This window comes from Homo sapiens, chromosome 15 (assembly GCF_000001405.40).
Source record: "Homo sapiens chromosome 15, GRCh38.p14 Primary Assembly".
NCBI classification, from domain to species: Eukaryota; Metazoa; Chordata; class Mammalia; order Primates; family Hominidae; genus Homo; species Homo sapiens.
Genome location: NC_000015.10, coordinates 70,236,549 through 70,377,022, shown reverse-complemented (window position 1 = coordinate 70,377,022; position 140,474 = coordinate 70,236,549). Strand labels below are relative to the sequence as shown.

Here is a 140,474-nt window from a genome sequence, read left to right as displayed (position 1 = left end):
CCATGCCGGGCAGGAAGCTGGCCTGGCTGGCTGAGCGCGGGCGAGGCAGACTCCCCCAGGAATCGGGCGCTGACAGCTCGGCCCTTTCCTCCTGCCTTGGAACAGGCAGGCTGTCCTTGGGGAGCGTTGACAATTAGTGCCTTCTGCACAACTTTCTCGCCTCAGGGGTGGCTTTCAAAATATCTCAGCTTCTCCTGTTAAAAAACACCTCTGTCTAAGGGCTAAATAGTTATTTTCGGATCAACCATCTAGTGTTACAAAGCTCTTGTTCAGAAAGGAAAAGGATGAAGGGGGGTTTTTTTTGTTGTTTTTTTTTTTTTTTTTTTTAGAGAAAGTATATTTTGCCTTGAAGAGGGAGGGATGGAGAGGCTTGAAGAGGCTTGGAGAGCCTCCTTCCTTCCCTCCCTCTCCTCCCTTCTACCTCCCCCTCCCTCTCTTCCTTCCTCCCGCCTTCTCTCTCTTCCTCCTCCCCTCCCTCTCTTCCTTCCTCCCGCCTTCTCTCTCTTCCTCCTCCCCTCCCTCTCTGATTCTCTTCCCTCTTCCATCCCTTTCTCCCTCCTTCCTCTTCCCTCTCTTCTTCCCTCCCTTCTCCTCCCTCCCTTCCTGAAGCAGCCTGGCTTACCATTGGCCTCAGCAGGAGTCTTGAGCCCGTGCTTGGCATTTTACTCTAGACTGGCGGCACCATCCCGGAGGGGCAGGACCAGTCCTGCTATTTCTCTTTGTAATGGTTGACTCTCCAGATGTGTGCGGCGGGGGTAAGCTCCGCAGGCTAGGGGTGCCTACCAAGCTAAACCAGGTGTCTGTGCTTAAGTGCTCTCTTGAGACTCCCAGGGCAGGGAGGCTTCTATGAGCTCTGAATCCTGTTTTCAGAAAGGAGGCTGGGCTGCCCTGAGCCATCCTCAGGGATTCCCCAGTCCTGGAGCGTGCTGTGATATGAGGATGTTGGGGAGAGACTCTCTGTGCTGATCTTGGTGGAGGGAGGGTTGTTGACTGTAACTGCAGCCTGAGTCCATAGTAGTGCTTCTTCCTTTTGTTTATGACCTGCATGATCCCTAGTGATTTTTAAGTTCCAATTGGAGCAGCCAGGCTGCTGCCACTCCCTGTAGTGATCCAAGGAGGAAACCAAGATGCCATGTGGTCTCATTTTTTTCTGACAGGGAAACCGAGGTGACATAGCTAGAAAGTGGCAGTATTGGGATGAAAAACCCAGGTAGTCTGGCTGCAGGCTGGTGCTCCCAACCCAAGTGATGGCTTGCCTGTCCACAGAGGAGCAGGCATTAGGCGAGCTCATGGAGGATTAAGTTCTTGGTAAAGTGTTATAGGGGGTGGTCTCTGTGACATGTTAGATTCAGAGATTCTTACCCCATTGGGGCTTGGGACTCTGTGACGATCTGATATAAGCTGTGGAGTCTTCCCAGCTAAATGTACAGATGTGCACAGAGAAACTTTTGCTGACAATTTCAGGGGGTCCTGAAATTAAGCGGTCCATTTTTAGGTGCAGGGATGCTTGGTTAGTAAGCCTTACTTTATCCAGTGTTTTCTACAGCCTGAGTTGGAAGGGGGCAAGGTGAGAGGCAGTTTGAGCTCTATGGGTGAGGGGAAAGGACTTGGCCCATTAGGGTGTCTCAGACCTCTGGAGTGGGTGAAAGGAGGTTTTCCGTGGGAGTTGCAGCATGACTATTGCGGCTGGGCAGGCCAGAGCATGACTCAGCCTTCCTTTGGGCATTTTGGCACCGGCAGGGGTGGGTCTAGTAGGAGCCGCAGCGTGGAGATGGCAGGGGAACACAGTGCACACCAGGATGTCAGGGAGACCGGGAGGGGCGTGTGCGGGGAGGTGGAGGAGGGCACTGATTGTATCTGTGTCTGGATTTCCCCGTCCGTAATTATCCTGATAATTAATAGGTCTACAACACTGGTCTCGGAGCCAAGCTAGGTGAGCAGTGAACAAGGGAACAGAGGGTCTGATTGCTTCACTGTGGCGGGCGGATGGGGCAGCTTTATGAGACAGCAGAGGAGGCAGCCTCCTGGAGGGGGTGTTGCGGGACCTCTGGGCTGCCCCATTCCCAAATCAAAGTGATCTGCTCCACTCCCTGTCTGTTTGAAATTCTGCCATCACAGATGTATTGTCTGGGCCTAGAAGAATATAGTATAGGACACGCGAACGGCCCTGGGAAGGGCACACCTTCAGCTGTTATCAGTGACAAATTCAGTGGGTTTCATTGGACTCCACTCGAGGACAAAAGCAGTTCTCGTGTAGGGAACACTCAGTCTATTTTATAGGATAAAGTGTTGCCCAATAAAATAAAAGTTAAACAAAAATTAAATTGAAAAGCAGTTTTCATGGAGGAAAGTCTAGGGACAGAGTATGGGGGAGGCAGCAGAGACAGGGGCCAACAGCAGGCATGTCGGGGGGTCTAAGCCTGGCCTTGCCTTTCTCCTATTCTGGGACCTTGAGAAGTCCCCTCATGCTCTGTGTGCTCTCCGGGGAATTAAGTTACAATAACTGTGCCTGCTGTTGTTGGAGCATTAAAATAGGTAATGCTTCTAGGGGCTGAGCCCAGAGCCTGGCCCATAGGAAGCACTCACGAAATGGTGGCTTCTTTAATTTGGGAACCAAGAGATTTTACTGGATGTTCCTAGAGGCACAAGAAACCCACTTGGCTGACTCCATAGGTGGCCAGCCCTTGCCCCATGATGGTCATGAGGGACAGCTTGGCTAGCAGTGGGTGGAGCTCCTCCTGGCTGTCCCCAGGCAGGTGTGGGTGCCAAGGCCAGTTCAGCTCCTGCAGACCAGGGTTCCCCTGTGCTCAGCTTCCACTGCTAAGAGAGAGAAAGTTCTGGGGAGAGACCTCAAGGTGGTGGAGGGGATGGAGAGGTGGGGGGCAGATAACAGAGCAGGGAATTCGGAGAGGGAACAGAAATGTTAAAAGCAAAGAGAATCCGGGAGGAGACAGGAGAGAGGGCTGTGGTGGGAACTGCCGGCCACTGCCTTCAAGGCTCCAGAGGCTCTGCAGATGGGTTCTGAACAGAAAGAAGAGCACATAAGAAATCAGTGGTCCGTGGGACTGACTCTAATTGGTGGACAGCATATGACTAGATAGGGTCTCCTTTCTTCTTTTGCTTTTTTAAAATTATGCTTTAAGTACTAGGGTGCATGCGCACAACGTGCAGGATTGTTCCATAGGTATACATGTGCCATGTTGGTTTGCTGCACGCATCAACTTGACATTTACATTAGGTATTTCTCCTAATACTACACCTCCCCCAGCTCTCCCCACCAACCGATAGGCCCCAGTGTGTGATGTTCCCTGCCCTGTGTCCATGTGTTCTCATTGCTCAACTCCCACCTATGCGTGAGGGCATGCAGTGTTTGGTTTTCTGTCCTTGTGATAGTTTGCTGAGAATGACGGTTTCCAGCTTCATCCATGTCCCTGCAAAGGACATGAACTCATCCTTTTTTATGGCTGCATACTATTCCATGGTGTATATGTGCCACATTTTCTTAATCCAGTCTATCACTGATGGACATTTGGGTTGGTTCCAAGTTTTTGCTATTGTGAGGAGTGCCACAGTGAACATACAGGTGCATGTGTCTTTATAGTAGCGTGATTTATAATCCTTTGGGTATATACCCAGTAATGGGATCACTGAGTCAAATGGTATTTCTGGTTCTAGATCCTTGAGGAATCGCCACACTGTCTTCCACAATGGCTGAACTAATTTACACTCCCACCAACAGTGTAAAAGTGTTCCTATTTCTCCACATCCTCTCCAGAATCTGTTGTTTCCTGACTTTTTAATGATCGCCGTTCTAACTGGTGATGGTATCTCATTCTGGTTTTGATTTGCATTTCTATGATGACCAGTGATGATGAGCATTTTTTCATGTGTCTGTTGGCTGCGTAAATGTCTTATTTTGAGAACTGTCTGTTCATATCCCTTGCTCACTTTTTGATGGGGTTGTTTGTTTTTTTTCTTGTAAATTTGTTTAAGTTCTATGTAGATTCTGGATATTAGCCCTTTGTCAGATGGGTAGATTGCAAAAATTTTCTCCCATTCTGTAGGTTGCCTGTTCACTCTGATGATAGTTTCTTTTGCTGTGCAGAAGCTCTTTAGTTTAATTAGATCACATTTGTCCATTTTGGCTTTTGTTGCCATTGCTTTTTGTGTTTTAGTCATGAAGTCTTTACCCATGCGTATGGCCTGAATGGTATTGCCTGGGTTTTCTTCTAGGGTTTTTATGGTTTTAGGTCTTACATTTAAGTCTTTAATCCATCTTGAATTAATTTTTGTATAAGGTGTAAGGAAGGGATCCAGTTTCAGCTTTCTACATAGGGCTAGCCAGTTTTCCCAGCACCATTTATTAAATAGGGAATCCTTTCCCCATTGCTTGTTTTTGTCAGGTTCATCAAAGATCAGATGGTTGTAGATGTGTGGTGTTATTTCTGAGGCTATCTGTTTTGGTACCAGTAGCATGCTGTTTTGGTTACTGTAGCCTTGTAGTATAGTTTGAAGTCAGGTAACGTGATGCCTCCAGCTTTGTTCTTTTGGCTTAGGATTGTCTTGGCTATGTGGGTTCTTTTTTGGTTCCATATGAACTTTAAAGTAGTTTTTTCCAATTCTGTGAAGGAAGTCAGTGGTAGCTTGATGGGGATAGCACTGAATCTATAAATTACCTTGGGCAGTATGGCCATTTTCACAATATTGATTCTTCCTATCCATGAGCATGGAATGTTCTTCCATTTGTTTGTGTCCTCTTTTATTTCGTTGAGCAGTGGTTTGTAGTTCTCCTTGAAGAGGTCCTTCACATCCCTTGTAAGTTGGATTCCTAGGTATTTTATTCTCTTTGAAGCAATTGTGAATGGGAGTTCACTCATGATTTGGCTCTCTGTTTGTCTGTTATTGGTGTGTAGGAATGCTTATGATTTTTGCTCATTGATTTTGTATCCTGAGACTTTGCTGAAGTTAGTTATCAGCTTAAGGAGATTTTGGGCTGAGACGATGGGGTTTTCTAAATATACAGTCATGTCATCTGCAAACAGGGACAATTTGACTTCCTCTTTTTCTAATTGAATACCCTTTATTCCTTTCTCTTGCCTGATTGCCCTGGCCAGAACTTCCAACACTATGTTGAATGGGAGTGGTGAGAGAGGGCATCCTTTTCTTGTGCCAGTTTTCAAAGGGAATGCTTCCAGTTTTGCCCATTCAGTATGATATTGGCTGTAGGTTTGTCATATATAGCTCTTATTATTTTGAGATATGTTCCATCAATACCTAGTTTATTGAGAGTTTTAAGCATGAAGGGCTGTTGAATTTTGTCAAAGGCCTTTTCTGCATCTATTGAGATAATCATGTGGTTTTTGTCGTTGGTTCTGTTTATGTGATGGATTATGTTTATTGATTTGCGTATGTTAAACCAGCCTTGCATCCCAGGGATGAAGCCAACTTGATCGCAGTGGATAAGCTTTTTATGTGCTGCTGGATTCAGTTTGCCAGTATTTTATTGAGGATTTTTGCATCAATGTTCATCAGGGATATTGGTCTAAAATTCTTTTTTTTGTTGTGTCTCTGCCAGGCTTTGTTATCAGGATGATGCTGGTCTCATAAAATGAGTTAGGAGGATTCCCTCTTTTTCTATTGATTGGAATAGTTTCAAAAGGAATGGTATCAGCTCCTCTATGTACCTCTGGTAGAATTCGGCTGTGAATCCGTCTGGTCCTGGGCTTTTTTTGGTTGGTAGGCTATTAATTATTGCCTCAATTTCAGAACGTGCTATTGGTCTATTCAGAGATTCAACTTCTTCCTGGTTTAGTCTTGGGAGGGTGTATGTGTCCAGGAATTTATCCATTTCTTCTAGATTTTCTAGTTTATTTGTGTAGAGGTATTTATAGTATTCTCTGATGGTAGTTTGCATTTCTGTGATATCTCCTTTATCATTTTTTATTGTGTCTATCTGATTCTTCTCTCTTTTCTTCTTTATTAGTCTTGCTAGCAGTCTATTTTGTTGTTGATATTTTAAAAAAATCAGCTCCTGGATTCATTGATTTTTTTAAGGGTGTGTGTGTGTGTGTGTGTGTGTGTGTGTGTGTGTGTGTGTGTGTCTATCTCCTTCAGTTCTGCTCTGATCTTAGTTATTTCTTGCCTTCTGCTAGCTTTTGAATTTGTTTGCTCTTGATTCTCTAGTTCTTTTAATTGTGATGTTAGGGTGTTGATTTTAGATCTTTCCTGGTTTCTCTTGTGGGCATTTAGTGCTATAAATTTCCCTCTACACACTGCTTTAAATGTGTCCCAGAGATTCTGGTACGTTGTGTCTTTGTTCTCATTGGTTTCAAAGAACATCTTTATTTCTGTCTTCATTTCATTATTTACCCAGTAGTCATTCAGCAGCAGGTTGTTCAGTTTCCATGTAGTTGTGCGGTTTTGAGTGAGTTTCTTAATTGTGAGTTCTAATTTGATTGCACTGTGGTCTGAGAGACAGTTTGTTGTGATTTCTGTTCTTTTACATTTGCTGAGGAGTGTTTTACTTCCAATTATGTGGTCAATTTTAGAATAAGTGTGATGTGGTGCTGAGAAGAATGTATATTCTGTTGATTTGGGGTGGAGAGTTCTGTAGATGTCTGTTAGGTCCACTTGGTGCAGAGTTGAGTTCAAGTCCTGGATATCCTTGTTAACCTTTTGCCTCACTGATCTGTGTAATATTGACAGTGGGGTATTAAAGTCTCCCATTATTATTGTGTGGGAGTCCAAGTCTCTTTGTAGGTCTCTAAGGATTTGCTTTATGAATCTGCGTGCTCCTGTATTGGGTGCATATATATTTAGGACAGTTAGCACTTCTTGTTGAATTGATCCCTTTACCATTATGTAATGGCCTTCTTTGTCTCTTTTGATCTTTGTTGGTTTAAAGTCTGTTTTATCAGAGACTAGGATTGCAACCCCTGCTTTTTTTTTTTTTTTTTTTTTTTTTTTTTGGCTTCCATTTGCTTGGTAGATCTTCCTCCATCCCTTTATTTTGAGCCTATGTGTGTCTCTGCATGTGAGATGGGTCTCCTGAATACAGCACATTGATGGGTCTTGACTCTTTATCCAATTTGCCAGTCTGTGTCTTTTAATTGGGACATTTAGCCTGTTTACATTTAAGGTTAATATTGCTATGTGTGAATTTGACCCTGTCATTATGATGTTAGCTGGTTATTTTGCTCATTAATTGTTGGGGTTTCTTCATAGTATCAATGGCCTTTACAATTTGGCATGTTTTTGCAGTGGCTGGTACTGGTTGTTCCTTTCCATGTTTAGTGCTTCCTTCAGGAGCTCTTATAAGGTAGGCCTGGTGGTGACAAAATCTCTCAGCATTTTCTTGTCTGTAAAGGATTTTATTTCTCCTTCGCTTATGAAGCTTAGTTTGGCTGGATATGAAATTCTGGGCTTAAAATTCTTTTCTTTAAGAATGTTGAATATTGTCCCTCACTCTCTTCTGGCTTGTAGGGTTTCTGCTGAGAGATCTGCCGTTAGTTCTGATGGGCTTCCCTTAGTGAGTAACCCAACCTTTCTCTCTGGCTGCCCTTAACATTTTTTCCTCCATTTCAACCTTGGTGAATCTGACAATTATGTGCCTTGGGACTGCTCTTCTTGAGGAGTATCTTTGTGGTGTTCTCTGTATTTCCTGAATTTGAATGTTGGCCTGCCTTGCTAGGTTGGGGAAGTTATCCTGGATACCATCCTGAGGAGTGTTTTCTAACTTGGTTCCATTCTTCCCGTCACTTTCAGGTACACCAATCAAATGTAGATTTGGTCTCTTCTCATAGTCCCATATTTCTTGGAGGCTTTGTGTGTTTCTTTTCATGCTTTTTTCTCTAATCTTGTCTTCTCACTTTATTTCATTAATTTGATCTTCAATCACTGATATCCTTTTGTCCTTTCGTCCACTTGATCGAATCGTCTATTGAAGCTTATGTGTGCATCACGAAGTTCTCATGCTGTGGTTTTCAGCTCCATCAGGTCATTTAAGCACTTCTTGACACTGTTTATTCTAGTTAACCGTTCATTTAACCTTTTTTCAATGTTTCTAGCTTCCTTGCGATGGGTTAGAACATGCTCCTTTAGCTCAGAGTAGTTTGTTATAACCGACCTGCTGAAGCCTACTTCTGTCAACTCGTCAAATTCCTTCTCCGTACAGTTTTGATCCGTTGCTGGCAAGGAGCTGCGATCTTTTGGAGGAGAAGAGGTGCTCTGGTTTTTGGAATTTTCAGTTTTTCTGCTCTGGTTTCTCCCCATCTTTGTGGTTTTATCTATCTTTGGTCTTTGATGTTGGGGTTTTGATGTGGATTTCCTTTTTGTTGATGTTGATACTATTCCTTTCTGTTTGTTAGTTTTCCTTCTAACAGTAGGCCCCTCAGCTGCAGGTGTGTTGGAGTGTGCTGGAGGTCCACTCCAGATCCTGTTTGCCTGGGTATCAACAGTGGAGGCTGCAGAACAGCAAATATTGCAGAACAGCAAATATTGCAAAACAGTAAATATTGCTGCCTGATCCTTCCTCTGGAAGCTTCGTCCCAGAGGGGCACCCACCTGTATGAGGTGTCTGTCGGCCCCTACTGGGAGGTATCTTCCAGTCAACCTACATGGGGATCAGCGACCCACTTGAGGAGGCAGCCTGTCCGTTCTCAGAGCTTGAACACTGTGCTGGGAGAACCACTGCTCTCTTCAGAGCTGTCAGACAGGGACGTTTAAGTCTGCAGAAGTTGTCTGCTGCCTTTTGTTCAGCTATGCCCTGCCCACAGAAGTGGAGTCTAGAGAGGTGGTAGGCCTTGCTGAGCTGCGGTGGGCTCTGCCCAGTTTGAGCTTCCCTACCTACTTTGTTTACCTACTCAAGCCTCAGCATTGGCTGACACCCCTCACGCCACCAGGCTGCAGTGTCGTAGGTCGATCTCAGACTGCTGTGCTAGCAGTGAGCAAGTCTCCATAGGCGTGGGACCCCCGAGCCAGGCACGGGAGAGAATCTCCTGGTCTGCCGATTGGTAAGACCTTGGGAAAAGCACAGTATGTAGACGGGAGTGTACCATTCCTCCAGGTACAGTCTGTCATGGCTTCTCTTGGCTAGGAAAGGGAAATCCCTGACCCTTTGTGCTTCCCGGGTGAGGCAACACCCCACCCTGCTGTGGCTCGCCCTCCGTGGGCTGCAATAGGGTCTCCTTTCTAATTGGCACCCTTTTGTCAATAATGTGAGTTCTATGAGGGCAGAGATGGTTTTGTTCATTGCTGTATTCTCAAAACTTGGAAGAAGCTCTGGTGCAAAGTAAGTGCTTAATAAATATTTCTTTTATCATATTTAATTCTTATTTATAATTGACACATAATAATATGTATTTTAGGAGGACAATGTGATGTTTCAATGCATGCATACATATGAAAAAGTTGTGGTAATTATCATATCCATCAATTAAAACATTTATCTTTTTTTATGGTGATAACATTCAAAATCTTCTAGCTATCTTGAAATCTACACTACATTGTTATTTGCTGTGATCACTCTTTGGTGCAATAGAACACCAGAACTTATTCGTCCTGTCTAACTATAACTGTGAACCTGTTAACCAACCTCTCCCGGTCTCTCCACTGGGAGAAGTTTCATAGTTTTGAATCTTACATTTGAGTCTTTAATCCGTTTAGAGTTGATTTTTGTATATAGTGAGAGGCCTCTAGTTTCATTCTTCTGCTTGTGGATATTTAGTTTTCCCAGCATCATTTATTGAAGAGAACATTTATTGAAGAGACTCCCCAGCCTCTGGTGGCCACCATTCTCCTCTGTATTTCTATGAAATCAACTTCTTTGGATTCCACATATGATTGAGATCATGCAGGGTTTGTCTTTCTGTGCTTGGCTTTTTTCACTTAACATAATGTCCTCCAGGTTCATCTGTGTTGTCACAAATGATAGGATTTCATTTTGTTTTATGACTGCATAGTATTCTATTGTGTATACATACCACATTTTCTTTATCTATTTATCATTAGATGGACACTTAGGTTGATTCCATATCTTGGCTATTGTGAATAATGCCACAATAAACAAGGGAGTGCAGATATCTCTTAGACATACTGATTTTTATTTCCTTTGGATGTATACCCAGGAATGGGATTGCTGGATTATATTGTAGTTTTATTTTTAATTTTTTGAAGAGCCTCCATACTGTTTTTTTTTATAATGATTATACTAATTTACATTCCCACAAACAGAATATAAAAATTCCCTTTTCTCTGCATCCTTGCCAGCATTTGTTATTTTTTTTTGTCTTTTTGATTATAGCCATTCTAGCTGGGGTGAGGTAATATTGCACTGTGGTTTCCATTTGCATTTCTCTGATGATTAGTGATGTTGAACTTTTTTTCATATATCTGTTGGCCATTTGTATGTCTTATTTTGAGAAGGTCTTTGCCCATGTTTAATTGGATTATTTGTTTTTCTGCTATTGAGTTGTTTGAGTTATTTACATATGCTAAATATTAACCCATTGTCAGCTGCATAGTTGTCAATAATCTCTCCCATTCTGTGGATTACCTGCTCAGTTTATTGATTGTTTCCTTTGCTGTTGAAGCTTTTTAGCTTGATGTAATCTCATTTGTCTATTTTTGCTTTTATGCCTTTTAGGTCTTATTCAAAAAATCCTTGCCCAGCCCAATTTTATGAAGCATTTCTCCCATATTTCTTCTAGAATTTTCATAGTTTTGAATCTTACATTTAAGTCTTTAATCAATTTAGAATTGATTTTTGTATATGGTGAGAGATAGGGCTCTAGTTTCATTCTTCTGCCTGTGGATATCTAGTTTTCCCAGCATTATGCATTGAAGAGACCATCCTTTCCCCAACGTGTGTTCTTAGTGTCTTTGTCAAAAATCAGTTGGTTGAAAATGCAGGGATTTATTTCTGAGTTCTCTATTCTGTTCTACTGGTCTATGCGTCTGTTTTTATGCCAGTATCATGCTGTTTTGGTTACTATAGCTTTGTAGTATATTTTGAAGTTAGGTAGTGTGATGCCTCCAGTTTTATCCTTTTTGTTGAAGATTGCTTTGGCTATTTGGGGTCTTTGCCTTTCCATATGAATTTTAAGATTGTTTTTTTGGCTGGGCACGGTGGCTCACACCTGTAATCCCAGCACTTTGGGAGGCCGAGGTGGGCAGATCACGAGGTTAAGAGATCGAGACCATCCTGGCCAACATGGTGAAACTCTATCTCTACTAAAAATACAAAAATTAGCTTGGCTTGGTGGCATGCAGCTGTAGTCCCAGCTACTCAGGAGGCTGAGGGAGGAGAATTGCTTGAACCCAGGAGGCAGAGGTTGCAGTGAGCTGAGATCACGCCACTGAACTCCATCCTGGTGACAGAGTCAGACTCTGTCTTAAAAAAAAAACAACTTTGTTTTTTTCTACTTTGGTGAAGAATGTTATTGATATTTTGATAAGAATTGCATTGAATCCATTGACTAGTTTTAGTAATATAGACATTTTAACAATATTAGTTATTCTAATTCATGAATATCTTTCCATTTACTTGTCACTTCAATTTCTTTCATCAGTGTTTTAGAATTTTCATTGTAGAGATCTTTCACCTCCTTGGTCAAGTTGATTCCTAGGTATTTTTTTGTAGCTATTGTAAATGTATTTCCTTTCTTGATTTCTTTTTCAGATAGCTAGCTATTAGTGTATAGAAATACTACTGATTTTTGTATGTTGATATTTTTATCCTTAAATTTACTAAGTTACTTTATTAGTTCTAACATTTTTGTGTGTGGAATCTTTAGAGTTTTCTATATATAAAATCATGCCATCTATAAACAGGGATAATTTGACTTCCTCCTTTCCAATTTGGATGCCCTTTATTTCTTTCTCTTGTCTAATTACTCTGGCTAGAACTTCCAGTACTATGTTGAATAAAAGTGGTGAAAGTGGGCATCCCTTTTTATTCCAGACTTCAGAGGAAAAACTTTCAACTTTTCCCCATTCAGTATAATGTTAGCTGTGGATTTGCCATATATGGCCTTTATTGTGGTGAGGTATTATATATTCCTAGTTTGTTGAGAGTTTCTATCATGAAGGATTTTGAATTTTAATGAATGCTTTTTCAGCATCTATTGAAATAATTATATGGTTTTTGTCCTTGATTCTGTTAATGTGATGTATCACATTTACTGATTTGTGTATGTTGAACCATTTTTATGTCACTGGGATGAATCCTACTTGATCATGGTGACTGATCTTTTCAATGTGTTATTAAATTTGATTTGCTAGTATTTTGTTGAGGATTTTTGCATGAGTGTTCATGAGGGATATTATCCTGTAGTTTTCTTTTGTTGTTGTTATATCTTTGTGTGGTTTTGGTATCAGAGTAATGCTGGTCTTGTAGAATAAATGTGAAAGTATTCCCTCCTCTTCATTTTTTCTTTCTCTTTCTTTCTTTCTTTCTTTCTTTCTTTCTTTCTTTCTTTCTTTCTTTCTTTCTTCCTTTCTTTCTCTTTCTTTCTTTCTTTCCTTCCTTCCTTCCTTCCTTCCTTCCTTCCTTCCTTCCTTCCTTCCTTCTTTCTTTCTTTCTTTCTTTTCTTTCTTTCTTTCTTTCTTTCTTTTCTTTCTTTCTATGGTTTGGCTGTGTCCCACCGAAATCTCATCTTGAATTGTAGCTCCCATAATTCCCAGGTGTTGTGGGAGGGAGCCAGTGGGAGATACTGAGTTATGGGGGTGGTTTCCCCCTACTGCTCTTGTGATAGTGAATAAGTCTCACAAGAGCTGATGATTTTATAAGGGGTTTCCCCTTTCACTTGGCTCTCGTTCTTTCTTGCCTGCCACAGTGTAAGATACGCCTTTCTCCTTCTACCATGAGTGTGAGGCCTCCACAGCCACATGGAACTGTGAGTCCATTAAACCTCTTTTTCTTTATAAATCACCCAGTCTCGGGTATGTCTTTATTTGCAGTGTGAGAACAGACTAATACATATAGTTTGAGTAGAAAAAATGGTGTTAACTCTTCTTTATATGTTTAGTAGAATTTAGCAGTGAAGCCATCAGGCCCTTGGCTTTTCTTTGATGGGAGCTTTTTATTACTGCTTCAATCTTATTACTCATTATTTATTGGTCTGTTCAGGTTTTCTGCTTCTTCATGAATCATTCATGGTAGGTTGTATGTGTATAGGAATTTATCCATTTCCTTTAGGTTTTTCAATTTGTTGGTGCATAGTTGTTCATGGTAATCTGTTGCAACTACTGTGGTAGTCATAGTTTGTATTTCTGTGGTATTAGTTGTAATGTCTCCTTTCTCATTTCTGATTTATTTTGAGTTTTTTTTCTTAGTCTAGCTAAAGATTTGTTGTCTTTTTAAAAAATCAGCTTTTTATTTTGTTGACGTTTTGCATCATTTTCCTCATCTCTATTTTATTTATTTCTGCTCTGATCTTTATTATTTCTTTCCTTCTACTTGTTTTTGGCTTAGATTGTCTTTGTTTTTCTAGTTTTTTGAGGAATGAGGTAAGGTTGTTATTTGAGATCTTTCTACTTTTTTGATATAGGCGTTCATTGCTATAAGCTTCCATCTTAGGACTGCTTTTGCTGTCTCTCATAGGTTTTGGTAAATTGTGTTCTCATTCTCATTTGTCTCTAGAAAGCTTTTAATTGATAAATATTTCTTGAATGAATGTGTTTTTGTGAGCATGTGTGGATGCACACCCGTGTTCCTATGATGGAGTGAGCCCCACCCCAATGCAGGGGATGTCCCTAATGTGCATCCAGGCCCCAGCCACTCTGTACACAGGTGCCCTACACCGGGAAAAGGCTGGCTCCCGGCGTGGTAGGCCAGCCCCAGCGTTTGCCCAGCTGGTGGGCCAGGAGGTGCAGCAGCCCAACATGGCCACATGGTGGGGGAAGATTCCCTTCCTCTCCTCCTTCTCCAGGCTGGGAGCGCTATGCCCTGGGTCTCCCTGCTGTGTCCACCCTCTCCATCATGGGCCACCCATCTATGGTCTTTCCCTTAAAGACCATAGACCCTGCAGGTGGACCCGCCTCCTTTCCACACCTGTCTTTGAATCTGGACCTGCCTTCTGGGCCTAGTTGGGATGGAGAGGACCATCCTCAAGCAGAGGATGTCTGGGGCTCATCTTGGGCCCTTTGCCTTTCCTGGGAGGAGGAGCCCCTTACTCCCACCTCTCTCCCCAGCATGCCTTTGTGATTTGAGACATACCCTACACAGCCACACTGTACCTTCACTGCACCCTTCTAGCCAAGCCCAGAGGGTCAAAGACCTCAATCCAGGGGGGCTGCAGGGAGCCTGATGTGGTTGTTTCAGCAATGTCTGCAGCGAGGATGCTGTGTAAACAGGCATTTGTTCAATCACTGTATGGACATCCTGTTCCGGGAGGCCTCAGGATCTCCTGGCTTCAGGGAGGGCGTATTTACCTGGTGTGCCCTCTGGATGATAGATGGAGAATGCAGCTGGGGTCAGGCCCTCCTGGATCAATGTGGCTGCTCCCTGCTGTGGGCATCTCAGAAGGGCAGAGACTCTGGAACTGGAATCTGACCTGGAGCCTGGGATATCAAATCAGCTTGGGGGAAAGCTGGCCAAGTGACCTTGGTGGCCAATACTTGACCCTAAAAGAGACTGACCTGCTTGAGCCCAGTGGCATCCCCACCCTTATTCATCTGCCCAACTTTGGGACATTTATGGGGAACCCATAGGCTCCCCAGAGGCTACCTCCACCCTGCCTGGAGCCTTCTGCATCTGTCAGGCCTAAGCTTCAGATGGTTCCCCACCCACCTTCCACCACCCAAATCGAGCTGGCATTTGCGCATCTCCCAGAGGCACGAGTTAATGGTGGGAAAGTGCTCTGTAACAGCTGGGCTGGACAGGTGTGTGGAGAGTTATTACACCGCAGAGGGCCTAGCAACGAAAGCCTGTGGGGGAACTGCCCTCCCCACCCCAACCTTCCTGCTTTAATTCCAGCAGGGGCTGTCATGTCGTTATCTGTAAAAAGTTGCCTGTCGTGGAGCCAATGGGTGGGCGAGGCTGTCTTTTAGGGGCCTTGCCCAGTGATGGTAGAGGGGAACCGTCGATGGAAAGCCCAGGGACGGAGGGCCAGCCCTGGTTCATCCCCTGACCAACCACGTGGTACTGGGAAGGTCTCCTTCTCTTTCTGGCCTGTGGTTCATGGCAGTGCCTGCCACGGAAGGCTACTCATCCAGTAGATAAGAGTCACAAATGGCCAGGCGTGGTGGCTCACGCCTGTAGTCCCAGCACTTTGGGAGGCCGAGGCGGGCAGATCGTGAGGTCAGGAGATCGAGACCATCCTGGCTAACATGGTGAAACCCCGTCTCTACTAAAAATACAAAAAATTAGCCGGGCGTGGTGGTGGGCGCCTATAGTCCCAGCTACTCGGGAGGCTGAGGCAGGAGAATGGCGTGAACCTGGGAGGCAAAGCTTGCAGTGAGCCGAGATCGAGCCACTGCACTCCAGTCTGGGCGACAGAGCGAGACTCTGTCTCAAAAAAAAAAGAGTCACAAATGCCAGCCTTCTGCTGCAGAAGGCTGGGACTCTGGACAAGTCCCTAAACATGGTTTTCCTAAAAGATGGACATCCTGAGGAGTGTGGCTGCCTTTGGGGTGAGCAACAGGCCTTGAAGAAGAGAAGCTGCTGGCCCTGAATATCAGGGGGCAGAGGCTTGTGGAGAACCACCCTCCAACCCTGGTGTGGGCAGAAGCAGCGAGCCGTGCTGAGAAGGTGGGTCATTGGAGGATGGGTGCTAACTAGGCATCAGGTTTGTGGGCATGAGTGGAAGGCAGGTGGAAGGGCTGCCATCAGGAGGAGCAAGGTTTTAGAGGCCTTGGCAGCCAAGTAATGGGCATAATCTTTATTTGCTTTTAACAGAGTGAGATATAATTTACATGTCATACAATTGACCCATTTAAAGAGTACAATCTGTGTGTTCAGAAGTATGGAACCATCACCACCATCAATTTGGGGACCTTTTTATCACCCCCAAAAGAAACCCCATACCCATTAGCACTCACTCCTCATTTCCTTCTAACAATTCTTCCCTATACACCTCAACCCTAGGCAACCGTAAATCTACTTTCTATCTGTATGGCTTTGCTTATTTTGGACATTATACAGAAGTGGGATCATCCAATATGTGGTCTATTAGTGACTGGCTTCTTTCGCTTTGTTTTCGACGTTTATCCATTTTGTGCCATGAATCAACACGTCATTCTTTTTTACTGAGTGCTATTTCATTGTATGGCTATCCCACATTTTGTTTATCCACTCATTTGTTGATGGACATTTGAGTTGTTCCCACTTTTGGTTATCATGAATAATGGCGCTCTGCACATTCTTCTCCAACCCTTTGTGTGGGCCCATGTTTTCCATTCTCTTGGGTATCTATGCCCAGGGGAGGAATTGCTGCATCCTGTGGTAACTCTGTGTTTAACATCTGTGGCACGGCCAGGCTGTTTTCCAAAGGGGCCCCATCATTTTGATGAGGCTGCTGACAGTTCTCCAAACAGGAAAGATGGGTATTCAGGGCCAGGTTAAGACCTGAGTTTGTTTGTGCATGAGGCCAGGATTTTCCAAGATAAATCCTACAAGTAAAATGCCTTGCCAGGTAAGATCACAGGTAATGAAATGGGCTCTTGTTAATTAAAGGAGGCAAGAGGAGGGTCAAGTACCAGGAAGCAAGCTTTAAGAGTTTCCCTGTCCAAAGTCTTCCTATCTATGCCTCCAACACCAGAACCCCTGAACTTTGTGTGTCACTGAAGGCACAGGCTCAGGACTGGCCCTGAACAGAAGTGGGAAGACAGTGCTCTATAGGGTATGATTTTAGGGGCAACAAGGGGGAGACATCTCCAGACCTTAGAATACTTTGCCAACTCCTGAAATCCCATCTCCAGAGTCAGAGCCTTTCAAGTCATAATTAGAAATCATTTAAAATGCAGACTTCCGGGCAGAGAGAACCCATCTGCACTGGTACATGAGCACTAGGAGCTTCCTGGGGTGGGAGGTGGGGGTGGCATGGGGGTGGGAGGGAAAGCGATTAAAAATAGAGGTGGGGTGGAGAGGCAGACCAGGAAGGGACCTTTGCTGGGGTTATCCTTAAGTGGATGGGGTTTTGAAGAAAGCCCTGCAGATAAGTTAGGCCTGGCCCTGGACAGCCTGCACCCAGCCAGGCCCACACCACCTCCATGATGCAGAAGTTAGCTGTTTTCTTGATTTCTCCCGAATTCCCTTACCTTCTCACTTTCAGAAAGTAGTGCTGGTGCTTTGGCCAAGCACATTTTTTCTCCAAACACACAAGCAGACAAGAAACCTTAATAAACAAGCAATCCCCATTCTGCCCCTACTCTGAACGCCTCCAACTCCAGTCCACACCTACCAATAAATTATTGAATGAGGCCCTTCCAGAACACAACTTGGCCTCTGAGAGATTAGATGAGAAAGCCGAGCTCTGCCCTTTACAAGCTGTGCACATTTGGAGGAGTGAATTCCCCCCCTGAGCCTCAGGCCCTCGCCTCAGCAGTGGCCCATTGGAGGGATCGATGAGACGACTGGTGGCCCAGCACAGGGCCTGGTACACAACAATGCTTGGCCATTGTTCTTTTCCACTCGCTCTCACTCTACCCTGGCTCAGGTTCCACCTTCCCACCCCCAACCCCTACTGCTCTTTTCTCTCTGCAGCTGCCCCACCATCTTGGATGGTGATAATTGCTGGATAATTGGCACACAGCTCTTAACACCTGGGGAATCATGGGTTTCTCTCCTAACTCACACGTATTCATTTCTTCCTCCTTGGAAAAGCTGGTGCTCTCTGCCTGCCTGGCTTTCAGATAGGGCCAGCATCGCTCGCCTCCAGTGGGGACTGGCATCTCTTCTCTACCATCCATGATGCCCACTGGCAGGCACAGGGCTGCTCCTCCCGCTCCTGCGTGTTTCACTAATGAATAATGAAGAAGCCCTCAGACCCCGGCCCTCTCCCTCCCGGCTCCCAGCCTCTGATATATTTGATCCTAGACGGCATAATTTTTCACCTAAATGTGAATGTATTTGTGAATTTATAGAAAATAGTTCTCGGTCTGGTGATATAATATAGGGCTGCCCCATCCTGGCTGCTATTTTGATTGTGACTTAAATGGATGAGGCTATCAATAATTATTTTATTGAACAGGCACATAAAAAATGATGCTAGGCTAAAGCAATTTCCCTGACAAAGCCAGCTAATGCATTGTGGGCAGTTTACCTTTGCGGCGCTGATCTTGCTGAGAGGGGCTGTAGGGGCTGTTTCCTCATCCATTTGTCCCCTTCACGGGCTTTTCCCTCCACCGAATCCCAGGAGCCCTGGGTTGTGGAGCAGAGTGGGCAAGGGTGACCCGCAGGCAGTGGCAGGGAGTGGAGAAATCGGAACCCTTGCCATGCACCCTGGACTTCCCAAAGCATTTCATGCATCCTCTCATTCCCCACTCAGCACAAAATGGGCGATGTGATCGTGTTGGATGGAGGAGGAGAGGTGAAGGGGCTGCGTGGAGGTCTCCCAGCCACTGTCTGGACCTTCTGGCTCCTAAGGAGTGGGTTGTTCAGAGTGAGTGTGTTTCCAAAGCCTCTTTTTATTTGCAGCTCTGTTGTCTCCAGTTCTGTTTTGGGGGGAGCAAGACTGTGGTGCCTCCCTAGGAATCCAGCTTTCTTAAATGCACCCCTTGAAAGGGTGGATCGAAGGCTGCTGGAGAAAAGATGTGGACAAAAGCCACATAAACTGCTCCCCACCCCCAGCAGCTGCTCTGCCCCAGAGCAAGTTTGGGGCTTGTGGTGTCCTCTGTGTTTGTGAAAGCCAGTCTCCTTCAGTGTCTCCTGGGCTGAGCCTGTGTTAGGGACTGGGCAGGGCAGGATAAGATGGGACAAGGCACAGTGCAGTTGGGGAGCCTCACCCTTGCCTGGGACAACAAAGAGTTCACCAAACTTCAGCCTTTTGCGTTCCAACACATTTTTTAACTTTATCTGTCTACCACCTGTACTATTATTTACTTAATGTATTTCCTTAAATCAACTAACATTTAACTTAGTTCCATCCTAGGCCATAAATCCATTTAACCACTGTTTGATGTATTCATTTTATTTTTCTCATGCACACTAAAAATAAAAGTATAACTAAAATGAAAACAAATGCATCCAGGTAACAGTGAGAAGCATCTGGCAAACACTAGGAATCTTTATGCCTGGGTAAGGCTTTATGTCCCCCACCAGGCAGAGCAGGCGATCTGGGAGGGGACAAGGCATGGTATCACTGCCATCACCCATCTGCACATCAGCCTGGCCTGGATCAACAGAGCGGGGGCCCATAGAACGCCCGTCTGCCCAGTGGTGTCCGAGGGGTGGTGTGAGCACAGGTCTGGGGTGGGACAGTCTGCGTCCCCAGGGTCTGCAGGGGCCCACTCAGCCCAGGGTTGGGTGGCATGGGGACCCCCTGCACACATCCCCCAGTGCCTCCCCTCAGTCCCTGATGGCCCCCACACTGACCCCTGCTTTCTTTCTGGGGTTATAATGAGCTTTCGCGCTGAACTAAAGCCATCCCCTCCCCCACAACACAGAATACAGTCCAGATCTGGGAAGGCAAACACACAAGCCTTTGTGTTTTGAGGGCTTGGATTGCTAACATCTCCAGGGAAATGGCCAGAGGGGAACAGGGAGAACAAACTGGGGAGCAGAGTCTCCGAGGGTCAAAGATCCCAGAGATCTCAGCGTCCTGGCCTCCAGACAGCGCCATTACCTCTTGAGCCAGTCAAACCTCCCTGGCTTCTCCTGCATCCACCCCACTTTCCCACCCCCTCCTCTGTTCCCTGTAGACCCCTCCTCCCCAGAGGCCTCTTCTGAGGGAGCAGGGGGTTGCCCAGGCCAGGACCACAAAGCTGAGCTGGACATCTGCTTGTGTCCCTCATGACTTTTCCAAAGACCAGTGGGCCTATCCGAGGCCATCCGGTTGCTCTAGGAGATGAGTCAGAGGCCAGGGCCTGCAGGGATGGTGGCTGGGACAGGAGGGAGAGGAGGCGGCTGCGACCTACAAGAAGGTGCATCCCCTTCTCAAGGCACTTCAACTGAATGAAAGAAATGGAACCTGAATAGGAAAAACAAACAAACAAACAAACAAACAACAATGACAACAGAAAAAAAACAAACCACTCTGCAGGCTAGATTCACCCAGGGTGCGGACTAGAATACATAGATGTTTTGTAAAGTGCTGCGTGGTGGTGTCCAGGAGGGGCAGGCTGGGCTTTCTCCAGATTTAGCACAGCACTTATTGGAATCCAGGGTTCTGCCAAATCATCAGGCACCTTTGCACAATTAGAAAGCGGGTCCCTCTCCCGGGTGGATGCAGCCTACTCCAGGATGCCTGTTTGGTGAGCAACCCCCTGAGCCCCTTGGCAGGGGCTCTTATATGTAAACAACTGCACAGGTGTGCTCCTTGTGCCCTACTGGAGGGCGCCCCTGATTCTTGCCATGCCTGGGCATTTTCCCCATGACCTGCTGTTGTTCAAATGACACAACCTCTCACTCCACAAACTGCAGGCAAAAGCTACGGTAGAGCTGACACGTGGCAGTCTCAGGCAGGAGAGTCTCAGAGCCACTGGCAGCAATGTCAGGACCCACACAGCAGGTCCTCTAGTGAGCCCAGAGGCCTGGGCCTGAGTGCAGCAGGGCAGATGGCCAGGTAGGGCAGGGAGGGGAAACTTGGTGCCACCGGAACCTGTGGCTGATGTGGAGAGACAGCTGCCAGCTTCCTTCACCCTGCGTGAGACCTGCTCCTGGCACAGCTCCTCATAGGGGACCCCTCAGCCTCCATTTCTGGACATGTGGGCAGTGGCTGACCAGCCACACTCCAGCTCCTTGGTCAAGGTGAGGCTGGTGTGGCCACATTCAGGTTCCAAGATCAGGGTAAAGGCATTCACCTGCCTCTCTCAAAGGTCAGGTGCTCTGAGAGGCTGGTCTTCTACTCACATACACAGCCTGGCTAATTCACAGACTGCAGAGCATGGACTGGTGCAGAGGAGCAGAGCCCCGCCTTCTCGTCCCTTTCTTCTTTCTCTCTCGTCCATCTCCACATCTTCCCCATCTCTGCATGCCTTTGTTCCTCCAGTCCTCCCCTCTTTTTCTTCCCATATCCTTCTCTTTGTCTCCATGTGCTTCTCTCTCTTCCTTCTTCATATCCATTCTTACTTTTCCACTACCCCTGTTCTCTCCTCTCTTGTCTCCTCTGGGGAATTATATATGGCAGCAGGGCTACTTGTCGGGGCCACCATTGGGTGACCACAGCCACAGGACCAGCAGTGCAGGGATCTGCTATCCCCACCAGGGTGAGAGTGATGATGATGGAGCCACTGCCCCATCCTCAAGATCATGCAGTGGAGTTTCTGCCTCTCCAAGGACAGGAGCACCCCCACACTGGCCAGCAAGAACACACATCCTCACATATATCTACTGGCTGTGGACAGAGGTGTAGGCGCCTGGACCCAAGGGGAGCTGCTGGGAGCTCGAGAGCACACCTGGTGGTCCCCATGAGAGGAGCAGATGCCTGTCCCAAGAACTTTCCATTTATTCACGGACAACAGTCCTATGAGATGCATCCTATTATTGTCCCCAGTTCTCAGAAGAGGGAACTAAAAAGTACAGGGGGTGACATGACCTGCCCAAGGTCACACAGCAGGCACGGGTCTGAGTGGAGACCTGAGCCCAGGCCTTCCAGCTCCAGATACACACCCTGAACCTTTTCCACCTCTCCTGTCCCAGTACTCTGAAAAAGCAGAAAGAGCTGGGGCAGACAGTGCTCCTTCAGCCCACTCCAGCCCCCAAAAGACCCTCCTTCTCATCAGCTGCCACGCAGATCTCTAGTGTTGAGTGGAGGGTTGCTATTTCATCCTCTGTTCCAAAACTTCCAGCCTTAGTGTTATCTGGATTTGTCAAGTATTTTTTGACAGAGAGGAAACACAAGGTTTGAAAACTCAAGGTGTGTGATGAGTTGGAGTGTGGAGGAGACTTTATAGAGCAGGATTCTTGGATTGGAGCCTGCATCAGAATTCTTGGAGGGCCTGACAAGACACAGATAGCTGGGCCCCAACCGCAGAGTTCAGGCTTAGCAAGGAGTGGGGTCCAGGAATATGCATTTCTAACCTGTTCCCAGGGGCCATGCTGCTGGCGGTTCTGGGACCACACTTTGAGAACCTCTGCCTTAATAAAAGGGGAAGCTGGAATTCCAGAGGCAGACGTTTTCATCTTCACTGGGGGCTGAGAGCAGACAGGGGAAGCTGGGGTCCCTGAGGCGCTGGGCAGTGGTTACCCAACCCCTCCTCTGTATGAGGCGCTCCGGGCGTCTGTGCCCAGCCTTGATGAATAGCGCTCATTTAGGTGGTATGGGGAGTGCCTCTGCACAGACCTATCGGGTTTTTATTAACTGTTTTACTGTCGTACTTTCAAAATCAATCAAACAGTGCTGCCCTCCGGAGACACACCGGGGTTGGAGGGCTGAAGCTCCCAGTCTAAATGCAGCAGAGGCCGGGCCCAGGCCCACAGCGGGGCCGCAGGGGCAGGGGGGCCGGTGCTTCCTCCTGCCCGGTGAACGGCGGGCTTTGTCCTCTCTCTCTGAACCAAAGCCTCAGACTGGTCTGAACCGCGCACCCCAGACCAGAACTAACTGCACACATTTGTTGATCCTTGAACCGAACCCAAACCTGAATTTTTCTTGTGAACCACTTAACAAACCAATATTCAAAACAAAACAGGGAGGGGGAAAAGACCCTTGGCAGACCAGTTTGAATTGGAAGGGCATCTAAATTTCCAAGCCCATTAAACACAAACAAAGCTGGGTCATCAAAAGCCTTCAAACCTGACTTCAGTCAATATTTCGATTGGCTGGGCTCCCTGGCATGACACAGCTAAGCCCCAGGTGTGGAGAACTGGCTTTCCAAGCTCCAGGAAAAACAAGGGTCTCTGTACTGAATTAAACCATCCCAGGGAAGCCCCATCCTGCAGTTCCACCCCCACACCCTTGTGAAGGAACAAACGAAGAACGTGGGAGTCCCGTCTGCCCTGGCTTGTCCCCTGAATGTCTCCTCGACACAAAGTGCAAAGCCAAAGCTCTGGCCCACAGCTAAGTAGTGGGGGGTCCAGGCCTCTGTGATCTGGCAAAGGTGCCAGGACAGTGCAGTCGGCCCCTGCAGCTACCCTGACGCGCACCAAGGTCCCCCAGCAGTGGAAGAGAGGAAAGGCCTCTCCAAAGAGTGGGGTGTTCATTGTATTTGCAGGGTGGCAGGGGTGCCAGCCTTGCCAAAGGACCCATGTGCAAGAAGAGAAAGTTGTGAGAACGGCGAGTGGGCGAGATGCACAGGGCAGAAGCTGTAACTTCTGGGGCTTCGTGCCCAGCCCGGGGCTGCCTAGCTCAGGTGTTTACCGTTCGCTGATCTTTGAGTGTCACCAAAATGCACCCTCATGGCTTGGAAGCTGCATCCTCTTGAGCCCTGCTGCTTGCATTCATCCTTGTTATAGGGTGGCGTCCCTCCCTCTCTCTTTCCCTCCCTCCTTCCTCCGTCTTTCCTACTCCCTGTCTTCCCTCCTTACTCCTTCTTTGAATTCCTTCCACATGCCCCTGCCCAGCTCCAGGAAAAGCCCTGCCCAAATGTGGAATGGCCACTGTCTTTCTTATGAATTAAGAAGTGCTGCTGGGGAATATTATTCAGCCCTGAAAAGAAATGAAGTACTAATACCTCCTACGATGTGGATGAACCTCGAAAATATTACATGGAGTGAAAGAAGCCAGACACAAAGATCACATTGTATGACTCCATCTAAATGAGATGTCCGCAATAGGCAAATCCACAGAGACAGAAAGCAGACTAGTGGTTGCAGGGGCTCGGGGAGGGCTCGGGGTTGCAGGGGCTCAGGGGGAATGGGGAAAGACCGTGTAATGAGTATGGAGTTTCCTTTGGGTGCAATGAAAATGTTCCGGAACTAGATAGAGGTGATGGTTGCACAACCCCATGAAGGCGCTCAATGCCACTGGACTGTACACTTTAAAATGGTTGATTTTATGTCCCGTGAATTTTACTTCAAGTACAGAAACAAACACAAGGAAGTACTGTGGACTCCCTTCCTCTCCTCTTGCATGTAATCAAGGCGCCTCCAGTGCCATGTTCCAGGAGCTCTTGAGCTTAGGAGAAAGTGTGCAGGGTCTCTGGAAGACTCAATACAGTACATATAAGTTTTGGGGGAGTGTCTTCCCTGCCCTCATGGACAATGCATCAGCCTGGAAGCCTTAGCCAGCCTGACTCTGAAGGAAAGTGTGAAGGGCAAAGGTATTGGAGAGTTAGGGGAAGGAGAAAAGGGGAAAGGTGAACCAAAGAGAGGAGAAAGGTGTGTGTGACAAGCATCTCTGCCCTGCAGGCCCTGGGCTGGGCATTTCATGTCCAGCAGCTCATTCCACTGCAGCCTTGCAGATGAGGAGGCCAGCTGAGCACTGGTTGTCCAAGGTTACTGACCAGGAATAGGTGGGCTGGCTCTGGAGTCTGTGCTTTCAAGCCTTGGCTCTACATACTAGGATCCTCGTGGATGGGCCTTTGGAAATGATGCTGTCTTGGGCCTGGTTAGCCCTGTGGGGGCTGCTTCCTCCCCTGTTCCTGGCCCCTGGCTCCAGTCTGTTCCCTATGTGCCCTTTAGACCCTGATGATGAGTTCCCCGGGCTGCTCTTGCCCACTGCACCCTAGAAAGCCAGCTCTCCCCTGTCTGTTCTCCAGGATTCAACATGTGGAGGAGGAGTCCAGGGTGGGGATGTTTAAGACAGCTGCCTCCTGCCTGTGCTGATTGTGTTCATCCAGCAGGTGATCCTGGTGCCTGAGCCCTGGCCTGGATGTCAGGAGAGTGAGGCAATTGCATCTAGTCATTCTTTTAACAAAGATGGATTGGATGCCTGCAATGTGCCAGGCACTGTGCTAGGTGTTAGGGATGCAGCAGGGAGCTCACGGCCTCCCACCTTCTAGTGGGGGAGGCAAATAATGGAGGCCCAAATAGATCATGCAAACCCCTCAGGTCAGGATAAGCACTGGGAAGAGAAATAAAGCAAGGGAGGGGGAAGAGAATGACAGTCAAGGGAGGGAGAGGAGAACTTTCAATGGTTCAGGGAAAGCCTTTCTGAGGAGGTGACATTTGTGCAGAGACCTGAATTAAACCCAGGGGAAGAGTGTTCCAGGCAGAAGAAACAGTAGGTGTGTGGTCTCTGAGTAGCCAATGAACTCAGTGGGTTCAAGGAACAGCCAGGAGGCCTGTGTGGCTGGAGGGCAGTGAGCAGGAGCTCGGACAGGCCAGAGTCACGTGTGGACCGAGGAGGAAAGCGGGTGTGTGGTTTGATTCTCACCCAATGAGGGGTCCTTCAGGGGGCTGAGTGGAGGAATGGCATTGGCCAGCTAATGGTTGACGAGGACAGGAGCTGCAGCTGTGAGGAGAGTCCCTTTCAGTGGCAAGAGGAGAAGCAGGGAGGCAGTGTTCTTTCCCAGACATTGCTTTAGCCCTTTGGGTTTGCAGCCTCTGAGGCTGGCCTGCTGGAGTAGAAGCCCTGCCCTGCCACTTACTTGCTGTGTGACCTTGAGCAAATTGCTTAACCTTTCTGTGTCTCTGTTTCCCCATCTAGAAACTTGAAAAAATAATCATACCTCTCTCGTAAGGTTGTTGTGAGGATGGGGTGGGAGAACAGTGGTAGGACATAGTGAGTACTCCATGCGTGTTAGCCATTATCACTACCTTATACTATCATTAGCAACTTAACATGGTCTCCCGGTGGGAGGACGAAGAGCTAGCAAGTGGCTGCCTCTCCTTCTGCTCCTCTCTGGGCCTCAGGGTCCTTATCTGCTAAGAAAGGATTCATGGCCAGGCACAGTGGCTCAGGCCTGTAATCCTAGCACTTCGGGAGGCCGAGGCGGGCAGATCATTTGAGGTCAGGAGTTTGAGACCAGCCTGACCAACATGGTGAGACTCTGTCTCTACTAAAAATACAAAAAAAAAAAAGTAGCTGGGTGTGGTGGTCCATGTCTGTAGTCCCAGCTACTCAGGAGGCTGCGACAGGAGAATTGCTTGAACCTGGGAGGTGGAGGTTGCAGTGAGCCAAGATCATCACTACACTCCAGCCTGGGCCACAGAGTGAGACTCTGTCTGAAAAAAAAAAAAAGAGGATTCATTAGCAGATCTTTAAAGACCTCTCCAACTCTCTAACATCTGAATAATTAGAACCAATACCCCTCGTACACAAAAACAAAAGCAAAACATTAAGCACCCCCAATGTGCCAATCTGCCAGGAGAGACCACATAGAATTGCATTCAATCTTTCCAGTAACTCAATGGGAGAATCTTGTCCATTTCATAAAGACCAGTGTTTCCATCTTTCTCTTTCTTTAGTCTGTATTATTTTTTCACCTGTTAGATAATACATTGGTGGAAGAATTTCCATTTTATTTTTATTTTATAAATTTTTAAATTTAAATGTAAAATTTAATTTTCCTGGATGTGTGTTCCATGTGCCTTTGGAAGCAAAGTTTCCTGAGGTGCTCACCATAATCTTTCCAATGGGGTTAGGATTTAGAAACACAGAGAATGGAAATAAAACCTAGTTCCTACCCCAAGACTAAGGCAAAACAAGTGTAAAGTTTTCTCTCCTTGGTCCAAGATCAATGGGAATTAATATGGAGTTTTTCAGAGGTCAGTCTTCTGGGGACCTCCTGGTGACCACTCAGCCCAATTTAGTGGTCGGCTGGACAAACACGGTTGTCACAAAGCCCGTGTCCATTTCACAAAGCCATGGAGTCACATGGCAAGTTGGGTATAAAAGAAGGCAGGAGATACAGAGCAGGAACATAGTTATAGCAGAGCTGAGAAGGAAGCAAAAAGAAGTGTGCACATACCTTGCTTAGACTTCCGGCTAGACACTGTGTTAGGTGTTTTTTTTTTTTAGTTTGTTTGTTTGTTGAGACAGAGTCTCGCTTTGTTGCCCAGGCTGGAGTGCAGTGGCGCAATCTTGGCTCACTGCAACCTCTGCCTCCCGGGTTCAAGTGATTCTCCTGCCTCAGCCTCCCGAGCAGCTGGGACTACAGGCGCCCGCCACTACGCCTGGCTAATTTTTAGTAGAGACGGGGTTTCACTGTGTTAGCCAGGATGGTCTCAATTTCCTGACCTCACGATCCGCCTGCCTCGCCTCCCGAAGTGCTGGGATTACAGGTGTGAGCCACCACGCCCGGCCAGGTGTTTTCACATGTACAAGCCAATGGATGAGAAAAGGCAGGATAGTAAACAGAAGACAGACCCAAATGTAGGCTGGTCATAAATCAGCTACTGGTTTCATAGCTCATTTAACAAACCTAGCCAAAATAGGTTGATGGATGGTTCCATTTCCACCTAGAGGGGGTCACTGGTAGCCTGCCTTCAAGGTCTGTGCTTGGCCCTGAACTCATCAGCACACTTGGATCAGCAGCCTGGTAGATGCAGACACAGAGGGCAGGTTGATCACAAAGCTGGGAGAGAGAGTGATCATTCAAGTGTTTCAGAGTGTCAGGCTGGGCGAGACCTTAGAGATCACCCCTTCCCACTCTACAAAGACACAGAACTTGTTCAAAGTCACACAGTCAGTTTGTGGCAGACCAGCCTAAGGGCAAATTTCTCCACCTCCCTGTGCTGTGCTGGCCAATTTAGGATTCACATGATCCTGGCAGGCCTGGGCCGGCGGCTGATTCTAGCAGGATACAGCCTACCAGGGATGAGTGAGTGTGCGCTTTGCATTTCAGGTTCAGAAAAATCGATTGCCTAAGTACAGGATGTGGGAGGCTGGCTTGCAGCCGGTCTTGTGCAAAAGACCGGGGGGAGTCTGTTGGCCACGAGATCAATAGAAGCCAGAGTGTGATGCAGCCGCTAAACAGGGAAGTCTCTCCTCTTCCACGGACTGGGCAGAGCCAACGCGTCCAGAGCCGGAAGAGTGACAGCCTTATTTTTGTCTGTGCTCATCGGCCACTTTCCAAGATTTTTATTTATTTCTAGGTGTCATAGATTAAAAAGCACATCAAGGTTTGAAGACTGTAGAGAGGAGAACGGCTGAGCTGTCAAGGGGTCTGGGGGAGCCTGTCAGAGACCTTATTAAGGTAGCAGAAGACCCTTAACTGGAAAAGAGGAGAAGGATAATGGCCTTCAGTTTATGAGGTGGTTGTCATGGAATAAAGGCAGAGGCTCGTCTAGGGGGCCCCAGAGGACAGAACTGGGACGCAAAGCAGTGTGGGGTGGATTACCAACTGTTTCCCATGGAATGCCAAGAAGACAGCGGGTACCCAAGAAAGGGTCCACAGTCAACCAAGAGTAGGAAATGTATATATGCTATTCTCTATCCCCTCTTGCAGATTCAAGGTGCATATTAGCACATACATATATGCTAATGTGTATAATATGTATATTATATACATATGTATTAGTAGGTACATTACAAGGGATGAAATCTAAAGGTGCAAAAGAGCTTGTCTGTGCTCAAGCCCCCTAAAAAACAGAGCTTAGATGCTATGACTTGATTAGAAGTGCAGTCCTAGGGAGAGGGTTAGGGAGTGGCCACAGAGGAGGAAGAGCCGACATGAGAATTTGACACTGAGCTGGCTGCCGCTAAGTGCAACTGATTGCTGGATCCCAAGGGACTGTTCCCTGAGAAGCCATATTAAACTGTGTTTCAGGGTTGCTATAGCAAAGGACAAGTGAGAAGAAATTTCCATCAGGTCCAGTCTCCAATTGGCTGAAGATTGGCTCCATGGAAGATAATTTTCCCTTGTGTCTGAGTTGGGCAATCGTGGGCACTAGGGGTGGTCCTGAAGTGGTAAGGTCCACAGAGATGCCCTGAAGGGGAAGCAAGAGGAAGTGCAAGAGCAGGATGGCACTTCTGTGAAGTGGGCTGATGCTCACACAGTGCTGTCACTGCTTGAGGCTGGAAGAAGAGACAGGTAAGGTGGAAAGGACGGGCTAGGTCTGCTATGAGTTGTGATTTACATGCAGCAGAAAGTAAGTCTCCTTCCCTCTCCTGTCCCACCACCCAGGTCCCCGCATCAGAGGAACACATTGTTTTCTTGGGAAGCCTTCAAGAGACAGTCATGCATGGGTGAGCCTATACGCATATAAATATATGACATAGGTAATTATATATGCACATATTTTCATAGAATGGGAGCATACTATACTGCATAGCACTTTTTTACATAACAATGTATCTTGGCACTCTTTCCTTATCAGTACACATAGAGCCGTCTCATGCATTTGAATGACCATATAGCACTTCATCCAGCTGATGTACCATAATTTATTTAAATGTCCTATAATGCACATTTAGGATGCTTCTAATCTCTTGCTATTGCAATCATCATGGCGGTAAATACTCTTGTACACAAGTCATTTTGCAATCCTAGGAGGTTATCTCTAAGGCAGAAAACCTAGAAATGGAATGTTGGGTCAAAGGGAATATGCATTCTCAGTTTTGATCAATGTTGCCAAATTGCCTTCCAGGGTAGTTGTGCCAGATTCCCTCCCACCAGCAATTTAGGCGCAAGCCTGTTTCCCTCTGTCCTTACCAGCACAATGCATTATCACACTTTTGTTCTTTGCCAATGTAAAAGGTAGAAAATTATATTTCACTGTGATTTTAATTTTCATGTGTTAAGTCATAGTGAGAATGAGCCTTTTTTCTTCCAGTATTTACATTTTTTTACATTTACATATAATGCCATTTACATTTTATTTTCTGTGAACTGTCTATAACTTTTGCTCATTCTTCTTTATCTATCTTCTATCTATCTTCCTATCAAGAGATTATATATTTGCTTAAACAAAATATTATTGTATATGTTTAAGGCTTTATATAAATGGTATTGAACTATATATATAGTTCTATAACTGATATTATTTTATTCAACATTTTTCGAAGTCCTCAGCATTGTTTTTGAAATGTGTCCATGTTACAATAGCTACAGTTTGTTAATTTTCAATGCTGTAACATATTTTATTGTATGAATATGCCACAATTTACCCTTTCTCCTGTTGATGGCTTTGTGGGTCACCTTCAAATTTTTGTTATTACAATGTGGCTAGGAACATTCTAGTACATATCTCCTAGTGCACATGGGCAAAAACTTCTAAAGCAGAGTATATATAGCCAGGGCTGGAATTGCTGGGTCATAGGTTGTATGCATCTTCAGGGAACAAGATAATACACTTTTGCCCATTTAAAAAATATAGGCTGGGCACAGTGGCTCACACCTGTAATCCCAGCACTTTGGGAAGCTGAGGTGGGTGGATCACTTGAGGTCAGGAGTTCGAGACCAACCCGGCCAACATGGTGAAACCCCGTCTCTACTAAAAATATAAAAATTAGCTGGGTGTGGTGGCAGTCACCTGTAATCCCAGCTACTCAGGAGGCTAAGCACAAGAATCGCTTGAACCTGGGAGGTGGAGGGTGCAGTGAGCCAAGATCATGCCACTGCACTCCAGCCTGGGCGACAGAGCAAGACTTAGTCTCAAAAAAAAAAAAAAAAAATAGATTGCTGGTCTTGTTATTGATTGTAGGGTCTCTTCATGTATGGAAGCATTTGCACTTTGTGATATGGGCATATTAGTGTTTAGATGCTCAGAAAAGCCCTGCAGCAAAGAAATCTTTTTTTTTTTTTTTTTTTTTTGAGACAGAGTCTCACTCTGTTGCCCGGGCTGGAGTGCAATGGCGTGATCTCCGCTCGCTGCAACCTCCTCCTCCTGGTTTCAAGCAATTCCCTGCCTCAGCCTCCTGAGTAGCTGGGACTACAGGCGCCCGCCACCCTGCCCGGCTAATTTTTGTATTTTTAATAGAGATGGGGTTTCACCATGTTGGCCAGGCTGGTCTTGAACTCCTGACCCTGTGGTCCACCTGCCTCAGCCTCCCGAAGTGCTGGGATTATAGGCATGAGCCACCACGCCTGGCAAAGAAACCTTTTTAACTGGGTGTTTCCTTAACTCAACTGACCATGAACCCCTTTCCTCATTGAGTATCTGATAGGACTAACTCGGGGAATTGCTTTTGTAAGGGAACACGCATCAGGACCTGGTCAAGCAAGATGCTGGCATCTGGGCAACCATCAACAGTAGTACACAGACCCCTCTGCCCTGCTCAAAGGACCTTAAAGGTCTCAGAGGCTGACCCTGGCTGGAAGGCTTTCTGGTCTGCCCTCCATCCTACAATTTAGGGGACCCATCCTCATGGTGCATCCACCGTGTCAGGCTTTGTGCTGGATGCTTCCTGTCACTTACCTCTGCTTCCATAACCAAGTGAGAAACAAGGCTCAGAGCAGTGAGCTTCCTTAAGGGAAGACAAACCATCATCTGATCCAAAGCCATCCTCCCTCCATTACACTACAGGACTTGCTTAGAACCAAAACAGTGCCCAAGACCCAGCCCCTGAGAAAGCCAGATACTGGCTTCATCCCTTCCCCACCTTGCCACAACACCTCGGGCCCTGGTCTGTCCCTCTCCTCTGGCTCGTGGCCTGGCTGCATGGCGGGGCTGGCTATTTTGACATGCATGCCCTGGCTCTCCCATCTCATGATGGCAAGGCTGTGAGGTTCCTTGCACTTGGCACAGATCTTGGCATATGATCAATGTCTTTTGGAATGACCAGATCAGTGATGATAATGCCAGTGAGCATGTATCCGGTGCTCACCATAGGCAGGCTCTGTGCTAAGGGCTTTATGAGAATTATCCCTTATATTTGTTCACAGCGACCCTCTGCAGGTTCTGGTACCATCATCTCCATTTCACGGATGAAAAAACAGGCTGAGGGGAGTTTGGTCACTTGTCCAAGGTCACACAGACATTGAGTGGTGGAGGCAGGATTTGAACTTGAGTTACAGGGCCTCTACCTGCCTCATGCCACACACCTGACCCAGATGGGTGAGCTAGGTGGCCTCTGTCTAGCAATGCCACATGCGCAGTAGTACCCAGGAATTCCCCCATGTGACAATGACATAAACCCAGGAGTCTATTCAGCACTGCTGCGAGGCCTCAGGGAGCAGGCCGCCATGGGTGGGGAGAACCCCAGGCCTGGTCCTCTGCCCCTTCCTTGCTCCCTTCCTGCCAGCTGGGGTCACAGGTCCAGCCCAAGGCCACTTGAGGTTCAGGTGACAAAACATCCCAGTTTGCAGGAGTTGGCAGTTGCTCTGGGCAAGCTGCAAGCAAACAGCTGTGACTCCAGTCCCCAAAGCTCCCCCTCCTTACCTGTGTCAACACTTTTATTTTTAAAGTGGCAGAGCCAAGGTGGGGGCTGGGGATGGGCAATGGGGAAGGAGGGAGCCTGTCCCTTATCAGCGCTGGGGTCCTTGCATATGTAACGCTGTCATATAATTAACAGTGAAGATCATTTACATTGTCGCTTAGCTAATTTTCATAATGTTTTCTTTATTATCAGAGGAAGAAATTAACCCAAGAATTTATTTACATAGCAGCCTCAAACAGTAACAGCTTGCTAATTGCCTGTTAGGTGATTAATAAGCTTACAGCAGATGCTAATGCGTCGTGGGCTCCCCGTTTCAAAGGTGCTCTTGCCTCACGCTTGTGTTTTGGCAGCTTAATTAGTGCAATAATTATGTACTTGTTGCTCCTTCTTTCGAGCAAATACTGTCAAATGCTTAAAAGATTAAAGTGAATTATATCCTGAGAACGCACAGAGCTTGAGGATGCCCGTTCTTGCTAACTTCTCTGCTAGTTCACAAATAGAAAAGAATAAATAAGAGAAGGGTCTGCCACGACGGCGGCAGCAGAAATGAACTAGAGCTGGCTGGGGCCTAGTCCTGGAAGAGACCGCGAACACTGCCTCATTTCCCATCTATAAAAGGAGGTTCAACTGGTTGGCATGGGAAAGTGGGGAGAGGAAACTTGAGAATCAGAGAGACCTGAGTGTCAGAGCAACGAAACGCAATGGGTGGATCTAATTTGCGTCCTGATTGGATGCAATTGTAAAAAGCCATCTTGGAGATGATCAGAGAGACTTACCCCTGACATCCAGAAGTCACTGCTGATTTTGTTAGGTGTGATAACAGCATAGTCGGTATGAGAAAGAAAAATATGCTTATCTATTCCATATGCAGACTGAAGTGCTTAAGGTTGAAAGGATACGATATCTGTGATTTGCTTTAAAATACCCTAGCCCTCTCCTAAAAATAGTGAGGTCTGTGGAGAAATAAGATTGCAAAATGTGGATCGACACTGACGCTGGATGACAGATACACTGCGGGTCCATATATCTATTTTCTCTTCTTTCATGTATGTTTGAAAATGTACATAATCAAAAGGCTGGACCATAGAAAGGAGATGAGAATTCCTTCAAGACATGGGCCCTAGAATCCAGCTCCCTGTGTTTAAGTCCAGCTCTATTCCTTGCTAGCTGTGTGGTCTTGACCAAGGACCTGACCTTTCTGTGCCTCAGTTTCCTCATCTGTGATATGGAGATATACTTGTTGCTGGGATTTACCAAGACAGTGCACACAGGTTTTTAGCACAGTGCTGGTTGCATGGTAAGCCTTGTCTCATCCTTCTTGTTATTATATTGATGTTGTTATTGGCTGAGGCCCTCCAGCTCTGCAGCTGTGGGCCACCAGCAGATCTGCCACAGGTTTGCTCCATCCCAGCTCTAGTGCTGGGCCCTTTCCTAGGCTCAGCCCTGCATCAGCGGTGGCCTCTGGCAAAAGGGGCTGCAGAGGGGCTGGCTCCTCACTCTGGGACCCTGCAGGCCTGCCTTTGTCACATAGGACCAGGCACATCAGTTTCTCCGGGGCTACAACCCCAACCCCTCCAGCACTTAATCACAGTACCTGGTCTCTTTGCCCCCATCCTGCTTGGGGCCAGACTCCCAGAAACCTCTGCCCTGTGGTGGCTGTTTGTTGAACTTGCCCTGGGGCCAGTTGTCTGAATTTCGTCTGTTGCTAATTGTTCCACTCTTGGGAATCTGCGTCTGGACACTTCAACCCCTCTCAGGCCCTGAGGCTGCATCTGTGCTTACTCTCCCTCTCCTGCCAGGTGACGCTTGGGTCCATACAGGCTCCAGCCTCTTGGAGTCATTCCCTTTTTGCTGGCGGGAACATACCTGGGCCTGGCCTATCTTGGCCAGGCCACTGACCTCTTGTGTGCCTTGGGTTTGAGCCTCAGTTTTCCCATCTGTAAAATGGGGGGTTTAGACAAACTCTCCAAACGCTCAGCATTAACAGATATCCAGAACTATGGAGGCTCTGCAGTCCTAGTGCCAGAATAGGCCTTAACTCAGAGCAGACAGTCAGTGAATGTTTGGCTGTTGATTGAACAAATGAGCAAATCGATGAGAGATGCCCTCTGCTCTCTCCCTCCCTACACTGGCCTAGGACTTCTCATCTTCCACCTCCTCTCAACAGTCCAGATCCACGTTCCAAACTCCTCTTAACTCTTGTGTTATGGGGCTGCTGCCTGGATCAGAACGGTGGGGAGGCTGGTTCAGTCTTGAAGGTGAATCTAATCACAGCATCACACTCACCCCGCCTCCACCCAATCTCTGAGCCTACCTAGAAGTAATTCTGAGCACATACTCTGAAAAAACAGGTCCTCAGCTGTCTGGGGCAGAAGAGGCAAGATTTTACGAGGTGCGGGGAGGAAGACACAGCCTGTGTCATATTAAGCAAGGGAGAGCCAGGGAGTCTTGTCCCCACTTCCAAACACACGACAAAACCCCGTCTCCATGCCCTTGCTCAGCAGTTTCCCCACCTCCTTCGAGGGTGTTCCCTTTACTTTTTAATCAAACTCCCTTTTCAAGGCTCACCCTCTCCAGAAAGCCCACAGTGGTATCCTGCTGCTTATAGGGCCTCATGTGTTTGTGTCCTGCTCCTGAACCTGGAAATAGAAGCAGCTGGCTTGGTTTTTAGTCACCCGAGTGTCACTGTTCCGCATGTAACTGAACTATAAGGTCAGCGAAGGCAGGAACCACCGTTCCATCTTTCCGTGCACCCACCTCAGCCTCTTGCCCAGGGTCCAGCAGAGAGCTCCGCAGACCCAAGTGTCATACAGTGTGGATCCAGAATCCTTACTCCCGAGCCTCTCATTCGGAGATGAGGAAAGTGAGGCTCAGGAGGGTTGAATGTGTCCTGCAGGGCCCAGGCCAGGTCTGGGAGCCTTGTTCTGACCTTGCTAATCCACAGCTCTCGCTGTCACCCCATGCTGCCCTTGTGAATATCAGCTGGGCTAAGTCAGGATGGCACTGACCCCTCCATGCAGCAGGGGCATGGAGACCTGGGACATGTGGCCACCAACCTGAGGGACTCCAGGGGCTCAAGGAGAGCCAGATTGGGCCGGAAACTTCCTAACACATTCCCAGGTGATGCTGTTGCTGCCTGTTGGGAACCACTTTTTCAGAACCACAGCCCCACAGGAACTAAAAATCTACCTGAGAGACAGGATTATCACAAAGTTAACATTTAAACGCATGACAGGCAGGGTGTATTGGCTCACACCTGTAATCCCAGCACTCTGGGAGGCCGAGGTGGGTGGATCACTTGAGGTCAGGAGTTTGAGACCAGCCTGGGCAACATGGTGAAAACCCGTCTCTATTAAAAATACAAAAATTAGCTGGGCGTGGTGTGCATGTCTAATCCTAGCTACTTGGGAGGCTGAGGCAGGAGAATCACTTGAACTGGGGAGGCAGAGGTTGCAGTGAGCCGAGATTGCGCCACTGCACTCCAGCCTGGGTGACAGAGCTAGACTCTGTCTCAAGAAACAAAAAAAAAGATAAATAATAGTAACAAAAATAAATAAATAAATGCATGACAGAGGCCAGAAGTATATTAGTTAGATTTTTGGTTCTTGGCATCTCTTTCCCCTTCTTTTGAGAACAGCACTCTGATTTCCTTTTGAGGGTCTGTCCCTCCTTTATCCTCAGGCTATGCGCTCCTAATAAGCCTCCCACCTGCTGTAGAGTAGAGCATACACCTAACCAAAGAACATCCAATCAGGATGTGAAGTTTACCCAGTCACATGATTTACACTGGTCCAATCAGGTCAAATAAGATAACTTTGGCAGGAATCATCAGGAAACAAGGCTTTTTTTCCAGCTGGACCAGAACTTCTGTGGCCATCTTGCCACAGTGTGGAAAGAGCTCTGAAAATGGGGCTTATAAGGGACAAGCAGAGGAGAGGGCATTGTTTAATGCTCCTGGATCCAGCTACTCCTGAGGTCAACACCCTCTGAGCCTGTTAGTTACATCAGTAGATGAGGATATAAATCCCCCTTTCTGTACAAGTCATAGTTTGGGGTGGGATTTTCTGACACATAATAGAAAATTTCCTATCTGACACCAAGTTCTCAAGGAATATTGAGGTAATTCACCCCTTCTGCATTAGGGAAGCTTCATGGATGGTCAGAGATGTGGAAGGAGAGGGAAAGTGGAGGTATTAGCAAGGGTGGGCTGATGGAAAACAGCCGGGTACAAACAGAGGCCACAGCACAGACCAGCTTGGCTCACTCCTGGCACCCAGGAGAAGGCCTCTGGGAGAATTAAGCCCTATAGGAAGAGGGGAATCTTGCCACTCAATGGGAGAGCACTTTGCCTTTTGTGGTCTCCTTTCCCAGAAGAGGTCACCCCCGATGCCAGAGGTTCCCAGAGCCTGCTGGCCCCTTGAATCCAGACTTCCTGCCCAGACGGGCAGCTGGGATGAGGTCATGGCTGGAGAGTCTTTTATCCTCTTGCTAAGCTTCTTCTTTCAGTAGCAATTGCTGTCTTGCTTAATCTCAGAATTATCTGATTGTCATAGTCGAGTTTTCCACATTAGGCAATGAGCCAACAAGTTACTTAACCTATAATTGCCCTTTAATGAAGCCCATCTTCAAAACTGAATTGTCAAAGGAAACTTGTAAACATACAGCGAGGTCCAAGACCAAGCTGGCCCCAGACGTTGCAGCCAGGCCCTTGACTCCTCTCTGGCGTCAACCACATTTGTCTGAGTTATTGGGGCTTTATCACCAGCTGCCACCCAGAGTAGAGAGGAGGCTGGTGCTCGCAGCAGCCAGAAGCAGGTCGAGCCTTTGAAAAGCAAGCTTGCAAGTGCTCAGTTTAGGTGCACACATTCTCCCTTGCCTAGAGTCTCCCTTCTTCCCAAAGCACTGTGAAGTGTGAAAGGAATGGCCAATGTCACGACTTGAACTTTGCAAAACTTAAGCAACATCTCTCTGCAGTGAACTCACGTGACGGTGGTTCAGGCCCAGCCCAGACAGCTATTACAGTAAGACTTCTTTAATGTCAGTCTCTCTCACCTACTCTTTACACAGTGTGGACCAGTGGTCTGCTTAAAGAGTAGTCCACACTATGTAAAGAGTAGGTGAGAGAGGCTGACATTAAAGAAGTCTTACTGTAATAGCTGTCTGGGCTGGGCCTATACTGTGGTCAGGAGTCTGACCTCTGGGAATGTCCAGTCACATCTTAGCATGTCCGAAGTGAAATATCAGTCAAACATACTCAGCTGCTTCACGGTACTCTCACAGTGACCCAGGACACAGCAAGACAAGGGAGGGAATATATTTTTTTAATTAATTTATTTTTTAATTATACTTCAAGTTCTAGGGTACATGTGCACAACGTGCAGGTTTGTTACATATGTATACATGCACCATGTTGGTGTGCTGCACCCATTAACTCGTCATTTACATTAAGTGTATCTCCTAATGCTATCCCTCCCCCCTCCCCCCACCCCACAACAGGCCCCGGTGTGTGATGTAAGGGAGGGAATATTTATGGAGCACCAATTCAGGGCCAGGTGCCATGCTGGGCACTTTATATACTTTACATCATTTAATTATCAGAACAACTCTAGAAACTCAGAAATGGTATCCCTATTTTGTACATGAGGAATGCAAGGCCCAGAGTAGGTAAGTCGTTTGCACAGTCAGCAGCTTTGCAGGTGTGGGAAATAGGATTTGAACTCAGATTTGTCTGACGCCAAGGCTGGTCAGTGCTCCTTGGACACTTTGGTGGCTCCCTTATTGACATAAAGCTGGCCTAAAGCCACTGAGCAGTACAGATTAGAAGGGGTGTGGACTCATGGAGACAATAACATGATGTCTGGGATTTGCTTCAAAATAACACAAGAGTGTGGGGAGGCAGATAGGATTAGAGATAAAAGGCTGGCTGTGAGATGATCGATGATGCTAAAGCTGGGTGGTGGGCACCGAGGGGTTCGTCAAACAGTTCCAAATAAATATTTGAAATTTTTAATTACAAAAATGTTTAAAAAATATAGCACTTTCTCCAGAAGTCAGTGCCCCTTCCCAGTACCCCATAGCACTCATACATATCTGTCACTGCCCTAAATCCACTGTGCCACCTTAGAGTAAATTTTTTTTTTTTTGACGGACTCTCCCTCTGTTGTCCAGGTTGGAGTGCAGTAGTGTGATTTCGGCTCACTGCAACCTCTGCCTCCTGGGTTCAACTGATTCTCCTGCCTTAGCTTCCTGCATAGCTGAGACTGCAGACGCCCACCGCCATGCCTGGTTAATTTTTGTATTTTTAGTAGAGGCGGGTTTTCACCATGTTGGCCAGCTGGTCTTGAACTCCTGACCTCAAGTGATCTGCCTGCCTCAGCCTCCCAAAGTGCTGGGATTACAGGTGTGAGCCACCACACCCGGCCAAGAGTCATCTTTCAAAATGTGTCCCTCCAAGTCTCCGAGCTCTGTGAGGATAAAGGTGGTGTTTGTCTTGTTCATTTAATACATTTTTATAGAAATGAATAAATGACAAGAGTCTGGTGCACAGTGAACATTCAACACATGTTTACTGAATGAATAAAAAATCCAAATAACTGGGTCCTGAAGGCTGGCTGTGTTTTGACAAGCACATAGCTATAGAGAGGGCGTGCAGGGCAGGGGGACTGACTTGAGCAAAGGCACAAGCAGCAAACAGGCCAAATTTGGAGGTGAGTGTCGGGGGATGTCCAGCCACAGCCAAGACAATAGTCATCAGTGATAATGTGCTGCCCGAGCTAGCTGGAGTGGCCAGTTTTTAATAACTTATATTTCACAGACACAGCACTGACATTTTGTTTAATCGCCAAGGCAGGGTCAATCTCCTGCCGTGGCTGTGGAAAGTGAGGCTCTCAATTTCAGTCACAGCTCATTAATTGAAGAAAGTTGGCCAGTGTGCGCCTGGTGGACGGCAACTCCAAATGGATGTCGACACGTTTTTGAGGACTTGAGGGAAGCAAAAGAAATCAATTAAGGGGACAGCTTGGAGTTCCATTTGGGAATCTAAATCCGGATGCATTTCCTAATATTCCTTTGCAACAGAGAGAAAGAGAACACCTCCTTCTCCACACCACGCCAAGACCTAGTACCACATGGAAACTGGGGACTGCAAAGGCCAGAGCAGGACCCTGGGATGGTTTGGGGTCAAGTAGCCCTGGCGGGGCCGGCCTGTATCCTGAGGTTCTGCAGGCTATGTGGCGTCTGGTCTCCCGCCAGCCTTCCTGATAAAAACCATACTCCACCACTGGCTTACGTTGAGGGCCGCTGGAGGCCTGCAGGGCTTAGAATACCTTCAAAGGCCTGCCTTGCACAGATGGACTTATTCCACCAAAGCACAAGTCACGCAGATAGTGATGACAACAATGTAAATGTATGAAGCCTTTTATAGTTTGCAAAGAGCTTCCACATCCCTGATCTCCTCTTGCCCTCCCAACAACTATGGGAAAGTGGGAAGGAGGGAGGGGGGTCAGAAACTGAGGCTCAGAGCAGTGACGTGACGTGCCCAACATGGTGCAGCAGGGAGGCAGTAGAGCAGGATGCTCCCCTCTCATCTGGGTGTGTGATCCTTTCCAGGGATGCTGACCTTAAATCAGGTGAGAACACAGGTCTCCACTCTCCCAGATCTCATAGCCTGTCTTGGCATTTGTTATCAAGGACACTGAAACCAAGTAGGAGGATTTCTGTATGGTCTTCTTGTCTCCTAGAATTATTCATGGCTCCCATTGTCTCCTGGAAATATTGAAGACTTCCACCTTCCAGATCTGCCTCTCTCTGAATTGTTTAAGTTATTTTGTGTCTTTGGAATATCAATCAGTCTTGGAGGGGTGACGCAACAGATTCGGAGAAGGCAAAAGGAACATAAAGGTGTCTGGTATAATAATTCCTCTTGTCATCGCATCTTGAATTTCTCAAAGGGCCTTGGCGTTTGCTGTCTTATTTGAAATAAGCAGTAGCCTTATGAGCTGCCTGGGAAGATTATGATCACCTTCTTCCTTAAGGAGGAGGAAATGAAGGTGCTGAGCAGCTCTATGTCTTGTTCAACGTCTTGCTTCTGCCTTTTCCACTTTCTGAAGTTTTAAAAACAGGAAGTCAGTCTTACTCTCACTTTTAGAATGAGACACTTGGAGAGGATGGTCAGGAAGAATTTTTACCTTTATTTTTAGGAAACTGATTTTAGGTGCTAATTAATACAAATATTTAAATACCCGATTGCTTCTTTTGTTCTTTATTCTCTTTGTGTCTGAAATGTAAGCTTCTCTTCTCTCCCCACCCGCCTTGAAGCTAAAATGTTCAATTTTAGGCGCCCTGACTTAGCGTAGGTGGGGTGTCTGGTCAAGGTGGGGTAGAGCCCAGGAGTAATTGAGAAAACTCCTCTCCCTTTGATGTTTGCTCAGAATTCCCCTGTAGGCAGAGAGGAGGGTTCCCCATGCAGGGGATTTGATGCCGTCTAAGTTCACAGTTTCTATTAGGGCTTATCATTATGTATTATAGCCAGATGTTAATCTGCCTGTTTTCCCCAGTAGACTGTGAGAGATCAGGGAGCAACACATCTGCATCTGGCAATAGAGGAATTTTGGACAGGGGTGTGTGTAGGAGTTAACCAGACGTGGGACATATCATGATAAACCAGGGAGTAGGAAAGAAACCCTGAATAAAAGCAGGGCCCAGAGAGATGGAAAGGAAGAGATGGAGCTTTTTAGGATGTGGAATCTGTGTCAATCTCTACAACGAACCAGGGAGGAGTCAAGAACGAGCTCTCAGATTCTAGTTTGGACAACCAGGTAGATTCATGGTAAGACCTTGATCAGAGCTGGGGAGCATAGGAGAAGATGCATCATGGATGGGGAAAACCGGGATGGTTTAGTTCTGAATGGATTGAGTCTAAGGTACCTGGGGGTCTGGAGTACAGATATAAAACTGGGCAGATACCAGCCTCTTGGTGGTACTTAAAGCCATGGCACTGTGGAATTTCTGGTCCCTTTTAGTGCCCACAGGCTGAGCCTCTGTCTCTGTAACCTACTACCTGGCTCCCTGATGGCTCTGAATGATCTAAAACTACTAGACATCGAAATTTCTCATGTTCCTTTTTGACTTCCTCCACATACTTATGATAAGGATTCCTGACGCTATGTGAATCTTATTCAGTAGCCCTTTCTAAAGCATTAAAGGTCGCCTAGCAGCAAGATACAACAAGAGTAGCAAAGAAACCTGGTTTCAAGACTTGGCTCAGCTGATAACTACTATGTGATATTGGGCAGGTCACTGTTTCCCTCTGGGCATCACTTTTCCAAAACTTTGATAGTGAAGTGGCTAAGTTCCTATGCTGGTAGTGTCAGAATAGCTTCTATTAGATTATCCCATAAAAAACAGTTTTAATGCATGAAAAAAAGTATTAAAAACAAACACTCAAAAGCATTAGAGAGCTGCCAAAATGAGGCAGAAACTAGAGTGAGCTTAAGAAAATAACCTTACTGGGTGAAATTCATGTTTAATTGGCTTTTCCCCTGAGCACACAGTGCCCCTGTTTTCATGGCATGGGGTAACTAGAACTCAAGTAGAAAACTGTGGTCTTTCTGACTTTGGGTATCAGAGGTTGGAGCTCAAGGGCGCCAGAAGAACCTGGAATAAAGGGGAGACATCCTGAAAAAGAACCTCTGAGGAAGAAGCCTCAAAATCTGCATATAAATGACCCACAAATTATTGACTGACCCCTGAACTGTGCCCGCATGGGAATGACATCAAGAAGCCCAGCAGAAACATCAGCTAGAAGTCCATAAAGCTGAGCAGAGAGTTCAGCTGTGGCTCACCTGCAGCTGCAGAGATAAAATCCGCAGTTTTATTTCTACCAAGTTAGCAGAACAAAATTTATATTCCAGAACCAAGGAATTCACCCTAAAACTAAGGTAAACCAAATATTACATGCTGTATAAACAAGTGAAAAGTTAAGCCTCCATGAGTTCAAAGCAACCATCCAGCAACTTAACTGCCTTCCAGGACAAAAATTCAAAAGAAGATGGCAGAATATAAAGTCTTTACGACGTATCACCCACGATGTCCAGTATACATTTAAAAGAATTACTAGACATTACAAGAAAAAGAAAATGTGGTTTAAGACAAAGAGGAAAAACAGTCCATAGAAAAAGATACCAAGATGTCTCACATGTTGGAACTAACAGATGATAATTTTAAAGCATCTATTTTAAGTTTGTTCAAGAAAATTAAGGAAAGTATGGTCACAATGAGTGGATAGGGAATCTCAGAAGAGAAATAAAAAAATAACAAAATGAATCTATTAAAACTGAAAAGAATAATTGAAATAAAAAATTCACTGGATGGATTTAATAGCAGATTGGAAATTACGGAAGAAAGATTCAGTGACTTGATGACATATCGATAGAAATTCAATCTGAAAAACACAGGGAAAAAAGGGATAGAAAAAATTATGAAAAAATAATGGCTGAAAATCTTTCGACTTGGTGAAAAACATCAAACTACAGATGCAAGAAGGTCAGTGAATCCCAAGTAAAATAAATATGAAGAAATAACTATACCTAGGCACATCATAGTGAATCTGCTGAAAACCAAAAATCAAGAGATACATTGAAAACAGTCATAAGAAAGAAGACATATCACATACTCAGGAGAAACTATAATAGTAATGCCTTTTAAATACAACAGAATGACAATTTAAAGCACTAAAAATGAAATGGCATCTTTAAAATACTGAAAGAAAATACTGATGTACTCAGTACTCTGTATCAAGTGAAAATAGTATTCAAAAGTGAGGACAAAATAAAGGCAGTTTCAAATAAGTAAAGGCTGAGAGAATGTGTTACCAGCAGAAGTTCTTCAGGATGAAAGAAAAGAAAACTCAAATCTGCAAAAAGAAATGGAGATCATTGGAAGTGGAAAATATGTGGACAAACTCTAAATACGAAGACACAGATCAATAAAAGTAGAAGTATTAAAAAAGACACATTAGCAGAAGACAGCTTGACTGGCATTAAGACAAGAAGAATTATCATTTCACAATGATATAGGGGGTAATTCATTAGAAAGACATAGAAATTGTAATTGTAATGTGATACATATAATAATAGAGTTTAAAAATATGTGAAGAAAAACATAGAGAACTAAAGGCAGAGCTAGAAAAGTGAACAACCGTAGTTGGAGACATTAATATTCTTCTCTCATAACATGTTAAAACCACCAGCACCTCCCCACAAAAAATAATCAGTAAGCATAAAAAGATTTAAATAACAGTACCAACAGCCTTGAACTTACTGATATTTATGAATCACTATACCCCACACCTGCAGAGTACATATTCTTTTCAGGTACAAAGAAGCAATCAATAAAACAGACCAAGTGCTGGCCCAAAAGATGCATATCAATACATTTGAAAGGATTGACATCATATATAGTATGTCCTCTGACTAGAATGGAATGAAATAAGAAATCAATGGCAATAAGATATTTATATATTTAGAAAACTCCCAAATATTTGGAGATTAACAACACATTTTTGCATAAAAAAGCAATTGTAAGAAAAATTAGAAAATATTTTAAACAGAACAAAAATGAAAATGCAGCATATCAAGACTTGTGGGATATAGCTAAAGTAGTGCTTGAACTATGTATTTAAATGCTTGGCCAGGCACAGTGGCTCACACCTGTAATCCCAGCACTTTGGGAGGCTGAGGCGGGCGGATCAATGAGGTCAGGAGATCAAGACCATCCTGGCTTACATGGTGAAACCCCATCTCTACTAAAATACAAAAAATTAGCCAGGCATGGTGGCGGGTGACTGTAATCCCAGCTACTCGGGAGGCTGAGGTGGGAGAATGGCGTGAACCTGGGAGGCAGAACTTGCAGTGAACCGAGATCGCGCCACCGCACTCCAGCCTGGGCAACAGAGCTAGACTCCATCTCAAAAAAATAAATAAATAAATAAATAAATGCTTGTAATAGAAAAAAAGATCTAAACATCTACTTTAAGAAGCTACAAAAAGAAAAAAAAAACCCAGAATTAGAAAGAAATAATAAAGATTAGAGATGATAATAATGAATAGAAAATTGAAGAACAATGGATAAAACTAGCAAAGAAAATACTGGTTCTTTTAAAAGGTGAACAAAATTGATAAAGCTTTAGTAAGACTAGTTGAGAAAAAAGAAATATAAATTGCAAATATATACGTGTGTGTGTGTGTGTGTGTGTGTATGTATATATACATGTAGAGAGAGAGGGAGAAAGAGACAGAGAGAGGGAGAGAGAGAAAAGTGACATCACTACAGATCTTACAAACACTTCAAGGATAATAAGATGATGTTATGAACAGCAATACTATCAAATTTTATAACGTAGGTAGAATGGACAAATTATCTGAAAAGCACAACTCACCAAAACTGACATAAAAAGAGACAAAAAAATTGAACAGCTCTGTATCTGTTAAAAAGATGGACTTTAATGTAAAAATCTTCTAACCATGAAAACTCCAGTGTCTGATGATCTCACTCATTAATTTCATCAAATACTTTAGGAAAGAATAATATTAATCTTATTAAAGAATGCTTTTAGAAGAAAAAAAAATGAGAGAGCACTTCCCAGCTCACTTTATGAGGCCAGCATAATCCTGATACCAGAATTGACAAAGACAAAAGTACATACCAACATCTTTCATAGACACAGATATAAAATGTCTTAATAAAAAATTCACAAAGTGAATTTAGTAACACAAAAAGATAATACATCATGGCCAAGTGGGGTTTGTCCTGGGAATGTAAAGTTAATTTAACATTTGAAAAGGCAAACAATGTAATTCACAATATTGATTAAATAAAGGAAAAAAAAATGTGAAAGGAAAAAAAATATGTGATCATCTCCATAGATCCCTAAAAATAATTTGGCAAATTCAACATCCAATCCTAATAAAAATCTTATCAAACTAGGAAGAGAAGATAATTTCCTCAGTTTAATAAAGGATATGTCAAAAACTCACACTTTATATAAATATAACTTAATATAAAATATTAAATGCTTCCCCCCAAGATGGAAATAAGGCAAGAATGTCTATTCTTACCACTTTTATTCATCACTGTGCTGGAAATACTAGACAGTGCAATAGTAGAACAATAAAGAAATAAAAGGCATTAAAATTTGAACAAAAGAGGTAAAACTGTCTTTATAGACAGTATCATTTTTTATGCACAAAAGCTTAAATTTAAACCACTTACTCAACAAAGCAACTAATAACTGAATTTTTAAAGGTCACAGGATACAAGATCATACAAAAGTCTACTGTCTTTCTATATACTAGCAGCAAAAAATTGAAAAATTAAAATTTTTAAAGCCATTTTACATTAATATCTAAAAACACAAAATACTTAGGAATAAATGTAACAAAATATAAAGAATATTTGTCATAAAGTGACAAAATATTGCTAAAAGACATTTAAATAGACCTTATAAGTGAGGAGCTATTCCATATTCATAAACTGAAAACCTCAATATTGGTAAGATGTCAAGTCTTCCCAAATATATCTATGGATTAAAGCAATCCCAAAGAGAATCTCAAAATGTTTTTGTAGAAAATGACAAGAAACATGTCATTATGAATTTATATGGAAAAACAAAGCTAAAGAATTGTCAAACAATATTGAAAAAGAAAGACAAATTTATACCACCTGACTTCAGGACTTACAGTCAAGCCACATAATCAAGACAGTGTGGTATTGGTATAAGGAAAGACATGTAATGGAACAGAATAGAAAGACCAGAAATAGACCCACATATATACCATGAATGGATTTTCAATCAAAGTGCTAAACCAACTTAACAGGGCAATGAAAGTCTTTGCAACAAATATCAAACAACTGGATAAATCTATGGTAAAAATAAACTTAGGGCCCTATGTATCACCACACACAAACATTAATTCTAGACATATCATAGACCTAATGATAAGAGCTAAAACTATAAAAATTTTTGGAGAAAACCTAGGAGAATGTATTTGTGACCTAGGGGCATAAAAATAGCCAATAAACACATGAAGCAGTGTTCAACATCATTAATCATCAGGGGAATGCAAATTAAGACTACAATGAGCTACTATTACGCACACATCAGGATAAAGACTGACAACATGAAATGTTAGTGAGGATCTGGAGCAACTGGAACCCTCATCCACCGCCAGTGAGTGTAAAATAGTACAACCACTTCAATTATACATTTCTTATTAATTGAATCGTTTGCCTACTTGTGACCTAGCAATTCCATCAATAGGTATTTATCCAGGAGAAACAAAAATATGTCTACATAACTACTTGTATATGAATGATCATTATTATGGTTTAATTCACAATAGCCAAAAACTAAAAACAACCAAAATGTCCATGAACAGAGCTACTGGATAAACAATTTGTGGTATCTTCATGTACTGGAACAGTACCCAGCAGAGATTGGAATAAATCACCAATGCACAGAACAACATGAATGAATCTCACGGACATCATGAAAGCAAAGTACAGAAAAGAACAAGTATAGTTTGCTTTCCATTTATGTGAAGACCTAGGGTAGGCAAAACTCAGCCCTGGTGATAAAAATCAGAATGGTTGCCTTTGAGGTGGATATGAGTGGAAGGGACACAAAAGAACTTTCTGAGGCAATGGAAGTGTTCTATACCTTGGTTGACATGGTATACATGTTTATCCAAAGATAACGTATGTGCATTTCACTGTGTGTCAATTTTGAGCCAATTTTAAAAGGAAAAACAAAGGAAGTTAAAAAACAAAAACATAGGACTCTGATTCCAGGAGTCTTGAGTGCCCACACCTAGGGCTTAATCACAGTGGGGCTGTGGTCAGTGCTTTTCTTTCTCTGCATTAGCTGGAACTATGGAAAGAAAGGCTCAGCAGATTGGGTGCCTGGGAAGCCTGTGGGCCTGTCCTGTCCTCAGCTGCCTGAACGAGTCACTTTAACTTCAGAAGTGTCTATAAATTAATCCTGAAGTCTGTGTAAGCCCATCAGTGTTACATGCTGGTCTTCTCTGAGTCTATGTGTATTTTATTTTAAGGCTCCTCCCTCTCCTTCACTGTCATGGCCTTCAGAAAAAATAACCATTCCCTTGGAATGATGTGTGACCCCACCAATCAGAGGATAAGTTGTCTGGCCAACTTGGGCAGCCAACAGAGGAAAATTTCCTGGAGGGTTACGCCACCGGTTGGATCTAAAAGGACTAAAGCTTTCTTACAGCCCTCATGTCCAAGGGGAGGGAGGAGGGCCAGATGACCTGGAAAAGATACACAAATAGAGGTTCCGAGTTATGACACCTACACAAGTCCAGTTCAGTCCTTTCGGGAACCCCCACCTCCCTAGTGCCAGCATTGCCTTCACACCGCCTCTCTGAGCTTCCCATTGCTGGGAAACCAGATAGATGACGTGCCCACAGGACAAGGGGGGAAGGAAGAGAAGAACCAAGGAGACGGACAAGGCAGGAGAAAGGGGAAGCGATGCTTAAACAAAAAGAAAAGGATCTTCTGGAATCAGAAGGGAAAGTTTTTGTTGCTGGCCTCTCAAGGCATGGGATTGACTAGCAACAATTTCATCCTTTTGTAGAGGGTTTAGTGTTTTTCAAAATGCCCACATCTTATGCCATGAGGTGGCCTGGCCAGGTATCAGGACTCCCCACTTTTAACAGATGAGGAAACAGAGGCTAGAAAGCTCAGGCACTTGTTCAAATTGGCATAGCAAGTGAAAGCACAAAGTGGGAATCTGGCCAGATTTCCTGATGGCCACCCCTCTTCCTCGGGTGGGGGACATCCCCTGGGCACTCTTTTCCCCCTTTGCTCTCTCACCAACACTCATCAGATCAGCCGTGAGGACTGGGGAGGGAATGCTGTCTGCAGGGTAGAATCATGCGCAAGGTGAAGGAGCTCAGCTTCCAGCCCTGGGCCTTTTTAGGAAATGTAGCTCTGCATGAAACACTTGGCTTTGATGGGAAGGAAAGAAGTAGGTCTACTAATTAAATGTCATTTAGGATTTTTTTTTAGCTTTAAAAACAGAGGAGATATGTTTAATTCAGGCTCACCACCGTCATGGAGCATTTCTGTGAAGCTCAGGGCTCTCTGTGCACAGTCTCTCTGACTCCAAAAGATCATTGGATTGTCTTTTCCTCTTTCTGGTTTTGTTTTGATTTTGTTGTTATTGTTTTCATTTTAAAAATGCACACCCTCTGGAGTTGAATACTTTGACTTCTTTGATGCAAGGGAAGCCAACCATGGATTTCTAAAGTTAGACAGAAAGAAGTTGACATTGGCTGGAACTAAACCACAAGCCTCAGAAGCATCTGCACTGCTGGGCCCCGGTCCACAGCCGGTGCGGTCAGCATCATGTCATTGTGCTCTCTGGAGAAAACTAGAGACCCAGAGACCTGCCGGTTACACTGCCATTGGCTCCCTGCCCCTGGACAGGCAGGGACTAAGTGTCAACTAGGAATTGTAACCATCCCTGCCTCATGGGGGTGGTGGGGATGGTGAGGGGGTCGAGGAGAAGGAGGGGGGGGGAAGAGGACGCACTTGGTATGAAAATCCAGAGGGACTCCAGTGTGCATGTGAGTTTCCTAAAAGAGGAAATGCCTCCTCTCCAGAAACAATGATGTAAATACCTCTGTGGTTTTACTTCACTGAGCTGTGCTTACTTGTTGCCTCTTAGAGTAGAACCTTTCCTTCCTATAGAGAATTCTTTCCACCAGGATTGGATGGGGCTGATCCTGCCTGCTCCCTGGCCACATGACCCGAGGCCAGGCCAGTCAGAAGCCTTCCTTCCTTCTGCTCTGGGCTTGCTAAAGTGGCAGGGCTTCCAATACTCATCTTGCCTGTGACATGTAGAGAGCCAGTAGGAGAGATAAAGGGAGGTGGGAGAGAGAGAGATGGCCATCTTCAATGCTATCATTTGAGTTTCTGGATACAGCTATCCTGAAGGTAGGTAGATTACTTCTACAAGCGAATAGAAATAATCTCTATTCTCTTTCTTTCTTTGTTTCTTTCTTTCTTTGTTTCTTTCTTTCTCTTTTCTTTCTTTTTCTTTCTTTCTTTCTTCTTTTTCTTTCTTTCTTTCCTTCTTTCTCTCTCCCCTTCCTTCTTTCCTCCCTCCCTCCCTCCTTCTCTCTCTCTCTCTTTCTTTCTCTCTCTTTTCTTTCTTTCTCTTTCCCTCCCCACTCCCTTCCTTCCTTCCTTCATTTGTTCGTTCGTTTGTTCCTTCCTTCCTTCCTTTCTTTTCCTATAACTACTTTAGATTTTATTCCTGCCACTTGTAACTGAAAGAGAGCCAAGTAATATGTGTCTCACTCAATTTTGCATCTCTAGCACACCCAGCACACAGGAGCATGCATGTTCAATGAATGTTTGAGTGTCTTTAGAAAGAAATAAAGTTGCCAGGCACGGTGGCTCATGCCTGTAATTCCAGCACTTTGGGAGGCCAAGGCAGGTGGATCACCTGAGGTCAGGAGTTCGAGACCAGCCTGACTAACATGGAGAAACCCCGTCTCTTCTAAAAATACAAAATTAGCCAGGCATGGTGGTGCATGCCTGTAATCCTAGCTACTCAGGAGGCTGAGGCAGGAGAATCGCTTGAACCCGGGAGATGGAGGTTGCGGTGAGCCGAGATAGTGCCATTTCACTCCAGCCTGGGCAACAAGAGTGAAACTCAGTCACAAAAAAAAAAAAAAAAGAAAAAGAAAAGAAAAGAAAAAAATAAAGTTGGGGTGAATGAAGAAAGTGCGTTGTTGGGCATTTATCAGCTCTCTGTGTCGGGCACTTTATATAAATTATTTCAGTCATTATAGCACTGCAGTATTAGGACTACGATCTCCACTTGAAGTTTACATAAAATAAGGAAGAAAGAGCTCCCGGTGAAAGTCCAGACCTTCAGATGTGGGATGGAGCCTTTGAGTCAGTCTCTCTCTGACACCTCAGAAGCTGGTCCATCGGATGTCTGCTCCTCACAGTGGCCTTTGTGTGCTGGCCCCTGGCCTTCTGCGGGAGCCCAGACCAGAGTTGTGGGGCTCTCTGTACCACATCCATGCTTCCCCTTGGATGTCAGGAGGAGGTCTCTTACCAGGGGCTGAACACTGCAAACATAGAAGTGAGTTCTCAGGTCCCCGACTTCCCCTCATCCACTTCTCTCCATGATCCTGTGTCCTTTCTCATTGCTTGACCTAGTCCACACCAGCTCCACCAAATTCACATCCCAAATTTCTGTTGCTCAGTGGATCCAAGATCAGGCCAAAGTGAAATTCGTTGGGTGCAGCTGTGGGTCCCTGGAGTCCAGAAGTTTCATGGTGTGAGAGGGAGGCCACTGTTGGTAGAACAGGATGGGGGTCCTGAAGTTGTATCTGAGCTCTGTATTTGCATTTTCACCACAACTTAAATGACCTCAAATGACAGGGTAGGAAAGACCTCAAAAATCATCTAAAGAAGCACAACCTGGAGTGCTTCCTGACATTCCCTGACCCCGGCTCCCAAACTTGAGAGAGACAGTGCTGATCACTCAAAGCACTTCTTCCTGCTGAGCTCAGATACACTTTCAGATCTTTCCCACGCAGCGCTGTGGGCTGCCCCATCAGTCACTGGGAGGTGGCTCACAAAAAAAAGTACTTGTCCTCAGACCTGGTTCAAGACCCTCATTTTTTGCTATTGTGAAAATAGAGATCCAGAAGGGTGAAAGGACTTGTCCAAGGTCGTGCAGCCCAGCTGGAACTTGAAAACATACCTTTTGATTCTCTTAAGTCTACTGTTCTTTCTTCTGAATGTGCTGACTTAGTACCATTAGTATATGGTAATATGCCAACCCAATTCAAACTCTACATATGCTTCACTGGAAAATCAATCAAGCAAATTGATAGAGCTCCGTGTTGTGGAAAGAACACTGAGCTGCGATTTTATCTCTGGTCTGGCAATAAACCAGCTGTGTGACCTTGGGTCAGTCAATTCACTTCTCTGAGTCTCAGTTTCCTCATCTGTCTAATTGTGGGGGCAGGGTGATTTTTATGATCTGTAAGGTACCTTTAAATATTAATAATCTGTGATTTCATTTGCCCAGAATTATGCCAGACATTTTTCTAGCTATAAATAGACAGAAGAGAAGACACAACCATACAATACAAGAAGCAACAAAACATTAATATAATTAATATAACTTTTAATTTATATAATTAAGGGCCAGGAGGTGTGGAACTTACTGAGGCCCTCTGGGAGTTAAGAGGAGGGAGTTCTGAGTGGTAGGGAGTTGTCTTTGTGGAAAGGAGAATTCAGCCTGGCCCTAGAGGATGGGTGGTAGATAGGGGACAATGGCACTGCAGGCAACAGGAGGAAAATAAAGTGGCAGCAAGGTGAGATACGCAGTGTGTGTTTAGGAACAGAACAGCCTGACTGGAGAGGAGGTGGAGGAAGTCTTAGGAATGCTTTAGGGAGTCAGAGGTGAGCATGGAGCCCAGTGTCACATGGAATGTGGAGGAGAGGTCCTATTCTCTACAGAGACCTATAGGGGAATCTTTTGTTTTGTTGAATAAAAGGTGAAAATGATAGAGATTCAACTCAAACTGGCTTAACCAAAACAGTGGATTTGTTAACTCACACAATCAAAAACCCCAGGTTAGACTTCAGCTGTAATTGGACCCAGGGGCTCAAAAAATCTCACTGGGAATGTGCCCTTCTCCGTTTGTACTTTCTTCTGTGTTGGCCTCATTCCCAACAGCCATTTCCAACTGGTGGCAAGATGGCGCCCAGCAGCTCCCAACTTACATTTTACCACTTAAGACTGGTGGAAAGAGAGCTCCTTATTCTGCCAGTTTTGTGAAAGTCCTGGGGTGGATGCTCATTGACCCAGATGTGATCTCGTTCCCATCTCTGAACCAATCACCAAGGCCACGGGCGGGATGCAAGGCCCCGATGGACCAGGCCTGAGGCACATGCTCATCCCTGGAGCCGGAGAGTGGGATCTTCCCCAGAGGAACTGGGGAAACTGAAAATGGGATGGGATGATGATTCCTAGAGAAAAATCATAGGGCCACTATCAAAAGTAGGAGTGGAGGCATCCCGGACAGGCAAACTCAGCAGATGTCCAGCACCAAGAGTATTTCATCAGGCTTCATGTGGAAGAAACTAGGCTGTGTCTTTAAGACAGAGCCAGACTAAGCAGTAATTCTGCATAGGGGAACTCAGTTACTCAACTCTAAAACCTGCTGGGCAAGGGTTCTGAGAGGCCGCAGTGAGGTGGATGGGACGACAGCCTCGGGGCAGGTCTCATCTTTCTTACATTAATACTTCTTGGAGAGACTCAGCAGCAGGGCAGGAATTTGTTAAATTACATAAACATTATTGTGACCCGTAAAATTCAATGAATCTCGGCCTGTTTACCCTCGGCTGGCTTTAATGTTTGCACAGTGTAATTTAATGTGTCAATTTGCTCTCAAATAAAAAACATCTGGCCCTCTGACATGCCAAAGAAACCGGAGAGCTGATGTTCAAAATCAGCTAAAAGTCCCAATCAGGGATGATGTTTTGAGGAAGAAAAAAAAAGGCAAGAGGCTCAGAAAAGGAAGCCAAGAGTGTTAGGATCCATTCCTGGCGGAGTGACAACCCTCTGTTTGTGAGTCTGTAAGATCAGTAAATTTTATCCTAATTAGAATTAAGAAAAGCCGAGAAGAGCACATACCATCTTTAACTGGCACCCATTGTGCAATTAAATTTCCTGTGGCTGTCCCTGCCAATATTGACATTCATGCTATTGGATTTTTAACAATCTTATTATTTTGTAATTGAGAGGAGCAAGAAGAAAATTATGCTTTTCTGTATAGATGATCTTCCCAGCTAAAGTACCGCTTCCTACAGCAGTTGGCCTGCCTAAGCTCTTTCCCTCCCTGGGGGTTGGTGGTGTTTGGGGAAGAGAAGGGGAGGGGGGACTGGCTGAGTGTGTGGTTTTCCAGTAAGATCATCTATGCGGCCTGTCTTGCTTTGGTCTCCAGTAAATAATGGTACTGCTCACTCCTGCAGACAGAGGCAGGGCTTGGCAGGCAGGTCTGAGTTGGAGGCACTGACCTACATAGAGCAGGGGACAGGGGAAACAGGTGGGGCATTGAAGGCCTTTCAGGGACACCCCTACCTGCTGCTGGTGGCTGCTCATTGATTCTGACTGCTGGGGCCTCCCCAGGAGCTGGGCAGGCCGAGGTGGCCCGAGGGACACTTTATCCATCTCCCTCTCCGGCAGCTCTCTTTCTTAGCACCCAAGGCTGGGCCAGGCTGAAGGAACCAGGGAGGGATGGTTTCCACTCCCCAGTTTCTCACCCCAGTAAATGCTTGAGACATCCTGATGAAAAAGAGTTCGGCCTGGAGCCCGGGCAGCCACCCTGCTGGAAGGAGCGGAGCCTGCTTTCCTGGCTGTGGAATGACGGGGTCAAAGCGAGTTCAGGCTTTGCTTTAATTGAGTAGAAGATAGTTCTTCCTTAAGGGAGCCCTGAAACAGTGCTTCGGCAGAGCAGAATGACTTCCCATATTGTCAGAAGGGATTAGCCTGGCTGGTTTGTAAATAAAGAGTGATCCTTCTTTCCCCTCTAGGACAAACAGATCATATTTTCTTCAGATCACCAGGGCCGGGGCTCCCTCTAATCAAGTCCTTGACATTTCAGTAAGACTCAAGGAGTTACATGTTTTCCATGATTGTGCCTTTGGTAATTACCCATTTTCCTAAACGATTGCTATTTTCCAAATTCAAAACGTTTTGAGGAAGTGGGAAAATGAAATGTCTCTCCAATGACGTGAAGATGAAGGGGAGGGACAGAGGTGGAGGTGCGGAAAGGAGCAGGTCTCTTGAGGCTGGGACAACATCATCCTAATAAGCACCACGGAACAGATCCCTGGACCACTGAGGTGCTTTCTAATCTATTCATTTTTCCATTCCTTTGGGAAACAATAGTTTCTGAAGCCCTTGCCAGGTGCCAGACGTCATGCTGGCCACCGAGGGCAGAGTAAGACCTGTTTCTGCCCACTCCAAGGAGCTCCAGTCTAATGGGAAAGACCAGCATGTAGGCTAATTACAACAACAAAACGTCTTGAAAAATAAACGTCATGGAATCCCCAAGTAAACAGCAAAACAAAACAACAAGAGAAAAATGAAACGAAACCAAACCAAAAACCAAAAGCTTTGTCTGAGTAGAACAAGGAAGTCTTCACAGAGGAGGTGATGCGGTGTCTCCCAGGATGAGTAGGAGTTGGCCACCCTAGCAAAACGGTAACAGAAATAGCTAACCCAAAATGTCTGGTGCTATTCTAAGGGCCCTACACATACGCATTCATAGAATCCTTACAATCTTATGAGGCAGATGCTTTTTTCTTTAGCTATCCTCCTGCCTTGGCCTCCCAAAGTGCAGGGACTATAGGCATGAGCCACTGCACCCAGCCCAGATGCTATTTTTACCCCAATTTTCAGATGAGGAAGCTGAAGTGCAAAGACAAGAGAAGCTTTCTGGACCAGGAAATGGCATGTGGGAAAGGACACACTCCTGGGAAAGTAGGTTGTGTTGATGGACAATGGGGAGGGGCTCCTTTGAAAGGTGTGGGGAAGTAACCTGCTCAGATTGTTTTTAGGAGAATGACAGCACAGTGGTGGAGGAGCCAGACTGAGAAGGAACAAAAGGCCAGCAACAAAAATAAGGCTCCCTTCCAACTTCCAATCACCACGTGCTCCTGTCATCTCCCTACCCCACCCTGCATCAGCTCCCAGGAAGGGAGCTGAAACTCAGGCCTGCTTCTGTGGGCACCAAAACCTGACTTAGTACGTGATCCTCCCTTCCATCCTCATCCCCATAGATGGGCATGGAGAATTAGTCCGCAGATCAAAGCCAAAGGGTGTTGTCTCATGGCACTGAGGTGGGGGTAACCCTTATGACTCCCATAGGAAGCCCTATGGAAGGGGACAAAAGCCCCCAAGGCTGAACCTACCCAGGAGAGCCAGGGCTCTGCTGTGACATACTGTGGCCACACAGAGGAAGAGTCCTTGCCTTTCTGGGTTGGCTTCTGCTTTCTTGAATGATCTTCATTTGCATCCTTTCCTCTTGAATAATCCTCCCTTCACCAAATCTATCTATCTACCTCCTGCAGCTTGTGTCCACTCCAAACACAGTTGACAAGAAGTCTTGGCAACACAGCCTAAAGAAACACTAAGCAAATTGTTCCTTGTCGTCCTGACCTTTGTAAGCCAAGAGCTCTACTTTATAACTTGGGAACGCACAAATATTTACAGTTGTAGGGAAGGGAGCCAATGGCTGCTGGAGGGTCCTAGAATTGGAAGGGAGCTGAGAGCTTGTCTAGCCCAGCCTCATATTCACTATAGGAATGCCCTCCACAGAGCCCTTGGCAGTGGTCACCCAGCCTCCCCTTCCTGGTCCCTGTGATGGGAAGGAAGGTCATCTTCCTCTGAGAAAGTGCTTTCTGTTGATCTTATCGTTGGAAAGTTTTTCTGACATTGAGCCAGAACTGCCTCCCAGTAACTTTGCCCTTGGTTTTGGATGGGTCTCTAGGGCCTCACAGCTTGGGTATCTTCTTTCCCACGACAGCACGTTAAAGGCTAGAACTCAGCCTCCCTGTCTGCCTTCCGTTGTCTGTTCTTCCTCAGTTCCTTTGTTCTTTTCTTGGGGGCCTTCATTCATTGGTCCCTCATCACTGGGGTCACCTTTCCTTGCCATGTCCAACACATCCTAGTTGGTCAATGTCTGTCTTAACATACGATACCCCCAAATTCATCACAGCACTACAGTTGAATTGCTTTCTAAGATCTGAGCCCTGTGCCATTAATTCCTCATCTCTAAAACTCAGCTTAGCTATCCAGGCCATGTAAGCCAGAGAAGAGGGAAGGAATGAAGTCTTCTTGAACCCCTGCAATGCTAGCCAAGTTCTTTCTAAACACTCAGGGCTCAGAACTGCCCCAGGAAGTAGATACTCTCCTCTTTGTTTCACATATGGAGGAACCTGGTTTTCTGACATAGAACTGAAAATAAGGAAGTAAGCAAAACAAGTCTTTAAGGACGCTGAGCAGAGGCCAGAAAGTCACCCGGAGTCTATTATTTACTCTTCCTTTACATTCATTTCTGCCAAGATTTTATTTAGTATCAGGAGAACTGATTTTAAATCCTGGCTCAGCCACTTTCTAGCTGTGTGACCTCAGGAAAGTTAGTGTCTAAGGTGACTAACCAATCCCAAATTGCCCTGGTCTGTCCTGGTTTTAAAACCGCAAATCCCATGTCCTAGGAGATCACTCCATTCTGGGCAAATTAGCACATGTTGGTCACCCTATTCAGTCAATTTTCTCTTTGTGATATCAGGATAACAGTAACCCACCTCACGAGGTTGTTATAATTTTAACTGAGATAATATATTTGGAAGACCTGGCAATGTGCCTGGCACATAGCAGATACACAATTAATGTTCTGTTTAATTTGAAAGCCTAGTTAATTATGACAAATTAGAAAGAAGTCAAAGACTGAGAGGTGGCCATGAGCAGTTTAACTGGAAAACCATTTTTAAAAACACCTAGAAACATAAACGGAGACACATAGTAGAGGGTCGTACCGTGAGGGTCTCAATGTCCTCTGTACTGTGAATATCTCACTGGAGTTCAATGAGCCATGGTAATTGTCGTCCTTGAGTGGGACTCCGCAGGACAGAGGAATAACTAAATCTTCTGCATTATACTATGTGTGATAAGGCAGGGTAAGGTGGGATACATTGTGGAGTAAGTGCCACATGAAATTTAATGAAGTCTTTAGATCTTTAAGCGTAAGTATTCAACCCTCTAACAGGATGGCAACCAACCAGCATGGCAGAGGGAAGGAGGACTGAAGAGGGTCCCAGGAGAGCCTGAGTCTGCAGTCAGCTCACTGCCTAACTATAGACAGATTGTCCTCACAGTTCCGGTCCTGTCTCCTCATCTGTGAAATGGGGAAGAGAAAGTAGACAAGGTGTTGTCTAACAGAAAGGCAACAGAGTGGGGTGGTCAAGAGCACGGATCCACCACCCACTAGCTGTGTGAGCTAGGACAAGCAAGCAAATCCACCCTCTGCACCCTGCTCTCCTGGCCTGTAACCTCGTAGAGATGTTGTGAAGATTTTATGAACTGATGTACTTCCTGGTGCATGTTGAGTTCTCAGTAAGGATCAGTTCTTAAAGTTAGTATCCCTTCTGGGTATCGCACTCCATGACAAAGAGTATCATCTCTTTCTCTCCCCTCATCACCAAGGGTTAATGCAACATAAGCTTTCGCTTGAGTGTTTTGTAAGTTTCTTTTCCCTCCCCAGCCCGCCACATCACTCAGCTGGCTCACGTTGAACTTGAGGCAGACTAAAACCTCCTGATCTTTTTTTATGTGAATTGCAGTCCAGCCAGGTTGCTCTCATCCTGTTCTTGTGCAACTGATTTTTGGAAACTACATTCAAGACATTAGATTTATTGATGCTACATTTCATCTGGTTGCTTTTGACCCAGCATTCTTGACTGTCGAGATCATCTTGAACCTTAATTCTCTCATCCCCTCCAGCTTTGAGTCATCTGCAAATTTAATGCATATGCTTTCCATATCTTCAGATCACGGGCTTAAAAAAGCTATTTTACAGATAAAAATAAAGATAGAGATATAGGCCACTAGATAGATCAAGAGGGATCTTGTATGCCAGGCTGAGCAGTGGGGATTTTATCTTGTGGGAAGCAGGGGCTCTTGATCCTCAATCAGTTTTTAAGCCTTTTCTGAACATACCCACTACAGACGCTCGTATGTTGTCCCTGGATCTCAGAGTGTTTTCACTGATGACAACAAGAGTTCACCCCTCAGCCACCCTAACTGTGGCCTCTTCTAAACTACTGAACTCACCGCGAAGGTCTGAATCCCTTCCTGTCTGTACCACATGCAGCCCCAAGGCCCAGTCCTATTCTCCTCCCTCTTGTTGCTTCCCAAACTGAGGCCACCCCTACTTTGGGGCCTAGCCAAATACCTGTTATCAATCCAAGAAATCAATTCTCTCTCGTTGGTTCAGGAAGGCATGGACCATGATGACTTTATGTGCTTCCCACTCACGTTTCCATTTTTACAGGGGACTTCAGTGTCTGAACTGGAAGGCCAGAGCTGTGGTGGATCTGCTGGTAGCCACCTATAGCTGTCTGGATCTCTGCACTGCCCAGGGCACCACGGGCATGTTATATCACAGCACAGTGCAACCAGCTGGTTCCTGGGCATGACTACAAGTCGTTATGAAAAGGCTGAGGACAAGATGATAGGGAAATGTGAAAAGGAAAATTCTAGAAGTAATTTTCATATAAATTAATTTAAATAACAAAAAAAACAAACATTTAAGTTTCTCCAGGTAATCTGGCAACTCTCTGGTACTGTGCTAACCAGGCAACCATTGGTTAGGGAGCTTCCAAAACTCCGTGTCCACTCCAGGCCCCGCTCCAGCCATCTGGCCAAGCACACTCAGCTTCAGGACACAATGAGCATAGCCAGTCCCTCTTTGATGTCCTTGGTACCAGAACCTTCCCATTTTACCCCACAGGACTCCCAGGATTCCTTTCTAGGGAAGAGTTTGATGATGATGATGGTGAAGATGGTAAAGAAGAGCAGTTACCCCTGATTGAGTGCCTTCTGTGTGCCAGGCATTGTGCCAGAGCCTCTAAACAAACCATCTCTAATCTTTTCAACCTTACGAAGCATATTTTTTGTGATTCCCATTTTATAGAGGAGTAAACGGAGGCCCACAGAGATTATAGTAACTTGCCTGTGTCCACAAGAAATAGCAGAACTGGAATTTGAACTCTGGGTTTCTCTGATTCCAAAGTCCACTGTATCCACCACCCTGTTTCTGTAGCTTTCCAAAAGCTCCCACTGTTATTTTCTCTTTTGACCCAAACAGTCTTACGGGGGTGATAGGAAGCTGAGATGAGCAGAACTCTGCCCGTTGCCGAGGCAAAGTGCAGTCAGTAGGCTCACAGGCTCACTGGGGTGGAACTGGACCTGGTACCAGCCTTCTGACTTGTAATGCAATGCAATTTATCCCTGTGTTGATATCCTGATCGTTGGAAGGGAGCCCAAGGATGGCTGGGTGGGGAAGCTTTTGCTTTTGGGAAGGTAGCGGTAGCAGGTGGTGTTAAAGGGAAACTGTAGTAATTGTATGATGGCTAAGCATGGAGGCTCTGGAATTAGAAAGTACCAGGTTCCAAGGGGCTCCAGCCTCTACTACCTGTGTGAAGTTGGGTAGATTATATTACCATCGTGAGCTGCCATTTACAAATGGGTTAATGAGAGCTCTTCAGTGAAATACTGAGTTGAGAGAGAGAATTTACACAAAGCCATCGGCACGGTCCAGGCACATTTCCAGTGCCTAACACACATCGGCTCGGATTACCATTTCTTTTTTTTTTTTGAGGCAGAGTCCTAGTCTGTCACCCAGGCTGGAATGCAGTGGCACGATCTCAGCTCACTGTAACCTCCACCTCCCAGGTTCAAGCAATTCTCCTGCCTCAGCCTCCCTAGTAGCTGGGATTACAGGTGCCTGTCACCATGTCCGGCTAATTTTTGTATTTTTAGTAAAGACAGGGTTTCACCAGGTTGTCCAGGCGGGTCTTGAACTCCTGACCTCAAGTGATTCACCCTTCTTGGCCTCCCAAAGTGCTGGGATTGCAGGCATGAGCCACCGTGCCCAGCCTATCGCTATTTTTCTTACCTCTGTCGTTACAGCAATCTACATTCGTAAATGTTTTCATAAGTGCCCTTGACTTGCTCATCCTACGTGGAGGCATTATGTCCCCATTCTACAGACTGGGCAACTGGGCACTGAAGCTACCTGCCCAAGGTGATCCAGGAAGGACTGAGCAGAGCTAAGCCTTGAGCTCCTGACCCCACGGTGAGCTCCCATCCCCAGCATGCTGCAGCTGTTCATCTTTCCTGGGTCCAGTTTCACATTTCCAGCATTTCTCAAATGTTAATATGTGTCTCCATTACCGGAGATCTTGTTCACATGCAGGTTCTCATTAAGGAGGGCTAGGCGGGCCTGAGGCTCTGCATTTCTGGCAGTCCTCCGAGGGAAGTCAAAGCCGCTGGTCATGGGGCCTCACTGTGGTTGAGGGTCTCCTTCAGCTGGTAGGGGTCCCTTGAGCAGGCTCAGAGAAACAAACGGCAAGCCCTGCGGCCCCTGGGACTGGGACCTGCAGGAGCCCTTAAAGTTAGCTTCTAAGTGTGGCCCCCATAGGATGATACTAAGGAGATATGGGATTTGGGAGCCACCTCCTAGCAGGGTTGCCAGGGCCGGCCCTGCCCTCTTGCTCACCATCTCCTTCTGCTTCCTTCTGACTGCTTCCATGGGAGCCTGACAACTACAGCAAAGCATTCTTGAACTCCCACGCTGAGCAGGAGCTACATGACCGGGTGAGTGTGGGCAGCCTGCAGAGAAGGAGCTGACATTTGTCTTAATTGGAGTTACCATGTAAATCCCACCTGTCTCCTCCTGGTGCCCATGGCCTTTGATGGGCAGGGAAGGGGGCTCTGAACAGAGAGAGGCTCATAATGTCCCTGGGGATACAAGGCGTTATTAATGTAGGCTCTGGAAGGAGATGTTCCCACTTGTCAGCAGGGAAAATGAGCTGGAATTGAGTTTAAAAAAAAAAAAGAGAGAGAGAGAAAGAAAGAAAAAGAACACAGGCATCTAGGCAAGAAGAGTGGCAGAACTCCCCCCAGGGCAGATACCCTTCTGCCCCTCCCATGGGTCACCCCTGTCTTTCAAAACCAGCCTCTAACCCAGAGGTTTTCAAACTCAGCTACCAATCGTCACCTGGGAGCTGTAACAATTGCTGATGTCTCTGCCCCAGCCCCAGATATCTTTATTTCATTGGCCTGGGGTGTGGCCTATGGAAATTGGGGTTTTTAAGCTCCCAAGTGATTCTATGTGCAGTGGGGTTGCAAAACTGCAGGTTGAATCTTAGCTTCTCCAGGAAGCCACCTCTGATTAGCTGATGCTAATCTATGAGCCCAGTGGAACTGTCACCTTTTCTAATCAGCCAGCCCTGATGTATCCATACAATTGGAGGGGGATGGGGTGAAATAACCCCCATTAGTGTGAATTGGTTGAAGAGGACACAGAAGGATGTAGGATGTACCTTCTCATTTCTCTGAGCTTAACTTCCAAATGAACAAGCATTTGCAGCTGCTGGACAGCCACAAAATCAATTCACTCAGTCATTTAACCAACATTCATTGAGCACCTATTATGGATAAAGAGCAATGAGAGATTCACAGCATATTTGATATAGTCTCTGTAAACCAAAAATAAAATTCTAAGTCCCCTAAATGACGGAATGGAGCCCCCCTCTTCACCAAGGAGACCCCAAAGAAACTTGAAAAACTAATTTTGGGAATGACAGGAAGCAGGGATTGGACATACCTCATTGTAGCCCCCTCTTTTTGGAGTTTAGATTCAGCTGACCAGCATTAACATGAAAACAGAAATCTGAAGGCTGACAAAACAGACTCTTCATAGCAATGAGATACTAAATTCCAACCTGACTCTGGTCCCATGACAAATAGCAGGCCTTGAAGGAGATAAAAGTATTTTACCCCAAAATATATTTCTTTGGCATATTTTGAAATGGCCCCGCAAAGCTCTCTCTTGGGGAAATTTGCATTCTGTAGAAAATCTCCTTCCCTCACTAGCTCTTTCAGGAGAGACTGACACCTGATAACAGACATTCACCATCTTTTCTCTCTGAATCCTGGAGGCTTCATCTACATGACAAGAACCTTGGCTTCACAATCCTGCCTTATCTAAACTCAAGGTCTCTTTATGCTGAATTCAACTCTTCAGGCAAGGCCTAACTCTCTCAGCCAATTGCCAATCAAGAAATCTTTGAAACCGCCTATGACCTGGAAGCCTACACTCACCCTACTTCGAGATATCCCACCTTTCTGGGCCAATCAATATATACCTTATATGTATTGGTTTATTTCTTTGCCTGTAACTTCTTCCGTCTCCTTAAAATGTATAAAACCAAGACGTGTTCTCAGGACCTCCTGAAAATGTATCATGAGCCATGGTCCTTAACCTTGGCAAAATAAACCTCTCGATTGAGACCTGTCTCAGATACTTTCTGGTTTACAATTCTGCACTTAACTAACTAAAGCCTAATAAGGATAGAATAGGCAAGACCATAAATAACAACAACAATTACAAAACCTGTAGGTGATAGGCTGTGAGTTAGGGAAATAAAGAGATAATGAAAATGTATCTCACACCTAGGATGTGCAAGGCCATTTCCGAGTCAACCTATATATGCTACGTCATTTCATGTCAGTGACAGAGTCCCATTTTTCAGATAAAGGAGTTGAGACTCAGAGGAGCCAGTGGCTTGCTCATGGTCACACAGCTGGTGCATGTTGAAGCCTGACTCCAAAGGAGGCGTGAGAGCATGCTGCCATGGCAAGATGAGGAAGGGATGAGTTCAGTTGCAGGAATCTGGAGAAACTTCAGGAGGACTCAGGGCTCACTACAAAAACATGCCACCACCAAGGGGCCTCTCATAGGAGGGCCCTGTAAGAGGACATAGCCTCAGGGAAGAAGCATGTTCCTGGTAAGGCTGATAGTGGAAGGACAGCTCAGACGAACAGGGAGAGGAGTTGCTGATTCTGAAGCAGGGAGTCTGGAAGACCAGGGAAGGGTTGGCAGGGAAGGTGTAGGAGGTGGGCTTTTAGAGGGCATAGAAGTTCAGAGCAGGCAGGGGAGAGATAGCAGAAGGGGGCATATACACCTTCAGTACTGACCAATTCACACAGCGATGAGAAGCATGAGAGCCTGGCCACTGTGAGAAGGGCAGGCCCTGGCTCAGCATACTTGGCTGAAGTGAAGAGGGCAGACTGCAGTCTGCAGACACAGGCCCTGGGTGAGGGTTGGTGCACAAACCACTCAAGAGAAACTTTGGGCAGGCTGGATGAGCTGGGCTGCAGGGCAGGGACTCTGTTTTTGACACTGATATCTATCATCAGTTGGATGTAATATTCATAGTTTCTGAATACCCAGCATGGGGCAGGCATGGGCCCAGGTGGTTTCTCTCTGACCTGGAAGAGAGACAAGTTTCTGTGAAGTTGAGAGAATGTAAATAATCTCTATTAGGATGGTGGTAGTGGTGGCAGCAGTGGTGCTGGAGGTGGTGGGAATAGCGGTGGTGGGGTGGGGTTGGTGGTGGTGATGGTATTAATGGCAGATGGTGGTGGAGGTAAGGGTGATGGTGGTGGTAGTGGTCATGATGAGGGTGGTGGGGTGGTGATGACGATGGTGATGATGATGGTGATGGTAGTGATCGTGATAGTGGTAGTAGTTATGCTTGAATGACTGACACCAAAATGGCTGCTACCTCTAGCCTCTCCCGTGATTCATACTTTCACCTCCCCCGTTGTCATCTCCTGTTGTATCATGTAGGCCTATCAGTCTTCTACACGCCTGCACTCAAGCCGTTGACCTCCTCTCTTTTCTCTTTGCCCTTCCTTTACTTTCATCTGTATTCCCTGGCTTGGGAAACAGCCCCTCTAGTCAGCCAGCCAGCCAGCCAACCATCAGAGCTGATGCCCAAGAGTCAAGCTACATCCTCCAACTATTCTTATCCCCAACAGCCAGTTAATTACCAAGTCCTGATGCTTTGACCTCTTACTCACTTCTTGAGACCCATAGTCTTCTCTCTGTCTTACCTGTTCTTGCTTTATTTGGGACCACATTACTTCCCCCCGACTATGGGAATACCATCCTGACAGAACTGTGAGATTCGACTGGCCTTTCTCCAGACCACCCTTCATCTCATCATCAGAGGCAACCTACCCACAGGCAGATCTGGCCATGCCATACCGATGTCACACCCCATCTCTGACTTGCAAGTGCAAGGTGGTCCCTAGGCTGCCAAGCTCCAGACCCATGAAGCTGCAGCACTCTGCTCTAGCATGACAGATGCACATATCTTTTCTTTTGCTCATACGAGTCTCTGTCTTGAAAACTTTTCTCCTCCTCTGACTGATGGACTCCTGTCCGATTCTTATGAAGCTCTTCTGCTCCCCTACCCCAGCTGGCAGCAGTGGTGTCTCTCTCTTCTGTGCACTCTATGCAATTTCCGGTCTTGCTTATTTCACTCTGTTTATTCATCTGCCTCCTTTGCTATGCCATGAACTTCACCAAGAAAAGGGAAAAGGGAGGTCTTGCCCATCTCTGAATCTTGAAGACTTAGCACAGGTGCATACTTGGCACTTCCTGGATTCAAGACCAGTAATATTAATCCAGATAACTGTGTGGTACCTGAAATTATGCAGAGAGCTGTATCTCCACATCATCTCATTTGATTCTCATCACTCTCATGGAAAGTTGCAGGGGGCATTTGCTTTGTTTCACTGATGGGAACACTGACATCCAGCAACAAAGGCAAAATGACTTGCTCAAGGTTGCCCAGGGAGGTTGTGGCTGAGTCAGTCTTTGTCTCAGATGTCCTGACTCTGTTGTTGGAAACGTGTTGATTTCACACCAGAAGCTCATTTTCTTTCTCTCTGAGATGCTCTATGGCTGAGAAGTGACCCATGCACATAGGGCCTGCCCACTCTCAGCATGAAATACCTGTGATTGAGGAGGGAACAGGGGCTTTGAATTCCTAGGTAAGGACAGATAAGGAAGACAAGCATCTAGAAGGCACAAAGCCATAAGGATGGAGAGAACTAGAGAAGAGATAAGAGTCTTATCACAAAATTTTGGAACCTGGAAAGCAGGTAGACAAGTGGTAACAAACTTAGCAGGAGAAATAAGGATTCTTGAGCTGGCATTGGGAAAAGCTGAGAACCAACTTGATTTACACAGCAGAACCCTTAGAAGCCTCAGGAGCTGGCAGCGTCAGGTACTTCTGGAAGTGAGTGAAGGGATGGGCCAAAAATAAGGATTTGTAAGTGAAAGCAATTCATTCAGAGGCTTTAGAACCCCAGATCCCTGCCTCCACTGCATACTGCTAGGCAACCACCCAGTCCGTACCATGGCCAAAGCCTGGAGATAAAGTGAAGTCTCTGCTCGGAGATGAGGGGCATGAGGCTCAGCTGAAAACAGGACGAGTAAGAGAACGTTTTCATAGTTAATGCTGAGGTCCCCTAGCCATCTTCTCTCATAATCTCCCAGTAGGCTGCATCTGGTTTTATACCCTCTAGGAAAGACACTAGAAACCTCTTTTCTGGGGGGAACGGGCCCAGGAAGGAAGAGACACGAGGGTTCAAAATTACACTCCTGCACATCTTTTGTCGGGAAAACTCCTGAAGAACATAGATACTAAACAAAACGAGGGGATGAACAAAGAAAAGAAAAGATACAAAACAGAAAGATCCCAGGGGAGTTCCCAAAATGAAGACTGTGGAAAAGCCCAGGATGAGAATCATGACCCAGGCAGAGATGGTGGCTAGTCCCGATTGGAGAAGAGCAGAAAGCTCTGTGAAACATTTGTTCATGGAAATGAAACTGATAGAATACTGTGTATTAATGTGTCTAACTCTGGTTAGACAGCTGGTAGCCATTTTGAATGTTGAATTAACAAGTTAATAGAAAACTATGCAAACACCAGGAAAAACAAAAGTAGTTGTCAACTCTGAAGAAAACAAAAGGTATGCGGGAAAGGGAAAGGAATCCTAATTTACTATGTCAATCAGCTCTGAGGAATGGTAATTACTTAGTCATAATAATGTCACCACTGACTGATTTTTTTTCTTTTTAATAATTTTTTTTTTTACTTAAAAACAAATAGAGACAGAGTCTCACTATGTTGCCCAGGCTGGTCTCGAACTCCTTGACTTAAGTGATCCACCCACTTTGGCTGTAATCCCAAAGTGCTGGGATTACAGGCATGAGCTACGGTGCCTGGCCACCAGTGACTACTGATTAAGAAAATTAATTATATGACTGTATTGGAAGGATGGAGATTAGGACATGTGCATGTGTGTATCAAGTGAGTGAGAGAGAAAGAGGGAGAAAGTGCTAAAACTCATTCTTCCATAATACAAAGTCAATAAACAATGCTTCAAATAGAAATATCAATAAATAGCAATACAAACATATAAGGATATGGAGGTAAGCATTAAATGAATTCATTAAAAAACTTGCAAGTGGTCCTCTATGAGGGAGTCTGATAAATGTTTTTCTTTACACAAACTTTGTAGAACTGGTTGACTTGTTAAAGTACATACTTGTATCACTTTATGTTTTTTTTAAAAGGTAAAATAAAGACTTAACAAACCAATGACAACAAGAGCATAGGCATCGGAATCAGACACCACCACCTCTTACTGTGTGGGCACCAACAAGAATGTCTCTGAGTCTCAGTTTCCTCATCTGTAAAATGAGGATAAAAGCATTTACTGCACATGATGTTTGTGAAGATAAAATGTGATAAGTATCTAAAGTGCTAAGAACTAGTGTGCCCTCAATAAATGTTTGCTGACTGTCAGTCAAAGCAGGACAATTGTTTGCTTTCTCTTTTTTGCCCAACAAATGTCCTTTCTTCACTCTACACCTGTGAGAGGTCGTTTTTGTTTATTTATTTTTTGTTTATCTTGCTGTTGTCATTAGTGATTCTCCCACCCCACCCCACCCAGATTAAGGCAGGAAGTGCAAATTCACTTGTTCTCAGTGAGGACTGGGGAGAAGGGTAACTCAATCTTTTCTCTCCAAACCTCATCAACACATCAAGGTCACTTTGTTTTAGCCTCTAATCCCGTGCATCCCCCTCCCCACTCCCCCATGGCCACTTTCACTTCCGACCTTTCAGTTCTCCCTTGGCCAACTCCTTTCCCCTCACTGAACCAAGCAGGATCATTCCTCCCTCCCTCGCTCCCTGCCTCCCTCCCTCTTTCCTTCCTTCCTTCCATGAAAGTAAAATAAATCTTGGGACCCCAAAATCACTAAGTCCAGCTGGGAACTGCTTAGGGCAAACCTGCCTCCCATTCTATTCAAAGTCATCCCTATGCATGCACATCTGATTGCCTCCTTTGGAAAGGCTAATCAGAAACTCAAAGCCCCAATTTGTCTCTTATCCACCTGCAACCTGGAACACCCTCCCCACTTTGAGTCGTCCCACCTTTCCAGACCAAACCAATGTTTCATCTTACATATATTGATTGATGTCTCATGTCTCCCTAAAATGTATAAAACCAAGCTGTGCACAGACCACCTTGGGCACCTGTTGTCAGGACCTCCTGAGGCTGTGTTACGGGTGCATGTCCTTAACTTTGGCAAAATAAACTTCCTAAGTTGACTGAGACTTGTCTCAGATATTCAGAGTTCACCCTTCCTTCCTTCCTTCCTTCCTTCCTTCCTTCCTTCCTTCTTTCCTTCTCCTCTCCTTCATTTCCTGCCCTTGTAGATCATTGCATTGGCAGCCCACAAGCCTAGATGAGGGGGCCCGAGCCTTCAAGTACAATTTGGCCGAGGGGCTTGTGGGAGAGGAGCTGTGTTTTCCAGCCAGGACTTTAGGTCTGCTCTGAAGCAGCTGGAGCATCAGCAAAATCACATCTCCTGCCCTTATCCCTTTCCGGAACTCCAGCCACATGTGGACCGCTGCTCCCTAACATCCGCGCCTCAGTTTCCCCTGGGGCTTAAGTGGACTTTGACCTCGTCACTCACTTCTCCAACTACTCCTTTCTGTGTGTCTTCCCATTGTGCTCTCAGCAGCTGGAAGAGTGAGGAACTGTTCTGTGAAAGATGAGATATGAGAGAGAAGCGTCTGGTCTCTGGAGGGGGTGAGCTCAATTTTATTCATGTTGAGTTTGAGATGTAGATCTGTATTCAGTAGACATTTGGATCCAGTGGTCTGCAGTTCAGGAGTGAGGCCTGTGGGTGGCTTGGATAGAGACCTGAGAGTGTTCCAACCGAAGAAACTAACAGAAGGCATGGATGGGGGTCAGGTAATACCCCAGGAAGAGGACATGAGCATGCTGAGTGAGAAGAACAGAAAACAGGAATGAACCCTGGGGGCCCTCTCATGTTGAGGTGGGTGCAGGAAGAGAAGCCTGCCAAAGCACTCACGAGAGGAGCCCCCAGGGACAGCAGGAAAAGACCTGCAAAGGCACCCCCCTTGAGAGCCAAGCCAGGAGAATGTCTCAAGAAGGAGGAAGTGTCACCTTCTCAAATGCTGCACAGCGATCAGTGAGATAATGACTCACGTCAGTGTCACAAAGGCCACGGGTGACCTTGACCAGAGCAGTTCTGGGGTTGGGGTTTGGGCAGAGGGGGAGACCACACTGAGTTAAAGAGTGAGTTGAGGAGGAAGTGAAGAAAGTGAAAATAAACAACTCTTCCAAGAAATGTGGCTGAGAAAGGAAGGAGAGTTGTAAGCTGGTGCCAAAGGACATTTAGACCTTGCTGGGAAGGAAGCAAAAGGAAGTGTGTTTTAATTGATGAAGAACATCCCTGGTCCCAGCAGGGTGGAAGGGTATGGTGGAGAGTACAGGGAAATAGATTTGACTAGATAGGAGGAGGTTCATTCCCTCCCAAGGGTAGGAGGAACCACTGAAGGGATGAGCCTGAGAGAGACCCTTGAAAAGAAGCACAGCTTTGATGGGTGTTCCCTCTTACAAGCCAATCTTTTTTTTTTTTTTTTTTTTTTTTTTTTTTTTTTTTTTGAGATGGAGTCTCACTCTGTCACTCAGGCTGGAGTGCGGTAGCACGATCTCGTCTCGCTGCAACCTCCACCTCCCAGGTTGAAGCGATTCTCCTGCCTCAGCCTCCTGAGTAGCTGGGACTACAGACATGCGCCACTACACCTGGCCAATTTTTGTATTTTTTTTAGTAGAGATGGGGTTTCACTATGTTGGCCAGGCTGATCTCAAACTCCTGACCTCGTGACCCACCCACCTTGGCCTCCCAAAGTGCTGGTATTATAGGTGTGAGCCACTGTGCCTGGTCCAAGCCAATCTTTAAATGTGCTCTGTTTTTCCATCCTGATTTTCCAAAGTTAGTGTTTGTCAAGCACATAATTCCATCCCTAGTACTGTTCTAGATGCTGTATGTACATTATTTCTAATCCTCCTGTAGTCTCTGGGAAGTAGGTATTACTGAGCTCATTTTGCCCATGAGAAACTGAGTCTGAGAAAGGTTAAATATCTAGTCCGTGTAACCATTTATGTATTTGTACTGGTTAAACATAATCATTTATGCATTTGTACAACCAGTGAGTGCCTTCCAAGATTCCAACCCAACTTCGAGGAATCCCCCAAAGCATCCACCACACAGGGCCCTGTGGCCTCCAAATCTTTGCTTCCATGAACTTTGAATACTCAGGCACATTTGCATGGGCTCTTGCTTCTGTTTGGAATGCCCTCATTCCCTTGCCCGTCTCACAGGTGCAGACTCGTCCTTCAGACTTTGGCCAATTTTCCTCACTCCTGTGTTCTCACACAGCCCATCTCTGCCTCTTTTTGCTATTGACTGCATGGTGTTGAAAACATCTGTTTCTTTTTCTGCTCCACACCTTGACCCCAGAGTGGGAGCCTCCATGGGCCAGGGCCCTGCTATATCTGTCTTATCTATTTCCAGCTCCTAGACAAGTGCTCAGCATCCAGTGGGGTCTAGGAAACTATTTGTCAGATGAATAAATGAAAACTTTCTTTTAAGGGCCAACAGTAGCAATGTGAACATTAGATTAAATGAGGGAAAAATATTTGCAGACCACCTATCTGACCCTCAAAACTCAACAGTAAGAAGGCAATCAATCCAATTAGAAAGTGGGCAAAAGGCATGAAGAGATATTTTACCAAAGAGGATATACGGATGGCAAATAGGCACATGAAGAGATGTTCTACATCAATAGCTGTTAAGGAAATGCAAGCTCAGCATGGTGGCTCACGCCTGTAATCCCAGTGGTTTGGGAGCCCAAGGCACAAGAATTGCTTCAGGCAGGAAGTTCAAGATCAGCCTGCGCAACATAGTGAGACCCCATCTCTATGGGCATGGTGGTGCGTACCTATAGTCCTAGCTACTTGGGAGGCTGAGATGGGAGGACTGGCTGAGCCCAGGAGTCCAAGGCTGCAGTGAGCTATAATCATGCCACTGCACTCCAGCCTGGACAACAGAGCAAAACCCTGTCTCTAAAAAGAAAAAAAATTTAAAAAAGGAAATGCAAATTAAAGCCACCATGAAATATCACTACACACCTATCAGAATGGCTAAAATAAAAAACAGTGAAAATACAAATATTGGCTAGGATGCAGAGAAACTGGATTACTCTACGCTGCTGATGGGAGTGTAAAATGGCGCAGCTACCCTGGAAAGCAGTTTGGTGGTTTCTTAAAAGTCTAAACATACACTTACCATACGACCCAGCAATCGTACTTCTGGGCACTTAGCCCAGAGAAATGCAAACATATCCACACAAAAAACTGTACATGACCATTCATAGCAGCTTTATTTGTAATAGTCCCAAACTGGAAACATTCAAAATGTCTTACAATAGGTGAATGGTTAAGTGAACTTTGTATATCTATACCACGGAATACCACTCAGCTTTATTGCGGAGTATTTCATTTTTATTAATGAATGAAATACTGAGACACACAAGAATTCAAATGACTCTCACGGACATTATACTGAACAACAACAAAAAAATCCAATCTCCAAAGGTCACATACTTTATAATTCCATTTATAAAACATTCTCAAAATGACAAAAATACAGAGATGCTGAACAAATTAGTGGTTGCCAGGGACTCGGGATGGTGGGAATAGCATGAGGGAGATATTTGTGGTAACAGAATAGTTCTGTGTCTTTATGGCAGTGGTTACATGAATTTACACAGGTGATTAAAGGACAGAATTATGCACGTACATGGTCTCAATGTTATTTTCCTGCTTTTGATATTGCACTATAGTTATGTAAGATACAACCATTGGATGAAACTGGGTGAAGAGTACACAGGACTTCTCTGCACTAATGTTGCAACTCCTTGACAATCTATAATTATTTAAAAAGAAAACATTAAAATTAATAACAACAGTATCAGATTATTATCCACAGTTGAAAGAAGAATCCTTGAGTCTATACTGATATAAATGAATACATACATAAATAAATGAGAGGAAGGAGGCTCTTACCTATAGAAGGATTCCAACTAATAAATATAGAAGGGATGTTGGAATTGGAAGAATCACCACCTGACAACCACCATAGCAATAACTGTTTCAGGCAAGAACTATCAATGGATGCTAAAATGAGTGGGCAAATGTATGATAAGAAACAGAATATTTATATAATCTCAAAGTGTCTTCTCACAAGACACTGGTTATTTTACGAAAGGAAAGAGAGCAACTGCAGTGGAGAAACCTGGCAATACCCTTAACCAAGTTATCCAAGTTAACATCCCTAGCAAGGGACAGAGCAACATGGTTCCCTTCCTGATACGATGCACTGAGAAGGACACAGCATCATTTCTATGGCAGCCTGCCAAATTTGCATAACCGGCAATTCTGAATATAATTTAGAGGAAACATCATCACACGGATCCATATTGAGAGACTTTTTACAAAATGTTCTCTTCGAACATGTTAAGGCCATGAAAAACAAAGGAGGGCTGAGAAACTGTTGCCAATTAAAGAGGACTAAAGAGACACAGAAACCAAATGCAAGTGTGATCCTAGGTTGGATCCCAGATTAGAAAAAGGTTATTAGTGGGACAGTTGGTAAAATCTGAATAAAGTCGGTAGTTACTATTGCAGCAATGTTAATTTCTTGACTTTGACAATTGTGCTGTGATTATGTAAGAGAATGTCCTTTTTCAAATAAAAACATGTTGAAGTATTTAGAGGCAAAAAGACTTCTGCAATTTACTTTAAAATGCTTCAGGAAAATAATACACACATATGTATACATGCATATATGTATATATACATATTTGTATAGGTAGACATATACACACATATACATATATATGTAGAAAGAGAATTATAAAGGAAATTATTAAGCAAGTGTGGTAAAATGCTAACATTTGGGGATTTCTTTGTATATTTTTGCAAAATATGTAAATCTAAAAGTATTTCTTATAAAGTTTAAAATATTAAAATTAATAGAAAAAAGTTAATAGACTGTACTTCTCTAATGGGTAATTCAAAATGGCTTTGTATTGGCTTTCTCATTAGAGCTGCCCTCATGCAGGATCACAGTGAGGCCTGGACATGGCCATCAAGGTTAAGGGATAGAGAAGAAAGGTGCAGTGGTGTCCGCGCCTGCCTCCTCAGTGCAGCCATGGACTTACAGGGCCAGCTTTGGTCCAGTGGGGATGGGAGGAGGGGTCTAATCTCTCCTAATTTTTCTCTCAATACACTTCCTTCCTGGAGGAATCAAAGAACCCAGTCAGACAGGGCCTGTGTGGAAAGGTGGGGCTGACCGCTCTCTCACAAGTCATGATGCACATGCAGCCAACTGGGCGCCAAACGGGGGCCTGGGCCACAGTGGGGACAGGTGTGTGGGGTCAACTTGGCCAGGTCCAGTCCTCAGAGACAGGCAATGGAGGCCTGCGGTGGAGTGGAGGTGAGAAGCCAGCAGTCTGATTTCCACTCTGCTTTGCACTAGCTGGGTGTCCTTGAACAGAAAGAAGCCTTAACAGCTCTAGATCTCAGCTTCCTCATTCATCAAGTGGTACCAATACTTTGTGCTATGCCTTCTCTTAGAGGTGGCTCAGTAGGGTCTGAGGAATGGGGAGGTACTCTGGAAACGTCATATGGTAAAGTCATACTCTAGGCCTTCAAATGAGCAGGGAAAACAGAAGCTCAACAGAGGTAGAAGTTCACTTTGGTTGTCCTCTTACTCATTTACTAATCCACCTATCCACTTATCTACCTATCCATCTCATATTCACCCCTTCACTTATCTACCCATTCATCTCATATTCACCCTATAGTCATCTACTCATTCATCTTATATCCATCTTTCCATTCATCCACTCATCTACCCATCCACTTCATATCCACCCATTCATGCATCTATCCATCCATCCCATATCCACCCATTCATTCATCTGCCCATCCATCTAATATTCACCCCTCCACTCATCTACCCACTCATCTTATATCCATTCATCCATTCATCTACCCCTCCACTTCATATCCACCCACCCACTCATCTATCTGTCCATTTCATATTCACCGCTCCACTCATCTACTCATCCATCTTTTATCATCCATCCATTCATCCACTCATCTACCCATCCACTTCATATCCACCCATTCACTCATTTATCCATCCATCTCATATCCACCCATCCACTCATCTACCCATCCATCTCATATTCACTCATCCACTCATCTACCCAACCACTTCATATCCACCAATTCACTCATTTATCTATCCATCTCATATCCACCCATCCATTCATCTGCCCACCCATCTCATGTTCACCACTCCACTCATCTACCCATTCATCTTATATCCATCCATCCATTCAGCCACTCATCTACCCATCCACTTCATATCCACCCATCCACTCATCTATCCATCCATCTCATATTCACCCATCCACTCATCTGCCTATCTATCTCATATTCACCCCCCACTCATCTACCCATTCATCTTAGATCCATCCATCCGTTCATCCACTCATCTACCCATCCACTTCATATTCACCCATTCACACATTTATCTATCCATTTCATATCTACCCATCCATTCATCTGCCCATCCATCTCATATCCATGGTCATCTACCCATTCATCTTATATCCATTCATCCATTCATCCACTTATCTACCCCTCCACTTCATATCCACCAACCCACTCATCTATCTGTCCATCTCATATTCACCCCTCCACTCATCTACCCGTTCATCTTATATCCATCCATCCATTCATCCACTTAGCTACCCATCCACTTCCTATCCACCCACCCACTCATCTACCCATCCATCTCATATTCACTCATCCACTCATCTACCCCTCCATCTCATATCCATCCATCCATCCATTCATCTGCCCATCCATCTCATAGTCACTCATCCCCTCATCTATCCAACCACTCTCCAACCACTCATATCTATCCAACCACTTATCTACCCATCCATCTCATAGTCACTCACCCACTCATCTATCCATCCGTCTCATATTCATCCATTCACTCATCTACCCATCCATCTCATATCTATCTATCCATCCACTCATCTACCCATTCATCTCATATCCACCCATCTACTCATCTGCACTTTCATCTTTATATCCATCCATCCATCCATCCATCCATGCTTTGATCCAACATCTATCCACCCATCTATCTATTCTGCATCATTCTGTTATCCTTGCATCCAGCTATCCAACAATCATCCATCAATTCATTTATTCAACATCCATCTACCCTCTGTCCATCCTTTTTCTTACTCACAAAACAGTATCTTGAGCACAGCTGGTACCAGAAACACCCAGCTAGATTCTGGCATTCAATGATAAATAGAACCATATGAGACTAGTAGCTCACAGTCTAAAAGAACAGAAAGTGTAAACTAAAACAATACACCAAAAACTACTATGAAGAATAGATAAAGTGCTATTGGAACTAGAGGTGGGAGTTGGCATGGGGGCAGCACCACTGAATTTAGTGACCTGAAAAGGAAAGCTGGAGGGTTAGTGAAATAATAGGCTGCAGACCAAGGGAGCCATGGCTGCATGTTTAAAGCCACAGCATGGCTTGGGGTATAGGGTAGGTCCCATTGGAGAGGACACAGTGAGTGGGTGGTGGGGCTGGTGAGGCAGCCAGGTGAAAAGCAGGTGAGGCCTGAGGTTACCATAGGCAGGACTTATCTGACTGGCCTCAGCAGTGCCCTCCCAGGTTGGCCATCTGTCCCTGGAGGGGCACAGCTTGGCTCCAACTCCCCCATGCCCTGGCAAACCAGAGTAAAACTGCTCAGTCCTCATGCGTCTGGAGTGATTGGAGGCCCAGCCTGTTCAGCTCCGAGTTAGAAAGCAGGGTTGGCCAGGAGGCTGCCAAGGCCACCAGGTCAGGGCCAGGGTGGGGCTGCCCAGGGAAGGCAGGAATCAGAGATTTGTGTGGCCTGCTTGGAATTCTTGGTGGTTCCCTGCCTTGGGAAGCTGCCCCTGCTCATTTGCTGACTGTGGCAGGGCGAGGTCCACGCCCCAGGAAATTGGATGTGGGCTCAGTTACCCAGTGGCTTCCTAGCTGTGAGAGGGAGGGCAGGTCATTTCGCTTCCCTGAGCTTTGCTTTCCTCATCTGTGAAAATGACAAGAGTGAGGCAAGATGGCTCTGGGCTCTTCCCAGCTCTGGTAGTTCCTAGGAGACTGACACTTGTGTGCAAGTGTGTTTTGTGCTCGAGTCTTGCCTTGCACAGAGGCTCAGGGGTCAGGCATCCCCCCACTGAGCGATATGACTCCCTTCTTCTGGCAGGCTTCTCTCCTGGGCCCCCAGATCTTCTTGGGAGTGGTGACACCTTAAGCCATGAACCAAGAGCAGTCAATTCTGTCTATTGCCCTCTTAGGTCTGCGCAGCTCTGCTGTGAGAGGCTGAGCAGGTGTAAGGAAGGCTAGCAGCTGGGAGCAGGCCCCAGAGGGAATGGGGCTTGCTGGGACAGAGACTTGAGGAGGGAATCTAAGGAAGAGCCAGAGGTCTCAGAGCTGGAGGAGAGGGCTCAAAGGGAGGGGAGTGGGACATTTAAGGTGACATCTATTGGAGCTGCCTGAGATAAACTCTGCAGATTGTATGGTTGTGCCAGAGGCCTGCCTGGGGCCTAGGGATGCTGGTTTGGGGATTTGAGTTTGATCTCCTGAAGTTTATTTTAAACCTAGCTACTGGCTGAGGCAGCAAATGAAAGCAACAGAAATCCTCAGTCAGCAGCTAATGAAACATGCACCACAGCCACCCGCCGTCGGCAAGCCCTCCTGTCTGACACCTGTAACCACTTCATCTTCCGGCCATGAGTCTCTCACCACTAAGCCAGACAGTCCTGCCCCGCAAGGAGCCCTGAGAGGTGTCACCCAGTCATAGCTGGTTTCCATCTGAATGTGCTCTGCTGGGTCCCAGAGCCGTGGGCTCTCTTCCATCTCTTCTCTCTCAGCTTCCTCTGGGCAAGGCCTCAGGCAGCCATCTCCACAGCCAGTCAGTGATGTGCTGGGGCTCCAACCAGACCTTCCTATGCAGGGTCCCTGGCCCTTCCTTGTGCCGTGGCTGCCTGGGAAGCAAGCTTTAGTTCTAGCGAGAACAGAGGTTTGTAGCTTAATGAGCACTTACTCGGGCCAGGTGCTATCTGAGTGGTTTCTGAGTACTGCTCTATTCTATCCTTGTAAGAACCCCATAAAGTGTTTGCTTTCACTATTCCTATCTGTGAGGCTAGTGTTATGTGTTGACGTGGCCAGGCTAGAGTCCACAGTTACTCAGTCAAACACTAATCTAGGCGTTGCTGTGAAGGATTTTGTAGACATGGTTAACACCTACAATTACTTGACTTTAAGTAAAAGAGTTTATCATCTGTAATCTAGGTGGGCCTGATCCAATCAGTTGAAAGGCCTTAAGAGCAAAATTGAGGTTTTCCTGAGGAGGAAGAAACTCCACCTGTGACCCATAGCATTAGCTTCTGCTCAAGAGTTTCCAGCCCGATGGCCTGCCCTACAGACCAGATTTGCTAGAACCCGTGATTATATAAGCCAATTCCTTGATGTATATCATCTACTACTGGCTCTCTTTCTCAGATAGAACATTGACTAATATACCATCTAACAGCAACTGGGCCAGTGTGACACAATTAGTAAGCGGGGAGCCAGGGTTCAAATGGAGGCAGCCCAATCTCTGAGCATGAATTCTTAACCTCTGCAACATACTATTTTTTAATCAATATTAGCACATTGCATCCACAGTTTCATTTTATTGATGAGACTTAGAAAGGTAAAATAACTTGCCCAAGGTCACACAGCTTATAAATGAACGCACTGGAACTCCAGCCCAGGTTTGTCTGATTACAGGCCTGGGCACGCTCCACTATTCTCCGTGGTGTGCTGGTAAGTGTTATCAACTGGTTCTCCAGAAACAAATATATGTATACATATATACACACATAAGTTAATATAAAGTTTATTGCCATCAAGGATTGTAGCACACAATTTACAACTAATAATAAAATATACGTATTTTTTATTATCAATTTTATCTAGTAAATTGATTCTCACAGGATGCTTTTGTTGATACTTCCTAAACTTTTGTATCTATAGTTAAATTATTATTACAATTACCAAATAAGTATAGTTCCTGTGTGAATGTTTGCTGTTTTCTTTTACATTAATAAGTTTGATAGGAATGGAGCAATGGAGGCATGAATTTCATTCATTTGGCAATGACACAAGTGACTTATTTGCTGAATTAAAGAATAGTTTTTGAATATTGGAAGAATATGTCCTCAATTCTTTTTCATGCTATTTACAATTAAAGGCTACCAGCACAACATACTTTTAAGTATAATCTACATTAACATTTTCTCCATTATTTTCTTAACTCTAGACTATCAACAAAACAATAATCAGGCTCTGATTTGTAGCATTTGTCAATTTGTTTGATGTAAATATTCCCACCATCGCTGATTTCAAGCCACCAACATGAGTTACTGCAGGAGGTGTTGAACAGAGATGCTCAGTAGCGCACCTTCATATGGTATTTCTGCCATACATATACAATAGATGTAAACAACCTCAACAGCATAGGTAATTGAAAGATGGGATAAATAGGAAGTGATGAATTTTTGGCATTCATTAGCTTTGTTTTTGTTATAATGTATTTAATTGTAAATTTGCCTAAGTTAATTTTTAATAACTGTTTGACAACCAGCTCACGAAATTCCTGAAATTTTACCAGTCCGTTCATGAACCCGTATGAGCTTCTCCTGCACACTACTTTAAGAAGAGTTCAAGGGCTTTCTCTTTCTTGATCTCCAACAGGCTGTTGGTTATTTTCCCTCTGGAAGGACCTCTTGTGCACCTGTCCTATTGTCATTATTTCTTTCCATGTTTGTCTGTGCATCAGAGTAGTTTGTTGAGGGCTGAGATTATAGATTATAACTCATTCATCTTGGTAATGGCCCAATAAACCCATAAAGTTTTTTGATCAAATGCATAGGTCAGAGATTTTCAAATCTTATTTCCAAAAGCCCAAGAATTCTGCAGAAACATCTCTGGGGTCCCCACAAGCTGACAGGAAGGCTGGAGTAGCAATGCTCCAAAAGCCCAAAGAAAGTGCCACAGAAAAGAAGCAATCAGCAAATGAGAAGGAGCTCCTGGAAATGATTATTGCTAAAAATTATTTTAAAAAATCAATTGAAAGCTTGAAATGCAAAGTTAAGAAAATCTCCCAGAACATGGAGACAATGGCATAAAGTATGGGAGGAAAAAAATATTCAAACAGGATCAATTCAGGAGGCCCAATATCCAACTAAGAGTAGGAGTTCCAGAACAAGAAAAGAAAGAAGATGGAGGGGAGGGAATTATTGCAGAAATAATTACATTTTAAAAGTCCCCAGAGCCAAAAAGGGACACCGAGTCTTTAAATTGAAAGAGCTAAGAGAATATCAAGCAGATATAGAATTGAGCAATTTAAGAATATTAAAGATTAAAGCAGATCCTGGATATTTCTATGGAAACTAGAACATCAGCTCACAAAAACCAGAACATTGACTCTGACAAATAAACCGGAATAAGGGTGACATCATAATACTCTATAGCAACGATAGAGGCCCAGAGAATAATAGCCAACACTTAACATGACGCCCACGATGTGCAGGCACTGTTCTAAGCATTTTACATATGTAAACTGGTTAATCCTCATCACAACTCCATGAGGTAGGTACTATTTTTATCTTAGCTTATTTATGAGAAAACCGAGGCACAGAGAGATTAAGTGACTTGCTGGGTTCTAGGAAATGTAAAGTTAAAATTTAAACCCTGGCAGCCTCATGCCAGAGATCGGATTTTAACCTCATCACTATATTCCATCTCTAAGTGCTAAGTCTAAATGGCTTTGAACCTAGAATTCTACAGACAGCCAAACTATCAGTCAAGGGTAAAGGAAAAAAAAAAAAGTTATATTCAGCCATTCCAGGACTCAGAAATTTACTTCTCATGCTTCCTTTCTGAGAAGTTATTGAATGTATATTTCAGCTTAGAAACCATGAGGAAGAATGTTACAGGATAAAAACTGGTAGAATTAACTCAAGGATCTAATAATGTAAAGGAATTCCAGAATGACCTGTGTGCAGCAGGTCCAGGAAACCCTTTGAACAAACAAGAATAGAGAATCAGGGACCCAGTAGAATGTCAGGAAAGAAGAGAGGAATAGATTCTGAGAAATATACAAAAAGAGGCTGGAAGATATTAGGAATATGGTGAAGAGGCCTGTGCTTCTTTCCAAAGCAAATGAAATAATCAGAAACACCAAAAGAGAAGGAGGAAGAAAAAAACCTTTGATAAGAAGTTAATGCAGCCTGGGCAACATGGTGAAACCCCGTTTCTAAAAAGATACAAAAATTAGCTGGTAGTGGTGACACACGCCTGTAGTCTCAGCTACAGAGACTGGGGTGGGAGGATTGCTTGAGCCCCGGAGATAAAGGCTGCAGTGAGCCGTGATTGTGCCACTGCACTCCAACCTGGGCAACAGAATGAGAACCTCTCTCTCTCTCTCTCTCAAAAAAAAGAAGTTAATGGTTCAAATATAAAGCAAACTAAAATTTGACGTGATTTGGAAGACTTGGTAGAGAGTAAGAAAGGACAATTCTCTTACTGTTGATGCTGGAAGCATTTGATTATTAGAGGCACAGGAGTAATGATATTGTAACCATAGAGAAGGAACTATGATCACTCACAATACACTCCTTGGGGAACAAAGTCACATAATCAACAACATAAACACTGAGCCTCATTTTCATAGACAAAATAGGAAAGGCTTAATAATAAGGACAAAATAGAAGACAAAGATGAAAGAAATAAGAAATTGGGAGATAGAGGTGGACAAAGATGGGGGGAAAATAGGAATACTAATATTCTTATCTTACCGAATGGCTCCAGAAATAGAGGCCCAGAAATATTATTTACATATGCAAAGTTAAACAATAGAGACATTAAAATAGGTACAAAAGTAGCACACATTGGGCAGAGGAAGGGAGCTAGAGATGGGGCGTATGAATTAAGTCCTTCTCCACCGTGGCTGGTCATAAATGGATGATGTGAGGTTGACTGCACACCCTGAGTTGCCCAGGACAGGCTTATTTTATACTGTTGTCCTGTGATTATTAGTTCTGTCTCTTTTCACTTTCAACAGTTTCCTGGTTGAAGGATTAATTATCTGCTACCTGATCTAAAGTTGATAAATGAAAAACATCAGTATTAACACATGACATGGAAAAAACACCAGAGGAGAAAAAACCACCAAAGGAAGAAAAACAAAAACTGTGAACAGTGATGTCTCACCGGGGGTGGGAGCACAGCAGCAGACATTTGTCAAAACTCACCCAACTCTATAATTTAAATGTGTACATTTTATGGTATATAAATGATTCCTCAATAAAGTTGATTAATCCAAATATAGTGGCCTTCAGAGATGGCAGGGGTGAGTGAGAAGCCACTTTTTATTGTTTGATTTTGTTTAAATATGGATTTTTACTTTAACAATGTTTTTTAAATTTATATTTAAAACGATATTAAAAAACAGAGTTTAGGCCTGGCATGGTGGCTTACGCCCGTAATCCCAACATTTCATGAGGCTGAGGCAGGAAGAACACTTGAGGCCAGGAGTCACAGACCAGCCTGGGTAACATAGAGAGACCCTGTCTCTACAAAAAATAAAAATAAAAATAAATTAACTAGCTGGGCATAGTGGCATGAACCTAGCTACTATGGAGGCTGAGGTGGGAGGATCGCTTGAGCCCAGGAGTTCAAGGTTGCAGTGAGCTATGATTGCACCATTGCATTCCAGTCTGGGTGACAGAGTAAGACCCTGTCTGTGAAGAAACAGTGTTGTGTGGGGGTGTCGTGTTGGATGGAGCTTAAGGCTCTACTGGCTTGGATTCTTCCTGAGATTTCAGGTCAGAATTGAGGAGCAGGATGTTTCCTCCGAGCCCCTTTTTACTCTTATGGACAAGAGGGATACTTGAGAAATGAGAGTGCTGGTTCTTATTAGATTTGCCTGGGTAGCTAAAACAGTTACCAACACTGGGATCCACCCCCAAGAGTTCCTGATTTCACTGGCGTTTGAAAAAGCCCTCTTGGTGGCTCTAATGGGCAGCCTGGCTGAGGACTACTGAATTTGGTGAGGGAGCCCTGGGTGGCAAGGCATGAGAATTCAAGATGGGAGGATGGATAGGTAAGGGGTAGGAGTCACCTAATCACATTCTCTCCCTTTACAGTGGGGAAACTGGCCCAGTGAGGGAAAGGGTCTTGCCCAAGGTGGGGTGGCAAGTCAGTGGCCCCTGGCTGAGGCTAGAACATGGGCTGCCTGACTCCTGGCCTTGTGCTCATTTCTTCACACCTCGAGGGTTCCATAGGCTTGACTTGGGAAGGGCAGTAATACACGTGCAGGGGTTTGCTGAGCACCCGCTGCCTGCTAGGCCCTATGCTAGATGCTGTGTGTGGCTTCTCTCCTTCAATCTTCCTGCCACCCTGTAACTCCTGTCTCCTATGTTATACTTTAGCTAAGAGCTGCTTAGAGAAGTTAAATGACTCACCTTATTTTGTGCCATTCTCATTAGGCTTTAACCTAATATTTCTCAACATGTGGCTCTAAGAAATATTTTTCTCTAAATTTCTTGGAATGCTTATTAAAAATGCAGATCCCTGGGCTGCACCCTAGACCTGTGGAATCAGAATTTCTGGAGGTAGGATTCAAGAAAGTACATTTTAACCAATATTCTTAAGCCCACAAACAATTGAGAGCCACCACTCCCAGGAGCCTTCTTTGCATCACTTGAGCAGACCAACCCTTCCCGCCCCAGGGCCTTTGCAACTACTGTTTCCTCTGCCTGCTGAACAACCTCATCTGCAACTCACTCTTAAGTCTAAGCTTTCCCTGGGATGTCTTTTGACTCTTTAGACAAGGAAAGGTCTTCCCATTGCACGCTCCTTTGCACAGTAGATGTTTCCTCTGTGGCACTTACTACGATGGTAACTTACAAAACAACATGTGTGATGTTTTGTTTCATGTCTTTTCCCTGCTACACTACGAGCCTCATGTCCATTGTGTCCACTGGGTTGCTCACAACTCCTGGCCCCATGCTTGGCACCCAGCAGGGGTTAAACAAGCAGTCCGGTTACACAGCCAGAGACGAGCAGAGCCGGGATTCAACCCCAGACCTGTCTGATACCGGGTCTACTTCTAAACCTGCATGGTGGACTGCCCCAGAAAAGCAACGACCCAGACCAGACATGAGGGTCCTAACCAGTCGCTCATTCTCCAGCCCCCTAAGCCACTCTGCTTATTCACAACTAGTAGTTCCTTTTGATAAATACTGATAACCAATAATTAAGGGGCCATTGAGAGCTTGGATCTTCCCCTACAGGCACAACACCAGGCACTGTGATATCAAAGCACAGACAAAATCAAGTTTCATGTCCTGGCAATTACTGCAAGCAGTCCCAAACAGCCAGACACACTGCATAAGCTCAGTGAAGACCTGAGTCTCTGTCCTTTCAGATGTTCTGATAGCATCTTGAATGAAAGTTCCACCTGGGCCCAGCGTGCAATAGTAATAGTAGTAATGGATTCAGACAAATGAGAATTTACCAGGTCAGTAGGCCTGGCCTGCCCCTGCCCCACACCCACCCCCAGGCTCATTCCCAAGCAGAGCATGACAGGCACTGGGATTTACTCAAAAGTTTGCTCTAGTCCTGGTCTGGAGAAACTCTCTGTGTTCAGGCATGCCAGAGACCAGAAGTGATCTAAGAGGTGCTTAACAAGCTGTAATGCGTGTCAAGAAAAACTGTAAAAGACTAAAATGGTGGGAAAAAAGAAAGGGAAAGAGATAGACTACTGGATGTCCCAGCGTACCCTTCTGGGGGTTTTGTTTTTTCTCAGTCTTTCATTATCTGAGCTATTTTACAATTCTGCAAATTGTAAAAAACTGATGGTAATGCAAATGATTCTTGTCCATATAAATATAAATTATGTCCAATGCAATGCAACTGATTATTGCCCTATAGATTTTTTTTTTTTGCCAGTTTTGCATCTGTTTGTAAATTCACTTCAGATTCCTGATGACCTATATTATGTGTCTACTTTTGCATTCTCCTTTGAATTGATTGTAACATCTTAGTGGTTTCCTCATTAATGAATGAGTGAAATAAAACTTTTGATCCAGGCTCATTCTATATCTGTATGAGAGTCATGATTATACCTCCTTTTGATTCTTTTCCGTGTACATATAAATTACCTGAAGATCTTGCTAAGGCACAAATTCTGATTCAAGGTCCAGAGTAGGACTTGAGAATCTTTCTGCAAGCTCCCAGGTGATGTCCATGCTGCTGGTCCACGGATGCCACTTAGGTGTTAAACTGTTCTTGTGGTAATTCAACTTAAAATAGTGATACAATGTTTCTGAATAAATAAATTATTATCTATACATTAGGTTTTCTTCATTAGCATAAGGAATGTTAAAAGGTTTTTTTTTTTTTTGTGGAATTATGTTGTAACAGGACATGCTGTCCTTGGATAAATAAGTTATCAGAAACTGGTCAGGAGATCTCTGGCCGTGGATCCCAGCACTTCCCCAGGGTCCCATCACCTAATCGTCAGTGTGAATCCACAGGTCTGCAGAGCCCTCTGCACATTTCCATGCCCTGTGGGCTCACATGCTTCCAACTCTGGACTAACCCCATAAAAGGGGCTGGAGGGCTGAGGGTGGCCATTAACTATGCAGGGTTCCCCTTCAGCTTGGGCTTGGTCACCTCCAGGGAGGGGGAACTCACCACTCCCAAATATTCCTGTACCTCTCAGACCACAGAGACTAGGTGCTGGGGGATCCCCTGGGATCCTGGCCAGTCCGTCTTTGAGCCAGGAGCCCTCCAGTAGACAGGTCTGTGCACGGCGGAAGGTTCCCCGGTTTATGCTGCTCAGGCAGACAGACACCTGCCCTTATCCTGTCTTGCTTCCTGCCACACAGGCTCGCAGGGGAAGTCCTGGAGAAGCACCTTCTAGGGCAACATTTGAACTGCTGCACATCAGTGGCCTCTGCTCCTGGGGTGGCAATTTTGGGCACTGCCCATGCAGTTTGCCAGGCTCTGGGTCTTGTGGGCCATTCCTGCGGAGGATCTGGAAAACGTCACACCAACTTTCCCCCTTCACTGGGCCTGGGAAGAAGTGACGTGTCAATTACCCGATCATTTGGTCTGGATCCAAGGCACAAAGATTAGAACGCAGAAAGGACTGCAGTCCTTAGAGTGCTGGCTCCAATCCTCCCACTGCCCTGGGCCTTGCGCAAAGCACTTTCTCTCTCTAAGCCTCAGTCTCCTTGCCTGTACAATGGGGAAAACAAAATTCAGAGCCTAGGCTTCGGGTGAGGCCAAGAGGCCAGGGTGCAGGTGAGCATTCTGGCAGAGTTCCTGCCACCCAAAATGCTCTTCCCATTTGGAATGGCAGGCTAGATCTCCTCTCTCAGGTACCCCCCGCCAGCCCCTAGTGCATGCCCCTCCCTCACAGCTCACCTGGCTCCACTTTCTCATAGCAGTCATCGCTGAGATTCTTCCTTATTGTTTGCTTTCATTCATCTTACCTTTCCTCCTCCCTGGGGGCAGGGACCTTGTCTGTCTGCTCCAACTTTGGACTAACCCAGATTTGGGGCAGACAGTCTGGCTGTGTCCCTGCCCCCAGATCAGCGCTAGGTGTGCAGAAGGTGCTTGGGGAGCCCCTGCTGCATCGATGAAGGTGTCTTGCACCATGCCTTAGCAGGGCCACAAAAAACATGAGTTCTTTTCCCAGGACACTTGGCACACACTGCAGTCTCCTCCCTGTCTTCTCCCCACCTTAAATCCAGGCTCCAGGAGGGTTTTCTTCTCTCTGCCAAAGCAAACAAAGAAAAACAATTTTCCTGCCATTCATAATTGTTCCATATTTTTCTAATAGGCCTAAGCCTGGCCTCGAGATTTCCAGTCACGGGTCATTCGCTGTCTTGTTGCTCGCAGAGCCACAGAGGAGAAGGCTGTGGGCAATTAGTGTGAAAGCTGCCTGCTGCCAGCAGCCCTGCCCGCTCGGCAGGAAAAGGACATGTCTGGTACCACCAGCATCTGCCAGGGGGTGGCTGGGCCTGGACCCCACATGAGCCAGTTCATGTCATTCTCACAACCCTGTGAGGACAATGTTATTCCCCCATATTTCTGATGAGGAAACTGAGGTTCCTATGGTTAAGGGTCTTGCCCAGTCACCTACTGATGTGACAGAACCAATGTCTGAGACCAGGTCTATCTTGTGTCACTGTCAGGTCCTAGAAATAGAAGAGGCAGAAGGGAAGGGGTTGGGGGTCACTGTTGACCCTAATGGAGGGGACTCCCTCTGACTGATTTGACAGATAAAACTGCAACCAAGCGTCCCCTGGGGCCTGGAACAAATCACGCCCTCGGGCGTTGGTAGCCTCTATTAGATGCAAGGATCCCTCAACAGCATTCCGCTGCTTATGGGATCAAGTCCAGGGTCCTTAGCTGGGCAGTGAAGATACTCGGTAATAAAGCCATAGCCTGCCTTTCCAGAATTCTCTTCTCTGACCACAGGCTATGCCCCAGACATGCCTTGTATTCCTCAGCCCCTGCCCTCAGCCTTGGCTCCCTGCCTGAAACACCCATCAAAATCTGGTCCATCCTATCAGGTTCAACTCAAATCCCTACCCTAGAGCCCCTTCCTTGAATCCTCAGCAGCCCTATGAAGCAAATACTATAGCTGTGCACATTTTGCAGATGAGGGAACTGAGGATGGATGTTGTGTCTTGCCTGGATCCACACAGCGAAGTCAAGGAATCTGGAGGCAGCTGAATTTCTCCACCTCACTCCCCTTCTACTCCCAAAGACTCTTTCTCCCTGAGGACAAAAGGGCATGTGTCAGGGTCTGCTGTCAGAACAGACCCTAAGAAAGGTGGCTCCTCCTGGGCTGGAGGTTGCCGATGAGACCTACAGGTCCTCAGACCTGGGGTGATCTCCTGGGGCCTATAAGCCTATCCCTGCCTTCGATGAGAGAGCAGATGATATGCTCTGATCCGGGGGTCCGACATATCCTTTTTCTATCCCAGTGGGAGTAGAATCCTCCTAGCAAGGGGACATTTGATATTCCTTTGTTTGTATGGGGGTTGGATGGAAGAGAGCAGGAGAAGGGGTTGGGGAGAGCAATTTGGGGTGGTTTCAGCCACGTCTGTTCCTGCAGGAGGTCATTTGCTCACTTAGCAAACAACACAGTGGACTCTGCCGGCTCCCAACATGGGACTGGTTGTCCATACTGGCCTGGGTGCCCACCCTGCTTCTTGGCTCTTCTCCTCCTCTACTTCCCTTCCTGTCTCACCCTTGCCCTTGAAAAGGTTGGGAACTTCCTCTTCAAACACCTCACCGTCTCTCTCTCCCTCTCCCCTTCCTCCACCAGTTCTGTCTTCAGCTTACAGAATCTGCCTCCCCCCATTCCGAAGCTTATCCTTAAAGATCTGCTCCAGCCTAGTTTGGACTCACTCTCCTGCCCCTCCCACTAGATCGTTGAACTTTACAGCGCAATGCTTAACATGGAGGAATGTGTTGATAATGGTGGAATTTGGGGCATCTGGGAGCCAGACTAGTAAGCACCATTTAGCCTCCCAGACTCCAGCAGACCAGGAATTTGGCAGTTTAGGAGACTGCAGATTTATTCTCCGTACCTAGAGGCTAAAGGAAGGCATGTCTTCTTGGCAGCATGCAGGTTTGGCGACTTCTCAGCTCATGGAAAACTACTGGGGCTGAGACTGATGGGGCTTTGGCCTGGACCTCAGTGGAGTGCCAAGACAGGTGGAGCAGAGTGGCCCCAGGCATTCAAAGAGTCACACCTCCTCTCTCCCCTGCTGGCTGCCTCTTCAAGGCAGGCAGTTGACAGAAGAGCAGGCACCTTGGTAACTAATATTGTGTAGCAAGGGTGGCAAACTCACATGCCTTCAGGAGTGAAAGTGTGGAGCAGGCTGGAGTAAGTAACAGGGAGTGGTGGGGACTGGGGCAACTGGAGAGTCCTGATGTGTCCGATGTAATTCAAATGCAAATCAATGTTCTGGCCCTCAGGCTGACCGTTTGCTAACCTCTGCCAATGCATTACCGGTTCCAAAGCTCTTTTCCTCATGGTTTCATTGAATTGTCATTTCCTTTCCTGCTTACAGTCACTATCCTCACTTGGCAGATGAGGACACTGGACCTTAGCAAGGCGAAGACATTCCCCTGACTCATTCCAGGCAGGGATCTATGGGGGGGGGGGGGTGGCTTGAAGACACTCAAAGAAAGGTCTGTGCCCCCAATTCTCTCTCCATGGTCAGATTTGGAGGTTGACGTATAACTGTCCAACTCACCCATTGAGACTGTGCTGTGTTCTGACTTGGGCTTCTCATTTAAATGATCCTCCCCGCTCCTCCACCCTACCCAGTGTAGTCACTGACGGGAGAGAGAGGCCTGAAAAGGGGTTCTGAAGTCTGGAGGATCAGGGGCCTTTGACAACCTTGCCAGCCCTCAACTACAATGCCTGCCCTAGTCTGTTGAAAAGTCACAGGAAAGAAAAGTTAGTCATGGAGACACTGCCTGGGGGTCTGGATTCAGACTCACTGGAATATATTTTCTTCCTTTATCACAATATCGTGATTTGGAAATAATAATAACTGCTACATGCTTTACCTGTAGTAACTCATTTAATCCTCACTACATAATTCTGTGAGGTAGGAGCTGTTATTATTCCCATTTTACAGATGAGAAAACTGAGGCACAGCTCATGCTTATACAGAATTTGGAAACTCAACAGGATGTGTAAAAGACAAAAGCTGTTCCTCAGCTCCCATCCTGGTAAAAACCACCCATTCATTCATTCATTCATTCCATAATCCCTACTTTCAGGCACTATGCTGGGTGCTGACATTACAGTAAGGCACATAGGCCTGGAAACCAATTATTGTGAACTGTATGACAAATGACACATGAGAAATGATATATGAAAAATACGGGCTCCAGGAGCCCGGAGGTGTCTGGGGAAGTCTGGGAAGACTTTCTGGAGGAGGTGACACCTGGCAGAAATGGGGCATATCCCAAGGTGAGAACGGCAGATATAAAGGCCTAGGGAAGGTATGAGAGTCATGTCACATGTTCAAGGCATCAGGAAGTAGAGTATTGAAGGGATGGCAGGGCGGGGGCAATGGGGCTAGGTTTGGGATTGTATTAGCCAAGGTGAACGTTGGAATTGTATCACAGCAATAGGCCTTGAAGAAGGTGAATGTGGGGCTGGCTGTTTTAGATTTTTTTTAAAAGAAATTTTAATAGGTTCAAGATTCAAAATGCATAAAAAATATACAGTGAAAAGTTTCCTTCAACCCTATCCTGCCACCCAGGTCCCCTCTTCATGGTCAACTAATCTCTAGTTTCTTATAAGTCCTTCCAGAGCTTTTTCATTTTACTCTTACATATACTAAGCTCTTTCTCTCTCTCTCTCTTTATATTTTTTAACCCCAAGGATAGCCCATTCTTTATGCATCTCTGCACATTGCTTTTTATTTCACTTTAAGAACATATGCTGGTGATTGTTTCTATTTTTGCATGGCGGTGTCATGCTGCATGGTAAAGAGCCGTACTTTATCTAACCTGCCCCTATTGATGGACATTTTTGTTTCTTGCTAATTTTTTGCTCTTACAATAAGTGTTACAATAAATAATCTTGTACCTATGTAGTATCCTCATTGTGCAAATACACCCACAGAAAAAGAAATTCTAGACATGGAGCCATGAGGGTCAAGGATATATGCAATTTTATTTGCATTTTAAAAAATTTGATTTGAAATTTAACTTGCAAAAAGAAGAGTGTACAGCCAAATAAATTTGATACATGTGATACACAGGCTGTGTATATACCTGTGCAATCACCACCCACATGAAGGTGTAGGTTACCATAGAATGTTTCCAGCCCCATCTCATGGCTTGTCTTGGTGGATATCCAGGACAATTTATTTGTACCAAGGCAATTTATTAGTCTGACCTCTACCACCAGGATTGGTTTTGCCTGTTTCTGAATTTTGTATAAATGGAATCATAAAGAATTGATGTACTCTTTGTATCTGGTTTCTCTTGTTCAAGATGACATCTGTGGGCTGGGCACGGTGGCTCATGTCTGTAATCTCAGCACTTTGGGAGGCCGAGGCAGGCAGATCACTTGAGGTCAGGAGTTCGAGCCCAGCCTGGGCAACATGGTGAAACCCCATCTGTACCAAAAAATACAAAAATTAGTGGGGTATAGTGGTGGACAGCTATAATCCCAGCTACTCGGGAGGCTGAGGCAAGAGAATCTCCTGAACCCGGGAGGTGGAGGTTGCAGTGAGCTGAGATTGCGCCATTGCCCTCCACCAGCCTGGGTGACAGACAGAGTGACACCCTGTATCCAAAACAAAAAAAAAAGATGTCATTAGTGAAATTCACCCCATGTCCCATGTCGTGTTTAGCAGTAGCTTCCCCCCCCCCCGCCCATTGCTGGCTGGTGTTTCATTGTATGACTATATTACAACTTATTTATTCATTCAACCCTTGATGGACATTTGGGTTGCTCCCAGTTTTAGGCTATTGTAAATAATGCTGCCATATACATTCTTTGGGGGAGCACTAATTAAAGCTCATTTCCATTAGTTATATCTGGGAGTAGCATTGGTGTGTACATATTACATTTTTGATGAATGTTACCAAGTGCCCTCTGTAGAGGCTGGTGCAATGTGAAGAAGTGCCTTTTCCCTTGTTCTGCATGTGAAGTGCTCAGCTTAGCACAGTGCCTGGGACAGCGTCGACACTTCAGAAAACCATGCAGCCCTCAGCTCCAGAAGTGGTAAGAATGCCTTATGAGCCCTAAAGCCCCACTCTGAGCAGGAGATTGTGATTCTGCCAACGTGTCCCACTAGAAGGATCAGGTGAGAGTGAGGAGGAGTCAATGAACTCATTTCCACCCCCAGAGAAGTATCCTTAATGAATAATAATAACTCCTTTGTTTATGTAGCTCTCTGGCCTTTCTAAAGCACTTTGACATGCACCAGTGGTGCTCAGCCAGGGCTCACATTAGGATCCTCTGGGGAGCTTTCCAGAAAAACCAATGCCAGGGCCCCACCCCCACAATTCTTATTTAATTAGGCTGGGGTGGGGCCCAAGCACCAGTGTTTTCTAAGCCTCCCAGATAATTCTGGTGTGAAGCCAGAGCCAGGAGTCACCGACTGCCTCATCTTCTGTCATCCGCATGGCAACTGCTTGCAATGGGAGAAGTGATATGAGGCTGGTGTACAGAAAGAGAGAAAGGGTTCTAAAATAGTGTTTATAGTCTAACAATAATGTTCTGCTTTGTGCCAGGAATAGTGCTGAAGCTTTCTAGTCCTCATTTCCATTAATACCGTATGAGAAAGGCATTGTGATGATCATTCCCACATTACAAATAAGGAACCGGGCTGAGCGGGTGGGGTCCCCAGCCAAGGCCACCCAGCTGGTAAGTGGCAGCACTGGGTCCAGAACACTGGCTGCCTCTGAAGAGTCAGCACCCACACTTAAGCCTGCCTCCAGGTCCTAATCCCCCATTTTGCCCAGAAAAAAGACTAGAAGGAAATACAACAAAATGGTATCAGTGGATCTCTTTGGTTGATGTGATTGTGGGTGGTGTTTACTTCTATATGCTTTTCTGCATTTTTCAAATTTTTACCAGTGATCATGTATTTGCCTATAATCACAAGCCAATGAAAGTCCTTTCAAGTTGTTGAAATAAATAACAGAATCATTTTCTGAAGGAGCCAGTTAAGTCCCAGAGTGTCCAAAACAGGTGATGACAGAATAAGGGCCACAGCTATTTCCTGAGTCCCAATGCAACACTTGAGACCTCTCAGGAGGAGAGATAGGTGTGATCTTTACTTACAGGAAGGGGCTTTGGAAAGGCATGAGAAAATGTCCCCAAGCAAAAATTGCTGTAGTGTCTTCATTTGACTGTATATGTTCTTGTAGAATAGCCAGAATATAAAGAAAATAAAAATAAAACAAAATAACCTAACATCTCACCACCCAGATGTAAACAGTGGGAAAATGGGGAGGACTACTCTTTCAGATAAGTCCTTGTCCATCAATATTCATATAGATCTGGATAAGCATAGTTTCCCATCCACAGATCATGCTGTAAGCATGCAGTCTGCAACCTTCTTTTTAAACTCAGTAATGTGTAATGTGCATGTTCATGAATAGAGCTACATGTCAGTCCTGGAATGGCTGCATACACACACACACACACACACACACACTATTTGCAAGTGAGATGTGGTGGCAAAACCCTCTTGAGCAGAACCAAGCAGAGCTACCTGATGAGGTCATGCAGCCAACAGCCAAGGTCAGGTGCTGCCTGCCAGCTTGGGCTCTAGGCCCACAGTTTGCTCTTAACAAATGCCTGTGGGCAATGACAACACACACACACACATGCACACACACACGCACCAGACAATCTCATTCTCCCTCCATGCAAGGTGCTTGGGTGGTAATGGAATCTGCATGTCCAGAGGCAGGCATAATTGAATAGCTGAGGGCATTAAGTCCTTGATTAAACTGGTTGTTCATTTGAAGGGACAATTAACCCAGCTAATATTCCAGGCCAGCCCAGCAGGTCCGTCCCCATCAAAGGACATATTGAGCGAATATTGAAGTGACTGCATTACCTTTATGGAGGAGAGTAGGGCTCCAAGGTCCTTACCTAAGGCCTGCAGCCCAGGTCAAGCTGGGGCCGCAGACACTTCAAAGCAGGGAGACTCCTGGAGTCCAGCCATCCTGGCATGGGGTTACGAGACCTTGAGTTTGTGAATGAAAGAGGAAGTTTCCTCTGGGGAAGGTTTTTCTCACGGATGAGTGGCCTACCCCTGTGCTTGTCTGTTTCACATCTACATGTGATGCGTGGAGCCTGGATGATGTTTCAGCAGCCATCTCGTGACCCAAGTGTGGATCTCGCTGGCTCAGTCCTACCTCTGGGCCTTTTGTTCTCTCACAGTTTTCTTATTACTTTATTTTTATTTTATTATTATTATTTTTTGAGAGAGAGTCTAACTTTGTCATCCAGGCTGGAGTGCAGTGGTGCAATCTGAGCCCACTGCAACCTCCGCCTCACAGGTTCAAGTGATTCTCCTGCCTAAGCCTCCCAAGTAGCTGGGAATACAGGCGCCCACCACCATGCCTGGCTAATTTTATTTTTTTGTATTTTTAGTAGAGATGGGGTTTCACCATGTTGGTCAGGCTAGGCTCGAACTCCTGACCTCAAGTGGTCCACCTGCCTTGGCCTCCCAAAGTGCTGGGACTACAGGCGTGAGCCACCGTGCCCGGCCAAGCTTTCTTATTACTCAAGCCAGTTGGGTAGGGGTTCCCCGTTTCATGCAGGAGAAAGCATCCTGACTGATAAGATGGGTCCTTTTCATTTCCTGGCACCTTTCCTGGAGAGTTGGAAGTGAGAAAAAGAGGAGACAGGGAAGGATCTTCCTCTCTTTCTCTCCTAATACCTGATGTCAGCCACAGGGAAGGTGGCTAGACACATATATCCTAGAGCACATATATCCCCATTGTCTGAATTCTAGAAGGTTGAATCCAGTAGCTGTACTTGTTCTGGCCCTGGGTATCTGACAACGGAGGTGACTGTGCTGGGTGCAGAGCAGGGAAACACAGCCAGGGCTTGGCCCCCATGAGCTACCTAGGTCAGGCAGGGCCACAGTAATGACTGACCATCTGCCAGGCATGGCCAGGGATCCCAACAGGCTGGAGAGACCAGGAGTGGGCAGAAATGGGCAGGAGTGGAAGCAGATGGTGCCATGGTGGACAAACCCAGGTCCTGCAGGAGCAGATAGAAATAAGTCCAATGATGGAAGCATAGCTTCATCTAGGTACTGTGCTCTGGGCTTTGCATGGGTTGCTAACATCATCTTTATCACATGTATGAGGTAGATACCGCTACCCATTTACAGATGAGAGAACTGAGACTCACAGGGGTTAAGTGGTTTGTTCAGAGGCACAAATTTAGGAACACGGAGGCAAGATTAAAGTTTAAGATTGTACAGCTCCAAAGTCTGTAACCATTCTTTGTCAATTTATGCAGGCATGCCTCCATCCATCCACCCATTCATCCATTCATCCATCCATTTATTCATCCATCTATCCATCCATCCATCCATCCATCCATCCATCCATCCATCCATCCATTTACCCATTCATCCATTTATCAATCCATCCATGCATCCATCCATCCATCCATATATCCATCCATTTATCCATCCATCCACCCATTCATCTATTCATCCATCCATTGATTCATCCATCCATCCATCCATCCATCCATCCATCCATCCATCCATTTACCCATTCATCCATTTATCAATCCATCCATGCATCCATCCATCCATCCATATATCCATCCATTTATCCATCCATCCACCCATTCATCCATTCATCCATCCATTGATTCATCCATCCATCCATCCATCCATCCATTTATTCATCCATCCATCCACCCATCCATTTACCCATTCATCCATTTATCAATCCATCCATGCATCCATATATCCATCCATTTATCCATCTATCCACCCATTCATCCATTCATCCATTTATCCATCTATCCATCTATCTATCCATCCATCCATCCATCCATCCAATCAGCCAGGGTCCATTCTCCCATTTATTCTACAAATATAATCTGATCATTTGTTCTGTGGCAGGCACCATATGCCAGGTGCCAGGAATAGAGCAATGATGGCCATGGTCACTGCCTTCTCAGTGTGCTGAGTGGACATTGCAGGCCCCCTTGGATAAAGGCAGGTAATTGCATTCTGGCTGAGGGTCATGCTTCTTGCACCACCCCAAAAGGATTTGTGAGGACATACCCTGAATTCTGAAGCCCTTTGGAATGTTCTGAGCCTGTGCTGGGTTGGAGTCTCGCCTCTGTACATCTATTGTATGTGTGACCTTCAGAAAAACACACTTTTTCTCTCTGGGGCCTCGATTTTCTCATCTTCAGAGGTGGAATAAAAATGTCTTATGTAATCTTCACAGGGGTGTTGGGAGCATAAAGAAAAATACTTTTCTTAAAGAGCTTTGTAAACTCTAATGTTCCGGGCATATATCAAGTTGCGAGTCCATTTGTCACATCTTTGAGGAAGTGATCTTCTGCTTTTGTTGTGATCAGTGAGCCTCAGATAAGAACAACTTCTACAAGCTTCATTGTCATGGGTGATAGGTTTGCTCTGGAACCCTAGAGACTCATGTGTGCCTGTGTAATAAGCCTCCCCATGGTAACAGAAGTGAGGCTGAGACCCAGGAAAGTTAAGTGGCAGCTGAGGTTGCAAGTGGCTTAGAAGCCAATGCTTAGGCCTCTGGTCCAGGGCCAGTCCCTGACACTATTGGCTGCCAGCTGTGCCAGGAGAGAGGCTGAAGTTGGGTCAGACATTCTGACATTCTCTGGGGTTCTGCTGCTGCCGTGTTCAGTAGAAGGTCATCAGAGATGAATACGGTTTCTTCTAGATGTGAAGGAGAGCCAGAGTGACTCCCTAGTGACTCATAAACAGAGCAGCTTGTCAGGGCTGCAGCAAAGATGTTTCTGCTGCTCGACTCATAGCAAAAGGGGCACCCTGTCCCTGGGGTCTGAAGAAGCAAAGCCTGTGCCCTTCACCTCCTGTGAGATTCCTTTTCTGTTAACTTTTCCTCCCATGAGATGCCACGTGAGTGGTTACTTTCCAGGAGACTGTCTTGGGAGGCCTCTGCACCTTCCTGCTACAGAATTGCTCTTGGCCTTGGAGGAGATGTTAACAGTGGGCTTTGCAGAAAGCAGCAACACCTTTTAACCTTCCACCTGCTTTGAGTTCTACATGTCTGTTTGTTCAGGCAGCCCCTTTGGCTTGAAGACCCTTGGCTGCTCCTCTCTGAACAGTAGGTGATGGAGGAAGGCCCTGATTCTGCCCTGTATCACCTGCTGATGTCACCCCAGATCCTCAGCATCTCACCTGTTGATTTTCTAGAAAATGAAGCGTGGCGGTCAGGGTGGGAGGGGAAGAAGGTGAGAATTAAGAATAGATTGTTTTAAATCTTAGGACTTAGAGTTTAAAATATAGAGCCCCAAATTATTGTTCCCCATCTTCCTATAAAATAAAGTCTCTCTTATTCTCTCTCCCTCTCTCACACACACACACCTTTCTATATTTGTAGGCAATAAGGAGCCTTGGAGTGTGTGTATAGGAGGCCCACAGTGTGTGATGGAAGCATACGTGTGTGTGTCTTGGCACACATGTATCTGCATGGGTGTGTGTGTGTGTACGTTTCTCTGTGTAAGCTGGTGTGGATAAATGTGTGTTCACGCAGATGAATGTCTGTCAGTATATGTGAGAGTATCCCTGTGGGCGAAGGGGCTATCTTTAGTCCCTGTTGCCCTGTTGGGGGTGCATGTCAGCAGATCCCCTAGTGGGCAGGAGGCGGGCCTGCTTGGGCTCTAGAACCTTAGCCAGGCACACAGAGGAGCCTGGCCATCTCAGTCGATGAGGAGGTTGAAGCAATTTCAAATTCCTGGAAGAGGAGCTTCCTGTTTTTACAGAATCTATAGACTCCTGGGCTGAGAAACTTTATATTTAAAGATTGAAAATACCAATTTTATAATAAGGTAAAGGTGGGTTTTCATTTATCTCTATTAAAGGCAATTACAAATGATTTCTTGATTAAGAGAAATAGAAAAGACGATCACCCTCCGAAACCTCACATCACGATGATTCATTTGATGTTAAGGTTTAGGGTATCCTCAGCCAGAACTGTGGTTTAAAAATGCAGAAATAAATTTTTCAATACCAAAGAATCAATAACCTACACTCAGGCTGAGACACAAAGCTGTGTGTGGAAAGAACTCTGGAGATCATAGGTGTCTAAGCTGTGTGAGTGTGTGTATGGTGTATGTGTGTATTTGTGTGTGTTCACATGTATGCATGTCTGTGTGTATATGTGTGCATTTGTGCCTGTGGCTGTGTATATGTATGTCTGTATGTATCTATATGTGAATAGGTGCATGTTGTATGTGTCTGCGTGCTTGTGTGTAAATGTGTGTATGATGTGTGTATATGTGTGCATTTGTGTGTCCATTTGTGTGTGTATGAGTGTGTCTGTGTGTATGTGAGTGTAACTGTGTATCTGTGTGAGCGTGTGCATGTATATGTGTCTGTGTGCCTGTGTGTATGTGAGTGTGACTGCGTGTGTATCTGTATGTGTGTGCATGTATATGTGGCTGTGTGCCTGTGTGTATGTGAGTGTGACTGCGTGTGTATCTGTATGTGTGTGCATGTATATGTGGCTGTGTGCCTGTGTGTATGTGAGTGTGACTGCGTGTGTATCTGTATGTGTGTGCATGTATATGTGGCTGTGTGCCTGTGTGTATGTGAGTGTGACTGCGTGTGTATCTGTATGTGTGTGCATGTATATGTGTCTGTGTGCCTGTGTGTATGTGAGTGTGACTGTGTATCTGTATGTGTGTGCATGTATATGTGTCTGTGTGCCTGTGTGTATGTGAGTGTGACTGTGTGTGTATCTGTATGTGTGTGCATGTATATGTGGCTGTGTGCCTGTGTGTATGTGAGTGTGACTGTGTGTATCTGTATGTGTGTGCATGTGTATGTGGCTGTGTGCCTGTGTGTATGTGAGTGTGACTGTGTATCTGTATGTGTGTGCATGTATATGTGTCTGTGTGCCTGTGTGTATGTGAGTGTGACTGTGTGTATCTGTATGTGTGTGCATGTGTATGTGGCTGTGTGCCTGTGTGTATGTGCATATGTTGCATGTGCATCTGTGCATGTCTGAGTGTGGATGTGGCCCTGGACATGTCCCACTGCTCCTGGGCCTCACTTCCCACATTTGTACAATGAGCGTGATATGGTTTGGATGTGTGTCCCCTCCAAATCTCATGTTGAAATGTGGCCTCCAGTGTTGGAGGTGGGGCCCAGTAGGAGGTGTTTGGGTTATAGGTGTGGATCCCAAATGAATGGCTTGGTGCATCCTCATGGTAATGAGCGAGATCTCACTCTATGAGTTCACGTGAGAGCTGGTTGTTTAAAGGAGCTTGGCATCCCTCTTGCTCCCTCTTTTACCATGTGACACCCCTGTCCGCCCTCCACCTTGTGCCCTGAGTAAAAGCTCCCTGAGGCCTCCCCAGAAGTTGAGCAGATGCTGGTGCCGTGCTTCTTGTCCAGCCTGCAGAACCATGAGCCAATCAAACCTCTTTTCTTCATAAATTACCCACTCTCCAGTGTTCCTTTACAGCAATGCGAAATGGGCTAACACAGGCGCTGAGCACTAAGTGGACTCCCATTTCTGGAGGGCACTGGATGCTCAGCTATGGTGTTGGGGCTGTGACGGGTTCCATCCTCCCCCTTCTCTGCTGCAAGTTCACCCCCTGACTCCTCCCCCTCCCTGCCCCTAAACCCTCATGCAGCGTTCAGTCCTTCCCGCTGCCCAGGCACCTGGGAAAGGCTGGGAACCTTCACCTGCATCATGTGCTCAGCTGTCTCTCGCCCTTACACCCATGTGACCATGGGCGAGTCCCTTCTCATCCCCGGGCCTCAGGCAGGAAAATGAGGTGGTGAGAGACTCCTCTGGCTTGGTCATTCTCAACATGCACATTTCCTGACCGTGGTGAGCTGGGAAGTGGTCTAGGAACCGTCACACACACACCAAGCTCCTCTGAGGACTGGACACTCCAGCAATAACTGTATCAGTGTCCCAGTGCCCAGCACAGGGCCTGGCATGGAGCAGGTGCTGTGGAAGCAGGGACAGAAGGAGGGGTGTGTGGAAAAGGTGAGGCTAAAGCAGCTGAAGCAGTGCTCTTGCAGCCTCCCCACTCCCCCATCCCCATCCTGGCCCCGTCATGCCCTGATTTAAGACTCAGAGCTCCCCACATCTCTCTCTCTTCCTCCCTTACTCTCCTGCCTTGCTGGCATCACAAAATCACCTGGGGAGAAATAATGGTGCCCAGACCCCTGCGAGACCAAGTAAATCAGAATCTCTGAGTATGAAGCTCTGCCATCCGAAGTTCTAATGAACAGTGTAGGTTGAGAACCTCCTCCCTAGAGGCCAGAGAATCTCAGGCTCTCTCGACAGACTAAATCTCATAGAGACCAAATTAAAGGTCTACAACTTTCAATCTACTTCCAAGTTTCCTGCTGAGCTCCTAAAATACAGATCTGGGGACGTCCCCAGAGCTTCTGATTCTGAAGGTGTGTCCTGGACCTGGAAATGCACATTTAAAATCAGCTCCAAGATTCCTGGTTCCGAGGCAGGTGGTCCTCGGCCCTTCTTTAACCAGCTCCGGGAGGCTTTGTAGCCAGGCTACATAGAAATGAGGGGATCCCTGAGTCTCACACATGTCATAGGCTGCTTTAGGATAAACATCATCCATGGTAGGGAACCCTGGCACCCTCCTCCTCAACCCTCAGCCATACTTTAAAAACCAATCTAATTTTGTTCCTTTCTTCATTCAATCACTTCTCATTGCCTTGATGACAAAGACGTTAATCCCTAATGTGGCGTAGGAGGACCTGTAGGTCTGGTCTGGCCTGGGGCCTCCCCTTGAGCCCTCTCCCTGGCTGTAGGGCCTCTGCGGGTGCAGCTCTCTCTGCTCGGCTCCCCACTTGGCTGAGCTAAACTCCTGCTCACTGCTTAGAGCTCTCCTGACCCTTCAAAGGCCCAGTTCACCAGTCGCCACCTCTCACAGATCCCAGAGCTCCAGGCGTGAATCCGGATCCTCTACCAAACCACATTCTCCAGGAGGGCAGCAACTGGGTCAGTTTTGCTCCCCATTCAACCCCGTAACCCACATGTCTGCCTGGGGCCTGCCATGTAATAGGTGCTCAATAAATATTTGCAGAATGAATAAATGACACAAAACACATACTTTTTCAGTTTTGGCGATTCTTATCCTGAATAGATTTTACAGCCTCACTGATGGACAAGGGGATGTGTAACTGAGGATGTTCAGATAGTGGAGCATGACAGGCAGACCTGGCATGTGTTTGTGCATGTGTGCCTGCTGCAAGTGTGTGGTATATGGGAGTTAGAAATTACATTTAGGTTGAACTTAGCGACCTCTCGGCCCATAGCCTTTTTCCAACAATCACAAAGTGGCTCTGCGAATTGGGTTTTTCTCTCTGCATTAGGACCCCTGCTCCAGGTGCCTGCAGGGGATGGCAGTGCTCACAGCCTGAGTGTCCTCGGGAACTGGGGGAGAGGGAGCCTTAGTTGTATGGGGTTCTACTAGGAGAGGGTTCAGGGGTTACAGAAAGAGCGTGGCTCCTGAATCTGACCAGCGTGGGTTCAAATCCAGGCTCCATCCTTTCCTCACCAGTGTTGTTACCTTGGCTCAATTCCTCATTGTCCTCAGTCCAGTGGGAATAATCCTGATGAACCTACTGGGGAGAAGGGTGTCCAAATTGGTGACGCAGTGTGCTTTGCTCTCGCCTTCTCCGAGGGAACCTTCCTTGAAGCACCCATCCCCTCTTCCTTAATCCCCAGCACACTGTCTAGCACAGTAGGTGCTCAATAAAATCTTGTTGACTTGCTTAATGTGTCACCTAGTCTAGAGACTGTCTCATAGTAGGTTCAGTAGCTCCCTTTCCCTCCTCAAGACTTCCAAGCCTGAGACCAGGGTGAGTGGGTTCACACCCCAGCTCTGTGTATGTGTATCCTGGTCCCTGTGACCTTGAGCGAGCACATATGGTTTTTCTGGGCCTCAGCCTCTTCCTGGGTCAAAGGAGGGGCCTGGAGCCTATGTGTTTTACCCATTCTCATGTGGAGTTTTGCCTTGTCTGAGAGGACTGTGCCCAGGGATGGTGAGGTCCTGGCTGGGGCACCCCAGGGGCTGGTGCAGATTGAGGGGCAGCAGGGCTGAGAGCCGCAACCTGGCTGGGTTCCTGGCCTGTGAAAAGGGAGCTGTGTGTTCCTTCCTTACCTGCTTGTAATAGAAAGCTGCTCCTTCGATTGAGCTGTTTTCTTCTTTTGCCCTGAGCTATGAGGAGTAGATTAGATGAAAAAATTATCAAGCCTCCTCGTCTAGAATAAATATTCTTGAAATGGAGCAAGTTATAAATAAGCAAGCAGCAATATCCTGTGTTATGAATATATAATTTCTATCTTTAATAGCTGACTAGGCCCCAGGGACTGTCTGAAAATGGCCTGTCTGGCCCTGATATTTTATATATTTCTTAAAAGGCACCCAAACTTTTGTTTCTTAGCCCTTGGACAGTTAAGTCTTAGGGGGAAATAATGAGAGTTGAAAGTCTCATTGAGCAAATGCACCAAGCGCAGGTACTTGGTTTACAAAAAAAAAAAAAAAAAAAAAAAAAAAATCCAGAAGATGCAAAGGCTCATGTTGAATAAGAGAGTTAGGCCTGGAGCTTGTCTCATCCCACCTTCTCATTTTACAGAATAGGAAGTGGTGGCCCAGAGAGGGGAAGTGACTGACCCAAAGTCACACAGCAATGGACTATGTTCCAGATTCACCAGGCTGGCTCCCTTCTCCAAGTGGCTGCCCGCAAAAGTCGAGGGAGGGCCTGGAGACTCCAGGTTCCACAGCCAACAGAAACTTGCCAGGGGGACTGACAAGGAGGTTTGCCTCCAGTGGAGGACGAATCGCTGGATGAAGGGAGTCACTATGTCTCAGAGGCAAGACTGTGAGGTCTGGTGAGCCATGGAGGCCAACTGTTCCCTCTCAGACCTCCTGGGCCAAGTCTGCATCGCAGCCTGTCGTCAGGAGCCTCTGAAACCTGCCCTTTCTGCCTCTGCAACCCTGACAGCCAAGGGGCAGTACAGATACTTGTCGCTCCTCCTATCTAGCAGGAAGCCTGATACCATGAAAAGACAATGGGCTGCTGACCTCACAGATCCCAACTGACCAAGGGCTCCTCCACCTCCCAGCTCTGTGGTACTGAACAAGCTGATTGACTTCTCCTAGACTCAGTGCTTTTTGTCTGTTAAATAGCGATGGTTGTGAGGATTAAAAGTGATAGTGTGTAAAGCACCCAGGATGAAGCCAGGTTTGTACCAGGTGCTATGAATGTCACCCATCCCTCCAGGGCTGCAAACCTTTCTTCCCCAGTCCACAGCATTGTAACTGTGACTACCTGTCACTGCAGGCCAGCCTCTGAGCCCCTGGCTGAGATGAGCCCAGTGATTCTATGTTCATTCATCTGGTCTTCCAGGAAGAATGTATCTTCTCGAAGCCCTCACATTCCTCTCCCTGGTCCCCAGCAGTGTCCTGCAATAGGACTGCCCACACTGTAGGTGCTCAATTAAGGACATATTGGATAAGTGCCTACGGTATGCCAAGTACCAGGTCTAATAATGGCTAGTCATTAACAAGAATTGACTATGAGTTGCATTTACGAATGCATTGATCCATTCAATCCTTGGCACAGCACCACAAGATGGGCATTCTTATCCCCATTTAAAAGATGAGCAAAATGAGGTTTGCCAAGGTGATTAGGTCACTTGTTCGAAGTTATACATCTAGGCATGGCAGGGCTAAAGCCGACTTCATGCAGAGCCTCTTTTCATCCCTCCACATTGACTTCTTGCAGGATGACCTGCTTTTTCTAGGATCAGAGTAAAGCTGGAAAACAAATGGATTCATCAGCAGGTTCCATAATGATGGGAGGAGGGGTGGGTGGGGGAAATATTAATGCCTGTGCAATGTGCATGTTAAAATGTAAATGTCCTCTCCTGTGAGTCGTGAGGCACACTCATCATTATGAGCCAGCGTCTGAGGTTCTGATTTTGATGGCATTAGCTTTAATGGCTTTATTTTTTTTAAAAAACCATTTAATTACTAATCAGAGCTGCCTTGCAAGCTAATGTGAGATGCACACTTTGCATCTGGGGAAAGAGCCTTCCTCAGTGGGCAGCTGAGAAGTCTGCCAGAGGCCAGAGGCTGGGCCAGCTGGTCTCCCCCTCCTTAAGGGGGTTCCCCCACCCCTGGTCCCCAGACCTCTCTGCTATTCAACACTTGTCTTTGAAATTGCAGAATCTCATTACATCTGAGATGAACCTTACTTAGTAATTGGCTGGCCTATTCCCTCCCACCTCACCTCACAAAAGGGTAAACTGAGGCTCCAAAAGGCCCCACGGGTTCCAAAGGCTGGAATTTGTGGAGCTTCTTTCTTACTTGCTAACAGATTTCTAGCACATAGACTCATTTGCATTCACAATTTCAATAGTCAAAAACTTTCCAATGCTAAAACCTCATTTTCTGAAGCTAATTTAGGTCTCATTTTCATTAATAGCTTGGCAACAATCACGCAGTGGAAATTTCTCCCAGGTCGAAGAAAGAGCCCCGGTTGGGGAATCAGGATGTGTGTGAGCTCCTGCTGTGTGTCTCTGGATAAGTTGAATCACCTCTCTGGTCTGTGGTTTTTCTCCACAGTCAAATGAGGGGACTGGGTTAGCTCTGTGTTTTTCCAAACATGATTCTATAACTCCTCTGTAGAATACAGTATGCAAAAAGATGGAAATACTTGTTATTCAGAAAAGAATGCTTTTGGCCAGGTGGGGTGGCTCCTGCCTGTAATCTCAGCACTTTGGGAGGCAGATGAGGGCAGATCACTTGAGGTCAGGAGTTCGAGACCAGCCTGGCCAACATGGCAAAACCCCCTCTCTACTAAAAATACAAAAATTAGCTGGGCATGGAGGCGCACGGCTGTAATCTCAGCTAGCTGGGAGGCTGAGGCAGGAGAATCGCTTGAACCCAGGAGGTGGATTGGAGGTTGCAATTTTTTGAAAGTGTACAGAGTCTAATGAGTTTGCTGGATTCAAGTTAATCAGGGTTTTGTTACCATTATTTATTTATTGTCCAACATGTGTGCTTTGGGCCTTTCCTATAACAGAGTACCTGCAGACCCTCTAAGAGGAGGCTTTTTTTTTCATGGCAATTTTATCAAGTCCTTTGAAGCACAAGAGTTCCCAGGAGCGTAGAATGGGAAACTCTGGCAGGCATGGGGCCTAGGTCTCCTCTGTGTCACACTCTGGGACTTCTGTGACTCCAAGAGATAAGAAATAAAGGAGGCTGCTCTAGAGACATCCTCTTAGCCTTAAGCTTGGATCACTCACTTCCTCTGAACATCACCATGCTTTTGTTCAGAGGCACTCAAAATCCACCTTGGGGACTTGACCTTACCACTACTTGTCCAGGAAACCTGTTCTGGCCACAATGACACTCACCAGGCCCTGTGTCATTGCCCCAGCCAACCTTTGCCCCCTTCCCCTCTTCCTGGGTAAGCCCCTAAGCCCCTCCCCTCATCCTTTGCAGCACCCTCTCACATGCCACCTTGCTCAGAGGCAGCAGTCTCCCACCCCGGAACAAGCCCCAGGCTTGGAATCAGAGCCAGACGCAAGCTCTGTCTTTGTGCCTTGGTTATCTGGTTCTGGATCAAGGACTGAACTTTTTTCCGCTTTACTTTCCTAAGACAAAAATGAGAGAGGATCACGGTACTGACTGTCTTGCTTTGGGGCAAAGATTAAAGGGGCTTGAATATCTTGTCTTAGCCAAAGTTTTCTACAAAGCAAGGCCTGAGGTAAAGGCCTGTGTGCTACTGCTCTTTTAAGCAGTGTGATGCGAGGGCCGCAGGAGTGAGGGAAACGATAGGCAAAACTGGAGACAGGAAAAGCCAACGCAAGGATGCGGGAGAATTCAGCCACCCAGTGGCATCAAGAGCAACTGAGTGCTTGATGTCATGAGAAGGTCTCTCAAAAGGCTATGTAGGCCAGGTGCGGTGGCACATGCCTGTAATCCCAGCACTTTGGGAGGCTGAGAAGAGCAGATCACTTGAGGTCAGGAGTTCAAGACCAGCCTGGCCAACATGGCAAAGCTCCGTCTGTACTAAAAATACAAAAATTAGCCAGGCATAGTGGCCGGAGCCTGTAATCCCAGCTACTGAGGAGGTTGAGGCATGAGAATCACTTGAACCCAGGAGGCAGAGGTTGCAGTGAGCCAAGATCATGCCATTGCACTCCAGCCCAGGTGACAGAGCGAGACTCTGTCTATAAAAAAAAGAAAAAAGAAAAAAAAGGACCCTACGTAGCAACTACTTCTTAAGACAGTCTATCCAGAAAGAGGTGAGAAGAGGAATTTACCCGTGGGCTCCAGTATCTTATGGCTCAAAGGATTGCCCCTGGTGTGTTCACTCCCCCAGGTCTCCTGGTTGCACATGTGTGCCTGCTGAGTGGGTCTTGCTGCATTTCAAGTGTCACCAGCAAGAGGAAAGCTCCACAGCAGAAGTGATGTGTGCACAGACAGGAGATGCACTGCTTTGAGGTTGTACCTACATTCAGTTGTTCAGAGTCACATGAAGTTGGTCATTGCAGGGGAATGTGAGGGGCAAAGGTCTAAGACCCCAGAGATATGGGTGGTTGAGAGGCTTTGAGGATGGTGTAAGAAGTGTCTCTGTGTCACCCTGTACCACCCACAGAGGCATCTACCCTTCCATCACATCCAGCTCCCATACAATCTGGGGCCTCTGTGTTTGGTGTGAACTGAATGTCCCTGCTTTCTCTAAGAAGTGGGTACAAGTCCAATGACTACAGAGTTTCCTTGGGATCTCTGAGATGACCTAAGGCAAGAGGTTAATAAAACAAGACACAGTGCCTGCACCTGTCCTGAGGCCCTTATGGGTACTCATCAGATCTCCCCTCCATTCCCCAGTCTCCATGTCCCTCACCCTCAACCGGCAATTTGTCTGCTCTGTGCTGCTTACTGAGCAGGATGACTCAGACCTTCATCCCGAAGAGGTCTGAGCCCTTGGCTTGTCCTGTTCTTATTGAGCTGTTGTTGCTGCAATTGCTGACTCACAAGTCCCTTTCATCAGGCAAAAGAACACCAAGAGACTCGCAGAGAATCCCTGCTGTGAAAAGCAACAGGACTTGGCCCTCACAATAATCTGGTGAATTATCCTGCCAGGATGGTAACTCCTTTCATCACTGCTAGTCCACTAGAAAACTAAAGTGACAGGTAGCTGTCACAGCTTCAAATCCAGTGGGACCTTTACAGTGTCACCTGCAGGAAATACTAGCCCCACAACAGAAACATTGGCTGTCTGTGGACCATGACCCCTAACCTCACAGAGCCTAAGGTTTGTGGCAAGTGTAAATCCTGCTAGAGGGTCACTAGGAGTGATGGCAACAGGGAATGGACGTTCAGCCCTGGCTTCCCAGACCCATGGATTCCAGCAGTAGGAAGACAGCACCATTTATTGCCTGTTGGTTAGGTGCATAGACAACATGCTAAAGACAGTCCTCCAGTCCCACAGGGGGTGGTCCCCAAGCTAGCACCTGAGCTCAGCCTTTCACAGGCCATTTCACCATTGTCATGGGCCACTGCTTCTCTGTAATGGGTACACAAGAAGATTAGGGGAGTCCATGGCCATGTGCCCATTGTCATACCTCTTTTGCAGTAGGGCCCACCCTTGATAGGAGTCACTGACGTAGGCGCTGCCATGTAGGTGGAGAAGGCATTCTGTGAGCCTTCATATGTGTCGGTGGAGGCACTGAGGGTAGGAGGACCCAGGAGGACAAATCCGTGTTCTCGTCGGGGTGGAATTTTAATTCTAATTTCCCTAACTCGAGTTCATAAGCAAAGCCAGAGCTGCGACTGAGACTGCTATAAAAAGAAACCTCCTTGACTTTATGCCCAAGGGAGCTGTGTTCCTTAACATTTGCGAAAAGGGAGGCTTCCTGATACATGAAGAAATTACATCTGTTTTTTGGGTTAAACACACACACACACATACACACATACACACACACACATACACGAGACACACACAATGTAGACTGGCTTCCTGTGCAGACAATGTGGGCTCAGTTTTCCGGAAAATAGTTACCCAGTTAGGAAATTCTCCAGTCAAGAAAGCCCAACCAGGCCATTCAGCTCTGGGGAGGGCACTCCGAGACAATGTCTGCTGGAGAAGCACGTTCAGTTTGTGGATTACCAGTGGGCACCAACATCCCCAGCAAGCTTCTACCTGAAGAGCTGGAAGCCACCAAGGAGCTCCAACACCACAGTGTGTCCTCCTAAGTCCACCGCATGCTCCTGCCGTGCACAATGCTTTGCAAACTGTAAAGAGCTCTCCAAATGCACAGCCATTAGCCTGGAGACTGGCCCCCAAAGAAATGGGCTTGGGAAGGGAAGGGACTGTGACATCCTGAGGAAAGCAGAGGTCCTTGGCATCCTGCCATGGCTGAGGGAAGTGAGCCATGCACAACTCCCTAGCTGCGTGCCGCACCTTATAGTCTGTACAGAGATCTGTCTCTGTGGCATTCATTTGAGCCTTTCTCCATCAAAAAAAGACCTCATTACTTCTGTTTGCTAATGTGAACCTGAAGCGCAGGAGAGCTGACTCACTCCAGGTCATGCATGCAGTTAGTGGCAGAACTTCAGTTTGGGCCCATGTCTGTCTCTCCTAACCACTCTGCTCTCCAGCCTGTCATTCATTCATTCTCATCCCCCACTCATCCAAGACAAATCAAGACAGATACTGAGCAGACAGTGCACGCCCTGGAGATGGGGGCACAGGGAAGACATGAGCCTGTTTTCAAATGGCTGCATGGTCCTTCACCCTAAGGACCATGTAGCCATTAGGCAGGAGAATCAGAGGCTGAGATCTGGCCCCCTTTATTTATTGTCCAGTGACCTTTGTACTGGGCTCATGGTCATTGCTCCTGACATTTGCAAAGCACTTTACTGCAGGCAAATGCTTCCACATGCAACTTGTCAGTGGAGCTGGTGGGACCTGCATCGTGTCTCTGCTTTATAGACAAAGAAGCTGCCGTTACCGTGAATTGCCCGCCGTCCTTTGGCAGAGCTAGTGGCAAAGCCAGGCTCTGAGCTGGGCCTCCTGGCTCCAAAGCCAGTTCTCCTTCCACTCCGCCGCCTCTGAACACAGAGCAACATGGGTGAAACCTTTCATGCATCTCTCTCCTTTCCCCCTTGGCTTCTGAAACACAAGTGAGCCTAGGAAGGAGAGGTGACTGCCAGCAGCCTTTTAGGAGAGACGTTCCTGTACTCAACAGTTATTAAGTGTCCACAGCATGTGAAGCACTGCCTAGCCCATCGTGACAGCTTCAGATTGACATGATATTAGAAGGCAGCCGTGACTTGGGTACCAAAGGACTGGGAACACCAGCGTCAGGTCTCCCGCTGTGGCCACTGTCCTTTCACAGCCTCTGGGAACACCCCCATGCACACCCCGACATGGGAGGGCAGTCAGCTTCTTTCCCAGGTGCGGCCCACAAGGGCGACGGGGTGGGGACGGCCCCAGGAGAGCAGAAGCCCTCGGGGCTGCAGTGTGATTAAATTCTCTGTTGTGAGAAAGTGACACTATGATCTGATTCATACCAGTAAATATGTGATTTACATTTAATTCTGAGTAACCTTTCTGGGCTCGGCGAGGTGTGAAGGAATCTGATGGGGCCAGCTCCGTGGAGAAGGAGGCGATTCATATTCATTAAGACCTCCACATTAGCCAGCTGAAGGGTGGCAGAGCCCCAGCCCGCCCTCCTCCTCATGCCTGCCGAGGTCACGGCTGCAGGGAGGCCAGCAGTCACACTGGCTGCCACCTGGGGATGGGGGTGCAGGTTAGCGGTGAGAGCTGGAGGCACCAAGAGAAAGTGGGAGGAAAATAAACAGCAGGCCCACGAGTGACACTGTCCAGGTGATGTCGGCCCTCCAGAGTTTGCTGAATGAGTCCTATTGAGCCCTCGAGGGTGGAAGAAGAGATATTGATCGAGGAGGTGGTAGCTCTGAGAAGCCCCTGCTGCTCCCTTTGTAGGACTTACAAGGCACTATAAAGCCATCTTTGCTTCATACAGGCTTGGGGCAGAGAGAGAAATGCTAAGGAAAGAGGGTTGGGGTCTCAGGACAAGGAGAGTGGTGCTCTTGGCCCCTGAGAGCACTTGTTCAGGTTTTGATGAACTGAGCTGAGGTCACCCCAGGTGCACATGGCCCGATGAGCTTGGGAAGTGAAAGAAGTGAGCTGAGATAAGGAGGCATGCATCTCCCATGGACGAGCTCCCCAGATGTCCTTGGACCCTCCACTTGCCCGTCCTCTTAATGGGAATATCTACAATGATTAATGACAACCCCAAGAGCCTGTGTTTGTGGAATGCTTGCCGGGTGCCCACTCTGTGCAAAGCCATCTTACATGCATGCTTCTACTGAGTTCTTGCAGTAGCTTTATGGAGGAGTGACTACGAGTACTTCCAGAGCATTGACGAGGATACTGACGCCCATTTTGGGCAAATGACTCACCCTAAGTCATGTACACAGTTCGTTGCAGAGCTTCTGTTTGGACACATGTCTGTCAGACTCCAGAGCCTGCTCTCCCAACCACTGTGCTCTCTGGCCCTTCATTCATTCATTCTCGTCATCCACTCACCCAAGACAAACCAAGACAGGTACTGAGTGATGGGGGCACAAAGAAGACATGGGCCTGTTTTCAGAGAGCTCTCCATGGGGGAGAGCAGGGAGACAGATCATTATCATTCAAGGTGGCAAACATCACCTGCTCTTAGTTGGGCATGGACTTCTTAGAGTGTGCTGGGGAGAGAGAGACCACTGTGTGCTGGAGGAATCAAGGAAGGCTATCTGGAGGAGACATTTTAGAGAAAGCCTTGAAGGATAGTTAGAAGTTTGTCAGGAGATAAAAGAGAGGGCCAAAAAGTATTGGGTGTGTCTAGGAAACAGCACACATTCTGGGGCACAAAGAAGATGCTCAAAGAGGAGCCATGGGAGATGAGGCTGGAGAGGAGCCATGGGAGATGAGGCTGGAGAGTGGGCCAGGTTGTCAGGAGAGCCCAGGCAGAGGGGACAGGCAGTGGGGAGCCATGGAGGGGTTTATGCAGCGAGTGGCATGTGGGTTTGCTTCAGAATTATAGCTGTGGCAGAAGCGGATCAGAGTGAGGTGCCTGGGGGACCATGGCTTGTCCAAGGGGACACTTACCCTAGCCTCTGGTAAGTCTCTGACATTGCAATTGGTTTTTATTTGGATTGAACCTCTTTTTTCAACAGAGCAGGGGCCTAAAGCTTTGCCTAGCACTTTTCTGGGCCCTTTGAGGATACAGAAGGGAAGAGAATATGACTTTTGACCTCAGGGGCCTTTCATCCCAGTTGGGCTCCGGGCTGACCCAGAAGCCATTTGGGAAGAGTGAGCCGAAGGGCCCTGGCTGGGCCTGCCTTTGTCCCACCACAAAGGAATATGTCCAGGCTGCTGCTGATGATGTGGGGGTCATTATCTTAGAGAAGGCACTGTGAAGATGTGAAAACAAAAGGGAGGGTGTGGAGTGAGAGAGGAGGGAGTCCAGAACAGCCCTCTAAGCAACACCCACGTCTAGGAGGAAGCTGAGCTGCCCACAATCAGGGAGGAGAGCGGTGACGCCTGGGTGTCCAGCAGCTGAGGCCAGAAAGTGTGTCAAGGAGGAGGAAGTGTCGGCAGTGCCAGGCCGGGTCCATAGCCCACGTGCGATGGGGGAGGAAGGGCGTCCGCTAGATTTGGCAACAAGGAGGTCAGAGGCAGCTGTCAGAGGCCAGCCTCAGCGGCCTGGAGGGGGCCGCAGCCAGACTGAGGGAGGTGGGAGGTGAGGAAGTGGGAAACACTTGTGTAGATGCCCCCAGGTGAGAGGTTTGGCTGTGAAAGAAAAGCGGGGGTGGGACCACAGCGGGAAGGGGTCAGGAAGCCAAGAAAGGGATGCTTTCCAGAAGAGGCTGAACTTGTGGCAACACTGTTGGCCAGGAGCCACGAGAGAGGGAGGGAGCTTGGGGATGCAGCAGATAGGGGCTGATGGAAGGAGCGGTCTCTGAGGGTTAGGGAAACTGCTGCGGTGGAGACAGGGAGGAGGGCGGAAGGCGGGCGTGGGCGCAGCCGTCAGTCCACAGGTTGGGTGGCAGGACCCGAGGGCCTCTGGAGTCGTGCTGTGGAGGGTGCTGAGTCTGGGCGGCTGGGCCTGTGTGGAAGGTCATGGTGGGCCTCCAGCTATACCACTGTTGCCTTCTGCCTTTCTCAATTCACCCCTCACTCTCCTCTCCTTCTCCTGCCCCCGCCTCACATCCTGGAGAGGACAAGAAGATGTAAGGGCCTTCACCTGGTGCCCCTTGGCCTCACGGTGCTGGTGACACTGGCAGAGATGGAGAGGGGAAGCAAGGAAGCCCTGAGAAGGCTGCTGCCTGGGAGGAAGACGCCAGAGCTGCAGTGTTAACCTTGTGGGGGAGCAGGGGGTGGTGGGGGGATGAGAGCCGGTGAGGGAGTCAGGAAGCTGACGGTGTGGGGAGTAAGGAGAGTGCCTGGGTTCACTGCGCATAGGCTTGGGCAGGCTGGAGGAAGGAGCTGTGGAGAAAAGCCACAGAAAATAATTTCTCCACAGGTCCGTGGGCCCCGTGGTCCAAGGTAGAGCCAGTTTCCTCTGCAGGGAGTTTTCAGCGAGCGAGAAGAGAGGAGGAATATAGAAGACAGACTGGCCTTTCATCTGGGCTTGACATCTGCCATGCAAATTGTCACAGAATGATGATGTGGCTGAACCGGTGGCCAGATGGTCATCGTCCTCAGTGGCTGGTCATGGAGCACCCAGAGAATTGCCAGAGGGTGTCACTGCATCCCCCAGCAGGTGGAGCAACCCTCCTCCTGCCCATCTTCCTTCTCCATTCTCCAGAATGAGGCCTCTCTCCTCCAACAGGTGACAGTCACTAAGGCACGAGCCCTAGTGGGACAAAAGCATCCCCATGTGCAGGGGGCAGGGCTGGGCCTCGGGGTCAGCCAACTGGAGTCTGGCTTGGCGCTGCCCTCTGGCTTTAGCTGTTTCTGTATCCACCTCCCGTGGTGCGCTTCTTAGCCCCCTAGGTGCTGGGTCCCCAAGCCCCCTGCTCCCTCCAGGAAAGGGCTGCTGTGGTCCCCATGGGCAATTCAGTTCCTGTCTGTCTTCTTCCTTTCATAATATACACTGGGGAGAGGGGGCTGAGGTCGGGGGTGAGGACAAAGGTGGGGAGACTCATTTAGTTTTCATGAAAGTTCTACTCTCTTGGAACACTTTTGGGGGCTTGGCTGGCCTCCAGGAAGACAGAGGCAGGCAGGCCTGTTGGAGAAGGTTGTCCAGTGTGTGCACTGCTCAAAGGCACCTGGTGGGGGCTGGGTCAAGTGGGACCTGAAACCCACCCTAGGCCCACTGGTCAAGCCCTGGTATGGGCTGTGTCTGCCCAGAGGAGGAGCCTTTTCTAATTCACACGAAGGCGTTGTATAGGCTGGCTGACTCCTCCAAAGGTTGGAGCGTGTGCCTGGGAAGCTCCACACACCTATCCTCAGCCAGGTGGGTCAAGGGGACCTCCAGGTCAAAGGCCTGTAACAAGAACCTTCTGGCAACCTGCATATGCAGCTCAAGTGGCCAGAGGAGGGCTGGGAATTGGAGGATTTCCAACCTATAGGTCCCTTGGAGAGGTCAGGGTGGAGCGTGGGGTGGAGTGAGGGTGGGGCAGGAGCCGGCGTTGGGGAGGACCTAGGAGTGTAGGTTCGTGGCCAGGATAGGAGGAGTGAACAGAACAGAGATGACAGCACTGGCTGGGGAGTGCTGGGCCTGGCTCCTGCACTCCTGGGACACTCCTGGGAGACTCTTGGCAAGTTGCTTTTCCTCCCTGTGCCTCAGTTTCTTCATCTGACAAATCTAGAGGGAGGGAATAGACCAGGGCAATGACATGCATTTAGTCACAGGAGACAGAGTTGGGTCTGCAACTTTGACATGTCCTGGGGTCTGGGCTTGGATTTCAGTCGCCCTCCCTCCCGCCTACCCACCATCTCTCTCTTTCCTGAAAGGAAGGGAAACAAACCAGAAAGGGATCTGCCTCCTTTGCGGCGGGGTTTCGGGTGGGGGCGGTGGGGGGGTTCCGTTTCCATCAGCCCCTGGAGGAGCAAGAGGAACAGGAAAATTACAGTATCAGCATGGAAACTACAATTGGAGGCGTCTGATTCACCAGGGAGGGTGACTCGTTCCTCTTTTTTTATTTTTAGTCGCTATTATGTCGGCAAGGAGGCCTGTGCTCATTAACCTGTATTGCCAGAGCAGAGACTGCGAAACCGCTGGTGAATAAACCTGCCCCAGCTGCCCCCTCTGCTCCCATCAGTTATTTATAGCCTGCCTTCCCTCTGGTGAATTAATTAACTTGTACTTGAGGCCTTGGACAGTATTGTGTTTAGTTGGATGTCTGTGTGGAGGCCAGTGCTGGAAGCGGGTAGCAGGAGTGGAGTAGGCTGGAAGGCGGGGCTGCTGGCTGCCCCCAGCCCTGCAGTCAATCTTCCTCACTCCAGCTCTGAGCTCCCCCGCAAGCCACTCCCATGCATGGCAGAGGAGGATTGAGGGGTCACTTGTACCGCAGCTTCACTGCTTAGAGCCTTGGAGCTTTGGGATTTTAAAAGCCAGTTTGACAACGTACTAGGACAAAAAAAAAAAAAAAAAGTACATCCTTTCCTCTCAGCAGGAAAGCAAGGGCCCAAGAGGTAAAGCTCCAAAAATCTCTGGGCCAGAGCAACGCAGGCTGAAAGCTGTATCCCACAGGCAGGGGTTCCCTGGAGGGCTGGGAGGAGAGATGAGGCTGGAGGACGTTTCCAGAAAAGGCAGGGAGAAGCGGGGTGCATCAGCATGGACTTCAAGTCTGTGAGAAATGCCCAGGACCTCAAACCCAGCCTCCTCAAGTGAGAGGCAGCATCTTGTTCAACCATTCATTAATTAATTGGTTCATTTCTTCATTCAATAGCATTTGTAAACTCCCCAGTGTGTAGATGAATGCTGAGCTAGATTGTCCCTGCACTTGTCGCAAACCTTCTTTGTCTGCTTGTACACACCCCTCTACACTCCCTGTCTAGTAGGGAGCCAGTGTCTAGCCAGTGAGGATAACGTCCACTGATTGGTCGCCTCTGTATTGCCAGAAGCACCTAGCCCAATGCTGGGCACATGGTAGGATTCAGTTATCGTTTGGGGACTTCCTTGTCTCAGGTTTCCTAAGGAGACAAGGACTATAAGCAATGCCAGCCACCACCTCCCCCAACTCCCCATCAGCATCCCCAAGGCTGCCCTAAACACACACAGTCCATATAGAAATGGAGTCCTGGCCTTGTCAATGCAACATCGATGCCAGTCCCCTAGGAGCCCCCATCTCCTACCCCCAGATGGCCTCTCCTGTATCCCAGAGCCCTCTCCCCTATCCAAGCTAGATCCCAGGTTCTGACCTCCAGTGCAGGCTTCTGGACAAGGGCACCCCTGGGGGTCATCTCTTGTCACTGCTCACAAGCCCCACCCAAGCCCAAGGCCCCAGACACCCACTGTCCAGGCTCACAACCACTTGCTCCCAAAGCAGGCAGCTGGCCAGGCGCTGGTCATGTGGAGGGGCTACTCTTGGAGTCACATGTCTCCTGACAGAAGTGGACATCCTGCTTCCTTTCTCCCCTGGCAGTGCTGACTCCTAGAGGAAGGGGATTGAAAGGGGCTAAGCCTTGGACTTCACCCATGAAATTCAGCGCATTTACTTTTCAGGCCTCTTTGCACCACTGCTCACCAGGTGCTCACAGCCAGCAAGTGCCAGGCAGCCTGATTGTTGCTCTGGGGCTCCGTCCTGCACCCCGGAAGTGGCCTTCTGGGGTAGGCTTGTGACCCAGCCCTCCACACCAGCCTGGAAAGTTTGGAGGTCGGGCTCCCACCCTCTCTCAGCACCTTGAATGACCTTGCTGAGTATTGATGATGAGTTCTCATCAGCACTAGTGATAATATGAAAATCACTATAATTAGAGCTGGCAGGTTGGTCTTGCTCTGCATTAGAGATGATGTGAATTGCTTATAGGGGAATTCCCCACCCCCAAGTCCCACCCCACCTGGGAGAAGAGCTTCACACCCCAGACCTGGCTCTCTCCAGCTCTCCAGTCTCCCCTGGGCCCCCGGGGCCAAGGCCAAAGTTCTCTGGGCACAGTTTTGTGCCCAAAAATTACCCCTTATGCCTGCAATTTTCCATTTGCACCTTCAAAATAGAGTGCAACTGGCTAATTGCCATGGCAATTAGGTAATTGCAGGTGCAATTAACATCTTTCCAGCAAAGCAGGGGGAGAGGGAGGGGAGACAGGGGAAGAGAGAAACAGTGAGAGGAAATGCAGGAGCCTGCAAGACAGACCAAGAGGTTGTGAGAGAAAAACCGAGGGGATGGGGAGAGAAAACAAGAGTGGGTGGGCAAGGAGAGAGATGGGATGGCTAGAAAGAAGAAAGGTGTGTGTACAAAGAAAAATACATCAATAAGACTCAGCCACTGTCTTGGAGGAGCTGATGGCCTAGAGGTGAGAAGGAGGCCCAGAGCAGAGCAGGAAGGTGGATGTGGAGCATTCCAGCCTGGTGGCACCGGGAAGCTTTCCCAGGGAAGGTGGTGCCTGAGCTGAGCCTGGAGAAGGGCTTCTATAGGTGGGCAAAGGGAGGCGGGAGTCCTGGTGGTTATATCAGCATGAGCCAAGGTCCAGAGGTGTGTGAGCCCAAGTATGCCCCATAGGACTTCCTGCCATAATGGGAATGTTCCAGACCTGCACTGCCCAGGCCAGTAGCCACCAGCCATGTGTGGCTATTGAGGACTCAAAATGTGGCTAGTGCTATTGAGGAATTGGATTTTTAATATTATTTAACCCTAAATTGAAATTTAAATAGTCACATATGCTCCGGTATTGATCCACACAGACCACAGAGGAATGGGAATGGGGCCTGGATGCCAGGGAAAGGCCCCATAGCAGCTGTCCCCCTCCTAGTCCAGGGGACTGGAGAGGTGGCATCAGGTACCGAGATGGGGAGGACAGAAGAGGGGTTGAGAAGAATGGGTTGGGGCACCACATGTTTGGATGAAGACTTGTTCACCATGAGGAGATGGTTAGGGAACCATGGCAAGTTTGGGATTGAAGCCCCTGTCCCTGCCCTCCCTTCCCTCAGTACCCTTGTCGCTGTAGAGGTGTCTCCTTCCTGGTGTCTCATTTGGGGAAAGCTCCACACTCATTCTCTACACGGTTTGGGAGAAGGAGAGGACTGTGCCTCTCCCTGTCCCTCCAGCCCCACTGTCCCTAGGCCCAGCCCCAACCCAGCAGCCCAACTGCCTTTACAGCAAAATAAGCTTCAGTGAGGTCACGTGGACTCAGGGCAGCCACACACACTCATACGTATCCACACTCAAACATACAAATACATATGGTCACACCATCACCCCTGGACACACTCATACAAGCACACACACCCTCAAATCCAAGTGCACACAGCCTCACAGACAACACACACACAAGTGCTTGGGGCAGTGTTTACAAAGCCCTGGAGGGGCTGGGAGGCTCCCGCCCTGTGCAGGTGGTTGGAGGTGTGGATCACCATTAGCACCAGTGACATTCAAGGACAGAGCCCAGAGACCCACTGCAGGGGTGCCTTCATTGGGTCCCCTTTCCCTTTCTCACCTTTCAGCTGGAAAGGCTCTGGCCAGGCCCGGGCTGCGAACACCAGGCTACATTTGGGGAGGGGTGTGGCCCCAGGACTGCGCTGTGGTGCACCCTGCCTCACCCTTGCCATCTCGTCACCCTCTCTCCCAGCCTCCTGCCCCACTGCTCCTTTGCACGCTCTGCCTGCCTGACATCTCTCTCTGTCTCCTCTCTCTCTTTCTCGTTCCCACTCTCTCCTCCCTCCCCTTGCTTGGGTCCTTCCTAATCTCCTTCCCTCACAGTGTCTGGTTCCCTCTCCTGTGCTAGAACCAAACCTTCCAACCCATGAAACTCCAACCCTAGGGCTGCCGCACCAGACTTCTGGAATGTTCTCCTTTGCTGATGTTGTGGCCTGGCTGTGAAAGCCCCTAGGACCTGAGAACAGGACTCTCTGGACTGCAGCAGCAGAATGAGTGTGGTCAGTGTCTAGGCCAGCAGAGGGGACAGCAGGCCTTGTGGAAGACAGAGGGTGAAGACCCTTCACGCAGTCCATTGTCTGAGTGTGCACATATGTGCCTGTGTGTGTCTGCACGCTCACGCACATATGCACATAAACTCTCTACCCTGGAGACTAGAGGGAGCTGTGTGGGTAACTCACTGGGAGATCTTGAGCAAGTCACCACCCACCTCCAGGTTGCAGTTTCCTTTCTCTGAAACAAAGATCATTGTCTGGTCCTGGTGTGCAGAGTCCTTGGGAAGGGCTGGGGAGATGCCCCCCAGAACAGCTTGGCTTTGGTTGGGCTGAAATAGATTTTACTGGAAAGCAAAGCACTGTGGCTAAAGCACAATGCATGGTCACACAGGTACCTTCCCTCCCTGGAATCCTATAATGCAATGAGTCCCTACTGGTTTTTTTTCCCCAGCCTTACCCCAGCCCTACCCAGTGCTTGACACAGGCCTGGGCATAAAGGAGTTGGTCATCCAGAGGAGGCCCGGAGGTAGCCTGTGGGTGGTCTGTCTGTCTGCCCTCTTGTGGTTGGTGCTGCTCAGGTCCCGGTAGACGGTGGGAGTTAGAAGCCCAAGGCCCTGCACCAGGATGCAGAAATGGGGAGGCAGCAGTTGGTACAGGAAGAACATGGCTTCACACACTCAGTCCCAAACCCACCTGCCTCACGGCCAGGCATTGAGATTGCACCCACCTCTCTCACACCCCATTCTCAAGCTGCACATCCTCATTTTGTGGCTACACCCGTGCACATGCGGGCACACACACACCTCCAGGTCAAGGCAGCCCTCCATGTTGATTTCAACTTGATTTCATCTGTATAAATGCCAGGCACAAAAAGCACAGCATGGAGCTGTCCTTCAGAAGCCCGTTTGAATTTCCCCAAAGATAATCCATTAGATAGGGAGTGGGGGAGGCACACAGGACAGAAGAAACAACAGAAATCCCATCTGTTTAAGGAAAAAAGGCATTTATTAAATGATTTTCAGTTGAGCCCTTGGTCAGTCTCTGCGAGGACTAGAGACCCAAACATAAAGGCCACACCACCAGGACCCAATCCTAAAGCCACCCTGTAGGACTGGCCATGGGGTCACCACGGTACTCTCAGCCAGCACACTTTCTACCATGGACGCTGGGCACCGGGTGCCAACCCTGAGTCCCGCCCACAGCTGCCCCTGGGAGAGGGGGCCCAGCAGCTGGCACTCCTGCTGGACGGGGGTCTCACAGCATCTGCTTCTTCAGACGCCTGACTGCAGGCTGAGGTCCCACGTGAGCATATCTGCTAGCAGAGCTGAGGTCACGTGACTGAGCTCTGGCTGCCGAGGAGCAGGAAAACCAGTAAGTGGCAGCTGCCTTAGAAGCGAGAAACTCACACGTGAGGAATTCCCAGGCAGAGGGAAGAACAAGTAGGCAGAAAGATGGACAAATGGCCCAGCACCCCAGACGGCCTGGGCCCTCTGCACAGCCTGACCTGCTCTAACCACTCACCTCTCCAGCCCCTCACTGAGGACCCAATCTGGTTGCCACCCTCGTCCCTTCCGCCTGGTTTCTAGAGCCTCCAACCTCATGAGCTGGCCCAGCCAGGCCCTCTGCCTTTGGGGCCCCAAGAGCACAGCAGGCTTCCAGGGCTGGTGAGGCGGGGGCGTCAGCAAACCACAGGCCATGCCTTTCCGGTGACATTTGGCTCAGGCTGGGGTTGAGGTCGGCTTCAGACTCAGTGAGAGAAACACACACCACCCCGCAAGCTTCCTCTAAGAAGGGCTCCGAGAGGAGAGGGCTGCATCTTGTGCAGGCAGGAGAGTCAGGGGTGGAGCAAGGGATGCCCGGCTTCTGACTACCATGCTGTCTACCTGTCATGGCAGCAGTGGCAGCTGACGACCACCAAGTACTCGCCACGTTTCTGGCGCTGTGCCAAGCATGCAACTCTTAACGTCCTGGCAGCACCTGAGTTAGGACCCACTGTCTCCATGTTACAGATGAGGAAACCGAGGCAAAGAGAGGTTAAATAACTCACCTGGGGCCACTGGCTACTGAGTGGCGGAACCAGGATTTGAACCCAGTCTGGTCCAGAGCCCTTCACCACTTTGTTAAATGGCCCCTCGGTTTATTTATCCTCTCTGTCCCTCTGTTTTTCCCTCTAAAAGAAGAGCCCCAGGTGGCCAAGGGACATGGAGTAGTGGAGGAGCACCCAGCTCACAGCTTTTCCCTCTAAAAGATGAGCCCCAGGTGGCCAAGGGACATGGCGTGGTGGAGGACCACCACGTGTGTGAGCACCAGCTCACAGATGGTGACTTAGGGTTTCCACCCTGCTCTGCTTTCCCTTGGCTGTGGACCCTGGGCAGTTAGTTAACTTCTCTGAGACTTAGTTTTTCTCACCTGAAATGTAGAGCAATGAGGTCTACCTGCAGGAAGTTTGTGGGAGCAATGAAGTTGTGGGTGCCTCGCACCTGGCAGGTGCTCAGGAAATGCAGGACCAAAAGCACTCAAGCCTGAACCCCTCAGATGGCCCCTGGGTAAGGAAACGCTGCAGCTCCCCCAACCACCCAGCAATACCTGAGTCTCAGACACCCAGTGAGATGGGAGACCACGAGCCCAGCCTGAGGAGCCATCCTTGCTAGGCCATATGACCAGCTCCCTGAGCTAGGTCTCACGGAAGTCGCTTTGTGCCCCTGCCCCCATGTGTCCTGTGTCACTACCCAGTCCTTCCTGTCATGAGGAAGCAGCCACATGCCCTCCTCACCCTGGACCTTGGGGCCCTCAGGACCAGCTCTTCCTTTGAAAAGAGGAAGATGGAAGGCAGCAATTCTTAGCCTCACCAGGAAAATGCAGCCTGCCGCTCTCCTATTGGAATCAAGGTTGTCTAGATTGGGTAGGTGGGGGTGGGATAGTTGTGGGTAGGGGAATTTTGAATTCAGGAGTCCCTCAGGTCAGAAAAAACAATTTTGGCTGGGCGTGGTGGCTCATGTGTGTAATCCCAGCACTTTGGGAGGCCGAGGCAGGAGGATCACTTGAGCCCAGAAGTTCGAGATCAGCCTGGGTAACATAGAAAGACCTCTTCTTAGAGGTCTTCTTAGAATCTTACACCTAGGAGGGCAAGGGATCTTTTGTCTTGCACCCCTCCCTCCTGAGCTGTGGTGGCTGCCTCCCTAGAACACTGCTGACTGTGTCCGGACTTAGGGAGAAAGAGCACTGTGATTGATTAGCGATGTCTGCCTTGGGCAGGGGATGAGACATACATAGTCTGTATTTGCCATCCTGTATCTAAATATCTGCCCATGAGGCCTGAAACCCATTCTCTTCCAGTCCTCCCTCCTTTACTCTCAAGTTCCCTAGAACAAGCCATCTCTCATCTAAGACATTGCCCAAACAGAACTCTTCCATAGCCTCCACCGACTGCATGGCTGTTTTGTTTCTCATGCATTTCTCCCAGATGATGAAAACCTAGACCAGCGGTTCTCAACTGGAAGCAATTTTGCCCCCCAGGTGACATTTGGCGATGCCTAAAGACATTTCTGGTTGTCAAAACTGGAAGGGTGGGGGTGGGGTGCTTCTATAGGTATCTAGTGGATGGAGGCTAAAGATGCTGTTAAGCATCCCACGATGGACAGGGAAACCTCCTACAACGGTTGAATTTGGCTCAAACTGTCAGGAATGCTCAGGTTGAGAAGCCCAGGTCTAGAGAATAGACTGCTTTCTTGCTCCCACTAGAGTGATCTGTTGGGCTCCCAGCCCAGCACCCCTAACCCTTCAAGCCGGGATCAACCTCCCTCTCTCATTCACAACTTCATCCATCACTGAGACCCCTGGGTTCCTCGGCATGGTTCACAAATCCTTTCAGGATCTCCCTCCACCCCAGATCTCACCTCTCACCCAAGTGTTCTTCCACCCACTTGCTCTTCCCTGCACCGCCCCTTTCTATCCGTTTAGCAAATTTCTACTCGTCCTTTAAAACTCAGATTAGACATCACCTTCTCCAGGAAGCCTTCCCTGTCTCATCCTCCACGAGGACCAGTGTAACCAGTCACACCCTCTGTGATACTTCTGTTTCTTGCAAAACCCTCTGCTGCTGTACTGACACCCCGCATCGTATTTTATGTTATTTGTTTAAATGACCACTTTCTTCATATGATCATCAACTTTGTGAAAGCAGGGACTGGGTTTTATTCACTTCGTATTCCAGCCTGGCACCTTGTGAGGCTCAGTCAGTAGCTCAGCCCGTCCTGCCTCTTGGCTGCTGTTCCCGCCTTGCATCAGCCTCATCCAGGACTCACACTGTTGGGTTCCCACAGCAGAGTAGTTAAGGGGTGGGGGATGTTCAAATCCAGCTCCTGCAACTCACTAGCTGAGTGACCTAGGGCAAGATGCTTCACCTCTCCGTGTTTCATCTGTGAAGTGGGGGCAATAATGAAACCTATCACATAGTCATGATGATTAAATGACCTCATAGATGGAAACAGCTTAGAACAGTGCCTGATACACAGCAGGGGTTCAAACAGAGTTACTGCTGATCATCAGGTAGGATTCTCTACCCATGCCATAATCCTGCCTTGGGTGCCCACCATGTCCCATTTCTTCATAGACCCATCATCTCGGAACCATGACTGCCTTCCACTGTTCCCTGCTACCTGTTTTCCGTCCCTGATGTCCTCCTGCACGTTCATCTCCTGGGGCCTGGGGCCAAATGCTCTGGGCTTCCTAGACTGTGCTGATACCCTTCTCAGCCAGCTGCTGTCCTCCCTGGGCTCCTGCAGGGAGCCTTTGTCCTGCATCTGACCAGAGACCTTTTAGAAGCTGATATGGTTTGGATGTGTGTCCCCTCCAAATCTCATGTTGAAATGTGATCCCCAGTGTTGGAGGTGGGGATCTGGTGGGAGGTGTTTGGGTCATGGGGGGTGGATTCCTTATGAATGGCTTGGTGCTCTCGTCATGGCAATGAGTGAGTTTTTGCTTTGAGTCCACATGAGATCTGGTTGTTTAAGAGTGTAGAGGCCGGGCACGGTGGCCCACGCCTGTAATCCCAGCACTTTGGGAGGTTGAGGTGGGTGGATCATGAGGTCAGGAGATCGAGACCATCCTGGCCAACATGGCAAAACCCATCTCTACTAAAAATACAAAAGTTAGCCAGGCGTGGTGGTGGGTGCTTGTAATCCCAGCTATTTGGGAGGCTGAGGCAGGAGACTCTCTTGAACCTGGGAGGCGGAGGTTACAGTGAGCCAAGATCACGCCACTGCACTACAGCCTGGTGACGGACAGAGCGAGAATCCGTCTCAAAATAAAAAAGAAAAGAAAAGAGTGTGGGACCTCCCCCCGGCCCCCGACCCCTACCTCTCTTTCTCATCACATGATGCGCTGGCTCCCCTTCATCTTCAGTCATGATTGGAAGCTTCCTGTGGCCTCACCAGGAACAGATGTTGGCACCATGCTTCCGGTATAGCCTGCAGAACCATGAGCCAATTAAAGCTCTCTTCTTTATAAATTACCTTTATAGTAACCAAAAAAATGGACTAATGCAGAAGCCCTGCAGTGCCTAGAAAAGAGCCAAGCCTGTTAGACTGACTCAGGAAGTCCTAGCTGGGTGAACGACTGACTGATGGGATTTGTCAAGTGGGAGCCAAGGGCTGCAGGGGAGGGGAGAATAGGCTGCGGCCGGGGGAGGCGGGGAGGCAGGAGGCAGGAGGCAGGAGGCAGGAGGCAGGAGGCAGGAGGCAGGCCTCTGTAGAAAGCAGGAGCTGTTTCCAGGCTGGCTGATTGGTCTTGACAAGCAGGGTTGAGGCAGAGCAGCTCCATTGTCCTCTGCACTTTAAAAGGCCAGCGCCCCTCCCAGAATCTTTCCTTGGAGGCCTGCTAAAATAATACATTTAGACCCGCCAAACCCAATCGCTTCCGTCTGTCAGGCTCCCTGTAAATAGCACTTCTTAGCAGAGCTCAGCGAAAATACGATTCCAAACAGCATGGGGGCAATCATGCATCAATCGAAGAAAAACATTTTTCCCCTTCCCTTCCACCAACCCCCATAATTGCATTTTAAAACCGTTCCTGTGTTTCTGGGAGAGACACCACGGTACCTGTTGCTTTTTAACTCGGAGCCGAGCGGCGCGGCAAAATGAGGCTAAACACAGCAAAGTTATTTTGATTTATTTCCTAACGTCGGAATTTGGAGCTTGCTGCGGGGATTCAGCCACGAGAAGACAAACTGATGAAAATGTATTTTTCCCTGTCGTTACTCTTTTAAATAGATGGGTGTTTTATTCTTCCTTTTTGCCACTTTGCTGTGCTAGACTGAGCTTTATGGCACCCCGGCATGCCGTCGCTTTGCTTCTCCCCTCAGAAGAGGCCGCCCCACTCTGGGATTCTCTCCTCCCTGATGCAGAGACCTGCAAGACCCCTTGGACAGTTTTGACTTTGGGTCTGGCATTTCCCTCTTCAGGAGCCAGTTTTAAGGTCTAATAGCCCCTTTGAGAGTGGAGGGGATGCACCAAACCTCAGGCGACATGAGACTGTAGCATCCTTTCATCTCTGAATGAGTCAAGGTGGAACTAGGGGAGAGAGTTATTAAGGAGCCAGAAGGACAGAAAAGAGAGAAGGTGAGTTTGAAGACAACCATTTGCCATCAGCCAGACTAAACTTGCCAAACGCTGGATTTGACACCTGAAGCCACTTCTGGTTACCAGCTGGGAGGTGGCCTCCATAGATCTCTACCTGCAGAGTAGCATTCAGTGCAACCTGCATCCCTCCCCTGTCTTAGCCTGTCCTCCAAATTCCGGCTAACTCCTGAGTGCTTGGTGGGGCGCAGTCCTCCAGGCCCCGCTGCCTCTAGGCTCCCATGACGAGGGCTGCACGGGAGGCAAGATGCGGATGATGGGGTGTCTGGGAGTCACCCTGGGGTACCATGCCCTCCCTCTAGCTGCTTCTCCGCCCTCCCTCAAATGCTTGCTGGGACAGCTCCACATTCTCTTCCCTCATCTCTGCAGAACAGCCTCCCTCCTGTGAAAAGTTTCCCTCCTACCCCAAACACATCCACAGAGTTTTCTTAACAGAAATTGTTCTCTCTCTTAGATGAATTCCAGTGCCAGCTGCTAGGGTGTTTCCACTTTGTGTGGGTACAAAATGAGTTCCTGCACAGTCCTAACCCAGAGGCCTGGCCTTGCGAGGCCACATGAGAGCTGCAGAACCTCTGCTCTGCCCCCATGCCCTCGCTTTGGGGCGGCAGCCCCCGGGGGTGCTTGGAAGGAAAGAGGGCTGGGAAAGAACATAGGGACTTGGGGAGGGGCTTTCCCCAGGGAAATGCCTCATCTGTCCACAGCCGCCCATCCCCCTGAGTGGCCTCCTGCCACAACTGGGCCAGGTCACCACTGATGCCTTGTGTGGCTTTCTTTCCTCTTGTAGACCCAGCCTGTGCTGAAGCCAGTTGGGGACACCTCCAGCCCCACGTGCGCTGGTGAGCTTGAGGCCTTCTTTAAGGCTAAGCAGAGGACCAGTCCTCCTCCTGGGGAGAGTGGGCAGGGAGGGCACTGTTCTGGGAGTTATCTAGCTATGCCACCTCCTATGTGTGTGACTTTGGGGTGGCCAATAAGCACCCCTGAGCGGCAGCTTCCTCATCTGGCCAATGTCTGTGTTGACTGTGATCCTAGTGCCCGGCTCAGCTCAGACATCCCTTGGCATCTCAAACAAGGGGGTGCTGGGCCCTGCTGCCCATCCACAAGTGCCCCAACCCTGCATCATCAGTGAAGAGGGCACTGTGATGTCCCTGTGCAGATGGGAACAGTTGAAGTCTGAGAGGCTAAGCGGCACGGCTCCCACAGAATCTAGGCAGAAGACCCCGGCCTTCCAAATCCCAGGCTGTCTCTGCACACCTGCGTAGAGAAGGACACGCCACACAGCCTGGCGAGGACGGCTTGCCAGCTGGGCTCCAGGGAGGCCCGGCAGGGTTGCCACGGAGACGCTATTATCAACAGCTAAGGCAGGTCTGTGCAGGCAGCGCCAACCACAGCGCCCCAGAGCTCCCCTGCCGTGGTCCAGGGGCCTCACGGTTCCAGTGCCAGAGGGTCCCAAGTCACAGGGCAGTGGGTTAGGCTGCTTGTGTTCATGCTCCTCCCTCTGCCCTTTGAAAACCTGTGAGCCCAGGCAAGATGCTCCACCAGCCCTGGACCTTAGCTCCCTGGGTGATACAGTGTGCCGTGCCGCCTCGCAGGGTGCAGTGAGGGTTAAATAAGGTAATCTCTGTGAAGCACTTAGAACCATGCCCACAGATAAGAAGAATACAGGAAACAAGCTAGGATTTCTAGGCCTATTCCCTCTGCAGCCCAGAGAGGATGGACCCAAGGCAGAACCATGCCTCCTGGCTGTCGCCAAAGCCCCCTTTTCTCTGTATCATGTATTTAAAACGAACTTTGCTTGTGTTGTTCCCAATCCCCTGAAACAGCCTTCCCCTTCCAGTCCCTAAAAAGCTGTTCTGACCCCAAAAGCCGGGCTGGCAGCATCCAAGAAGCCGTTGCAAGCCACAGGCTCACGCTGGTGCCACGTCTCTCTCCTACTGGCTGGCATTCCATCAGAGACCTGCAGTTTCTGTCTTCCTAGTTAGGTACCCATTTCTTGGTCTCAGGCTCTCCTCTCCTCTCCTCTGAGGCTGTGAGCTCCCATTGAGAGCTGGGCAGACTCTACCTGCAAGCTCCTGGCCCCACCCTCTTCCAGGTGAGCTCATGTGAGACCTGAATGTGGAGGCTCTCTGTAAACAGGCTGAGGGAGGAAGTTTATCAGGTCATAGCTCCTGCCCCCAAGTGCCCCAGCTGTGAAATGAGGGTGAAATAGTAGCTGCTAGTTAAGGGACCTCACCATATGCAAAGCCCTGGGCTTTCCTGTCCCATTCTATCCTTACAAACTTATTTTTTCAGGCAGGGAAACACAGGCTCAAGGCAGCTGCGTAACTTGCCCAAGGTCACACAGAAAGTTGCAGAGCAGAGTATTCTAGATCTCGGGCCTTGCCTGACCCACAGTCGGACTCTGAGCCGCCATCGCTCACTCAGTCAGCTGATGCCAGAACCATCCAATGGTGTCACGCTCCCTGAGGGCCGGTGCCAGGCCTAGCTCCCCCAACCCTCTTCTCCACCTATGCTAAATCAGTGAATGATTGAGCCAGTGACAGAATTACATTGTCGACTTCATGAATGTGCTTCTAAAAGAATCAGATACTTTTCAAACACCAGGTACATGGTACACTGAGGAAGAGAAGCTGAGGGAGCCGAGGCCAGGGGGGTGCAGCTTTGCCACTGTCACCAGAAGCAGGCCCAGAAGCCTCTCCACAGCCCCCGGCCTATGCAGGACTCCTGGGACTTGATTAGGGTGATTTATTTTCCTAGCAGGGCAGGAGGCTGTGGGGGCCAGCCTGAGGGAGGTCTGGGCAGCAGTATCCCATTATCTCTCCTGGGGCAAGTTAGAGAGGAGCAGGCGGTTACAGTCCCTGCTTCCAAAGGCTTCTGGAAAATAAGACGACCGTCTGGCCACGGCTGGGCCTGATTCTCTCTCATCTGCTAGAAACAGTTCAGACAGAGGGCAGCCCTTGAACTTGGGCTGGGGAGGGTGTGTTTCTGTGCCTGCGCTGACGCAGCTCTCCATCCCTCTCCCTTGCCTGCCTCCTTGAGAAGAGGCAGGGGATGCTGGCAGGGAGTCCTCAGGGGGCTTCTCTGATTAGAGGCTCGTCCTGGCCACCTGGGTCCTACTGAGAGGAAAGTGGCTTCCCCCGGGGCTGCAAGCAAGTTGGCTTCAGTGCAGTCCCCTCTCGGGGGAGGCCTGCGGGCTGTGGAAATGATGAAGCTCCTCCCTTGTGACAACACGGCCACCTCCCACGCTGGGTACCATGGAGGAGCAGAGCCGGGTGAGACCTAGGAGGCCTTCTAGAACAGGGACCAGAGGCTCCGAGAGAAGAAACGCTGTGCTTTGGAAGACAGAGTTAGCGGCCACCCTGGATTGCGCGTGAGACCTGGACAGATGGCAACTGCCATGTTGGTGCCTGTGAGCGGGAAGATGCTACCAGGGAGGCACGAGGCCTTAAACAAGCATGTGCAGTGTCAGCATTGACTCGGACCAGCCCAGGCAGGGGCGCGACGGTCCATTTGGCCTGGTTTTTGAGAAGTTTGGGGGAATTTTGTTTCAGGTTTTGGAAAGGCTTCAAATGAAGGCGTGAATGAGGAACAGGAAAGTATGGCAGGAAAATCCACCACGAGCTGGGGGCTGTCAGCTCTGGATCCAGTCCTGGTTGACCCTCCCTTGCTGAGTTACTTGATCCCATTCCCAAGCCTCTCTGTCTTCTTATTTGTGAAACGCAGAAAATAATCCCACTGCACCAACTTCCCAAGGGAGCCGTGGAAGATCCAGCACACAAAAACAATTAGTTACAAGCCCACACACAGAAGGGGGGCTATTATCGTGCATGCATGCCCACGACAGGATGCATTTGGCCTCCGAGAAGGGGCCAGGACTTGTCACGGCAAGGAAGTGTGCTTTCACAGAGGGTGTATGAACAGGTAGTATTGATGGAGCACTGCCAGGTGCCAGAGTGTGCAGAGGGAGTCTCCTCACCAGTGTAATCTTTATAACCACCCTTCAGGATGAGTTCCACTACATCCATTTCCGGGTCAACCATCAGAAACCCAGAGAGGTTAAAGGGCCTGCTGACAGTCACGCAGCTGGTCTGAGTGGAGGAGCAGGAAGTTCAGCGGAGGCCAGTCTGCTTCCGGGCCACCATCTTCCACAAAGTTCAGGCTCTAAAGGTGAGGAGATGTCTAACAGGCAGAGTCTTGGAGGGGCAGGCAAGGACCCAAACTGGAAACCAGATGCTGTAGTCAACTGGGGGCCCTAGGGAGCTGCCCACCAGATGAGACTGAGCTTCCCATCCCTACGAGGGAAGAATGGGCACCACATCTGTTAGGCCTCATGAGCTGTTGGGAGGATTAACTTGCTTTTTTTTTTTTTTTTTGAGATGGAGTCTCACTCTGTCACCCAGGCTGGAGTGCAGTGGTGCGATCTCGGCTCACTGGAACCTCTGCCTCCCGGGTTCAAGCGATTCCCCTGCCTCAGCCTCCTGAGTAGCTGGGACTACAGGTGCGTGCCACCATGCCCGGCTAATTTTTGTATTTTTAGTAGAGACGGGGTTTCACCATATTAGCCAGGGTGGTCTCAATCTCCTGACCTCGTGATCTGCCTGCCTCGGCCTCCCAAAGTGCTGAGATTACAGGCATGAGCCACCGCGCCCACCTAACTTGTATCTTAAAACTGAGTCTAAAACTATAAATTGTAATCGTCCTTATTTCAATAGCAAACCAATCACTGAAAGAGTTTAAAGGCCATTGAAATGATTTCTCTGACCCGGGCAGGGCTGTACCTTGGCCAGCCCAGGCACAGGAACCACTTTAGGATCTAAGAAAAGCACCTGCCAAGAGATGGGTCTTACAATCTTCCTCGTCAGGAGCCCACCTTCCTCCCTCTCACTGTGACTGTAACTTGCCTCTACCCTCTCTGGGACTGTGTGGTTAGGGTTTTCAGCCTGAACCTGCTCTGTCCTGGGTGGCCTCCCCCTCACACCCTCCTGAAGCCTCTCCAAACCCGCTTCCAGCAGCTCTGCCCCCAAGCAGGCAGAAACCTTATGTGTGGGCGGAGTCTGGGGAAGGGCTTGGTGGGTGAAGAGGGTTGGGGCTGCCACTGAAGCAAAGCCTCAGGGAAGGCGGAGCTTCTGTTTGATTTAAAGGAAACCTGGAAGTGTTTTCTTGAGCAGAGGAAGGGAGGAAGGGACAGGAATTCCAGGAAGCACCAGTGGTTGGAACAGAGATAGAAATGCGGGAATGAGAGAGGAAGGATGGAGAAACCAGCTTGGCCTAAAAGATCAAAGGGTGATACAGGTCATGAAAGGTCTAGAAACCACAGCTAAACTTAGACTGGCCATGGAGGCAGTGAGGAGGAGGACAAAGGCTCTTAGGCAGGTGATGTGTGGACAAAGGAACTCCTTCCTGCCTCTGTGACTGTTCTGTTATTCTGTAGAAAGTGGGGCTGAGGAGAGGCAGAGGTTCCCTTCAAACCTTCCCCAGCTCCCCCGCCTCATGCTGCAGGCTGCAGAGGCCAAGGCCACCATGTGACACTGCAGCCCCTCCTCGGGACCCCCTGGTGTGGCTTTTGTGGTCTGCCTTTCAGCAGCAACGCAGCCAGCTACATGCAGCCCACCAGAGGCCACCCCGCAGTGACCCCGTGTGAAGTGGCCTCGGCACAGAGAGGGCCTATGCAAATGAGAACGGAAAAAGTGATGTGGGTACCTGGTGGAAAAGTTTCCTTTCCCAGGCCCCCAGTGTTGGGGGTGGGCAGTGGGAGGTGGGCTGAGGCTCAAGGTTATGTCGAGCATGGCTGGGTTCAGCCCCTCTCGCCTCTCACAGAGAGAAAAGCAAGGATTTGTCTTCAGGGCCCAAATCCCAGATCTGGGCTTTCCTCCCTCAAACCAGGTGCCCTGGGCAAGTGACTTCTCCCTGAGCCCCAGTTTCCTCACCTGTAAACAGAGGAGGGTGAAAGGCCTGGCTCTCAACAGGTCCTCCTTGTGCATTTCACTGACTTCTTCACTATAACCCAGGAGACCTGACATTTACACAGAGGGGCAGGAACACGAATACTGGCAGGCCCAGGGGTGTGACATGGGACACAGCACAGGCCTGCACACAGGACTGTGGGCATGAGGCAACCTGGTATGGAGACTAAACCCAACCTAGCCTCATTCCTCTGACTTCTAAAACCCTGTGTGGCGAGCAGACCCGAGGCTGCTGGTGGAAACCCCTGCTTTCCTCCTTGTGAGGTTCCGGGGAAAATCTGACAGGCTTTAATAAGGAGGAAGCCCTGAACGGACAAGACAGCGTCCTCTCCTCTACTCACCTCCCCCATCTGGCTGGCATAGAGAAATGAGTTGGTTGGGGACCCCAAGTACGGGTGCTAGCAATGGCACTCACCTGGGGCTTCCTCACCTCCCTGCCCAGGGCCTTCCCCTGCTCTTCTTGGTGTCTCCACCTCCTGGCTGACTTCACCTCTGTCTCCTCTCCACTCTGAGCCAGGCTGCCTGATTTCAAATGCCAGCTCCTTCTTTTCTAGCTGGGTGACGTCAAGCTATAAACCTCTCTGTGCCTCAGCTTCCTGATCTATGAAATGGGGCATTTCTCCCCATCATTTGGCTGAGAAGAGAAAATCAGCTAACCTCTGTAAAGCACCCAGAAGGTACTTGAACGAGACCTGATGGTGAGGCAAGTTGGTTATTTTTATTCAGATGGGCCTCCCAGAGGGAAGCCTAGCTCCTTAGCACCTTTCTCCCTCCCAGAGACCTCTGCAGATGAAGGCTGGTCTCAGTGAAGAGCAAGCAAGGATTGGCTCTGAGTCAAAATAAAGAGGAAGGACGTGGGTGAGGACGTGAATTTTATGATCCCTGAGCAATGTCACCCTGGTGCCCAGGAACTAACCCCCTCACCTGCTTCCCCAGTAGGTCTGACTGCTCCAGGCCCCTGCTGCAACTACTTGGGCAAAAGCTTGGCCCTCTGGAAGCTTGCATTCCCTAGGAAGCGGGCACATTAGAGGTTCAGGAGGAGGGAGCTCAGAGCAGTCAACCACATGAAGTTACCTTTCATCCAGGGCCTTTGTGGCCAGCAAGTCAAAAACAAAATATTATTGTTCCCACTTTGCAGATGAGAAAACTGAGGCCCAGAGTAGCGATGTGACTCACCTAAGGTCATGCGGCTGAGGAGCTGGCTCGGGAGTACACATCTGCCCAGGCACCTGCACCACACCTAACAGGCAGAACGCAATGGGCTCAGTTGCCTCATCTGCAAAATAGACTCTCAGCATCCATCCTGCACCTGGCAAAGGAGGCGGAGAAGGGCAAGGATTCCACCCCCAAGCCGGCCACGCCGCCCGCCGTCCTGCTCCAACACCCACAGAAAGACAGGAAATGGCTCGCCCAGGATTCTCACTTGGCCTTCCCTTCTAGCATCCACTTTAAGATTGGCAGGGGCTGCTCTGAGCAAAGCCACCGCAGCTGTGACCCCTTGAGGTCAGTGTTCGTGGCAGGGGCTGCAGGGTTGTGATGGGCCAGACATTGAGGATAGCACTTGAGAGGGCTGGGGACCCTCTGCTTTGGCATTCTAAAGGTCTGAGTCCCTCCTAGGACAGGCCAGAGACAGCATCTAAAGATACCCAGAGATAGGGACGCAGCAGGCCCAGTGGGCTGCTAGAATCCCAGCAGCCAGGAGAGTGATGTGTCCCAGCAGAGGAGGCCACTGGAACAGAGCAAAAACCACAGGAACCGAAACTTCCCGGGTGCCCATGAGTCACCACCCTGTGAGGGCTGGGCCCTGGGGCTGGGTGGGAACTTTCCCAGGCCTTGACCCTCAGCTCAAGGGCATGTCCCTTGACCCCATGACAACACAAAGAGAGGGCTGCAGCCTGGGGTTCACACCCTGGTATGTCTCTGTCTTACTCTCAGTATCTCTGCCAAGAGATCATTTGATTCATTAATTAGTGTAAGTATGTATATCTTTAGAATAGGAAATACAGGCATATTGCAAAAAAAAAAAAAAAGTGAAAATCAAGCCTCCTCCCCTCCCCTGTTCTTCACTATCAAGTTCCTCTGCCCCCAAGTCTCCTCCTTGGAGGCCTCCACTCCTACCAGTTTCTTTAAAGCCATATATGTTTGTATATGCATTTAGAAACCCAAATGCAAACATGTGTGTGTTCATTCTTTTCCTCTTTTTACACAAATGGTAGCATGTCAATATACCTTGGAACCCTCTCCTTATAGAAACATACAGGGTCCATTCTCCTTTCTTCAGTGGTTTAAATCAATACTAATATGTATTTCGTATAATTCTGTGGGTTGAAGAGGCACAGTTGGGAGGTCCTCCATTCCATGTGACGTAGCTAATGTCATCTGTATGTTGGTTCTGCTTAACAGTTGTGTAGAGTCCCATTGTACGGACATCATTGTTTATTTAATCAGTCCCCTATTGATTAACATTTGGAGATTGACAATCTTTTGCTTTGATAAATAATGCCACAGTGAATGAGGAGCACACACGTCCCCTGTGTATCCGCATGATGAAATCCTAGGGTTGGCTGTGCCGGTCAGAGGGAAGAGCAGGTGTGGTTTGGCAGGGGCTCCCAGTGGCTCTCCCAGACACGCTGATTCCTCTTCCTGCCAGCCCCACACTCTGGCACCTGTCCTTGCACCCTCAGCAGCAGAGTGTGCCATACTTTTGATCTTTTTGATATAATGGTTCAAAAAGGGTCTTTTTTTTTTTTTTTTGAGACAGGGTTTCTCTCCCATTGCCCCGGCTGGAGTGCAATGGCACGACCTCAGCTCACTGCAATCTTTGCCTCCCAGGCTCACATGATTCTCCTGCCTCAGTGTCTGGAGTAGCTGGGACTACAGGCACATGCCACTGCACGCAGCTAATTTTTGTATTTTTAATAGAGATCTGCCTGCCTTGGCCTCCCAAAGTGCTGGGGTTACAGGCGTGAGCCACCACACTCGGCCTAAAAGAGGGTCTTTTATTGAAGTTTTAATTTGCATTTCTTTTATGAGTAAGGCTGAGTAACTTTTCATCTATTTAAGAGCCACTTATATATTCTTTTGAAACGGTCTTCCTATATTTTGCCCATTTTTTAAATTGAGTTATTGGTTTGTTCTTGTTGCTGGGTAGGAGATCTTTATACAATAAAGAAATTAATCCCTTCTTTGCAATACGAATTGCGATTTTATTTCTCAGCTAATTTCTCTCATTCTCTGCAGGAGTGGCCCAGAGTGACCAACCCAAAGGGGGTGGAATCTCTAGGCTGTAACAGTGGAGGACTGGGTCTATTCTGAGCTGGAGAGTATGGCTGGGACGGTATAGAAGAGAAATGGCTTCCAACAGCTCCTGCCCTGGCAGGTGGCTTGGGGGAGCCCACTCTGGCCTGGCCAGATCTCCAGGGCCCCAGGCCCAGGCATCATCCTATGAGAGGGAGGCCAACACCTAGAAGGTCCAAGCAGTCTGAGGGGTTCAGGGGCCCAAGGTCACCAGAAAGAAAGAGAACCCAGGGTTCCTGGGTCCCAGTGTGCTGTTCTGCACCTGGGCCAAGGCCCTGGAAAGCTCCAGAAGGCAGCATGCCTGTTAATAACATCTCACATTTACAGAGCCCTCCCATATGTCCAGCCCTGCACAGGTACTTGACTGTCACCACCCCCACACACAAACCCATTTTGTTCTCCCCAGCAACTCCATGGGGGTGAGAGCCAATGTTATTGCTCTACGACAGAGGAGGAAACGGAGGTCTGTCTACATGACACACCCTGGAGAAGTGGGGCTGGCCCACCAGAAAGCAGCAGCTCTTACTCAGCGGAGAAGTCCAGCCAAAGTCCTGGGGTGGGGGCCTCATTAGGGCGCTGCTTGGGGAGCAGAACCTCTTGCAGACTGAGCAGAGAATTTCTACCTGCCCTCCCCTCAGAGGGGCCTGAGCCTTCCTTACCAGGCTGGTCACTGATGCGTCCTTGAATAAACTGTCTAAAAGAGCACCCAGCAAGGGCCTGGCCCCGCCACTGCCCTCTTGCTTTGTCAAATAAACCCGAGAAATGTTTTCAGGCCCAGGAATCCTGGAGAGGGAGGCACAGCCCTGCAGAAAGGGACAGAGCTGCTCTGGCTTGGAGCCAGAAGTGCTGCTATCAACTTGCAGAGGCTCCTTGGACAACTGTCACCTTGCTGGCTTCAAATGCAAGGAAGGAACTGGGTCAGATAGTGTCTGTGTCCTTTGTCACTCAGAGCAGTACCACTCTGGGGTGTGATACCCCTTCCCAGGCCTCCCTCCCAGAGTGTCTAATGCTCCTTCATCCTGCTTCTCACCCACCAGCACCCACCAGTTGCGGTTACTCCCGTGAGGTCCAGGAGAGCAGCTGCCACGTGGGTCCTGTTTAGCTCTGTCGCCCAGTCACCTGGCAGACATGCAGAAGTGTTTGTTGAATGAATGAATGAGCAAAACTCCATTGCTTTGCCAGAGGACACCACTAAAGAGCCAATGAAGAGTGTGATCAGGTTTCTTGAAGCCCTTCCCTGGAGCAAAACCCCTGCTGCTCCAGAGACATTGGTGAATTCCTCCCTAAGGAGGAGCCCCAGACAGAAGGCCAGGCTTCAGGAGCTCTGGGCTGGCAGGGGCAGGGTGGGGTGAGAGACAGTCTTCCAAGCTGAATCACCCACCAGCCTCGGGGACCCGGGGATGAATGGTGGCAGAGCAGGTAGGAGTGAAAAGGGCCTTTGGTGCTTTCCAGCTTTCTGGAGAAGCACAGGTGGGATGTGAACAGTGGGCTGCTTTGTTGAGAACTAGGCAAGCAGCAGGCTAGGCGGAGTCATCTCTTGCGTGTCTGTGCCACATGGCCCACCTTCCCACTTCCTTGCTTCACAGCCCAGCAAAGAGGTGGTTCTCTGCAGAATGCCGGCCCTAACCCATTTCCTTCCTGGATGCGGGGAAGCCCCTTTTCCCCTGGACCTGGACTGCCACAAAGGCCCTGCCATCAGCAGCCCAGCTGGCTCCCTCAAGACACTGAATCGTTTTACTCCCTGAAGCCTTGAGGTCTCCCTGTCTCCCACCCTGCCCAACACAAAGACTCTCATAAGTTTCTTGGATTAATTTGAATTGACTGATTTGAATTGAATTGACTTGAATCTTATTGAAGTGAGTTGAATTAAATGCCAGATTACAGGCTTCATCGGAGCCCATAGAAATTTGGTTTTTCTAAATGCTGGTCCATAGATCAGAAAGGCAAATTTTCATCCCTTGTTTCCAAATCCTCCTCGGGGAGGTAGGCAGGGAAATGGGGGTACAGGAGAAGGGACAAGGGGAATAGGATTCAGTGATGGCTTCCTCTGAAAAACACCACTCTCCAGCACTCCCCACCTTTCCAATTCAAGCTTTAAAATGCCAAAAAACCTCATTCCCAGAAGCAAAAAGAAGTCAGTTGAAAGTTCTCTGTTCGGATTGCAGGTGGCGTGCATGAGTACTGATAATGTCAGGATGGCAGAGCTCTAGATCAGGTACGAACCGGGAGCTGGAGCAGAACATCCAGACGACACTGGCAAGAAGAGGCTTGTTAGCATCCTGGGAGTGGATGATAGTGTCCAGGCAGAGAGGCCACCATGACCTAAAGCCAGATATTTTCAGTGTCTACTTCCTTGAGCCTGGCAGGACCTGGCAGCGGTAAACCCTCCCTCCCAGCAACCTGCTCATCCTTGAGGTTTTCATTTCCTTCTCGGTCTCCTTTGCAGGCCAGGCCTCCCCTGGGTGGCAAATGCTGGCAAATGGGTGCCTCTTCCCTTGACTCTACTTTCTCTGGTTAATCCCATCCACTTCCTCCTTGGTGGGGGTAGGGGAGGCCCTGACCTCCACTGCAATGGCTTAGTCACCACCCAGACAAGATGGCTTAGAGGTGGCTCTCAGACCCTGCAGCCATCCTGAGACTCAGATCCAAAGAGCCACCTGCTTCCTTAACTTCCCCACCTGTGTGGCTACAGAGACCTTGAACATAAGTTTATGAAAGTGAGTCTGCTGGCTAACCCCCGCTCGGGCCTTCCCTGTCTCAGCCAATGGCCACAGCATTCATCCAAATGCCCAAGCTGGACACGGGACCAGGCCTTCAACTTATCCTTCTTCACCCTCCATAGCCAATCCACCCCCGAATCGCGGCAGTGTTGCCTCCTCAAGATCTCTCAGCTTCCTCCAATCCTCTCCATCTCTGCCCCTGAGTCTGTCCCCGGGCTGGACAAATGCAGTAGCCTCCCAGCTGCTCTTCCCAAACTCACCATGGCTCCTTCCAATCTGTTCTCCATAATGCTGCCCGAGCGATAGTGCCAAAATGCAAGTCAGCTCAAATCCATAGCCCGTGGCCTTCATAACCAACAGTAGTTTCCCATTATTTTGGGGTTAAAGGTGCAGCTCATTAATATGGAGGAAAAATCCCACTCCCCCCTCGCCACCTGTCCCTCTGAGCCTTTTGTGCCTGACATGCTTCCTTCTGTCCTGCCCAGGGCCTCTGCACATGCTCTCCCCTCGGCCGAGAACATTCTTCCCTCTCCCCCTTCCTGTAGTTAGCTCCTATTCATCCTTCAGGTCATACTTTGAATATCGACGAAGTCTGCCTTGACCTCACTGACCAGGCCAGTCCCCCATAGTCAAGGCCTTCACACACTGTATGCCGCTCATGCACGCCACTAGTCCTGGCTGGAACTGTCCATTTTGTCGGAAAGGCCATCTGATTCGCATCTGTCTCCTGCTCTAGACTGTAAGGCAGGGAAGGTATTCGCATCTATCTCCCCCTCTAGACTGTAAGGCAGGGAAGGTGTCTGCTTTGGTTCGCCATTTTATTTCCAAGAGCCAGCCCTGTGCCTTCCACAGCAGGAGCTCCATGAAGAATGAATGAATGATACATGAATGAATGAATGTGAGCAAGAAAAGAGGGCCTAAGTCTGAACACTTTCATCCCTGCTCCACCAGTTGAGGGCTGTACTGCAGCCAGGCAGGCCTCCTTACTACTCCCAAGACAGCTTCCTCCGTCCCATCTCCCGGCCTGTGCCCACTCCTGCCTCACCTCCATCCTATACATCACTCCCCTCTTTCCTGCATCTGGCTAAATTTCATTCCTTCCAAGGTTCAGCTCATGTTAGAGTCTAAGAAACAACCATCAAACAGTCACCAGCAGGATGGCTGGAAGAAGACACTATGTGTTGAAGCTTTTTTCTACCCCATATTGAAAATATTCTCAATTCCCCATGGCCGGGTGGTCCCTGGTAGACAGCACCTGAGCAATAAAAGCACATGTTTTGATTGTATTTCCAGAGACAGAAACTTCCCTGCTCACAGTGCGGGTAAGGTCCGGAGAATCTCCAGGTGGTGTCAGCCCTGCTGAGAACCACATCTCACTTCAGCAAAACACTCCCAAGAAATCAAGAGGAAAGCCCATCAAATGAACAGTGGGGTTAGTCCCCACCAAAGGCGGGGGTAGCTACAGTGTGATCTGACCTAAGCAAAGCCTTTAGTTTCTCCAGGAAGAACAGGGAGAAGTGGGGACGTCCCATCACCTAAATATTACCATGCTTCATTTACAAAAGGGACTTTCGGGGGACTGAGTTCATAAGGGGAAGTCAGGCTGGGACTGGCTTACAATTCAGACACCTCTGAGGCCTCTGAAAGCTTGGGCCCAGGTGTGACACCAAAGATGAGTTGGGACAGTCCCTGCGATGAGGACAGAAACAATATCAAGTCACACATCCTAGCCATCAGTTTATGAGCCCCCAGAGTCCCTGAGATGGTGCTGAGGAACACATATCATAGAATGGCAGGGGCAGAAGCCCGGGTGTGGTGGCTCACACCTGTAATCCCAGCACTTTGGGAGGCCGAAGCGGGTGGATCACCTGAGGTCAGGAGTTCAAGACCAGCCTGACCAATATGGTGAAACCCCATTCTACTAAAAATACAAAAATTAGTTGGGCACGGTGGCAGGCACCTGTAGTACCAGCTATTTGGGAGACTGAGACAGGAGAATTGCTTGAACCCAGGAGGCAGAGGTTGTAGTGAGTCAAGATCGTGCCACTGCACTCCAGCCTGGGCAACAGAGCAAGACTCTCTCTCAAAAAATTAAAAAAAGAAAAACAAGAATGATAGGGGCAGAAAGGGCCTTAGAGCTCATCCAGTCCATCCCCCCTTTGACAAATGGGGAAACTGAGTCCAGAGAGGGCAATAGACTTGCTCAAGGCAACTGAATAACTTATTAGGGTAATTAGAGCTAGAAACCATCTCTCCTGGATCTTTCTGCTGCCAGTGTGGATTGCTTGTGGAACCCATCACCCTGCCTGCCTGTCCTCTCTGTACATTGACTAGTAAGGCTACACATTCTCTTAGGAAGGCTGAGGGGTATCTGGTGGATAGATGGGACCGGCCTCGCTGAGCTGGAAACTGGTCAAATAAATGCAGGCAGGAGACAACCCCAAAACTAGCAGTTATTGAATATGTATCACGTGTCAGATACTGTGCTTTCTATGCAGCATCTCCTTTTGGTAGTTTAAAGATGGCTGCAATGTTTGACACACCTTCCATCAAAAGGTGAGGTGTCATTCTTAAATCAGGGCTGGCCTGAATGACTTGCTTAACCAGATAGTGGACCACTAGAATGCAGTGGAAGCGACATTCTGGGATTTCTGAGGCTAAGTCACAAGAAGCCTTGCAGCTTCTGCTTGGGGTTCTTGGAACACTTGGTCTCAGTGTGCTCCCTCTAGGATTTCAGGCTGGGAAGAGCTCCAGCCTCATGGGGAGGCCATGTGTAGCCACTCAGGTCATCAGCCCCAGCAGCCTGCACTGCTATCTGACTACAATCACATGGGAGACATACAAGCAAGAACTGCCGGTCTAAGCTCGGTCAGTCTATAGAACCATGAAAGATAATAATACATTTTTGTTTGAAGCCACTAAGTGTTGTAGTGCTTTGTTACACAGCAATAGATAACTTCTGTACTCATTCCATCCTCTCAGTAATCCCTAGAGATGGTTATTATTGTCAATTTCCACTTTACATGAGGAAATTTAGATAAAAAGAAGTTAAGTAAATTGCTCAAGGTCACACAGCTAGGTAAATGGCAGATCTAGGATTTGGCTAATCCACTAAACTCTTTCCTGCTCCCTTTCATTGAATTGGTTGAGCTCTTGGTTGCAAATAATAAAATCCACACTGGCTGGTTTAAGTAGAAATGAACAGAGGTTGGCTCACAGAATTTCTGGAAGGGCCAGGAAGTCAGAAATTTCCAGCTACAATTTTGGAGCCTCCACATAAGAATATGCCTCCACAAAGCTCCAGAACACTTGGGATGAATGCCTGGGGCTCTGCCACTGGCACCCCCATCCCTGCCAGCTGAAGAACTGGGCCCCTCTGCCATGTGGTGCCAGAATATCAATTCCCCTGCTCTCTGACACCTCTCCGTGGCTCACACTTCCTAACCCAAGTCTTCCAGGGACAGGGGAGTAAGATGAGTGATATTGGGGTTTCATGCCTACACCTGAAGGGATGTGAGTTCTCTGGCTCTGGAAACAGGACTTACCCAGGGAGGAAGGTATCAGAAAGATTATCATACATTCATTTATTCACTCATACATGTATCCTCAGTCTATTATGTGCAAGACCTCAAGGATCTCACAGTCTACATGGGAGACATACAGGTAAATCTACAATCACAAGACACCATGCCAGGAGCTTTACTAAAGGTATGTGCAGGACATGGGACACTTTGAGAGAGGGAGAAGAGACCCTCACTTAGCCAGCTCATTGAGGGTGGTGAGAGAAACCTCATGAGGTGAAGACATTGAAGCTGAACTCTGAAGGATGAGGGAGAGGCCCCAGGTAGAGAAGGAGGGAACACGCTATGTAAAGAAATGGAGATGAGAAAGGGGTGTAAAGATTCTGGGGACACAGTGGTGGATCCTGAAGCCGGGATATAGGCTCCATGAGGAACTAGAACTCAGAGTATAGGCCTTGATTGCTGAGTTAAAACAGTAGATTTAGCCCCAGGGTACTGAGGAACAATAAGAGGTTTTAAACAGAGAGTGATATGATTGGTTTTGCACTTTGGCCATGTGGGCAGGAGCATACTTGGAATGCAGACTCATAACAAGCAACTCAAGTAGGAAACTATCACAACAGATGATGGATTTCCAACCTGAAGCAGCAGGACTGGGGATCCTGTGTTCATCCTTTTCTCCTCTACTCAGCACATGTATGCATGCACACACACAATCACATACACACACTAACCTCTTCTTTGATTATGATGCATAAGGTATAACCCATCCCCAACCACTGCCACCAGTGCCACCACCCTAAAAGGAAAAGATAAAGTTGCATAAGTGAAGTTCTTCAAGCTATGGAATCTGAATCTCAGTCTCACCCCAAGACCTGTTCCTTCTTCCTCAGGGGTTCCTTCCAGAAGGGAGAGCCAGGAAATCAAATCCTTGGCTCTCCTTTACCTTCTGAGATTATAAAATGAATAAAGAGGAACACAAATGTGAACACCCCAAATCACTATCTACTAGATTTTCCCCAGAGTAAATTCAATAGTAGAAATGGCGTTGAGGCTGGTTTTAACATATGGTACTTGACATTAAAAGTCCTGCTTTCTCATGGCAACTCTACCATCCACCAACTGTGTGGCTTTGGACAAGCTATTTTTCCTATCTTGAAAGGCATACTCAGCACTGTCTTTGCAAAAATGACCACAATCCTTCAGTCCTCCCTGTAAACATGTCCTTTGCAATGAGACATTGCATCTCCTTCCATCAAGAAAGTAGAGTCGCTTTGGCCAACAGGATGTGGCAGAAGTGGCAGTGTGCCGCTTCCAAGTTCAACCCTTAAAAAGCCTGTGTACATTCATGTTCTCTTGCAGAACCCTGCAGCTGCTGAGTGAACAAGTCTGAGTTAGCCTGCTGGAGGGTGAGAGAGCTGAGGCTTCACATCCCAAGCCAGTTTATAATCAGCAGGCCTCACACATGTGAGGAGGCTCATCCTAGATCAATGAATCACAGGATGAGATGAGTCCTCAGGAACCACAATGGAGTCTTGAGCAGTAATAGTTGTCATTTTAAGCTGCCAAGTTTTAAGGTGTTTTGTTATGTAGCAATGGTTAACTGCTAGAGGTGTCAAAAGGACTTTGGCAAGTCACAACTATCATTACCTCAGAACTTCATAAAAACCCCTTGGATGCAGATTTGGCCTCCCCACTTCATGTGTGAGAAAATTGAGGATTGAGGAGGGGATGAGATTTCTTTTATGCACATGACTGATAGGCAATAAGTCTGGAATTTGGAGCCAGGCCATCTGACTACACATCCTGTATTC

At 47.5% G+C, this 140,474-nt stretch overlaps 1 long non-coding RNA gene across 1 annotated transcript, besides 20 other annotated features; it reads left to right on the top strand.

The window, feature by feature from the left end:
* Window positions 14,514-15,013: an enhancer, noted in NCBI's record as "H3K4me1 hESC enhancer chr15:70654349-70654848 (GRCh37/hg19 assembly coordinates)". NCBI's record gives its function as "activates a minimal SCP1, AML or CMV promoter by ChIP-STARR-seq in naive H9 embryonic stem cells {active_cell/tissue: H9 hESC(naive)}" and the evidence as "EXISTENCE:reporter gene assay evidence [ECO:0000049][PMID:30033119]".
* Window positions 32,124-32,625: an enhancer, noted in NCBI's record as "H3K4me1 hESC enhancer chr15:70636737-70637238 (GRCh37/hg19 assembly coordinates)". NCBI's record gives its function as "activates a minimal SCP1, AML or CMV promoter by ChIP-STARR-seq in primed H9 embryonic stem cells {active_cell/tissue: H9 hESC(primed)}" and the evidence as "EXISTENCE:reporter gene assay evidence [ECO:0000049][PMID:30033119]".
* Window positions 53,549-54,068: an enhancer, noted in NCBI's record as "H3K4me1 hESC enhancer chr15:70615294-70615813 (GRCh37/hg19 assembly coordinates)". NCBI's record gives its function as "activates a minimal SCP1, AML or CMV promoter by ChIP-STARR-seq in naive H9 embryonic stem cells {active_cell/tissue: H9 hESC(naive)}" and the evidence as "EXISTENCE:reporter gene assay evidence [ECO:0000049][PMID:30033119]".
* Window positions 75,328-75,829: an enhancer, noted in NCBI's record as "H3K4me1 hESC enhancer chr15:70593533-70594034 (GRCh37/hg19 assembly coordinates)". NCBI's record gives its function as "activates a minimal SCP1, AML or CMV promoter by ChIP-STARR-seq in primed H9 embryonic stem cells {active_cell/tissue: H9 hESC(primed)}" and the evidence as "EXISTENCE:reporter gene assay evidence [ECO:0000049][PMID:30033119]".
* Window positions 76,025-76,124: an enhancer, noted in NCBI's record as "active region_9685". NCBI's record gives its function as "activates an Ori minimal core promoter by ATAC-STARR-seq in GM12878 lymphoblastoid cells {active_cell/tissue: GM12878}" and the evidence as "EXISTENCE:reporter gene assay evidence [ECO:0000049][PMID:35858748]".
* Window positions 76,145-76,214: an enhancer, noted in NCBI's record as "active region_9684". NCBI's record gives its function as "activates an Ori minimal core promoter by ATAC-STARR-seq in GM12878 lymphoblastoid cells {active_cell/tissue: GM12878}" and the evidence as "EXISTENCE:reporter gene assay evidence [ECO:0000049][PMID:35858748]".
* Window positions 76,435-76,564: an enhancer, noted in NCBI's record as "active region_9683". NCBI's record gives its function as "activates an Ori minimal core promoter by ATAC-STARR-seq in GM12878 lymphoblastoid cells {active_cell/tissue: GM12878}" and the evidence as "EXISTENCE:reporter gene assay evidence [ECO:0000049][PMID:35858748]".
* LOC105370878 (uncharacterized) lies at window positions 79,137-80,961 on the top strand. Its single transcript, XR_932424.3, has 2 exons — window positions 79,137-79,225; window positions 80,700-80,961. It is a non-coding gene; the product is annotated as an uncharacterized LOC105370878 (long non-coding RNA).
* Window positions 84,068-84,567: an enhancer, noted in NCBI's record as "H3K4me1 hESC enhancer chr15:70584795-70585294 (GRCh37/hg19 assembly coordinates)". NCBI's record gives its function as "activates a minimal SCP1, AML or CMV promoter by ChIP-STARR-seq in naive H9 embryonic stem cells {active_cell/tissue: H9 hESC(naive)}" and the evidence as "EXISTENCE:reporter gene assay evidence [ECO:0000049][PMID:30033119]".
* Window positions 105,299-105,593: an enhancer, noted in NCBI's record as "tiled region #9099; K562 Activating DNase unmatched - State 9:DNaseU". NCBI's record gives its function as "activates a minimal TATA promoter and a strong SV40 promoter by Sharpr-MPRA in K562 cells {active_cell/tissue: K562}" and the evidence as "EXISTENCE:reporter gene assay evidence [ECO:0000049][PMID:27701403]".
* Window positions 107,328-108,006: an enhancer, noted in NCBI's record as "H3K4me1 hESC enhancer chr15:70561356-70562034 (GRCh37/hg19 assembly coordinates)". NCBI's record gives its function as "activates a minimal SCP1, AML or CMV promoter by ChIP-STARR-seq in naive H9 embryonic stem cells {active_cell/tissue: H9 hESC(naive)}" and the evidence as "EXISTENCE:reporter gene assay evidence [ECO:0000049][PMID:30033119]".
* Window positions 107,994-108,043: an enhancer, noted in NCBI's record as "active region_9682". NCBI's record gives its function as "activates an Ori minimal core promoter by ATAC-STARR-seq in GM12878 lymphoblastoid cells {active_cell/tissue: GM12878}" and the evidence as "EXISTENCE:reporter gene assay evidence [ECO:0000049][PMID:35858748]".
* Window positions 109,722-110,375: an enhancer, noted in NCBI's record as "H3K4me1 hESC enhancer chr15:70558987-70559640 (GRCh37/hg19 assembly coordinates)". NCBI's record gives its function as "activates a minimal SCP1, AML or CMV promoter by ChIP-STARR-seq in primed H9 embryonic stem cells {active_cell/tissue: H9 hESC(primed)}" and the evidence as "EXISTENCE:reporter gene assay evidence [ECO:0000049][PMID:30033119]".
* Window positions 114,176-114,325: an enhancer, noted in NCBI's record as "active region_9681". NCBI's record gives its function as "activates an Ori minimal core promoter by ATAC-STARR-seq in GM12878 lymphoblastoid cells {active_cell/tissue: GM12878}" and the evidence as "EXISTENCE:reporter gene assay evidence [ECO:0000049][PMID:35858748]".
* Window positions 114,366-114,435: an enhancer, noted in NCBI's record as "active region_9680". NCBI's record gives its function as "activates an Ori minimal core promoter by ATAC-STARR-seq in GM12878 lymphoblastoid cells {active_cell/tissue: GM12878}" and the evidence as "EXISTENCE:reporter gene assay evidence [ECO:0000049][PMID:35858748]".
* Window positions 116,620-116,839: an enhancer, noted in NCBI's record as "active region_9679". NCBI's record gives its function as "activates an Ori minimal core promoter by ATAC-STARR-seq in GM12878 lymphoblastoid cells {active_cell/tissue: GM12878}" and the evidence as "EXISTENCE:reporter gene assay evidence [ECO:0000049][PMID:35858748]".
* Window positions 116,870-116,949: an enhancer, noted in NCBI's record as "active region_9678". NCBI's record gives its function as "activates an Ori minimal core promoter by ATAC-STARR-seq in GM12878 lymphoblastoid cells {active_cell/tissue: GM12878}" and the evidence as "EXISTENCE:reporter gene assay evidence [ECO:0000049][PMID:35858748]".
* Window positions 117,160-117,319: a silencer, noted in NCBI's record as "silent region_6608". NCBI's record gives its function as "represses an Ori minimal core promoter by ATAC-STARR-seq in GM12878 lymphoblastoid cells {active_cell/tissue: GM12878}" and the evidence as "EXISTENCE:reporter gene assay evidence [ECO:0000049][PMID:35858748]".
* Window positions 118,008-118,097: an enhancer, noted in NCBI's record as "active region_9677". NCBI's record gives its function as "activates an Ori minimal core promoter by ATAC-STARR-seq in GM12878 lymphoblastoid cells {active_cell/tissue: GM12878}" and the evidence as "EXISTENCE:reporter gene assay evidence [ECO:0000049][PMID:35858748]".
* Window positions 125,790-126,373: an enhancer, noted in NCBI's record as "H3K4me1 hESC enhancer chr15:70542989-70543572 (GRCh37/hg19 assembly coordinates)". NCBI's record gives its function as "activates a minimal SCP1, AML or CMV promoter by ChIP-STARR-seq in primed H9 embryonic stem cells {active_cell/tissue: H9 hESC(primed)}" and the evidence as "EXISTENCE:reporter gene assay evidence [ECO:0000049][PMID:30033119]".
* Window positions 131,024-131,073: an enhancer, noted in NCBI's record as "active region_9676". NCBI's record gives its function as "activates an Ori minimal core promoter by ATAC-STARR-seq in GM12878 lymphoblastoid cells {active_cell/tissue: GM12878}" and the evidence as "EXISTENCE:reporter gene assay evidence [ECO:0000049][PMID:35858748]".